Here is a 121439-nt window from a genome sequence, read left to right as displayed (position 1 = left end):
CAAAAAAATGGACTCTTTAATGTCTGATGAATTGTGGAAAGACTGGTACATTGTTGGTGAACCATTTTGAAGGGAAATTTAGAATTATGTGCAGAGATTGATGAATATATCCATACTATTTTGACTCAGAAATATCACTGCTAGAAATATACCTCAGGGAGCTTAATGACAAAAATAAATGCCCCATATATTGGGAAAATACTTATAATAGATTTTTTTGTAATATCAAAGCACTGGAAAGAAAGTGGATGCCTCTAGATTTAGGAATAGTTAAACAAGGTATGGATCATCAATATAATGGAATGCTTTAAGAAATGATGAATATCATGAATACAGAAAAGTATATGTAGACTTACACATTGAATGAGAATATTAAGCATTCATGGAATCATAGACAAAATGGCAGGGTGAGAGAAAACATTTTTGCCTAACTACCTTCATAGCATTTTGCACAGCAATGTAGAAAACATGCCAAACTGGGTAGTGATTGGAAAAATCAATATTAAAGTCACAGTGAGTCATTTTTCCAGGCCATGGCAGCTTAAGAAGACAGACATAGAGTTCTGTGAGCACTGAGGAAGGGGCTGGCCAGGAGAACAGTATGGTGTCAGTGGCAACCATGGCAGGACCTAGAGTGGGAAGGGAGCTGAGGTGGAACAATATAGAGGAAAGCATTGGGGAAAATAGAAAATCCAGGGTACCTTGAAACTTGTGCTTGGAGCAAGAATATATGCCATCAGGTAGTTCAGTATCCACTTACCCCATTCCAGGTCACAGTTTTAGGGCAGAGAGGAAGGAACAAGTCTTTAAAAAGCATGGGGCTCTAGCTAAGTACTGAGAACAAAACAAGTTCCAGAAATTTACCTGTATGACTGAGCCTAGGAGAAGAGTGACAGCTAACCTTGAACATATCTTCTAACACTGCAGTAGAGTCACTAGAGCAAGAGATGAAGATCAAAGGGGAGGCAGAATTTTAGGTACTCTGAGATTGCAGAACATTCTAGTGGGTTAATGACTGAGTTTAGTGGAGTCTACTGAAACCCAGCTATTCAGAAGCCAATAGAACCAAACTTGGATTAGGCATTTGCAGAGCTCAAACTAGTAGGTTACTGAAGAGAACTCTCCCTGGATAATTACCCTTTAGAAAAGCACTGAAAACTTACAGTTCTCCAGACTGAGTTGTGAAAGCAGTAGAAGGACATAAAAGGATAGAAGGTGAGGACAGACATCCCTACCCCAGAAGTTCACAGAATCCAAAATAAACGTGAAGTTTGAAGTCAAGACATAAGCTGGAAAAATGAGCAGAAAACAAGAACAGTAAAAGAACCTGATCATAAAGCATTCCTGTGGTGATAAGGAAGCTTAAGCCATAAATGCAGAAAATGAGTTGAAAATATTTACAAGCAAAGTCACACACACAAAAAAATGCAGAATGGACATAACCCCAACAAGGATTTCTAGGATAATTAAAGAAAGAAATTTATAAAACAGCAAAGCATGACTTTAATAAACTAAATAAGAGGAGTAGAAGAGAAATGGAAAAATGAGAACAGAAATGAGAGCTATGCAATAAAGTAATGAAAAGAGAATTAATTACTTAGTAAAAGAAGTTAAAAAAATCTTTCTGAACTAACATCTTCAATAAATCCTTAAATTCTAGAATTAGCCAAAGGAAGCTAATAATTCCACGAGATGTTAAGAAATGATCAAATAAAGCAAAAGACTGAAAAATAGAAGAAAATATGAAATATCAGTTTTTCAGTGGTGTCTAATTCTTCATGATCCCATGGACTAGCTGCCCATGGGGTGGTCTTGACAAAGATATTTGAGTGAGTTTTCATTTCCTTCTCCATAAGATGAATTTTTTTGATCAGCGATCCGTGAAGCAAATAGAGATTAAGTGACTTGATCAGGATCACACAACTAGGAGGTGTCTGAAGCTGGATTTGAACTGAGGTTCACCACCACACAGCTACTCTGTAAAGCTCTGGCATGGTATGGCTTTTATGTCCTTCAGTGATGTTAATGTACAGTCTCCAATGGTATTAATAATTTCTAGTCTCACATGGAGTTCATTCTCTACCAGCTATGTATGTTTAGAATGTAGTCTTTGTTGAGCATTGCTCCCTACAGTTCTGGCAATATTACTTCTTGGCAGTATTTGACTGGCCCCCAGCTAGTGTTGTTATTTGCTAGATTTACTACTTCTAACTTCTGGCTCTACCTAAGAAGAGATGATATATCTTTCACAGAAGGAGACCTATGGTCTCTGCCACCTCCCTTTCAGTTTAAAGCCCAGAAGTTTAAGCTACATCTATTTTTAAAAAGGTAGAACTCTCACACATGCTATGAGCTGGTAGGTGAAAAAACAATTAGTTTCTTCCTTCAGGAAGAGAATATTTCAACACTTAGAGATTTACTTGTGTAGCCTGGGTATAGTATTAACTCCTCCCACCCCTAGCTCTCTTAAGACTCTCTCTATTTCTGGGCTGAGGACGGCTTGTTCAACTTAACTGTATCCATCCTGAAAGGGAGGGATGACATCACTGAAGGAATAGCTAAGCTGCTACTGCTCAGCTCTCAAGGTATTAGCATAAATCTGATGTGAAGGATGGGAAGGGCATACGTTCCTGCACACACTTCTGCAGCTGTCCTTTAGATCCCTCCATAGGTTGGATCTCCACTATCTTCACATGTTTTTAATCATAGTATTCTTCTTTACACACTTGACATTCTAGTCAAACTAGACTGTCAGTTATTCACTATATTGTACACTTGGTTTCCTGATACCATGACTTTGAAAGCATGATTCCTCTCCCTTCTCAACTCCTCCTTGTGCTTCCTTCAAGGGCATATGGTACATGAGGCAAGATTCCTCTACTAATAATTAGAAGCATTCACTTTCTAGAAATTTTTTCTTCTACGTTTGTGTCTGTAAACACACACATACACATAGATAGATAGATAGATAGATAGATAGATAGATAGATAGATAGATAGATAGATAGATAGATAGATAGATAGGTAGGTAGGTAGATACATAGATAGGTAGATATATAGATAGATACATAGATACATAGATAGAAAATTGATTTGCTTTCTTATATACAATTTGTAAACTTCACCCAGTCAAATTAATGTTCCTTGGGAGCAGGGATTGTTTTCTTTTTTTTTTTTTTAAGTGAGGCAATTGAGGTTAAGTGACTTGCCCAGGGTCACACAGCTAGTAAGTGTTAAGTGTCTGAGGCCCGATTTGAACTCAGGTACTCCTGACTCCAGGGCCAGTGCTCTATCCACTGCACCACCTAGCTGCCCCAGGGATTGTTTTCTTGATGTCTTTGTATTACTACCATCTACCATAGAGCCTTAAATATAACACATAGTTAGTAAAATCTTTGTTAAATTGAATAAGATTTTATTTGGGGGCAAATTGCAATTAGATTATCAGATTAAGACCTATAATATATACTAGCACAGTGACCTTGGGCAAATCTTTTCATGTCTAAGTTCCTCCAGATAACTATTTTAGGTGATAAATTCTCAAGGAGTTGATGAGCTATACTGGTAGAATGAGTTGCATCTCTGAGAGCACTCTATACCTTTAAATTCAAAGATAAAGATAAAAAAGAATGCCCTTAAAATGCTTTTTTTTGCTAAGATTTTTTATTAGCTAGAATTAAAATTAGCTATTTAGAATTAGCTAGAATTGCTAGACTGTAAGTACCACAAAGGAGTTCAAGTTCAAGTATTTCAGTTTGTCCAGTGCCTAGAATTGTGCTCTTCAAACAGTTGACACTTAATAAATGCTTATTTAATTTCTACAACTAGATAGCAAGTTCCCACATAGTGATAAGGGATATTTCCTCCTTTGGGAACTCTTCCCTCATTACCTAAGATAAGACTGCATGTACTTTAGGTGTTTGGTAGACAAGTTTTAACAATTTTATAATGGTGAATTCAGTTTAATCCTTTCTGAAAAGATAATTGACTGCCACAAGGACAGAAAAACATAGGAACTGTATTTTCTGGTGTCAGGATAGACAAAGAGTTGATCCCAAGAATTTGGCCCAATCTAACACTGGTTGTTGATCTTGGAAATTTGCATTTCAGAATTGTCAAATTTTTGTTGTCAAAATGCTTATTATTAATCTGTCCTTAGGAATTTTTGGGTAGCACTTACTTATTATCTAGTGACTGAATAAAGTTTACTTTAAGGATTAGTATCCTCTTAGTGCCACATCATCAGGTATCCTGCCCGAGAATTAGATATAAAAGTATCTGAGAGCCCAGAGTATTTATCATAATATTCACACATTCAGCTGCTGCTAAAGCATCAGAGATAAGCCTTTGAGAAAAATGAAGATCATACTGCTGACCTTGGGGCTGTGCCTGGTCTGTGGCCTCCAGGCTCTTGATAACAACACTGAAGACCCATCAGGGGTAAGTGAGCAAAAATGGGAATAGGTTGATATTCTGGTTTAGCGAAGGTTTGAGGGTAATGGGCAAGGAAAACAGAGCCTCTTTGGGCAGAATGGAGCAAAAATAGTGATTGCAGCTGAAAGGAAAAGACTTGTATGTGTGTCTTCCCATTCAAAGCTGTACTTACCAATAGCTATGGCATCTACCAATGATTAAAGTCAACAGAAAACATGAAATCACACACAGGTGTGTGCCCATGCCCTATTTCTTTTAAATAGTTAGAATAAAAAAATAGTTCCAAACTCCTACATCACAGTGTAAACCCATAGAATAGTTTTTGCATCTGACAAATGAAGGATTGGACTGAATGTTCTGAAGAACTCTCTAACTCTAAGAGCTAAAATCCTAAGATACCATTCCTTCAAAAGAACTGCAGTTGAAAGCACCCTGCTTCTGATTGCAATAGTAAATGAGATGGAAAATCCTAGCAAGTCTTCTTTTCTGTGACCTGCCATTTAAACCAAGCTTGAGGTCTTTGGTTTTGCATATGTGCTAGGATTAAATGACACATGAATTCTATGATCGGTAGTTATTTCACATCCAGGTAGAGTAGATGGAAATAGAATCCCTCAGGATCATGAGTGATTAGAGTCAGAGAATGAATACAAGTCTATTTCATAAGTAATAAGAGAAAATTAATGTTAGGACCTCAGAAGAGATCTTCTGTGTTCATGTGCAATATCTCTCCCTAATCCCCAAATAATTGAGGAAATTCACAGTCATAGCTAAATCCAAGAAAAATAGGAAGAGAAGGGGGAAATAATATTATCACTAGAATAATGCTATGAAACACACAGTGTTCCCTAATTGAGAAATAGTCAAAGGATATGAATAGGAAGTTTTCAAATGAAGAAATTAGAGCTATCATAGGCATATAAAAATGTTCTCAATCACTATTGAGTGGAGAAATGCAAATGAAGACTACTCTGAGGTAATACCTCATACCTGTCAGATGGCTATATGACAAAAAAGGGAAATGAAAAATGTTGGAGAAGATTTGGGAAAATTGGGACACTAATGCATTGTTTGTGGAGTTGTGAACTAATCCAATGATTCTGGAGAGCAATTTGGAACTGTGCCCCAAAGGCTATAAAACTGTGCATACCCTATGACCCAGCAATACCACTATTGGGTCTATATCCCAAAGAGATCATAAAAAAAAGAAAAAAATATCCATGTGTAAGAAAAATTTTATAACTGCTTTCTTTGTGGTGGCAAAGAATTGGAAATTATGGGGAAATTGGGGAATGACTGAACAAGTTGTGGTATATTAATGTAGTGGAACACTATTGTGTTATTTAAAAAAATGATGAGCAGGCACATTTCAGAAAAACCTGGAAAGACTTACATGAAGTGATACTAAGTGAAGTGAGCAGAACCAAGAAAACATTGTACACAGTAACAGAAACATTGTGTGATTATTAACTGTTATATACTTAGCATTCCTTATCAATACAATTATCCAAGACAATGAATGCCAAAAGACTCATGATGGAAACATTCTCCACATCCAGAAACAGAACTATGGAATCTGAATGCAGATCAAAGCATACTATTTTCACTTTTGTTGCAGTTGTTTTTGTTTCTTCTTTCTTGTAGTTTTCCTCTTTTGTTCTGATTCTTTTCTCACAACATCACTAATGCGGAGATATGCTTAATGTAATTGTGATGTATAACCTGTATCAGATTGCTTGCTGGCTTTGGGAGGGGGTAGGGAGGGAGAAAATTTTGGAACTCAAAATTTTACAAAAATGAACGTTGAAAACTATCTTCATATGTAATTGGAAAAATTACTATTAAAAAAGAAACACAGAGTGCAAACATAATTAGATCCATAAGACAAATAAGCAAACCAGGGCACTGAAAGGTTAAATAACTTTCCAAAAGTCACATAGTGAGTTAATACCAGCATCAAGACCAGAACTCAAATTTCCTAACTCCTGTTGTCATGAGTGCATTGCTATACTATGAAGACAGTGTGTGAACCAGGTAGAATTGAGGCAAATATATACTTCACCTTTGAGGCCTCAGTTTCTTCACTTGTAAAATTAGTGATTTTGACTATGGTTCTTCCCAGAGAAAAAAGACTATGGACCTATATGACCAGGGATTTCTTTTTTCAACTCTTATCCAAACTTTTTCCCACAGCTTGATGGAGAGTGGTACACTGTTGCATTGGGCTCAAACAGAACATCTAAGATTGAAGAAGGAGGTACCTTCAGAAAGTTTGTCAAATACATCAATGAAAGAGATGGTTATCTACATGGAAAGTACTTGAAAAAGTAAGTGCTACCTCTGTAAGTTGGTGGATATGGAAGAGGGAACAAAAACCTGGGTAATATTTTGGGGATCCTTTAACCCATACAGGATGACCCAGGAATCAATCAGTGATGAAGTTGCCAAAATGTGGTTGGTTTTATGAACATTAAGGGCAACTGTTCAAGAAATAAGAAATAAGTAGGCTACAAACATACTTGAAGCTTGTGTGCAAGGATGAGGGGCAGTACTGGTTGCAAGTATATTTATTTGAAGTTTGCATCCTCTTTATCATCACCTGGGAGAACTATAATTTTCTTTCTTTTTAAACCTCCCTGAGTCACTATTCTCTGTTTTGAGGTAGAGATGTGATACCCTCTAATAAGAAGATAGAAAGCAAAGTGGAAGGGAGGGAAGAAAGATATTCACTTAACTCAGACATTTGCTATACCTTATTTAGCCATTCCCCAATTGATGGGCATCAACTTAGCTTACAATTCTTTCCTACTTCAAAAATATGATCAATATTTTTCTTAACAAAGGGCCTTTCTTTTACAAACTCTGAGGATTTACCTCATACACAGCAAATTGACAAAGATGCCAAAAATAGGAACAATCAGAATTATAATGGCTGGGCAAAGATAGAGCAAACACATTATTGTTGGAGCTACCAATTCGAAAATGGTTTAGGACATCACTTGAAATTATGCTAAGAAAATGACTAAAATGCTCATACCTTTTGACCCAAAGATCCTGAGGCAAAGTTGATGTCCATCAATTGGGGAATCACTAAATATATGCTTTGCGTTAGGATCTTTGCTCTATCTTTGCCCAGCCATTATAATACTGATTGTTCCTATTTTTGGCATCTTTGTCAATTTGCTGTGTGTGAGGTAAATCCTCAGAGTTTTTTAAATGTGCATTTCTCATACTATTAGTGATTAGGAACATTATTTCCTTGGTTGTTAACAGTTTGCATTTTTGTCTTACAATTTTTGTTTATTCAGAGTGAGACAAAAGTCACAAAGGGGTAAAATCTCACAAATGGTATAAATTATTTGAAAAAAAATTTCAAAGTTATTGAAACATCAAACCTCTTCATGACTTTTGCTCAAATCTGTATTTACACATGGGCAATCTAGGTGCTTCAGTGGGCCTGGAGTCAAAAAGCCCTGAGTTCAAATTGACCTCAGAAACTTACTAGCTGTGTGATCCTAGTCAAGTCATTTGACCTCTGTTTGCCTCAGTTTCCTCATCTGTACAACGGGAATAAGAATATCACCTATTGATCAAGTGTGTTGTGGCAATCAAATGAGTTAATATATTTAAAGTGTTCAGCACAGTACCTGGCACATAATAACTAATTTATAAATGTTAGTTATAAATATTATTATATCCTTCAACTATTTTTCTATTGGGAAAAGGCTTTGGGAATTAAATAGTTATATTAGTTACTTATATGTTTTGAGTATCTTAAACTTAGACTATTTGATCCAAAATTTTTGTTTTCTTCCCAGCTAACTGCTTTCTTTCTTATCCTAGTTATTTTATTTTGTTCAAGCAAAAGCTTTTCAATTCCATATAATAGAAAATGTCCTCCTACTAGATTCATGAAAGCTACTAGATATGATTTTCTTCTTTTTAATGACCATTAATAGTCAACCATATTTCCCTTTGGGTTACAAGATCAGTACAACATAGTCTTAAATCAAATTTCTAGCACACCACTTTCCTGTATTCCCAGAAATTCTTGTCAAATATAAACTTCTTTTCCAGGTAACTTATGTTTTCAGGAGTAGCAAATTTAGATTTTTCCTTGTCTATTTTTTTTCTTGATCTACTTTTCTGTGTTTTTTTTTTATGAATGAGTATTAAATACTTTAGATTTTTTTCAGTTATAATGATTAAATTGCAACAATTACTGTTTGTTCTTCTGCTGAGATGCTGTGAGTATAGATACAATAAAAATTTCATATTTATATATAGTTCTTTCAGTTCAAAGAAGTTATAGATTTCCTCCATAATGAGCTTATAAGGTAAGGCACAACCTTATTATCCCTATTTTGCAAATGAGAGACCTAACACTCAGAAAGGTGAAAAGACTTCCTTGCCCAGTGTCACACAGTTAGTAAGAGGAAGAGCCAGGATTTGGACACAGATCCAACTTCAGTTGACTTATGAAAAACCCATTGGTTATACCAATATGTTTTTATACAGAACTATGAAAGACAGAGCTCTTCTGCCTTAGTCAGTATTCTCCTTAATTGACTATCATCATATCCACCATAGCAGAGATTACAGATTTTGAAGATTTCAAATTTAATTAAAAATATTCAATAATTTTTAAAATGGTGAACTCACTTGAATCCTTTCCGAGAAGTCAGACATCATCTTAGATTCAGCACTGTTTATAATATTATTGTATGAAATGAAAAAAGTATACATGTTACAGATAAAATTAAAATTAATAAAATAAATGCAGCAGGTTCTTTCCTAGTAAAATTTCCTTTGCAAATATGAGGTGTTATTGTAATTCTAATCTTTATTTCCAGGGAAAACAACGAATGCACTTTTCTTGATGTGATTGCTTTCACAGGAGCAAATGGTCAACTGCAAGTGGAATGTAAGTGTAAATGAATATCTCAAAGCTTTTCAGTATTATTCTGAAATGAATTAATGGACCCAGTGATTAACAAAGAAATGTCTCATGTTCGGAGCCTATTTGAAAAATGCCTTTTCCTAGATGTTCCTCCACTACCCAGTCTTAATTCCATAATAACTTCACTGTGCAAAGCCTAAATCAGACACTGATATCCTCACTTCTTCTTTACAGTATCAGAGGTCTGATTAGCCCTTATGTGACTGAAATGGAAACTAAATCTTTGTGTAACCTTGCACAAGTCTTTTGCCCTCTCTTGGCCTTAGTTTTCCCATCTATAAAGGGAGGTGGTCAGACTAGATGGTTTCTAAATTTTTTTTCCATTTCTAATATTCTGTGACTTTAGAGGCAGATGGGAGGAATATTGACAAAAGAATAGGTCTGTCAACAGAATTGCAGGTTGGATGGAATGGCAGAGGTTATTATGGAATTGACATTTCTATAAAACCCTGGGAAATGCCTTTGCATGATGTTTAACTATTAGTAAGTCTCAAGTCTTTGCCTTCGTTGCTATAGTTTCAAAATTCTGATCTGAACTTTTGATGGCTTTACAGATGATGGACATAATGAGTTCTCCATTCAAAGCATAGGCTCTAACTATGTTATAATTATCGTGTACAATATCAAGAATGGGAAAGTAACAGTTGTATCAGAACTCTATGGTATGTATCCTATGATCCTGAACTAATCCTCATCTGTTCTCTTTTCCATGATAGGACTAATAAAGGAAAATAAGTTGTAGCATTCAGGGTAGCCCTAACTCTGTTTGACTACCATTTACAATGCCTCAGATGTGGGAGGTGGGGTGTGAAGCTTCCCAGTACAGCAAACTGTTAAATCTCCTTCAGTAACTTTTTTTGAAGGGGCAATGGGGGTTAAGTGACTTGCCAAGGGTCACACAACTAGAAAGTGTCAAGTGTCTGAGGCCAGATGTGAACTCAGGTCCTCCTGAATCCAGGGCCAGTGCTTTATCCACTGTGCCACCCAGCTGCCCCCTCCTTCAATAACTTTCAAAGGCAGCTCTGAGTCTTCACTAGAATTCAAGCTTTTAAGAGTCAGGTCCATTAATTTTTGTCTTCACATTCATACCTAAAATAGTGTTTGTCATAAAGAAAATGGTGAGTGAGTGAAAGAAAGAGAGAGAGAGAGAGGTCCCAATATAAATCTTTTTTTCTCTCTGCTCTGAAAATGGTAAATGTGAATTAATTATTCTCTCTTTACTTAAAATGGAAATGGGAGGCCTCTGGCTAACATTAAAGCATTAAATCTATTTCTCTTCCCCTCTGGGGGCTCCCTTATAGTCATTTGTGGCTGGATTCACTGAATGTCAAATGTAGGTTGGCAATGCAGTAGTTCATCATGTTTGTCCTAAAATCAGATTTTAAAGTCAGGTAAGCAGAAATGGTGAATCTCCTAGGAGATCTAAATAAGCTTTTGGAAGGATATACTCCTCCTTGGAAAAGGGAGATGAGCAGTTAAAATCTTGGGAATCCAAATGGCTTCAGCAATGAAATCCTGTCATAAGTTTCTCTTCATTGTTGTATCACATGGCCCTCACATCCCAGATTTGTTCCTCATGACTCTCAGTCTCTTTCAGTCTCTGAGATGACTGTTGTTCCCCCATGCTGGGTTGTTCTACATTCTCATTTCTATCCCCTGGATTCACTAGTTCCCTTCGAGGTGCGTTTTAAGTGTTATCCCTTAAAAGGCATTTTTTCCAGATAATAATCTTGCCCCTATAAAAATTTACCCAGTATTTAACTGTCATATTTCTTACATAATAGATGTTTGGACCTTGTAATCTGGAGGGGTCTCGCTTGTATTTACTTATCTGTGAAGATATTGTTTCTTTCCAGTAGATTTGAAAGATTCCTTGAGAGAAAGACCTAGCTCTCCTTGGTCATCACTATTGCCTTACATAGTACTTGGCACATAGTAGGTGCTTAATAAATGCTTATTGATTGACTTACTGCTAATCAAGAGGGAATCCGGTTTCCTCCTTTACTGGTTGCATCAAATCCTGGGGCATATCATAGTTCCAATCCCCAAATTTATTAGCCTTGTCACCCAGATCAAAGGCATAGGCACCTTCCCCATGACCCTCTAGTCCACCTAATTTAAAAATCCCATTTTGTTTATATTGTTGCAAATGATAATTGAGAGAGACTCAGCAGTCATTTTTACTTTCCCCCTAACTACAGGCCGGAAGCCAGACCTGTCAGAAGAAATAAAGAAGAAATTTTACAAAATTAGTAAAGCATATGGAATTAAGAAGCATCAAATTATAGACTTTTCCAACTCTGGTAAGCTTTGCTCATCTCTGTCTCTTATTCCCCATTTTCCCTGTGTAAGTGGGAAAAAGAGAATTCCATAGGATGGAACCACCCCCAGTTTGATTCTCCTCATCCTCACCCAGACCATCATATTTCCTCAGGGAAAGTGGCAAAAAGCTCTGAGGATTCATGTCTGAGAATCACTGATATGTTGTTTTGTCTCCACAGATCGATGTGAGGACCTTAGGTAAGGAAATCCATCCTGGCATGCAGGTCTGTTATCTTCAAACATGGGATTATTATCTGAAAGCCATATTTCTTTAGCAATCCAGAGCAGTGTGCTCAGGTGTTTAATTACACAAAGAGGGATGGATATAGATCAGCTTGTGGAGACTCTACTGGTTTTCAGGTGTTCTTAGAGTCCTCAGCAGTCTTTGACTTCTCCTTGGTCATCCTGATATTTTCTTGTAAAACAAATGCTTAATGTGGGAGAGTGAGGATGATTTTTACATTCCCTTTCTCTGGAGGGCTTTTTAAATTCTGTTCCTTCCCTCTTTCTCTATGTTCTAAAAGTTGATATAAATGAAATTTATATGAGGCAGAGGCATAGGGTTTGAAAGGGAAGGTATGCAAATGGATCAAACTGAGGAATTAGGATAAGGGTGTGGAGGGTTATCAGTGTTAAGAAGTGGGGCGAGGGTGCAGGTAAAGTTTTGGGATGGGGATTGTAATGATAATCTGGATTTGTAATACATCCAATCTAATATGTTAAAGGAACCCATCTAATTCAAGAAGGATTTTTGTGCTTTTCAACCTCCTAAAGATGGCTGTCCCTGTTTCCTAGCCTGAGGGTTATAGGAATAAGGTTTTTTATCCTGCTTTTTATCATTCTTATCAAATTCCATTCTCAGTGGGCTCCCCACTCACCTCAGACAATATTACTGAGTCTCCTAAAGTCTATACTTCCCTGGCTACCTTCTTATGGGTCAAAATTACCTCCAGGATGTGAATTTTTTATCTTTGTCCCAATTACTACCTTCTATTTCCAGTTTCTGAGTGACTTTGTGACATGATATAATTAGAGTCCTTTCACTGTCTCACAGGAATTCCTAGGATGAAACAGCCCTTGTTTCTGGGAACCACTCTTACTGCCTCCAAAATATTATTATGGATGATAAAAATTTCTACCTGCTTTCTGCTCTTTCCTCCAACCTCCTGGGGGATATTATCCCCATCCTTGCTTTGCCTCATCACAGAGAAGACTCTTGTATGCAAATGTCTAATAAATGATTAATCCAGTACATTGTGTTCCAAATATATTTGGGAATCTGGAGGAAATGGGCAGTAACAGGAGGAGTTACTGTTAGGTTTGTGGGAATAACTGCATCATCTCAACTGAAAGAATTTTATCTGTACAAGCTATTAATATCTTTTTTTAATAATAGTTATTAATGTTAATATAGTACCCATTTATCCAGTGAGTCTTTCCTTACAATTTAGTACCCCCATTATTCCTGACCCCAATTCTAACCTCTCTTCACTGTCACCAACTTGGTGCTAACAGGACTTCAGCTTGGATCCTCAGGGAGGTGATGATTCTCAAACGTGCTATAAAAATCTCCAATGGTATCCTTACCCTGAATAGGTGGTCAGTAGACACAATCATCACAAAGCAAAGGCATTTATTGAGGTGCTCCGAGTAAGAACGCCTATGGTACCAAGAAGTTCGATGAAGGAATGTGTATTCATTTTTCTTTCTGTTTCTATGAGACTAATGGCTGGTTAATATACTTGGAAGATTTTTTATGACCAGTCTTCTTTTTTCTTGGTATTTTTATTTGTTTTTGAGCCCATTCCATTCCCATCACCCATTCCTGATAATTTGTTTTAAACAGACCTCTTCATAGCTTGAAACCTCCTCTTTCTGTTATCATAGTGTTCATAGATGTCTTGAGACTGACCAGAGTAATCCTTCTTGAATTAGGCATTGTGAAAGCCAGCTAGTTCCCTGCTTTCTATCAATACTTTTAGGAGAGGGGAAGCTAGGTGGCACAGTGGATAGAACACCAACCCTGGATTCAGGAGGACCTGAATTCAAATCCAGCCTCAGATACTTGACACTTAGTAGCTGTGTGACACTGGGGAAAGTCACTGTAATAAAAAAATGGAATTTAGCAGACAGTCAAAGGCCCACCTGGAGATTAATCTAAACTGATTTAATTAAGTGAGAGTGGTTGACTGCTGATTAGCCTATTTCAAGTTAACTAGATTGTAATCACAGCTGACTACCCCTTAAGAAGATATTGTTCTCAGAAGCTAAACTGTGAACTCAACTTGAGAACACCTTCAAGTCCAGTGAACCAATGGATTTGGATGACACCAACCAATCAGCTTGAAGCAGCTCTGTTGAAGGACCACCTCTGTTCCAGACCTATAAAAAGTTTCCACAATCAGTTTGCTAAAGAGTTAGTGATTGAAGCAGGCTTGTGGCAGAGAACTTGAGGGAGAACCCTAGAGGATGGAATTCTAGGCTAGGTAGGCTTTTTCTTAACTTTCTGAACTCCATGTGAATACCTGTATGCTTTAATAAATGTTTAATGCCCAAAGACTGGTGCTGAAGCTTCTAATTTAAGGTGATCACACAATATAGATTTTAAACATCACATCACTTAACCCTCATTGCCCCCCCAAAACAAACAAACAAACAAAAATAGGAGCCTTTCCCTCAGGCATGAAAACATCTTCCCAAATGACCAGATCTTCACTGCACCATCTTTTCCCCTCCCACACAATTGCACCTCATTTTTCTCATAGAGCTAAATAGGAATAGTGTTTTGTACCTATTCTAGTTTGTGTGTATTGTGAGGGAAGGGAAGTCAGTCTGAGATACTGTAATGAAAGGACTAGGTAGAGGACACCGTGGCCAGAGCTTGAAATATGAGTCAGTCAAATTACTTATATTCACTGTCCTTGGCACACAGGAGTATGGAGATTGGATAGTTAAGACAAATGGGAGAAAGCACAAGGTTATTTGACTCTCTGATATTCTTACTAAAAAGGGTTATATTTGGGGTTTGAAGTATTGCTGTCTTCCCCTATTTTGATGCAGATTTAATTATTTTAGATTTGTGTTATTTTCTCTTTTGTTGAGTTCAGTGGAGTTATGGCAATATAAACCTTGAGCCAGGGTACCCAAACTTCTTTGAGGGTAGAGACTGGCTCCATTTTTGTTTTTGTATCCCCAGTACTTGACATATAGTAAGTACTTTATAAAAGCCATCTTTTATTCATTTATTAAAAACAAGTCTCCTCCTTATTATAAAGATCCTATTTTTTCCCACTAAGAGGGTTGGCATTGCCTAAGAAATCTCCTTTATCTTCATAGAAGCCTAAATTCTCAGATCACAAGGCCTAAGAAATCATCAAGTCACAAAATCTGTGAGTTGAAAGGGACTTCAGTGGGCCATAATGTCTAATTTATACATGAAAGGAATCCCCACTAAAATATACTTGAAAATTAGCCATCCAAGCTTTATTTGGTGATCTCCAAGGAAGGCAAATTCACTATTTTAGGGGACAGCTCATTATACTTTTGGATGTCTCTAACTGTTAGGAACATTCCCAGAAATTAAGCCTAAAATTTCCTCTTTGTGACATCGACTTCTTGTGTCTGGCTTCTTACCTTCATAACCAAACAGATTAAGTATAATCCCTTCTCCATATGATAGCCCTTCACATACTTGGATACAGGTACTGTTTCCTCAATGAATCTTCTCTTCTCCAGCCTAAACACCATAAGTTCCTCCAAATGATATTCATATGTCATTGACCCGAGTTCTTTCACAATCCTAGTTCTCCTCCTCTCTACATTGTTCAGGCTATCAAACTCCTACTTAAGCTATGGTACCTAAAACTCAAAACAGTACACCATATGAGGTCTAATGATGGCAGAGTTCACTGGTACGATCACCTCCCTATTTCTAGAAGTCATACTGCTCATAATGTAGCCTAAAATTGTATTTGCTTTTTTAGCTGCAACAATTAAGTGCTGACATATATTGAGATTGTAGTCCATCAAAAATCCACCTCTTTGCCAGAGCAACTGTTTTATATCTATGCGTCTTTCTCTCATACTTGTGAAGTTGGCTTTTATACCCCAAAGTAAGGCTGTGCCCTTATCCCTAGAATTTTAGATTTTTATTCATTCATTGTGTTAATTCAATCAAATGGATTACTGGAGAATTCCATAGGAAACCTCCTGCCATGTTGACATTAAACCCTTAAAAATTCCTTTTTAAATCCAGGCATCTCATTAAGAATTACTGTAATTCTGGGAGCAGCTAGGTGGTGCAGTGGATAGAGCATCGGCCCTGGGTTCAGGAGGACCTGAGTTCAAATGTCGCCTCAGACACTTTACACACTTATTAGCTGTGTGACCCTGGCAAGTCACTTAACCCCAATTGACTCACACACAAAAAGAATAACTGTAATTCTGCTATTTTTAAATACATAACTTTCCTTCTTCTCTACAAGAATAGTATGACATCCTTTATCAGAAGCTTTCCTAAAATCCATTTGTCCTATATATTCACAGTGTGCTTTTCATCTATGATTTTGGGAATCCTGTGAATAAAGAAAATGAGGAAAAGTTTAGCATGATTTGTTCTTTAGGAAGCTATGCAGGCTTTGTGCAATTTTTGCTTCCCTTTCTAGATAACCACCAAACATCTTTTTAATGATTTATGCTTGAATGTTCCCTGGAATCGAAGTCAAGGTCACTAGTCTATAATTTTACGCTCCATTCTTTCCCCCCTCCCTGCATTTTTTTAAAAAGAAAATCAGGACATATGCCCTTCTCCAATAATATGATACTATTGCCATTTTGCATAGTCCTTAAAATACCATTATCAGTGGCTCAGCACTTACATTTACCCATTCTTTCAGAACCTAAGGATGTAGTTAATTTAGGATGGATGAGTTGGGTGCATCATGAAAAGTTAGGTGCCTTCTTAATAAACTAATCCATTATTTAATTTCACTATTAGTTCCCTAGGGACAGTTGGTGCTGCAGTTTATAGAATGATTGGACCTGGAGTTAGGAAGACTTGAGTTCAAATCTAGCCTCAGATGCTTACTAGCTGTGTGTCTTCTGTCCAGTGTGAGATTTAAAATTGGATATTAGATCATAAATCTCCCCTACTTAACCTTTCCCTTAATTTATCTCCCAAACTAGTAAATGGAAGCAGCTTTTGGTTTTCTAGATAGACCTTTTTATTTATAGTTATGATAGTCACAAGGTGATGTTGATTAGAAGGATAGGAAAGTAGAAACACAATACAAATCGTCTTAAGTCTAAGCTTAGTCTATATTCCTTATAACAACTCACCAAACCGACAAGGCCACCTTTGGAGAGAGAATCTGTTCCGCGCCGTCAGGAGTCCCGCCAAGCAGGCAAAAAAGGCTCCTCCCGTTCTCTCCACCCCGGAAGTCAAAAAACCCGGCAGGCAGTCTGACATGCGCAGCAGGCGCACTCTACCTGGCAGGCAGTCTGACATGCGCAGCAGGCGGACTGTACCCGGCAGGCAGTCTGACATGCGCAGCAGGCGGACTGTTCATCTCCTCCCCAAAAGGGTGGTCCTTGAAAAACTGGCGTCTTTCAGTTATCCTAACCGACTGTTAAAAACTTTCATATTTTACCACATTTCCCCCCTTTGCTTCCTCAAGAAACGGAATGTTTCCTTGATGGAACAGTAAAAAGAACATAATAACTTTTGCTGACTAATAATATGCGAACAACAATACAGAAAAGGAAGAGAGGAAAGTTTTTGTCCAGAGGGGCGATTTTTTTTTTTTCTTTCCTCATGAACCGACGCTTTGACATTAGTCTTGCAAAGGGAGAGCCTCTGCAGAGAGTACATGTTACAGATAGTATATAACAGAAAGGAGATAGTAAAAGCTAATAAAGCAAAACAGTTCATATAAAGTCTCTGAGTTCTCTTGTCTTCTTGAAGTGGTAAGATGTCATCAGGAGGAAACTGGATTCTGGTCTGGAAAACTGGATTCTGGACTCTGGTCTGGATTCTGGATTCTGGACTCTGGACTCTGGTCTGGAAAGCTGGATTATCTTCTTTAACTGTTTGAATTGCTGTATTTTTAAAACCTTAGCATAGCATTGTCAATGATCAAATTAATAAATTCCATTACATTCCCTCCTTTATATGGTTAGACTTGTAATAGAGGGTTGAGGTAGTTATGCAATGTGTAACACTTTTTACCACCATGTGTCTGGATCAAAGCCAAATTTAGTATGTGTTCATGACACCTGAAAATGTTATGGAAAGGTTATCATACCATATCTCATGGTTCTGAGACAGCCAGTGATTGTGCTAGGCCACAGGCGAATTCAACTGAGTGAGATAAAAAGATAAATAAGTTCAGTTAAATTAGGTTAAATTAGGAGGGAGAGAGGATGAATACTGGACTGTGCCTAGTAATTGTGCTCTACATAGTCACCATCATAAGCAAACCATGGACTTACGTATACCTGTCTCTCCTTTTGTTGCACATATATTCTCTCCAGGGCCTGCAACAGAGTTCACAGCAAGTTAGTCTCTGAAATGATAAGTTTCCATATTTCTGAAATCTCATTAATTTCACCAAAGACAATATGATGGTAAAAATGTGTGCTATGCTGCATAACTGAGAATATATTAGTGATATATACAATAATTCCAAACCATACCCAGAGTATAATGACATATAAATAATAAACGAATGTAAATAGCTGATTATATTAGACATTGTTACATAATCTTCTTTTAGACATTATTACATAATCTTCTTTTAGCAAGTAGACCACATCATCTTATACATGAATTCTCTAGTATAACAGTAGCAGATACTTAAAGTGGTGATTTATTCATCAAAAAGAAATAAGACTTCAATTAGCAAGATTCAATATTCAATGTTTTCAGTGAGGTATCAAGCAATTTCTGGTACTTTTTAGTTAAACAGAACAACATACAAGAGAAAGGAGAAAAATAAATAAATAAAACAAAACTCATTAGAACTCATGGTTCTCTCAAAAAGAAAGAGTAAATAAAAAAAAAAGAAGAATTCTGGTAGCTTCTGAGGCCCGATAGCCTCACCCACAGCATATACTTAAAATGTCTTTGAATAATCACTTAGTTTACAAAATTTAGTTTTAAAGAAAAGCAAAAGAAACAAAAGTAAAAAAAAAACCAAAGCAAAACCAAAAATAAAAAATAAAAAGTAAAAGATTCGCTAAGCACCCTTTTGTGCTCTTAAAGAACTTAAAGGTGCGGTCAATTCCAGGTCTTTTCAGTGCCTTTCAAAAGTCAAAACAAAAACAAAAAAACCCAAAAATTAATAAAAAAATAGTTGAGGTAGGCCAGAAAACTAGGCCATGTACTTCAGTGCTTTTGCCTGTAGAAGGAAATGCTTGTTAAATTATAAGGTATTTAAGCTGCTAGAGTTTGGGGTATGCCACATTGTTTTAACTGGTTCCCCAATTCTCTGCATGCCAAAGTGGCAGGGGTTTCTGAATTGTCATTGATCTTTCTAATGCTGTCATAATGTTCTTTATGGTAGAAAATGTGGAGTTCTCTAGCATCAGTTTTGTCTGTGCCACTGATTTTCAATAAAGGCTGATTTAATTGATGAACCACAACATTCAGCTGATGCTGCTTAGCAAATGCTACAATTGTATCATTTCCTCCCCACTTTCCAAATTTCTTTAATTCATCAACATATTCTTCAAAAGGGGAGTCATTTACTCTAAAAGACTCAAACTCTTGTCTATGGTTAATCATATAAGAAGCAGCTTCTTGTCTGTGTCTGAGATGATTTCTACAGTGACCTTCTAGCTGGTCTGCTAAAGCCCTAAAAAGGCAATTTCCGTCTCCTGATACTTTACGAAGACTGAGTCCCAAAGCATTTAACTGATCAGTGGGATTCTTAAATGGGAACTGCCTGTTTCCTCTGAACTTTCTTTGCTCTTTAACAGTTGCTATCGTTAGGGTTTTTACCTCTTTAGCGTCTACCTCAGGTCTATCTGAAATCTCTTCACCTATGAATGGTGCAGGCTTTATATGAGAGCAATGAATCCATGAGTCTTTTTCACCAATTTTAATGGCAGTAGGAGTTGTCAATAATACCTGAAAAGGTCCTTCCCAGGCAGGTTGAGTTCCACTGGTTCTCTGAAAATTCTTTACATATATTTTATCTCCTGGGTTGTAGTTATACAATGAAAAGTCTAATGGTCCTGCCTGGACCACAGCTCCTGCCTCATGGAGTTCACGTAGCCTGGTCTGTAATTCCTGTATATAGGAGGCAACAGAAGTATCACCTCCCACCAGTGATGTATAAACTGGGGAAAAAGTTTTAGCTTGGATAGGAGGGTGACCAAAAAGCATTTCATAAGGAGATATATGAAGTTCTCCTCTTGGTCTACTTCGTAGATAGAATAATGCCAATGGTAGAACATCAGGCCATTTCAAATGGGTTTCAGTACATAATTTGCCAATCATACTCTTAAGCTCTTTATTCATACGTTCCACTTGGCCTGAACTTTGTGGATGGTAGGGCGTGTGGAATTTTGGAGTCACTCCCAAGAAAGAGTAGATTTGGGATAAAATCGAATCAGTGAAATGTGTGCCTTTGTCAGAATCGATGAGGGCTGGTGGGCCAAAACGAGGTACTATCTCTTTAAGAAGAATTTTGGCAACAAAGGCAGCTGTGGCTCGGGGGCTGGGAAAGGCCTCCACCCACCGAGTAAGCTGATCAACTATAACAAGGCAAAATTTATAATGTCCTGCTTTTGGCATAGTAATATAATCAATTTGTAAGTGCTCAAAAGGTGTATATGCTAGAGGACGCCCTCCATAAGCTTTGGCCTTAAAAGCATACTGATTATAAGACTGACATGTGGAGCAGCCCGAGCAGATTCGAGATGCTGTATTAGTCACACCTGGTGCTATCCAGGTTCTCTTAATAGAGTCTACAATGCCTTGTGTACCAAAATGGCCTTTTCTGTGAACAGAAAGGCATACCTGGTGGTAGAATTTCCGGGGAAGAAATGGCTTACCTTCCGGAGACACCCAGATGCCATTGATCTGTTTCGCCTTAAATTTCTTTTTCCACTTTTCTACTTCAGAATCGTCATAGGTTAGGTTGGAAGGAATATCCTCAGAAGGTGAAAGGTTAAATACATGTTCAGGAGCCTCTAATGCAGCAAGCTTGGCTGCAGAATCGGCTCGTGCATTTCCCTTTGAAACAGGGTCACTATTCCCTGTGTGGGCAGGGCAATGTACAACGGCTAGGGAAGAAGGCAGTTTTAGGGCATCTAAGAGGTCCTTGATAAGGTCCCCATTGGCAATAGCCTTGCCCGAGGATGTTAGAAAGCCTCGTTGACGCCAAATCATACCAATAAAGTGGCATATGCCAAAGCCATATTTCGAGTCAGTAAAAATGGTGGCACTCTTATCTTTAGCTATATTACAGGCCTGTGTAAGAGCCACAAGTTCAGCAGCCTGTGCACTAAAATGGCAAGGCAGAGAAGCTGCCCAGAGGGTGTCATAATCAGAAACTACAGCAGCTCCAGTAAAACGGGTTCCCTCTCTCATAAATGAGGAACCATCTGTATAGAGGACAAGATCAGGATTTTCTAAAGGTGTATCAAAAAGATCATCACGGGGTTTTTCAGCCATATCAACTAAAGAAGCACAGTCATGCAACGGTTCCCCCGAGAATGGTAAATTAGGGAGTAGTGTTGCTGGATTAAGAACTGTGCAGCGTTTTAAAGTGATATTCTCATTACCTAACAGGGTTATTTCATACTTAGCCAGCCTTTGATCTGAAAAGGCTTGTGTCCTGTGACGTAGTAAGAGAGCCTCCACTTCGTGAGGGCATTGCACAGTTAGAGGGTTACCTAGGACCAAATCAGAGGCTTTTTCTACCAAAAGCGCTGTGGCCGCCACTGCTCTAAGGCAAGGTGGCGCTCCAGCCGCTACAGGGTCCAGCTGAATTGAATAGTAGGCTATAGGACGTTGGTTAGGCCCCAGTGACTGAGTCAGGACTCCAGAAGCCACCCCCCTTTGTTCATGCACAAAGAGAGTGAAAGGCTTACTATAATCTGGTAGTCCTAGGGCAGGTGCTGATAACAAGGCCCGTTTTAATTCTTTTATGGCTGAGAGATGCTGGGGATCCAACTGTAAAATGTCTGGAACAGAACTTTTTGTAAGAGCTATGAGGGGTTTAGTAATTTCACCAAAAGAGGGTATCCATTGTCTACAGTACCCAGCTGCTCCCAGAATGGCTCTCAACTGCCTCTTAGTAGTGGGGGCAGAGAGTTGTTGAATGGCCTGGACTCGCTTAGAAGAGACAGAGCGAGTTCCAGCAGCCAAAATAAATCCTAAATATTCTACCTGGGGCAAACACCATTGTACCTTTGTCTTGGAAACCTTGTGTCCTCTCTTGTGCAGCTCCAGCAGTAAGTGACGGCTATCTTCCTGACAAATTTCAGCATTAGGAGAGGCCAAAAGTAAGTCATCAACATATTGTACTAGTGTGGAGGCTTTAAAGGTAATAGAGGCCAGATCCTGCTGTAAAATTTGGGAAAATAATGTGGGACTGTCTACAAATCCCTGTGGGAGTCTAGTCCAGGTCCACTGTCTATTTTTCCAGGTAAAAGCAAATAAATATTGGAAGTCCTCATGTACTGGTATGGAGAAAAAGGCAGAGCAAAGGTCTACCACTGTGAAACATGTAGATTCATAGGGAATTGATGAAATTATCATAGCCGGATTTGCGACTATAGAATGTCTAGGAATAACATAATTATTAATCGCTCTAAGATCTTGCACAAAGCGATAAACAGGTTTACCATCTGGCCCAGGCTTGGGTTTTTTAACTGGCAAAATGGGAGTATTGCATGGAGAGTGATGACATGGAATAATAATACCCTGGCTTTTCAAAGCCTCAATTATAGGGGTGATCCCTTCTATTGCTTCCCTAGACAATGGATACTGTGGAATGGAGGGGGGTGGTCCCCCCTTAACTTTAAAGGTAACAGGCATGGCAGACTTAAGGAGCCCCACCTCATTAGGGGATGAGGCCCATAAAGACTCAGGAATGTCAGAGGGGATTTTGGATACCTCCCCTGCTGTTCCTTGAGCTTCTGTAAGTAAAATTGGTAATAAATGAACAGTATCCTCTGGCAATTGTAGGGAGACAGCCCCATCTGGAGCACAAGATATGGTTGCTCTAAGCTTACAAAGGAGATCACGACCTAATAAATTTACAGGGGCATCAGGCATGAGTAAAAATGAATGTTCTACTGTTAAGGGCCCCATAGATACCATGCGAGGATTCAATTTTGCCACTCTCTGGCTCTTTCCTGAGACTCCTACTACATTCAAAAATCCTACAGGTCTACACCCAGCATCTGGTTTACTTACTAATACTGATTTAGAGGCTCCTGTGTCTAGCAGACAATCATAATAAGTCTCCCCCACTTTTAGGGTGACATGTGGTTCTTTACTCTGGGGAGGTGAATGGACTGGTACAAGGGCATTCAAAAAATCTGGATCTGGGAATATATGGCTTTCATTATCTATGTTCCATTCCTCCCCAAGACCCCGTCAATCCTGTGCCCTCCTCTGAGAGGGACCTTGGTCACCATTATTCTGGTACTGCCTTTCTGTATTCCTCCGAAAAGATCTATTCCTATTTTGATTTCGCCTGTAATTAGAATTTCTTCTCCAAGTCCTACATTCTCTCAATTCATGCCCCTCCTTATGACAGTAACAACACACCTTAATGTCCTTGTTCCGGTGTTCACATGGCTGACAGGAACAACACACCTTAGTGTCCTTGTTCCGGTGTTCACATGGCTGACAGGAACAACACACCTTAGTGCCCTTGTTCTGGTGTTCACATGGCTGACTAGGAATCACTGGTGCCAGAATGCTCTGTTTGGGGTGATCTGGACCTGTCTCACGTGAGTCAAAGACATAATTTGCAAGTTCCTTAAGTCTATCAGCTGTTAAGCTCCTCCAATCTGGACATTGGGTCAGGAAATATTTGCGTACTTCTGGCAGTGAATTACAAATAAACATGTTGAGAATAATATAAGAATCTTTTGAATCAATTGGATCTAATCTGGTGTATTGCCTGGCGGTCTCACAAAGCCTATCGTAAAATCTGCTTGGTCTTTCATTAGCCTCCTGAAATGTGCTCATAAATTTCGTCCAGTTTTCGGGTTTTCTAGAGCATAATTCCATTCCCTTCAGAAGTGTTTCCCTAGCATCCTTTAATCTTTGGAAATCCCTGTCATTATTATAATTCCACTCTGGATCCTTTAGAGGCCATTCCTCATCGGCCTTACCCTTCGCAACAAGGGCATTTCCTGCCGAGATAATATCTGTCATCTCAGTTGGGGACAGTAAAGTTTCCATAAGGCAAGTAACATCAGCCCAAGTGGGTTGATATATATTAAATATAGTCCTTAACTGTGAAACTACACCATTTGGATGTTTCTCAAAACTAGGGAAGATTGTTTTCCATGAGCTCAAGTCAGTTGCTGTAAAGGGGTGATATTTTCTAACCTGAACTGATACTCCCTTTTTATTAAATTCTATATCTTCCTGCAAGGGAAGTAGTTTCAGCTGATTTGATTCTAAAGACTGGCCAATATCCGTTTCTGTAACTGGGTTACCTCCAGTAGGGGGAGCTATCTTAGTGTCTCCCTCACCACGTGGTGAGGCTGGGTTACCTTCAGCAGAGGGAGCCATCTTAGTGTCTCCCTCGCCACGTGGTTTACCTTTAATCTCTTTCCACATTACAACTATGATAATACCCATAATGAGAGTTACAGTCATGTGAACTATCGTGAGTATGGTATTACAATTTATTTCAACTGCAGGCATAAAATTCCTACTAATATTAAACACATTTTCAGTGGAGACAGTTACACTCATACCATTATACCAAAAAGATTTTGCTGTGTGAGTGAGGAGGAGACCTATAACACAATGAAGGAATACCGAGTAAACTAGATGTCTAAGTTTGGACAGTATGGTACCCCAACATGCTCCAATGCAAAAAAACGAAAAAACCAAAGGGAAAATGACATATTCGATCATATTTTAAACTGGGCTGGCTTTTTCCTTTAAAACAAGGCTTTTAGAGGCTTAAAGTCTTTAAGGGAGATTAGACAAAGGGAAAGTCCGTGGGGGGGGGGTATTTGGAAAATCCACCGAATTAGCCGGCTTATGGCCAAACTAGGGAGGGTGGGAGGGTCCTTAAGGTCCCTTCGGGGTCGCCAAACTGTGAGATTTAAAATTGGATATTAGATCATAAATCTCCCCTACTTAACCTTTCCCTTAATTTATCTCCCAAACTAGTAAATGGAAGCAGCTTTTGGTTTTCTAGGTAGACCTTTTTATTTATAGTTATGATAGTCACAAGGTGATGTTGATTAGAAGGATAGGAAAGTAGAAACACAATACAAATCGTCTTAAGTCTAAGCTTAGTCTATATTCCTTATAACAACTCACCAAACCGACAAGGCCACCTTTGGAGAGAGAATCTGTTCCGCGCCGTCAGGAGTCCCGCCAAGCAGGCAAAAAAGGCTCCTCCCGTTCTCTCCACCCCGGAAGTCAAAAAACCCGGCAGGCAGTCTGACATGCGCAGCAGGCGCACTCTACCCGGCAGGCAGTCTGACATGCGCAGCAGGCAGACTGTTCATCTCCTCCCCAAAAGGGTGGTCCTTGAAAAACTGGCGTCTTTCAGTTATCCTAACCGACTGTTAAAAACTTTCATATTTTACCACACCAGTAACTTACCCTTTGTCTTCTTTAGTTTCCACACCTATTAAATGGGGATAACAATAACACATACCTTGCAAGAATGTTGGAACATAGTACTGTAACGATTGGAATAATGCCACCTGCTGGATACTTACTGTAGAAGAGTTCTGCCCATGAAGTGAAGGTCTTTGAGGGCAAGACCAGGAGTCTTTTCTTTGGCATCAGGAAGTGACGCGGACGAGTGGGAGGAAGAAGGAAGAGAGTAGCGCTCGGGCTGAGACTCTTTCCTCTGGACTCTGGTGGAGAAGGGAGCTAGAAATGTGCTCTCCCTTTAATAGATAGGAATCTAGGCCTTTCTCTTCTCTCTTTACCAAATTCTTATTCTCCTTAATAAATGCTTAAAAGTCTAACTCTTGCTAAAGCTTATAATTTATTGGCGACCACTCATTAGATATTTTAGACAGTTTAGCTAGAATTTTAGCCCTTAACAGATGGCTGACCACGAAGAGGAAAGCTGAACCTCACTTCTGATCTTTCGGTTGGGTAAGAAATTTCCCCTACCCATACCCTTTAAATCCGAAGTACTACTGAATTGCCAGGTGTTTTCCCTTTAAATTTTTTCGAATGGACCTTTTAAACTCCCTAATTACCCTATTTTTGATTTTAGTCTGTTTAACCAGACAAATGGGAGATAAGATCATGTTAATGCTTTGTTTTTCTGGATTTTCTATTTTTCTTTTTATTTTTGTTAAAAGAGCCAGCAACTTACTCACACAAGGAAATATCTCTCCCTCTCCCAACCATGCTTTTTCAGAGAAACCTGAAGAGATTCCTGCAGCTTTTCCCAGTTCCAACACTAATTGTTGCTCTAATTTTGCATGCCTGGAGGCAATGACCCACCCTCTAGAAGCTTTTAATCCCCTAGCACCTAGAGGCAAAGTGGGGGAAGAGGAATCCAGGCCTGAGTTCAAAATCAAGTCTGATTCAAATTGCTCTGGTCCCTCCCCTCCTCTCCAGACCCCACCCTCTACTCCTCCCATGGCCAAGCCCATTGCTTCCCCTGCCTGGGAAGTCCAGAGAACTGATGCGCATGCTCAAATTTCTCTAACTACATTTGCAGCTTCAGGCTCAGCCCTTCCCCAGCCTGGCTGTGCTTCTGAGACAACCTTAGAAAACCCTTTAAATTCCAGATATGCTCATTTTGTTCATAATTTTGCTAACCTGCTTTTGTCTTTAATTAGTCATCTTATAAAGCATTTGTATGGTGAAAAGACTGACAGACACTATAGAGGGGTTAAAGAAGAAAAACTTAAGCTGAATAAGAATGACAATCATCACCATAGTTCAAGACTCCGCTTCTTTTGCCATGGAAGGGTACATATTTTACAGAAATGTAGAAGTAAGCAGCAAGGTATTGATATGTGTAGTGGGGATTTTAGATATCGGAATCAAAAGTGTTCTGAATTCACTCAGAGTAATAGTATCAGTTCAGAGGTTACATAGGATTTCTGTGCTATTATATATACATTTTGAAATTAATGGTATGGGTTTATTTTCATAGAGATTTTCATGCTTTTGAGATTGTGTCTTATACTTAGTTTCTAAAACAAGGAGAATATTTGTAAAAGCTTTTTATAGTCATGCGATCAAGTTTATATTTTGTAATACTCTTATTAATATTAAGTTCATATTCATTTAGATTTCCCTAGTTTGAATTTCATTGTCTTTTATTATTCCACGTGTATTTTCTTCTATTCATTCATCTATCTAATTTTGAAACATGGTTTTGATTTCATAATACAATGTTAATTCTAGGAGTATTGTGCTCCCATATTCTGAGTTATTTGTTTTTGCTATTTTTTCTCAACTGATTATTTGATCAAACTCTTTAAAGCATTTCCCTGGCAAATTGTTTGCCATGGCAAGTGTAAATTGATTCTAGAAGTATTATTTTTGATAAGCATATTCCAAAAAAAAAAAAAAAGAGGGGAACATTTGTAAAAGTTGTCTTTGAGATTGTGTTGTGCTTTAACTTGTATTTAAATATGTTCAGATTTTTCAAAAAAAGTAATTGTATACTAAGTTAAAAAAATGGGTATTATTTGAAATTGTTGCATAATTATATATTGTGTTCTGAGTCAAGATGTATTCACATTTTTTGCAATCATTTATTATCCTCAATTTTTAAATCCATATGAGATTTTAAGTTATGGGAATTTATCATTTAAGACATTAATTGCCGTTATTCTGAGTTATCAGATGCCAGTTGGCCAAGATGCCATCCAATCACAAGAGGAATACATGCAAGAGCAGACACTGAACTGTCACATGAGGGGAGACATGCATGAAGTCAAGGTATGGCCGAGGGAACGGCTTTTGACAAATGTTGAGGTTGGATTCTCTTGGTTTAATATTTTATTCTCTTTTTCCCCCACAATATTGTACAGATGGCTGGAAGTATTCATCCCACCCATCTCACTTCTACACCTGGCTTCTATGCTCCCTCCATGGACATCTCAATCCCATGCATCTGATTAAGTCTGACTCAGTTTCCTCCAATATGTTCAGTGGCATGGACATGTATTCCATCCACCTATTTTAAGCCTGGCATACTGCATGGAGAGTACATATTGCTCAAGTGTGGGAATGCTCAAATCCCATCATTTCTCTGTTCTTTTATGGTAACCCCCATAATTATCTCAGGTGTCATGATAAATAACAGTATTGAATTTGGCCTTGACACCTGTTACCAATTATATTAGATTTTTAAAATTTCTCATAATGGCATGAGGATGATTAGGCAGATGATGCAAAAAGTGATGAAACAAAGATAAAAATTATTTTTAATAATTAATATTGCAGCAATTATCTTCTCAATTACCCTCCATAAGGGGGACTATAGTAATATTATAATTTTAAAGAATGTTTCAATTTTGTTTTATTATATGTTTCATGTGTAACAACTAAGATTCTGAATTCCCTTAGACATGTTTTTGAGAACTTTCATTGTTTGATTTGATTATTGATAAAGCTATTTTAAAGTTGTGTTAAGCTCAATTTTGTAGGAAATTTCCTGGCTGATTACCAGTATCCACACATCAACCCCTGAAAAGACTTCCATTCCATGACTACACCTAGAGGACATCTAAGAAAAGACTTTTAGAGACTTTAAATGAACAGTTTTGATTTGTTGTTTTTGTTGTTTTTTTCTCTTTCTGTTATAATATACACCATCTGTAACATGTATTCTCTGCAGAGGCCCTCCCTTTGCAAGACTAATGTCAAAGCGTCGGTTCATGAGGACAAAAAAAAAAATCGCCCCTCTGGACAAAACTTTCCTCTCTTCCTTTTCTATATTGTTGTTCACATATTATTAGTTAGCAATAGTTATTATATTCTTTTTACTGTTCCGTCAAGGAAACATTTTGTTTCTTGAGGAACAACAGGGGGGACTGTAACGATTGGAATAATGCCACCTGCTGGATACTTACTGTAGAAGAGTTCTGCCCATGAAGCGAAGGTCTTTGAGGGCAAGACCAGGAGTCTTTTCTTTGGCATCAGGAAGTGACGCGGACGAGTGGGAGGAAGAAGGAAGAGAGTAGCGCTCGGGCTGAGACTCTTTCCTCTGGACTCTGGTGGAGAAGGGAGCTAGAAATGTGCTCTCCCTTTAATAGATAGGAATCTAGGCCTTTCTCTTCTCTCTTTACCAAATTCTTATTCTCCTTAATAAATGCTTAAAAGTCTAACTCTTGCTAAAGCTTATAATTTATTGGAGACCACTCATTAGATATTTTAGACAGTTTAGCTAGAATTTTAGCCCTTAACAGTACACAAGATATACATGCTTATTACCTTCCCTGTTGGTCATTTCCATACTATAATTTCCATTTTAAAAGCCAGTTAATGGGGCAGCTAGGTGGTACAGTGGATAGAGCACCAGCCCTGGATTCAGGAGGACCTGAGTTCAAATGGGGCCTCAGACACTTAACACTTACTAGCTGTGTGACCCTGGGCATGTCACTTAACCCCAGTTGTCTCACCAAAACAAAACAAAACAAACAAAATAAAATACTTGGAGTCCTACTAAACTCCTTTTATCGCACCAATATTATGATGATACCTAAACCAAGAAGAACTAAAACAAAAAAGAAAACAGATGAATTTCCCTATTAAATATTGGTGCAAAATTTTAAAATAAAATATGAGTAAGGAAATTATAGAAATCTATCATAAAGATAGTACACTATGACCAGGTTCTATTTATACCAGTAATGTAGTGCTGGTTCAATATTGATAAAACTATTAGCATGATCGACCATATCAATAACAAAACCAATGGAAATCATATGATTATCTCAATATATGCAGAAAAAGATCTTCTGACAAAATATAGCACCCATTCCTATTAAAAACACTAAGAACATAGGAATAAAGGGAACTTTTCTTAACATGATAAGTTGTATCTAAAACCATGAACAAACATTTTCTGTAATGGGGATAAACTAGAAGCCTTCTGGATAAGATCAAGGAGTCAAGTAAGATTGACCATCATTACCACTGTTACTCAATATTGTACTCAAAATTTTAGGTATAGCAATAGGAGAAGAAAAAAATGAAGGAATTAATATCGTCAATGAGAAAATAAAGCTATCATTTTTTGCAGATGATACAATATACATAGAGAAACCTAAAGAATCAACTAAAAACACTACTCAAAATAAATAGCATCTTTAGCAAAGTTGTAGGATACGAAACAAACCCACATAAATCATCTGCATTTATAAATATCATCAAAAAGATCCACTTGCAAGAGATATAAGGAGAAATTTCATTTAAAATACTGCCGACAATAGAAAATATTTGTGACTCTAACTGCCAAGACAAACCCAAGAACTATATGCACACAATTACAAAACGCTGTAAGATGGGAATAATAATAGTACCTAACTCACAGGTTTATTATGAGGATCATGAGATAATATTTGTGCTTAGCACAGTGCCAAGCACTTAATAAATTAATAAATGTTTGTTCTCTTCTCAAATAGTGCTTGAACTATAAGAATTTAAAAATATTTACTAGATGTAATTTAGGTGGTTAGTTTCCTTTTTAAAAATTCTACACTTAGTAAAAAAACAAAATAAAATAAAATAAAATAAACAAAAAAACACCTCACAAAATAAAAAATTCAGTTGCCCAGACAGAAATTTTAAGTAGATTAAATGCAATATAAACTGATATTTATGTTTTGCTCAATTAAAAAAACAAATCATGTACAGTAACTTTGACCAAAGTGTTAAAAAGTCATGTTCGCCTCTGTTTTAGAAAAATACACACACACACAATTACAAAACACTTTTTACCAAAAAAGTCAAATCTAAAGAACTGAAAAAATATTGATTGATTATGGATAGGCCAACCTAAAATAGTAAAATGATAGTTCTATCTAAATTAATTTATATATTCAGTGTCATACACACCAAACCACCCCAAAAATATTTTACAAAGTCAGAAAAAATAACAAAATTCATCTAGAAAAACAAAAAGTCAATAATATCAAGAGAATTTATGAAAAAATACAAATAAATATGGCCTAGCTGGACCAGATGTTGGAGTATATTATAATGTGGAAATCATCAAAAATATCTGATATTGGCTACAAAATAGAATGTTAGATCAGTGGAAAAGATTAGGTAAATAAGACAGAGTAGTAAATGACCATAGTAACCTAGTGTTTGATTAACCCAAAGAACTGAGCTTCTGGGATAAAACTCACTATTTGACAAAAATGGGAGGAAAACTGAAAAATAGTATGACAAACTAGGAAAAAACCAAAATCTCTCACCATATAGCAAAGTAAGATCAAAATGGGTGTTTTTGTTGAAGGTCAGTGTTCTATTTGTACTATTTGTAGATTATGTTATCTTGAAAGATTTAAAATGCAGCCAGCCAGAAAAATTTCTAAGGACTGTAGCTAGACTTTAGGACACTGTGAAAGATTAATGAATTTTCATACTTGAAGCAATTGTCTCAGTAAGCAAAAATAACTCCCACTTTAAGGTTTCTATGGGAGATTAGGTTATAAGAAAAGAGGAAAAACATACAAAACACTTTTTTTCCCTGTCATTTCAACACTGGCCAAGTTGGAATTACAGAAATAAAGTCAGATAATTAATTAAAGTTTGTAGAACCACTAAAAATATCTTAGCAAATGCTGGAGGTTTAGAGATTAATTATTATGGAGTTTAAGGACTAATCATTTTTAGATTGTAGGGGAAAACTCCTAGGATTTGTGGTAATTTCAGGAACTCACTCCCTTCTGAAATATCTTAGTAAGTTTTGGGGTACCACTTTGTAGAATTTGTTTTAAGGAAAAATAAGGATTAGATTTTATAAAAGTCAGAGGTAGATGATACTTCCCCAAAAGACTGATAGCTCCATTGTTCTAGGAAAGTGAAGGAAGGCAACTAGTTTGAAAATAAGGGCAGAGTGAAGAAAGGGGAAAAAATAGGAAAGGTTTGTACTTTACAACCACTGCTTATTAACCCTTTCTTGACATTTTTTATCATGAAAAGAGAAAACAAAGATCTCTTGTCAGAGCCCCTCTCCCTCTTATTCTGTTAAGCCCTCTCATCTCATATTAGTGTCACAAATGCAGGTTTTCCAAAAAAATACTTGAAAAATGTAGCAAAACTTGAATTATATTTTGGTTGCGGAAATTTATTAGCTGTATAATCTTAGGCAAGTTATCTTACTCTGTCCCACTTTCCTGATCCCAAGGTTGTTGCAAAATCAAAATGATATTATTGTAAAGCGCTTAACACAGTGACCAGCATATGCTAAGCACACTATTATTTCTTTAATTGAATGTAATTGTTCCATGCATGATAACTTTAAAAGTAGTTTTTAAATGCCAAAGGTAATAAAATCAATAATTTTCATATAAGATAATTTAAAAATGCAATTGATGTCATCTGAAGTTTTGTTTCATGTTTGTAAGGAATTATTTGTGATTTGGGGAAAACCTCCATGAAACCAGAAAACAGGGCTGACCACACACACAACCCCAAGCTAATTGGCTGGCAACTTTGATTAACAAAACTAACAGGTGGCTCTTCAGCTGCCAGCCAGCCAGCTTCTGGATGCTAAAGTCATCTGGCTGCCCCCATTATAATTTGGCCAGGCCCATGTAGGCTTGAGGGTGTCTGGTTGAGGTCAGCACACATGGGTGGGTGCTGGGGTTTCTAATTTTAGCCAAAGATGGGGTGATAGAAATTCCAAATCACAATTAATTCCTTACATGTTTTAAATACATTATATTGTTTGTATTTCTAAATTCTCTTATATTGTGAAATTTGACAGACCATTGTAATAGAATTTCTGTTGGACAAAACAATTTTTAATCTGGATACTGTAACACTTGAATTGGGCTTTTAAAAGCATGTGACAAAAACAGATATTTGAAAACTGTTAAATATTTAATATATAATAGTGAATTTTCATTTAAAAATCTTGGCTATTATGAAAATATATAAGGTGGTTTAAAAATGTCGCTTCAGGGGCAGCTAGGTGGCACAGTGGATAAAGCACTGGCCCTGGATTCAGGAGGACCTGAGTTCAAATCTAGCCTCAGACATTTGACCCTTACTAGCTGTGTGACCTTGGGCAAGTAACTTAACCCTCATTGCCCCGCAAAAAAACAAAAACAATGAAAAAATAGGCCCTGGAGTCAGGAGGACCTGAGTTCAAATGCAGTCTCAGACACTTGACATGTAGTAGCTTTGTGACCCTGGGCAAGTCACTTGACTGTAAAAAAAAAAAAAAAAAAAAAAGAATGTGTTCAGGAGTGGAGCCAAGATGGTGGAGGAAAGACATTAAACACATAGAGCTCCTGATACAATCACCCCCAAAAATAGCAATAAAAGAAAACTTGGAGCAGAAAAACACACAAAAATACAGGCTGAGAGTTTTCTCCAGCTATAGATAGATTTCAGGGGGGCATGCTGAGCCATGAATAAAGCCTAACTATACAATCAGGCCAACGCACCAGACACCCATCCAAGGAATTTGCCCCAGTGCCTCTGAATCTGCTGCAGCACCGGCATCTTCTGGAACAGAGCACACAGTTGGGTTGAATGGCTGGCCCTGGGGGATAAGTGCAGGGGTACCAGTGGACTGGGGGGAAGGATTTGACTGTCCCACCCCAGAGGGGAACCAGGAAGAAATCCTGAGCTATGGGAGGCCCAGGTGGGGGAGGGGAACAGGGGAGCAGGCTCATCGAAGTTAAAAACCACACCACAGAAAGCTTGGCAGATTGGTTGTTTTTAGTAAGTGTGCTTGAGGTTATCTCCGGACCAGAGAACAGGCCAGGTGAGATCAAAACCTGTCCCCTCGCAAACCAAAACACCTGGGACCCTCTGAAGCTGGGAACAGGAGCAGAGCCGAGAAGCACCCCTATTTCCCCACCCCTCCACCCCCCAGTGGAGAGTTGAAAATCAAATAAAAGAGAGGCCAGGCAGGCTGAGAAGAAGCCCAATCATCCCTTGGGCCACGCTTTAGCTCAAACACTGTGTCCTGGAAGCAGCACCACACTTTAAGAAGGAGTTAAAAGCCAAGAAATAGTAAGCCAGGATGAGTAGGCAGAGAAAGCAGAAGACCATCGAAAACTTCTTTGGGGGTAAGGTAGACCACAATACAACTTCAGAAAAAGAAGATAATAACAGGGTCAAAGCTCCAACATCCGAAGCTTCCAAGAAAAATATGAACTGCTTTCAGGCCTTGGAAGCTCTCAAAAGGGACTTTGAAGAGAAAGTAGGAGAAATAGAAAGATGTAGAGAAAGGGAGGAAAGAATGGAAATAGAAATGAGAGTGATGCAGGAGAGTCGTGAGAAAAAAGTCAACAGTTTGAAAAGCCAAATGGAAAAGGAGATTAAAAACTGTCTGATGAAAATAACTGCCTAAGAATTAGGATTGAACAAATGGAAGCTAGTGACCTTATGAGAAACCAAGACACAGTAAAGCAAATCCAATTGAATGAAAAAATAGAGGGCAATGTGAAATAATCTCCTTGGAAAAATAGCTGACCCAGAAAATAAATCTAGGAGAGATAATTTGAAAATCATTGGACTACCTGAAAACCATGACCAAAACAAAATCTTAGACACCATCCTTCAAGAGATTGTGAGGGGGGCAGCTAGATGGCACAGTGGTTAAAGTATCGGCCCTGAACTCAGGAGTACCTCAGACACTTGACACTTACTAGCTGTATGACCCTGGGCAAGACACTTAACCCCCATTGCCTGCAAAAAAACAAACAAAAAAACAAAACAAAACAAAACAAAAAAAGAGATTGTGAGGGAAAATTGCCCTGATATTCTAGAAGCAGAAGCTACTATAGAAATTAAAAGAATCTACAGATCACCTCCTGAAAGAGACCCCAAAAGGAAAACCTCCAGGAACATTATAGCCAAATTCCAGAACTCCCAAGTCAAGGGGAAACAATTGCAAGCAGCTAAAAAAAAAAAAAAAAGGAATTAAAATACTGTGGCGCTCCAATAAGGATAAAGCAAGATCTAGCAGTTTCTACATTAAAGGACCGAAGGGCATGGAATATGATATTCCAGAGGGCAAAGGAACTGGGACTGCAGCCAAGAATCACCTACCCAGCAAAACTCACCATAATCTTCCAGAGGAAAAAATGGGATTTCAATGAGAAAGAGGTCTTTCAGGCATTTGTGATGAAAAGACATTAACTGAATAGAAATTTTGACTTTCCAATACAAGACCCTGGAGAAGCATAAAAGGTGAACAGGAAAAAGACTTCATGAGGGATATTAAAAGATCAAACTGTTTACATTCCTACATGGGAAGATAACACTTTAAACTCATAAGAACTATCTCAGTAAGGAATTCACAGAAGACACAGATCTGAACTGAATATGAAGGGATGATATCTATAAAGCATTTATGTTTTGTTCTTTCTGGGGCAGACAGGGTGGGGTGTCTTATGTCTGGGGCTGAATTTGAGCTTGGGGCCTCCTGGGTCCAGGGCTGGTGCTTTGTCCATTGTGCCACCTAACTAACCCATGATAACATCTTTAAAATAAGGTTGAGGTATAGGAGGAATAGACTGGGGGAGAGGAGGAGAGATGGTCTGGGGAGAGGTAGTTCACATGAAGGAAACAAGAAAAAAGCTTATGGAGGGGAGGAGAAGAGGGGGAAGGAGCTGGGGAGTGAGTGAACCTTAATATCATCAGAATTGGCTCAAAGAAGGACTAACATACATACTCAAGTAGGTATAGTAATATATTTTAACCCTGAGGGAGGGAAGAGAGATAAGGGGGGGAAGAAGTTTTGGGGGGTTTTTGACTGTTTTCTCTTACAACTAGCTAATATGGGAATGGTTTCTATGACTATTCATGTATAACTTATTTTGACTTGCTTGAGTTATTGTGAGTGGGGGGTGGGAATGGAGGGATGAAGAGAAGCTGGAACACAAAGTTTTAAAAAATTGATGTTAAAATTTGTTTTTACATATATTTTGTAAAATAAAATTCTATTCAAAGCAAAAAAAGAATTATAAATTGGAAAAAAGAATGGGCTAACAGAGTACAAGGAAACTTGATATTAGTTAATATTGGTGATAATTATTATATTGCTTTGATTTTTTTTGTTTCAAGATATTCTATGCTTGTTTCTTGTTTACCTTGGTGATACGTAAATCTCCTTTCTTAAAACTGATGTCCATCATGAATACTCTAAATAGTTTGTTCTGTAAGCCGACATTAATATAATTTATGAAAAACCTTATTGCATTGTTTGAACCCAGCCCTGCATGGTTAGGAAACTGGACTATCTCTATGTGCAATCAATCATTGTTTCTAAGGGCTCCTATCAGGTCTTTCTGACTACTGCCACAGCTGCCAAACTCATAGGTGTGTACTCCTGAACCATCTGAAGAAAACCCCTGCTCTGAAATTAATGGCAAAACCCTCCAGGGATTTCAAGATTTCTCTGGTACTGACCCAGAAGCAACTGACACCCATATGAGACAGCTGTTCCAAGATTCTGAATGAGGGCTGAATAAACCATCATAGTTTTTGTTTTCTTTGTTTATGTGCCCAGTCACCAAGGCATTTTCTCCCTCTACATTCTCATCCCCCTTTTCTGTTTGCAAGCAAACAAATGTCTAGCAATGATACCTAGGACACACTTCCCCAGTAGGTCCCCTCAAGGAACTGACTCCCTCGGCAACATCTCATCCTAACCAAACTGTCCTCTTGTGGTTGTTGGCCATAAGGGTAGAGGCTCTTTCAGACCCCCCTCCCTTTGGCCAAAAGGGGGAAATGACATAGTAAAATTTAGACTCCCTGTTTCCAGAGCTAAGAACAAGCCAGCAAGCTGTGTATTGAGCTTGGCAGAACAACAATCCTTTGCAATCACCCTCTCAATAATATCACCCTGGGCTAGTCACATAATTCACCAGGTGTTCCCTGGTCAAAGACAAACAACGAACAAAAACAGAACCTCCTGAAGTGAATCAAACTTGTCACATACTTGCTGCTCCCTCATTGTTAGGGCTACAATTCACCGAGCAGTCACTAGTATAAGTATTGAGATCTTCCCACACTGTTTTGGACCCCTCCACTAGGGGTGGGGCCCTGGCACATGTGTCTATAGCTCCACCTTGCTTCCAAGCCTTTTTCCTTACTTAGAAAATAAACTTTCTCTCTAATTCCTGACTCACCTGTCTGAACTATTCTGTGTGGCTCCAGCCATGCATATGTTAGAGACCAGTTCTGAAAAAGTCTGGTTGACATTATTTATTTAGCATTTTATTTTTTTCCCAATTACACATAAAAACAATTTTCAACATTTGCTTTTCAAATTTTGAGTTCCATATTCTCTCCCTTCCTCCCTAGAACCCTCATTGAGGAGGCAAACGATTTGATCTAGGTTATACACATGGAGCCATACACAACATTTTCATATTAGTCATATTGTAAAAGAAAACATAGACCAAAAAAAAAACCTTAAGAAAAATAAAGAAAGTTTTAAAAGTATGCTTCGCTCTGTGTTCAGACTCCATCAATTCTTTTTCTGGGGATATCTACATTTTTCAACAAAGTGATTGAAAGCATTTTTATATGAAATTTGGATCTTTTAAACCACCATCTGGGGAAATGCCATTTTTTTTCTCTTCCAAAACTCACCAGTTACCATTTTGAGGTAGAGATGAGATACTTGAGACCCCTCTTCTAAGAATACAGAAAGTAGAGTGAGAGAGAGGGAAGAAAGATACCCATTCTGACATTTACTGTAGTTTATTTAGCCATTCCCCAATTGATGGGCGTTAGCTTTGCTTATAATTCTTTCCTACTACAAAAATATAATATAATATTTTTCTTAGTAAAGGGGCTTTCACTCATTGACCTCCTTGAAATATGTGGTCAACCTTTGGATCTCTGGGTCAAAGGTTGTGGACATTTTAGTTATTCTGTTAACATAATTTTGATTGTTTTTCAAACCAATTGGACTAATTTACAGCTTCAACAAAAATGTATTTGCTCTATCTTTGCACACATTCTAACACTGATTATTCCTATTTGTTGTCATTTTTATCGATTTGCTCAGTAGAAGGTAAATTCTCAGAGTTGTTTTAATTTGCATTTCTCTTATTGTTAGTGATTTTGGAGCATGATTTATTTGCTTGTTAATGGTTGTATTTTTTTTCTGACAGTATTTTATATTTACACTCAGGCCATCTAGATGGCTCAATGGATACAGCACTTGACCTGGAGTCAGGAAGACCTGAATTCAGTCTAACTTGAGATACACATAGCTGTGTGGTACTAGTCAAGTCATTCCACCACTATTTGCCTCAGTTTCCTTATTTGTAAAATGGGAATCATGATAGCACCTACTTCAAAAAGTTGTTGTGGAGATCATATGAGATAACAGTGCTCAGCAGAGTACATGGCACAGTACCTGACATATAATAAACACATAATAATTATTAGCTATTAACATTGTAATTATATCCTTCAACTACTTATCTATTTGGAAAAGGTTTGGAGTACTACATATTTCTGTTAGCTATCTATTCATCTTGGAAAGCTTACACTTAGATATGTTTGTTCCAAAGGCTTTTTTTTTTCTTTTTCCTTTTCACAGCTGACTGCTTCTATCTTGTCCTAGTTATTTTCTTTTGGTAAAGCAAAAGCTTTTCAATTTCATATAATAGAAAATGTCCTCCTGAGTATATTTGTGAAAGATGCTTGATATATTTTTTCTTCTTATTTTTATGACCATTAATATTCAACCCAATGTCCCTTTGAGTTACAGAATAAATTTAAATAATTGTGTTAAACCTAATTTCTGCCAGACTGCTTTCCTGTTTTCCCAGAAATTCTTGTCAAATACAAAGTTTTTTCCAGGTAATTTATAGTTTTAGGTTTACCAAACTCTGATTCTCCATTGTCCTATCTTTTGTCCTGATTTGCTTATCTATATATTTTTAAATGAGTATCAAATTATTTACATGATTTCAGATTTATTGATTAGATAAGGACACATACTCTTTGTTCTGGTCCAGAGATGTCGTGAATATAAAATTTTTAAAAAATAGTTCATATTTGCATGCTTCTTCCAGGTTTAAGGTCATAGGGGTTTCTCTACAATGAGTCTTTGAGATAAGGCAGAACCTTATTATTCCTATTTTGCAGATGAGAACTCTAATACTCAGAAAGGTGAAAAGGTCACCTTTGCCAAAGGTCACCCAGTAAGGGGAAGAGGCAGGATTTGAGTACAGATCTTCTGAACCCAATTTCAGTTGACTTATGGAAAGTCCAATAAATATCCCAAAGTATTTGTTTCCAGATGTAAGGGGCTAAAATTCTAGCTATACTGTCTAAAATATCTAATGGGTGGTCACCAATAAATTATAAGCTTTAGCAGGAATTTAGACTTTTAAGCATTTATTAAGGAGAATAGAATTTGGTGAAGAGAGAAAGAAAGGTAAAAATCTAACTATTTCTAAGAGACCCCATCATCTGACCTGCCAGGGCAGGCTCAGGAACCAAAAGTACCCCACGCTTTCTTCTTCCTCCCAGAAACCTTCTGTGAAACTGGGAACATCCCATCCACACACACATACAGCTCCAAGCTAATTGGCTGGTAGCTTTGATAGACAGTACCCCTGAGCAAACATCACTTCCTGACGCCGAGGAAAAGCTGCATGGCTTGCCCTCAGACACCTTCTCCTTATGGCAGAGCTTTCCTACAGTAACTCTCCAGCAGGTGGCATCACTCCAATCATTACACAGAACTACTAAAGAGAGAGCTCTTCTGCCTAATCAAGGATTCTGGTTAATAGAATTTCATCATATCTACCACACCAGAGATTGCAGATTTTCAAAGAATTCAAATTTAATTAAAAATTCAACAATTTAAAAAAATTGTCAACTCAGTTTAATCCTTTCTGAGAAGTTAGGAATCACCTTATATTTAGCATTGTTTATAATATTATTGTAAGAAATTTTTTAATTATATACATTTTGTGGACAAAATTTAAATTAATAAAATAAATGCAAAAGGGTGTTTCGCAGTAAAATTTCCTTTTCAAATATGAGGTGTTCCCATAATCCCAATCTTATTTCCAGGAAAAATAGCAAATACATTCAATTTTCTTTGACTACTTTCATAGGAGATGGTCAATTGCATATACAATGTAAGTAAAAATGAGCATCTCAATGTCTTTCAGTATTATTCTGAAATGAATTAATGGACCCATTGATTAACAAAGATGTGACTAATAGAGACTATGAAAAATAGTACCTTATAGGGTAGTAGAGAGACATATTTGTAGATGTCTCTTTACTACTCTGTCATGACTGTACTGTGCAAAGCCAAATTAGACCCTCTGATCTTCTCAATTCCTCCTCACAGAGCTCTTAAGTTCTCATGGCCCTTAAAGTGTAATTGAATTGGAAACTTTCTCATTGTATAACCTCATACAAATCACCTTCCCTATCTGTAAAGTGAGGTAGTTGGGACTAGATGGCTTCCAAAGTTCCTTCCATTTCTTATATTCTGTGATTTGAGAGGCAGATAGAAGGAATGTTGCCAAAAGCATAGGTTTGTCAACAGAATAGCAGTTTGAATAGTGTGTCAAAGATTATGATAGAATTGAAGTTTCCAGAAACCTTTGGGAAAGGCCTTTGCATGATATTTATCTACCAATTAATCTCAAGTCTTTGTCCTTATTCTTGTAGTGTGAAAATTATGACCCGACCTTTTTATGGCTTTGTAGATGAAAGAGTTAAAGATGTTTCCCTTAAAAGTGTGGGCTCTGATCATGCAATATTTATCTCATATAATTTCAACAATGGGAACATGATCATTTGGGCAGAGCTTTATGGTATGTATACTATGATCTTGAACTAATACTCTTCTCCTTCCCTTTTTCATGATAAGAGATGAGTAATGAAATAAATAATAACTGTAATATTGCATCATTGGGAGTGCCCCAAGCTGTATTTGACTGCAAAGTATGATGCCTGAAATCAGCAAAAATATCTTCCCCGGACAGCAAACAGCAAACTGTCCATACTGAGCTTTCTTCAATAACTTCTGAAGGCAGTCCTAAAGCTTTGTAAGAGCCTATTTCATTTGTGTTTTCCTTCATATCCTTGCCTAGAATAATATTTGTCACAAACAAGTTGGTTAAAGAGACAGACAGAGAAAGGTCCCAGTGAAATATTTCTTTCCCTCTGCTCTGGAAATTGGTAAATAGGAATTAATTATTCTTTTTTGTTCACCTCAAGCCTCTAGCTGGAAAAAAAGAAAAAGGGAGGTGGGAAGCCTCTGGCCTAATATTGAACCATTAAGTCTATTTCTCTTCCTTCCTGGGTTCACCATGATGGTCATTTTGGACTGAAATCAAATGAACAACAAATATAAGCTGGCAATGGAATGTCTAACCATGTTTATTATAAGATCATATTTTAAAGACAGGTAAGCAGAAAGGGAAAATCTAAGTGGTAGAAAATAAGCATAGAAATAAGCTTTGGGAAAGATGGAAGGAATATGGAGAAGGAAGATGAGTAATCAGCAGTTCAAATCTTAGGAATCCAAATGGTTTCATCATTGAAATTCTATCCTATGTTTTTCTTTATTGTTCTATCATATGGCCCTGGCATCCCAGAATTGCTCCTAATAGCTCCCAGTCTCTCTGAGTCTCTGAGATGGCTGTTGATCCTGGTGGCCCATATATATCCTGGTGGTAGCTTCCACTTGTCTGGCACTTTTTTGACCCTGGCAACCTCTCCTATAAGATCTCCCTTAGATAACTCATCAGTCATAACATTCTTAGCAATGTTAAGACACTTAAACACAAAGTAGATACTTCCCTTAAGAGTACAATATGAGAGGGGAGTGTTCACACATAAGTGTAACACAAAGCAATATGTAAAAGTGCAAGAAGATAGGTTGGACAAAATATTATGACAATTGAGAGGATGGAAGGATCACTTATAGCTAAAGGGATAAGGTGTTACATCATGGAAATTGTTATACCTGAACTGGGTCTTGAAGGTAGGAATTAGAGGGACAGAGTAAGCCAGAAGGTCATTCCAGGAAAAGAATGTAATGTGAGCAAAATGGTCACAAGGAGTGGATCACACACTCATTAGCTAATAGAAAAATTACCAATATTTACATAATGTTTTAACTATAATACTTCCTTTGACCCCAATAACAGCCCCATGAAATAGTTGATCCAATTATTCCTCTTTACATGTGAAGAAACTGAGTCAGAGAGGTTAAGTGCATGGTCCAGCATCACATAGCACTTAAAATCAAGTCACATTTGAATTGTTGGTGGAGCTGTGAACTGATCCAACCATTCTGGAGAGCAATTTGGAATTATGCCCAAAGGGCCATAAAGTTGTGCATACCCTTTGACCCAGCAATACCACTATTAGGTCTTTTTCCCAAAGAGACCATAAGAAAGGGAAAAGGCTCCACATGTACACAAATATTTATAGCAGATCTCTTTGTGGTGGCAAAGAATTGGAAATCGAGGGAATGCCCATCAATAGGGGAATGGCTAAACCATTTGCAGTATATGAATGTAATGAAATACTATTGTGCTATAAGAAACAATGAGCAGGAGGAGTTCAGAGAAACCTCGAAGGACTTACATGAACTGATGCTGACTGAGGGGAGCCAGGATAACATTGTACATAGTAACAGGAACATTATCTGATGAAGAATGGTGATAGATTTGTCTCTTCTTAGCAGTACAACAATCCAAAACAGTTTCAAAGAACTCATGTTAGAGAATGTTCTCAACATCCAGAAAAAAGAACTGTGAATTATGAATGCAGATTGAACCATACTGCTTCTACTTTGGGACTGGTTTTTTTTCCTTCTTTTTTGAGGTTTTTCCCTTGTGCTCTGATTCTTCTTTCACTAGATGACTAATGTAGAAATATGTTTAATGGGATTGTACACATACAACCTATAGCAGACTGTTTTCTGTCTTGGGGTAGAGGGAGGGAAGAGGGTTGGGAGTAAAAAATTTGAAACTAAAAATCCTGTGAAAACAAATTGAAAACTATCCTTATATGTAACTGGAAAATCATAAAATACTTAAAAAATACTCAGTGCAGATGCCATATGTTCCATGAAGCCTTCCCAGTTTCCTTTAAATGGAAATAGTTTCATTTTCTTGAGCCTCAATAATACTTTGTATTCGTGTACTTGTGTTATAGTTACCTGTAGTTGTCTCCCTATTAAATTATAAATTTCATGGGACTTCAAAAAACATTAATGTTAAGGGACTGCTGATCTATACAAGTAGAAATAGTTTCATCTTTGGAAGTTCCCTGTATCCTCAAATTCAAACATAAAGACTAAAAAGAGAATGTTCTTAGGATTCCTTATCATGTACTCAACTATAAGTACAACAAAGGAGATCAAATTCAAACACTACAGTTTTGCCAGTGCCTAGTATCATGGTAAGCATTTAATAAATGGTTATTGAATTTTTATAACTAGACAGAAAGCTCCCAGATAGTAATTAGAGATATTTCTTGTTTGGTTACTCTTTCTATATTGCTTAAGAGGAGACTCCATGAATCTTGATATTTTGTAAACAAGTGTTAATTGCTTGACTGCCACAACTATAAAGAACATAGGAATTATATCTTCTGGTCTTAGGATAGATACACAGTTGATTCCAGGAAGTTGATCCAACTTAACACTGGCCATTTGTCTTGGAAATTTGCATTTAGAAATTGTCAAATCTTTGTTGTCAAAAAGTACTTTAGTAATCTGTCTTTGGGATCTTTGGCTAACAGTTACTTACAGGCCTGTAACTGAATAAATTATACTTTGATGGATTACTGTTCCTTTAGTGCCACATCATCAGTAATCTTACCCCAAAATGAAGTATAAAGGCAACTGACCAGAGAGCCAAGAGTATTCATCAGAATCCTTCTCACATATTCAGCTGCTGCTGAAGCATCAGAGAAAAATCCTCAGAAGATGAAGATGCTAATGCTGACTGTGGGGCTGGCCTTGATCTGTGGCCTCCAATCCCTGAATAACAATTTGGGAGATCTATCAAAAGTAAGTGATCAAGAATGGAATTAAGATGGTAGCTTGGGGGCTTTGTTTCTGCCTTTGTACTGGTTTAGATGCTGCATGAATTCTGCCATGAAGTGTTATTTCAGACCTGAGTAGAGAAGAGGGAAAGAGAATCCCCCAGGACAATGAATGATTACAGTTAGAGAATGGATGCAACTTTTTAGAAGGACTAAGTACCCTAGTAGAGTTCTTTCCACTTCCTGAGACAATTTCATACCCTACTCCCTAAATAATTGCAAAAATTACCAGTCATACCTAAGTCCAAGGTACATAGAAAGAACAGGGGGAAATGATATTATTTCTAGGATAATGCCATGAAACACACAGTACAAATATAATTAATTCTATTGGACAGATGAGCAAACAAGGATACTGAACGGTTAAATAATTTGCAAAAAATTTCAGAGAGATTTGTTATGGGAGTTGAATCCGGAAGTCAACTTTCCTAAGTTGTTGTCTCATGAACTTTCTGCTATACTCTGATGATAATGTATGAAACAGGTAGAATTGGTTAAGGATAGGCTTCAGTTTTGAGGCCTCAGTCTTCACTTATAATATGAGTGATTTAGACTATAGTCCTTCCCAGTTCTAAGATATTATGTATCTATGTGACCAGGGATGTCTTTTTTAAAATTCTCATCCAAACTCTGTCTCACAGGTTACTGGAGAGTGGTTCACTGTTGCTTTGGCCTCCAATGTGACATCTAAGATTGAAAAAGGAGGGAGTTTGGAGATTTTTATCAAAAATGTCAGTGAAAACAATGGCGATCTTACTGGAGTCTTCTTCAGAAGGTAAGTGCCACCTATTTTAACTAGTAGATATGGGAGAAGGGACAAAAGTCTGAGTTTAGGAATAGTTCTGGGATACCTTAACCCATATAGGCACCAGTTAGTGTTGCAATTCTGGATGTGGTTGGTTTTAAGAACATTAAGGGAAACCACCAAATAAAATATATTCAAAAGGGTGTTTTACAGTAAAATTTCCTGTGCAAATATGAGGTTATTGTCATCTTAATCTCTATTTCCAGGAAAAATGCCAAATGCATTCAATTTTCACGGACTTCTTTCAGAGGAGATGATGGTCAATTGTATGTACAATGTAAGTAGAAATGAGGTACTCAGTGTCTTTCAGTATTATTCTAAAATGAATTAATGGCCCTATTACCTAAGAAGAAGTGGTTAATGGTCAGAGACTATACAAAAAATGACTTTGGAGGGACAGGTGTTAAAGATGTCCCTTCACTACCCTGTCTTAATTTCATTACAATTGAACTGTACCAGGCCAAAATAGACCCTTTGATCTTCTCACTTCCTCTTTACTTATCTCTACAGATCTCCTTAGCCCTTTATGATTGAAATGGAAACTAAATCATTGTGTAATCTATACAAAGCCTTTTGTTCTCTCTTGGACTCAGTTTTCCCATCTGTAAAGGGAGATGGTTGGACTAGATGGCTTCCAAAATTCCTGCCATTTCTAACATGGTAGGACTCTAGAGGTATATAGGAGGGATGTTGACAAAAGTATAGGTTTGTCAACAAAATAGCATTTTATTTGAAATGTTAAATGTTATAATAGAATTGAGACATTTGCATGAAGTTCAACTACCAATAAGTCACAAGTCTTTGAGCTTCCTTCTGCAGTGTTAAAATTCTGATTTGTAATTTTAATGTTGTCATAGATGATGGACTTAATGAATTCTCACTCCAAAGTGTGGACACTAAACATTCCATGTATATCTTTCATAATTTCAACAATGAGAAGGTGATCACATGGGCACAACTCTTTGGTATGTATCCTATGATTCTCTCCTAATACTCCCATTTTCATCATATGAGATAGATAAAATGAGGAGGGGGGATATGTTGTATTGAGGGTATCCCCAAACTCTGTTTGACTGTAATGTACAATGCCTGAGGTCAGGGAAAAAGCTGTCCAGGATGGCAAACTTTCCATGCTGAGCTTCCTTCAATAACCTCTTTTTAAAATTATTTTATCCACTTAATAGTATTTTCCCAATTACATGTAAAGATAGTTTTCAACATTTATTTGTATAAGATTTTAAGTTTCCAATTTTTCTCCCTCTCTCCCCTCACACCACCCTAAGACAGAAAGCTATCTGACATAGGTTATTCATGAATAATCACATTACACATATTTCCACATGTCATGTTGTGAAAGAAGAATCATCACAAAAAGGGTAAGCAAGAAAAAAAATAAACAAAAAGTTAAAATAGTATCTTTTGATCTGCATTCATACTCCATAGTTATTTCTCTGGATGTGGTTAGCATTTTCCATCATGAGTCTTTTGGAATTGTCTTTGATAATTTTATTGAATAGAAGGGCTAAGTCATTCATAGTTGATCATCACACAATGTTGCTGTGACTGTGTACAATGTTCTCTTGGTTCTGCTCACTTCACTCAACATCAGGTCATATAAGTCTTTTCAGGTGTTTTTTTTTTTTTCTAAAATCTGTCTGCTCATCATTTCTTATGACACAATCATATTCCATTACATTTATATACCACAATTTGTTCAGCCATTCCCCAATCATTTGCCACCACAAGTAGAGCTAATATAAATATTATTGTACACGTGGGTCCTTTCCCTTTTTTAATGATCTCTTTGGAATACAGACCTAATAGTTGTATTTCTGAGTCAAAGAGTATGCACAGTTTTATAGTTCTTTTGACCTAGTTGAAACCTGCTCTCCAGAATGGTTAGGTCAAATCACAACTCCACAAGCAATGCATTAGTGTTCCAATTTTACCACATTCTCTCCAACATCCAACATTTTTGTTTTTTGTCATTTTAGTCCCTCTTGATATGTGTGAGGTGGTACCTAAAAAGTGTGTCAATTTATATTTCTCTAGTCAATAGTGATTTAGAGTATTTTTTCTTACAACTAGAGATAAGTTTGATTTCTTTATCTCAAAACTACTTTTTCATATCCTTTTAGCATTTATCAATTGGGGAATGACTTATATTCTTATAAATTTAAATCAGTTCTCTATATGTTTGAGAAAAGAGACCTTTATCAGAAATACATTTTATCAGCTATAAAAATGCTTCCCAGCTTTAGGCATTCCTTCTAATTTTGGTTGCATTAGATTTGTTTGTAGAAAAACTTTTTTTATTTAATGTAATCAAAATCATCCATTTTGCATTTCATAATGTTCTCTATATCTTGTTTGGTCACAAGTGCTTCCCTTCTTCATAAATCTGACAAGTAAACTATTCCTTTCTCTCCTGCTTTGCTTATGGTATTGCCCTTTATTTCTAAATCATGTACCCATTTTGATCTAATTCTGTCATATGGTGAAAGATGTTGCTCTCTACCTAGCTTCTACCATACTATTTTCAAGTTTCCCCAGCAGATTTTTGGCAAATAATGAATTTTTGTTCCAAGAGCTTGGATCTTTGGGTTAATCATATGCTAGATTACTGCAGTCATTTACTACACTGTAATTTGTACCTATTCTATTCCCCTGATCCACCTCTCTATTTCTTAGCCAGTATCAGGTTGTTTTGATAATTACTACTTTATAATAGAGTTCAAGATCTGGTATTGCTAGACCACCTCCTTTCACATTGATTTTCATTGATTCCCTTGATATCCTCGAGTTTTTGTTTTTCCAGATCAATTATATTATTATTTTTTGTAGATCTATAAAATATATATATTTTTTTAGTGAGGCAGTTGGGGTTAAGTGAGTTGCCCAGGGTCACACAGCTAGTAAGTGTTAAGTGTCTGAGGCCGGATTTGAACTCAGGTACTCTTGACTCCAGGGCCAGTGCTCTATCCACTGTGCCACCTAGCTGCTCTATAAAATACTTTGATAGTTTTATTGGTATGGCACTAAATAAAGTAGGATTATCCTTTTTATTATATCGACTTGGCCTACTCATGAGCAATGAATTTTTTTTTCCAATTGTTCAAATCTGATTTTATTTGTGTCAAAAGTGTTTTATACTTCTGCTCATATAGTTTCTAGGTTTGTCTTGGAAGGTAGACTACCAAGTATTTAAATTATTGACAGTTATTTTAAATAGAATTTCTCTGTCTCTTGCTGTTAGGTTTTGTTGGTAATGTATAGAAATGTTGTTGATTTATGTGAGTTTATTTTATATCCTGTAACTTTGCAAATGTTGTTAAATATTTTAAGTACTTTTAGTTGATTCTCTAGAATTCTCTAAGTATACCATCATGTTACCTGCCAAGAATGATAGTTTTGTTTCCTCATTATATATTCTATTTCCTTTAATTTCTTTTTCTTCTCTTATTGCTATAGCTAATATTTCTAGTATAATATCAAATAATAGAGATGATATTGGGCATCCTTGCTTTATCCCTGATTGTACTGGGAAAGCTTCCCTATTACTGTTGGTTTTAGATAAATATTCCTTATCATTTTAAGGTAAGCTCCGTTTTTTCCTGTGCTCTCTAGCCTTTTAGTAGGAATGGGGGCTTTCTAGTTTTTAACAGGAATGGGTGCTATAGTTTGTCAAAGGCTGTTTCTGCATCTATTGAGATGATTACATGATTTCTGTTGGTTTTGTTATTAATATGGTAAATTATACTGATAGTTTCCCTTATATTGAACCAGTTCTGCATTGCTGGTATAAACCCCTCCTGTTCATAGTGTATGATCCTTGTGATATATTGTTGTTAATCTCTTTGCTAGTATTTTATTTAAAAAATTTGCATCAATATTCATTAGTGAAATTGGTCTATAATTTTCTTTCTCCCTTTTGGCTTTTATTGGTTTGTGTATCAGCACCATATTTTTCTCATAAAAAGAATTTGATAGGACTCCTTCACTGAGTTTCCCAAATAGTTTATATAGTATTGGGGATAATTGTTCTTTAAATGATTAGTAGAATTCACTTGTGAACCCATCTGGGCCTGGGGATTTTTTCTTAGGAAGTTCATTGATGGCTTGTTAAATTTCTTTTTCTGACATTGGGTTATTTAAGTTTTTTTTTCTTCTGTTAATATGGGTTATTTATATTTTTGTAGATATTTATCCATTTTATTTAGATTGTCAAGTTTCTTGGCATAGAATTGGGTAAAATTGTTTTAATTTCTTTTTCATTGGTGGTGAGTTCACCCCATTCATTTTTGATGCTAGTTATTTGGTTTTCTTCTTTCCTTTTTTTGATTAAATTAACCAATGATCTTTTTTTCATAAAACAAGCTTCTGGTTTTATTTATTACTTCAATGGTTTTTTCCTCGCAATTTAATTAATTTCTCCTTTGATTTTCAGGACTTCAAATTTGGTGTTTAATTGGGGATTTTTACTTTGTACATTTTCTAGTATTTTTTTAGTTGCATGACCAATTCATTGATCTGCTTTTTCTCTATTGTACTGATGTAAGCAGTCAGGGATACAAATTGTCCTATAAGTACTTCTTTGTCTGCATCCCATAAATGTTGACATATTGCCACATTATTGTCATTTCCTTTAATGAAATCATTGATTGTTCTATTATTTGTTCTTTTACTCAGTTGTTTTTAGGATGAGATTATTTCATTTCAAATTGGTTTTCAGTCTCTCTTTCAACTGTCCATTATTGAATGTATTTTATTGCATTATGATCTGAAAAAGATTTCTGCTTTTCTGCATTTTTTTTTGAGATTTTTATGGCCTAACATGTGGTCAGTTTTTATGTAGGTCCCATGTACTCAAAAAAGAAGGTATAATCCTCTTTATTCTCATTCAGTTTTCTCCAGAGATCAATCATATCTAACTTTTCATGAATTTTATTCATTTCCTTAACTTTTTTTCTTATTTTGTGGGACAAAGAGGGTTAAGTGACTTTCCCAGGGTCACACAGCTAGTACATGTCAAGTATCTGAGGTTAGATTTGAACTCAGGTCCTCCTGAATCTAGGGCTGGTTCTTTATCCACTCTACCACCTAGCTACCTCTCTTAACTTCTTTCTTACTTATTTTTTATTAGATCTATCCAGTTCTGAGAGGGGAAGGTTAAGGTCCCCATTAGTATAGTTTTATTATCTATTTCCTCACATACCTTATTCAACTTCTCCTTCAAAAATTTAGATGCTATACAATTTGTCTATGGTACCTTTCTTTCTTTTTTTTTTTTTTTTTTTTTAGTGAGGCAGTTGGGGTTAAGTGACTTGCCCAGGGTCACACAGCTAGTAAGTGTTAAGTGTCTGAGGTGGGATTTGAACTCAGGTTCTCGTGACTCCAGGGCTAGTGCTCTATCCACTGCACCACCTAGCTGCCCCTATGGTACCTTTCAACAAGATCTAGTTTCCCTGTTTATGTTTTAATCAGATCTATTTTTGCTTTTGCTTTGTCTAAAACCATGATTGCTACCCCTGCTTTCATTGCTTCAGCTGAAGCATATTAGATTCTGTTCTCACACCTTAAATTTACCTTGTACATCTCTCTGCTTCTAATGTGTTTCTTGTAAACAACATATTATAGGATTTTGTTTTTTAATCCATTCTGTATCTGCTACTGTTTAATCAGTGAAGTCCTCCCATTCACATTTATAGTTATGATTACTAACTTTATTTATTTATTATGCCAACACTTAGCAACCACACTTTCTCTCCTCACAAGTGTCTTACTTCTGATCACCACCTTCCCCAATATCACCTTCCTTTTATTAGTCCCCCCTACCCCTTCTATTATCCCCATCCTTTTTTTAAAACTTCCTTTTTTGGTAAGCTATGTTTTTATATCCAACTGAGTGTGTATATTATTCCCTCTTTAAGCCAATTTTGATGAGAGTAAAGTTTGAGCTTTGTCCACTCCCCCCAACCCCTCCATTATGATAGCTCTTTCATAGTTCTTTTATGGTGGACACTTTACCCCATTCAATCTCCCCCCCTCCTTCTTTCATGCAGTTCCTTTCTCACCCCTTTATTGTGTTTTCCTTTATCTTGGGTTTTTTGGGGGGTATCATCCCATCAATGTCACCATATAACCATAACCTGAGTCTACATATACTTCTTCTAATTGCTTTTCTACATAATAACATTGTAAAGACTTACAAATATCTTGTTATATAGAATGTGCTGGGAGCAGCACATCAACATCACAAAAGAACATAAAAGCCTTACTATGTCAGAGGCATGAATTACTCTTTTTTTGCACATATAGACTGGCCTCATGTGATTCCTACATAAATGTCCTCATCACATACGCTAACAATAATAGCTAGTATTTATATAGCATTTTATGTGACAGGTAGATGGTGCCTCAGTTGCTGATCTGTTCTGTGGCTAAGAGCCTCCTGCTGGCTTGGCCAGACACCATCTGCACTGAGCTGCACTCCCCTTTTACCCAGGTGAGACAGACCTTTCCTACATCCCTCTAGGTTATGTTAAATGGGATGATTGTTTCAATCTGTCTTTTTGTAGGTTCTGTAGCTGAAGAATCCATTTAGAGGCTTAATTTAACATTGCTTCAAAGGGAAATTTAGGAGACCTATTTTCTAGTTCAGTTGTTTTTCTAATGAATTATTTTACATTTTCTTCCTTTTTTATTCTTTTAATTTTGTTTGACTGATTCTTGATGTCTCACATAGTCATTAGCTTCCTCTTTTCCCATTCTAATTTTTAAGAAATTATTTTCTTCAGTAAGCTTTTGTACCTCTTTTTCCACTTGGCCAATTTTATTTTTTATAGAATTGTTTTATTCTGTCAATTTTTGACCTTCCTTTTCCAAGCTATTAACCTTCTCTTCAGGACTCTTGTTTCTTTTCTCAATTTTTCTTCCACCTCTCTGATTTGATTTTTAAAATCCTTTTTGAGGTCATCCAAGAAGTCTTTTTGGTCTCAATAGCAATTCAAATTCCCCTCTGAGACTTTGCATGTAGGCACTTTGACAGTGTTGTCCCCTTCTAAGTCTGTGTTTTGGTTTTCCCTGTCATCATCAGATTACCTGCTGTCCTTGGGGATGGGGGAGGGAGAAAAATTTGAAACTAAAGCTCTTATAAATAAAGGCTTGTTGATTGATTTATTGAAAATCAACAGGGAATCTTTTTTCCTATTTATTACTGATCACATTCCAGGCAGCTAAGTGTAACAGAGGAAAAAGCACTGGCTTTTCAGTCATCAGGACCTGAGTTCAATTCTCACCTCAGACACTTCCTAGCTATGTGTGATCCTGGGCAAGTCACTTAACCTCAATTGCCTTAAACATCCAGGGCCATATCCAGTGGTGCTGAAAAATATCTTGCCACTGCACCCAGGTGACTCTGGACGAAAGAGTGAAGATGGTGACCTTGCACAGTCTTCCCTCACTTAAATCCAATTCAGTACAAGTGATGACATCATCCTCATGTCATGGTCCTCTTTGAGAACAAAGGACAAATAACAACTGTTCACATTAAATCCTAGGGCATATGATCTTTCCAATTCCCAATGTTATTAGCTCAGTTACCTAGATCAATGGTATACTCACCTTTCCCTTGATCCTCCAGCCCAAATCGTCCAGACACCATCCTTCTCTGTATTTTGTTGCAAATGATGAGTGAAAAAGACTCAGCAGCTATTCTCATTCTCACCCTAACCACAGGCCGGACTCCAGACCTGTCAGATGAAATAAAGAAGAAATTTGAGGAAATGTGTAAAAGATTTGGAATTAGGAAGGATCAAATTAGATATTTGTCTAATGATGGTAAGTTCTGTCTCTTATTCCACATTTTCCCTGTGAGACTAGGAGGAAAGAATCTGATAGAATGGAAATAATCTCAGCTCTTCTCCCCTTTTCCTTACCCAATCTTATTTCCCTTTCCTCAGGGAAAGTGACAAAAAGCTCTGAGGATTCATGTCTGAGTATCATTGGTATGTTGCTTTGTCTCCACAGATCGATGTGAGAAGCTTAGATGAGGAAATCCTTGCTGGCATGCAGGTCTGTTATCTTCAACCACGGGATTATTGTCTGAAAGCCATATTTCTTTAGGAATCCAGAGTAGTGTGCTCAGGTGTTTAATTACACAAAGAGAGATGGATATAGATCAGCTTGTGGAGATTCTCCTTGTTTTCAGGTGCTCTTAGAGTCCTCAGAAGTCCTTGAATTCTCCTTGGGCATCCTGATATTTTCTTGGAAAACAAATGCTTAATGTGGGAGAGTGAAGACAATTTACATTCCCTTTCTCTGGAGGGCTATTTTAATTCTCTTCCTTCCCTCTTTCTCTATGTTCTAAAAGTTGGTATAAAGGAAATTTATGAGAGGAAGAGCCATAGGGTTTGAAATGGAAGGTATGCAAATGGATCAACTAAGAAATTAGGATAAGGATGTGGAGGGTTATCAGCATTAGGAAGTGGGGTGAAGGTGCAGGTGAAGTTTGGGGTGGGGATTGGAATGATAATCTGGATTTGTAATACATTCAATCTAATATGTTAAAGGAACCCATCAAATTCAAGAAGGATTTTTGGGCTTTTCAAGCTCCTAAAGATGGCTGTCCCTGTTTCCTAGCCTGAGAGTTATAGGAATAAGGATGTTTATCCTGCTGCTTTTTATCCTTCTTATCAAATTCCATTCACAGTGGGCTCCCCACTCACCTCAGACAATATTACTGAATCTCCCGAGGGCTATGCTTCCCTGGCTACCTTCTCATGGGTCAAAATTACCTCTGGATGTGAATTTTTCACTTTTGTTCCAAGTTCTATTCTTCACTCCCGGTTCCTCAGGTACTTTATGGTATTATGCACTCAGGATCCTTTCATTATCTCACAGGAATTGCTTGTGTTTCAGGAATGGCTCCTATTTCCTCCAAAGACCTGCTAATATGGATGATGAAATTTTCTACTGGCTTTCTGTTCTCTCCAAACTCCTGGAGGATTTTATCTCCTTCCCTGCCCTGCATCCTCACATGCAGAACTATTGCTTGTAAATGTCCAATAAATAATTATTCCAGCATATTTTGTCACAAATATTTTGAGGAATCTGGGGGAAGTGGGAAGGGATTTTAGAGCAGCAGAAAGAGAAGGTCTTGTCAGTTTTGTGGAAATTCATCCATATACCTCAACTGACTTTTATCTGTAGATGCTATTGATACCTTTTGTTTTACATAATATTTATTAATGGTTTACAGCATCTATCTACCCAGTGAATCCTTCCTTACAACAAAGGATAGTACCTCTTATAGACTATTCCCCTTCTTTGTGTGACAGGTAAAACTAAATGTGTGTGGTTACCCTATCTGTCCCCTTGTGGGGAAAGCTAACTAGGACAACAGTTTAACAGTTCAGGTATTAAACATTTATTAAAATATGTTAGAGGTTAACAAAGAGAGAACAAATGTCTCTGAAAGAATAGGAAAACTCTAACTACCTCAACCACTCCTGGTTCAGTTGCCAATCCCATGAGGTTCCAACCACCAACTGACAAAACCAACTGCCTCACACACTGCTTTAAGCTGATTGGTTAAGAGTGGTTTCATAATGATGTGAGGTAACTTTGAACACTGAACCTCATAAAAGTCAACTCATGCTCTCACAGCAGGGGGCCTCTGGTAATAATAACATTCTCTCACTTGGCACTAGCAGAACTTCAGGTTTGATGAGACAAAAGTAGTGATGCACACATCTAGGGAACACATGTGGCCAAAGCAAATACCACATTTAATCCTGTAGAACTTTGATGTCCTTTCTCTTTTTGTTGTATTTTTATGCTATTCATCTAAGTTTAAAGCATCACTTGCTGGGCATGTCACTGAGCTGGGCTTCATGAGACTTCTCTTCCATGAACATGAGCTCCCAGCTGTCAGTAGTGATTCTGCCATGAAATACATAGGTCTCTCTTCCTTGTTGCCAGAGGTCATCCACCTTAAAGTTCCTTTATGCTCTGAGCTGTTCAACTTGACTGATTCCTTGACTGGTAAGCGTAGCTCTTCAGTAGCCACCAGGGACATGGCCAATCTTCAGCCAGCTAGTGCAATCTCATTTTCCAGTTCAATCAGAAAAACTTCCAAACAGGCCATAAATACAAATTCATACTTCATTAATTATTTAATATCTTGTTATCTCTATTGTCTAATCCTACTTTCTGTCTATTGAGTGCTAGGGGGAAAGCCAAACCAAGTAGACTACAAAACAAAAGTAATTAACCAAACCACATTTATCATCATTCTGCTCCTATATTCTCCTGCCCCTCCAGGGAAATGAAGGAAGTACACGTGCTCATATCTTCTTTGAAAACTGTATACTGGACAGAATCCCAAGAATTTCTTGGAGAGTTAAAAACGATTCTTTTCTTTTTATTTCTTTTATTTTTTTCCATTACATTCATATACCACAACTTGTTCAGCCATGCCCAATTGATGGGCATCCCCTCAATTTCCATTTCTTTTCTATCACCAAAAGAGCAGTTACAAATATTTTTGTACATGTGGGTCTTTTCCCCTTTTTTATCATCTCTTTGGGATACAGATCTAATAGTGGCATTACTGGGTCAAAGGGAATGCACAGTTGTATAGCTTTTTGAGCAGGGTTCCAAATTGCTTTCAAGAATGGCTGGATCAGTTCACAACTCCACCAACAATACATTAATGTTCCAATTTTTCCATATCTCCAACATTTAATTTTTGTCATATTAGCCAATCTGATAAGTGTGATGTGGTACCTCTATAATCAATAGTGATTTAGAGCATTTTTTCATATGGCAATAGATAGCTTTTATTTCTTTATCTGAAAACTGCCTGTTCATATCCTTTGACCATTTCTCAATTGGGGTAATGACTTGTATTCTTATAAATTTGATTTAGTTCTCTATATATTTTATAAATGAGGCCTTTATCAGAAACACTGGCTATAAAATTTGTTTCCCAGCTTTCTGCTTTCCTTTTAGTCTTGGCTGCATTGCTTCTGTTTGCATAAAATCTTTTAAATTTCATGTAATTAGGGGTAGCTAGGTGGTGCAGTGGACAAAGCACTGGCCCTGGATTTAGGAGGGCCTGAGTTCAAATCTGGCCTCAGACACTTGACACGTACTACCTGTGTGACTTTGGGAAAGTCATTGCCCTGCAAAAAAATTAATGCAATCAAAATGATCCATTTTGTATATTATAATATTCTCTATTTCTTGCTTTGTCATCAATTCTTCCCCTCTGCATAGATCTGAGAGCTAAAGTATTCCTTTCTCTCCTAATTTGCCTATGGTATCACCCTTTATGTCTAAATCATGTACCCATTTTGAGCTTATTTTGGTATACGGTGTAAGATGTCCGTCTATGCCTAGTTTCTGCCATACTGTCTTCCCATATTTCCCAGCAGTTTTTGTCAAATAGTGAGTTCTTATCCCAGAAGCTAGGGTCTTTGGATTTATCAAACACTAGATTACTATAGTCATTTACTACTGTGTCTCCTGTGCTTAACCTATTCCACTGATCCACCATTCTATGGAAAAAGATTTTTAAAAGAGCAAAATATGATTTTTTAAAATTAAAAGTAATAGAAGAGAAATGGGAAATAATGAGAAAAGAAATGAGAGGTATGCAAGAAAGTAATGAAATGGAAATTAATCAATTAGTTCAATAAAATGGGTTAAAAAAACCATACTTAACTAACTTCTTAAATAATTCCTTAAAATGAGAATTGAGCAAATGCAAGCTAAGGGCTCTAGGAGACATCGAGAAATAATAAAAAAATGAAAATACTTAAAAATAGAAGAAAGTATGAAATACCAGGTAGGAAAAACAACTCTCCTTGAATATAAATCAAGGAGAGAGAATATAAGAATCAAAGGAATACTTAAAATCCATGAACAGAAAGTGAAGCAATCAGAACCTGGAAAAATAATTTATATAAAGAGTAAAACTATGTGAATAGAAAGGATAATAACAACAACAAAAGGAAACTAAATGTTTCCAAATTATAATAATCAAATTTGGCTGCAAAGAAGAGATATAAAAATGGATCTCCTTGGGGGCAGATAGGTGGTACAGTGGATAAAGCACTGGCCTTGGATTCAGGAGGACCTGAGTTCAAACCCAGCCTCAGACACTTCACACTACTTGTGTGACCCTGGGCAAGTCACTTAACCCTCATTGTGCACAGCACAGCACAGCACAGAGTATGTTTAAGGAAACCAGTGGGAAACTCTTAACTGCAGCACAGATAAGCAGCTGCTGTCCCTCATTCCTGGATCAGAGGGCTAGTGGAATGACAAGCCAGTTGTGAGGCCCCCCCACGTCCAACAAATAAGGCAAACTGTTAGTTGGAAAATCACCCACAAGTCAGGGATGACTAAGACTGCCCACCCCAGCTCAAAGAGCAAGCCTAGAGTGGTGAGGAATCTACAAGGTCTCAGAGCCATTTTCACTCTCAACCTAACTACAAGCAAAACTCCAGACTTGCCAGATGAGATAAAGAAGAAATTTGAGGAAATGTATGAAAGATTTGGAATTAGGAAGGATCAAATTAGAGATTTGTCCAATGATGGTAAACTCTGTTCATCTCTGTCTCTTATTCCCCTGTGAAACTGGGAGGAAAGAATCACATTGAATGGAAACACCCCCAGCATGACTCCCCTTTTCCTTACCCAATCTTATTCCCTTTTCCTCTGGGGTAGTGACAAAAATCTCTGAGAAGGATTCATGTCTGAGAATCACTGGTATATTCCTTTATCTCTCCAGATCAATGTGAGGAACTTAGATAAGGAAGTTCATCCTGGCAGGCAGATCTATTAACTTTGGCCATGGGATTATTGCCTGAAAGCCATATTTCTTTAGCAATCCAGAGCAGTGTGCTGAAGGGTTTAATTTACACAAAGTTGATATAGATCAACTTGGGGAGACTCCACTGTTTTTTCAGGTGCTCTTAGAGTCCTTAGCAGTGCTTGACTTCTCCTTGGTCATCCTGACCAAGAGTAATTTGCATTCTCTTTCTCCTAATGGCTATTTAAATTCTGTTCCTTCCCTTTTTCTACATCTTCTAAAAGTTGTTGTATATAAGTTTACTATTAGGTTGTGGACTGGTCAAAGGGATGAGGTTTGGAGGAAAAGTATGGAAAGAGATCAAACTGAGGAATTGGTATAAAAATGTGAATGGCTATCATGGTTAGGAATTGGGCTGTGGGTGTAGCTGAGGTTTTGGAGTGAGAATCTGGATTTGTAATTCCACTAATTCAAGAAGAAAGTGTTCTTCTCAATGTCCTAAAGATGTCTGTCCTTGTTTTCTCTCCTACTGGTTATAGGAATAAGAATTTTTATCCTGCTGCTTTTTATCCTTCTCATCAAATTATTTTCTCAGGGGGCTCCCCAATTACTTCAGGCAATATTACTGATTCTCCTGAAGTCCATGCTTCCCAAGTATCTTCTCATGGGTCATAATTGCTTCCACGATATGAATTTTCACCTTTGTTCCAAGCTCTTCCCTCACCTCTCCCAGTTCCTAAATCACTTAGTGATGTTACATAATCAGGATCCTTTCACTTGTCTCACAGGAATTCCTAGGATGAAACATCCTTGTATCTTGGAACTGTCCCTACTTCCTCCAAAAACTTATTAATTACTATGGATAATGACAATTTTTGCAATCATTCTGTTCAGGTTCCAACCCACTGAGGAATTCTTCCCCCTCACCTCCCCCCTGGCCCTTCCACCGCTCTGCCTCATCACAGGCAGGACTCTTGGATAGAATCTTTTCTTTAATTCTCTAATAAACAGTTAATCCAGTACATTGTGCTGCAAATATGTTCAGGAATCTGGGGAAGGTAGGACAGGATTTCAAAGCAGCAGGAAAATGAGGTCTTGTCAGGTTCTTACAAGATCTATTAAATCCCCATTATCAGAATATAGTTATCTTTATATTATCCCTGCAATCAGAATGATGTAAAGATAATCCCTTTATGATAGTCCTTATAACAGATGAAAATTCCTCTGAGTTGGTCCATTGAGCCTGGAGGTCACTGAATAAATCCTGCTACAAAATCAGTATCAGAAATTCCATGTCCCTGGGTTTTCTTTATGGTTTTAGTAGCATATGGGAGTACACAAAGGGTTCTGAATTACTGGAGTCATTTGCCTTTATACTCCATCCTGAGGTAGTTTTCCTGATGAGGTAAGATTTCAAAGCTACCACCAAAAATACTGGTGAAAAAAATCTGTTATTCTAGTTATATATCAATTTCTAGTTTACCAGGGCAAATGTTGTAAAATGTTGGCTTTGAACCAATTTCTAGAAGACATTTTTCTGGTTTCCCCAGTAATTCCTATTAAATAGTGATATCTACTATAGGTCATTTATATTTTCTAGTATAATGAACACTATGCTACTGAGGTAAAATGTTTTTGATTGTTCTTTTTCTAGTCTATTCCATTGATCTTGATCTTTTTTTTAAAACAGTATCCAATATTCTTAGTGACTACTGCTTTACAACATAATTTGGGATCTGGAGGTGCTGTAGCCACTTGGTTGCTTTCTTCAATTTTTTTCCTTTAATATTTTAGATTATTTTGTCCCTCCAAATGAATTTTGTATTTTATCTAGATCTATAAAATGTCCCTTTGGCAATTTGATTGTTAGAACTGTAGCTCCCTAAACTGAGAGACTATTCTCATTTTTATGATATTGACATGGCCTGCCCATGAAAACTGAATATCCCTTCACTTATTTGAGTTTTCTTAATTTTTTTAAGACATTTTATTTTTCACCTTTTATTATGAATACTATTATATTGGTATGGCCTAGCCATGAATACTAAATATTCTTCCAGCTATTTGCATTTTTAAAATTGCTTCAAGGGCAGCTAAGTTGCACAGTTTATAGAGTACCAGTTTTGGAATCAGGAAGAGCCATCTTCCTGAGTTGAAATCTGGCCTCAGACACTTACTAGCTTTGTGACCCTGGACAAGTCACTTAAATCTGTTTGCCTCAGTTTCCTCATCTGCCAAATAAGCTAGAGAAGGAAATGACAAACCACTTCAGTATCTCTATCGTGAAAACCCCAAATGGTGTCACCAAGTCCAACATGACTGAAAAATAACTGAACTGTAACAAAAACAATTTCTTAGTTGTAATTAATGTAATTTTGTTGCTACAGTTCTTGGGGATGTTTTGATCAATTGACTGCTAGATGTTTTATAACTTTTGGAGTAATTTCTAAAGATACTTACCTTCTTAGTTTTCTCCTAGATGTTGTTATTGCTGCATAGGGATGCCATTGATTCACATCAATCAGAACACATATTTACTTCAGACAAAATATTTAATAAAATATTTTATGGATACTGTCAATTAAAAGAAATTGAAAACTTTTTCCACAAATAAAATAGCACAGCTAGGATTCAAAAAGAAAGCAGGAGTTGGGGGAAATTGGGTATCAAATATTATTGAAAAGGTTCTGATCTGCAAGGCACTAAAAGAAACATACAAAATCAACATCATTTCCCAATAGATTAAAGAATGTGAGAAAAAAATCTTCAAAAGAAAATTGCAAACTGTCAACAAGCACATGAAGGAATGCCCCAAATCCCAAATCTCACCAGCAAGTGTTACTGTGGAGGGTAATGTGTGGCTGAGAGGTGCTTTCCTTCCTCTCTACTGGAAGGAGGAAAATGGTTTCTCCCAGAACCAGATCATGCCTTTTTCTTTCCCCTGTAACTCCTCTCAGTCACATCTCTTCTCAAACATTCTTCTGCCTTCAGTAAAGGATAAAGGTCTAATCAGACACTGACTACAAAACAAAGAGCTTATGTGCCATTTGCATTGCCCCTCAATGGCACATATCCACCTGCATCCCTTTCCCTATTTTAGAGAACTTACTCATGTGGCTATTAATAGCAATCACTACAATAAAATTCTCTCAAACACATATAACTAATCAAGCCCCTACTTAGATAAACCTCATATTAGTCTAGAGATAGAGATATCCAACTGATTTAAATTCTATGTATTTAAGTTAGCCACTGAAATCCCGCATTCCTCCTTTTCCAGCATGGAAGAAATACATATGAGGCAGATTTTCACCTCTTCTGAAGCTTCTTATTATTGATACCAACACTTCCTGTTCTCCAATGGTCACAATCTAGGTGTCATCCTTGACTCTTTCACAGTCTCTGTACCCTACCCATGTTCCAAAGCTAATCTGCTTCTGAGGCCTGTCTATGTTACCATTGTAACATTTCTCATATAAATCCCCTTTTCTGCTCTGATACTGTCACCACCTTGGTAAAGTTAATCAGTTTATTGCAATAGCCTATGGGTTGGTTTGCCTGCCACAAGCGTCTCCTCATTTCAGTCCATTCCCTATTCAGATGATAAATTAAAGAGCCCTTCTGACTATGTCACTCCCTAATCAATAAATAGTAGTAGCTTTCTGTTATTCCCAAGATGAAACATAAAATTCAACTTTTTGTGTTCAAGTCCCTTCATATCCAGCCCCTTGCCCCACAACTTTCTGGGGTTTTTTTACATCTTATTTTCTGCTATGTACTCCATAATCCAGTGATACTCACTTTCTTTCTTTTCCTCACAAAACATATTGCATCTCCTGACATTGCATTTTCATTGGTTGTTCCACATGATTGTAATGTACTCCTTCCTTATGAGTTCTGATTACCTTTCATTTCTAGCTAAAATCTAACCTTTATAGGAAACTTTTTCTGATCCCCCTTAATGCTAACACCTTCTTTCTTTTGATTATATCCTTTCTTCTTTTTTTCCTTTTTAATGGTATTTTATTTTTTCCAATTACATATAAAGATAATTTTCAACATTCATTTTTGTAAAATTTTGAGTTCCATAATTTTCTGCCCCTCTCCTTCCCTCCTGCCTCCTGAAGCCAGCAAGCAATCTGATAAAGGTTAAACATTACATTCATGTTAAACATATTTACACATTAGTCATGTTATGAGAGAGGAATTGGAACAAAAGGGAAAAAACACAAGAAAGAAGAAACAAAAAGCAACAACAAAAGTGAAAATTATATTCTTTGATCTGCATTCAGACCCTATAGTTCTTTTTCTGGATGTGGGGAGCATTTTCTCTCATAAGTCTTGGATCACTGTATTGCTAAGAAGAGGTAAATATTGTAGTTGACCATCACACTATGTTGTTACTACTGTGTACGATGTTCTCCTGGTTCTGCTAACTTTACTCAGCAACAGTTCTTGTAAGTCCTTCAAGGTTTTCCTGAAATCTGCCTTTTACCACAAGATGCTTATGGCAACTCAACATTCCGCTGAGATTGCTCCCTTGACTTCACTCTCTTTTTTTGTCAGATTCAATTCATTACTTCACTGCTGGAGTTGCTGTCACAAATGACCAAAACTGCATTCTCAATAGTCTTTCCATTTTCTAAGCAGGTAAAAACACCTGCTTCTCTTTCAGACACACTGAAGCAGCTAGGTGGCACAGTGGATAAAACACCAGCTCTGGATTCAGGAAGACCTGAGTTCAAATATGGCCTCAGATACTTTACACTTACTAGCTGTGGGACCCTGGGCAAGTCACTTAACCCTCATTGCCCCGAAAAAAAAATTATGGTAGAAGCCTCTAGCTTCCAACTCAAAGTATAAACTTTTTCCTGAGCAAATGTTATTGCCACATTATATCAGAGGGAATTTCTATTTGTCAGGGATCATTGCCATATCATATTTTGGTTAATAATAATAATGATAACACATTCACATCAAAATAAATATTGTTTTACTTCATACTCAGTACATTGCCAAAGACTGCAAAAAAATTGAGAGTAGTTAATGTCTGATGTATTGTGGAAAGACAAGTACATTATTTGGTAGAGCTATGAACCATTCTGAAAAGCAATTTGGACTTATGTGTAGAGAGTGACTAATATATCCATATCCTCTTGACCCAGAGATACTACTGCTAGATAAATATGCCAGGAAAGTTATTGACAAAAATAAATGTCCCAATTAGTGGAAAATATTTATAGACATTTTGGGGGCTTTTTGGTAGTAGTAAAGAATTGGAAAGAAAATAGGTGCCTATAGATTTAGGAATAACTAAACAAGATATGTCATCAATACAATGGGAAGTCTCAGAAGTGATGAATACAATGAATACAAAGAAGTATGGATAAACATACAAATTAATGGAAAGTGAAGCATTTGGGGAGGCAGAAGCAAAATGGAAGAGTGAGAGGAAACATTTTTGCCTAGGTATCTTTATACAACTCCTCCACAACAGCCTAGAAAATATGATAAACAATTTCCATTGGGGGAAAAAGAGAGAAAATGTCACATTAAGTCAATTTTTCTGCCCCAGGCAGCCTTAGAAGAGAAACAGAAAATTCTGCGGATTGGGGTGAGCACAGATCAGGAATACAGCATGGTCTCAATGGCAGAACCTGGACTGGTAAGGGAGCTGAGATAGAATACCAGGTGAGGAAGTATTGAGGCAGATAGAGAACCTAGGACACCCCTAAATTAGTGCTATCTGGCAGCTCGGTCACACATTACCCAGTTCCAGGTCACAGTTTTAAGTCAGAGAGGAATGAACAAGTCTTAAATAAGCATGGGGCTCTAGTTGAGTACTGAAAGCAAAACAAGTTCCAGAAACTTGGCTGCGGGACTTTAAACCCAGGAACAGAATGACACTTCAGTTATAATCTTTAGCTCAGTATGTAATCCTGTTCTAAAAATAACCAGAGCAAGAGATGAAGACCAAAGGGGGAGGGGTAAGTTCATCCTCTCTGAACCTCTAGAACCTCCCAGTAGTTAATAGTGACTGAGTTTAGTGGAGTCTACTGAAAGCCAAGTACACACATGAGCTAATAGAACCAAATCTGGGCCAGGAATTTGCAAAGATCAGATCAGGAGGGCAGTGAAGAAACCTCTCTCTAGTTCATAACCCTTTGGAAGAAATGGATACTTTAAGATCTCCAGACTGAGCTGTGAAGGCAAAAGGACAGAGAAGAACAGAAGCTGGGGAAAGATAACCCCAGAAGTGCCCAGATCCCATCATTAACATAAGATTCATAGTTAAGAAATAAGCTAGAAGCGGGGCAGCTAGGTGGAGCAGTGGATAAAGCACCGGCCCTGGATTCAGGAGGACCTGAGTTCAAATCTGGCCTCAGACACTTGACACTTACTAGCTGTGTGAACCTGGGCAAGTCACTTAACCCTCATTGCCCTGCAAAAAAAAAAAGAAAAGAAAGAAGCTAGAAGGATGAACAAACAACAACAACAACAGTAAGAAAGAACTTGAACATAAAGAGCTCCTTTGGTGACAAGGAATTTTAAGGCAGAAATGAAGAAGACGATGATTTGAAAACATCTATGAGCAAAGGCTCAAAGAAAAAAAAGTGCGGACTGGACACAAGCTTAGTGAGAATTCCTAGATGAGTTAGAGATTTTTAAAAGAACAAAAGATTACTTTAAAAATTAAATTCAGTAGAGAAGTGGGAAAAATGAGAAAATAAATGAGAGTTATGCAAGAAAGTAAAAAAGAATACATTAGTTTAGTAGAAGATGTAAAAAAGCCTTACTGAAGTTAACTCCTTAAAAATTAGAATTGACCAAATGGAAGCCACTGGCTCCATGAGACATCAAGAAATAATAAAACAAAGTCAAAAGATTGAAAATAGAAGAAAATGTGAAATATCTGGAAAAAAACCCCACAAAAGCCCTGTAATATAGATCAAGGAGAGAGAATTTAAAAGTCATTGGGATTCTTAAAAGCCAGGAACAAAATTTAAAGCAATCAGAGGCCAGAAAATAATTTACATAATTAGCAAAACTGCATAAATGGAAATAATGATTACAACAACAAAAGGAAACTAAATGTTTCAAAATTATAATGATTGAATATTGCTACAAAGAGGAGATATGTGAAGGGAGCTCCTAACTTTTTTGCAAAACTAGGAATGGAAAATCATACTTGTTAGTCCTTAATATTGGGGATGGCTCTCATGCTCGGGGTTGTGTAAGAAGAGTGAGGACAGAGGTACATTGCAATTTTGTTTTGAAAAATTGTAAATTGTAATAATACATTTTCCCATAAACTTGGCATTTGCTTTCCCCAATAATATATACAATCAGTAGAAAGAGTTGGATGATTTCAGGGCATACATTTAGAAGAGCAGATATATTGGGAATATAAGGCAGTTATGTGGCATAATAGATAGTGCTACAATAAAGAGTCAGGAAGAACTCAATTCAAATCTGGTCTCAGACATTTACTAGATATGTGACCTTGGGCAAGTCACTTAACCTGTCAGCTTCAGTTTCTTCATATGTAAAATGAGGATAATAATAGTGTTTACTCTCAGGATTCTTATATGGATCAAATGAGAAAAGTGTACAATATTTTGCAAACTTAAAATCACTATGTTGTTGTTTTTTTTTCATTTTTTTAGTTGTGGGTCAGCTAGATGGCACAGTAGATAGAACACCAATCCTGGATTCAGGAGGACCTGAGTTCAAATCTGACTCAGACACTTGACACTTACTAGCTGTGTGACCTGTAACGATTGGAATAACGCCACCTGCTGGATACTGACTGTAGAAGAGTTCTGCCCATGAAGGGAAGGTCTTTGAGGGCAAGACCAGGAGTCAGGAAGTGACGCGGGCTAGTGGGAGGAGGAAGGAAGAGACTGGTGCTCAGTCTCGGGCTCTTTCCTGGGGACGCTGGCGGAGAAGGGAGCTAAAAATGTGCTCTCCCTTTAATAGATAGAAATCTAGGCCTTTCTCTCTCTCTTTACCAAATTCTTGTTTTCCTTAATAAATGCTTAAAAGCCTAACTCTTGCTAAAGCTTATAATTTATTGGCGACCACTCATTAGATATTTTAGACAGACTAGCTAGAATTTTAGCCCTTAACAGATGGCAACCACGAAGGGAAAGCTGAACCTCACTTCTGATCTTTTGGTTGGGTAAGAAATTTCCCCTACCCTAACCTTTTAAATCTTAAGTACTGCTGAATTGCCTGGTGTTTTCCCTTTAAATTTTTTCGAATGGACCTTTTAAACTCCCTAATTACCCTATTTTTGATTTTAGTCTGTTTAACCAGACAAATGGGAGATAAGATCATGTTAATGCTTTGTTTTTCTGGATTTTCTATTTTTCTTTTTATTTTTGTTAAAAGAGCCAGCAACTTACTCACACAAGGAAATATCTCTCCCTCTCCCAACCATGCTTTTTCAGAGAAACCTGAAGAGATTCCTGCTGCTTTTCCCAGTTCCAACACTAATTGTTGCTCTAATTTTGCATGCCTGGAGGCAATGACCCACCCTCTAGAAGCTTTTAATCCCCTAGCACCTAGAGGCAAAGTGGGGGAAGAGGAATCCAGGCCTGAGTTCAAAATCAAGTCTGATTCAAATTGCGCTGGTCCCTCCCCTCCTCTCCAGACCCTACCCTCTACTCCTCCCATGGCCAAGCCCATTGCTTCCCCTGCCTGGGAAGTCCAGAGAACTGATGCGCATGCTCAAATTTCTCTAACTACATTTGCAGCTTCAGGCTCAGCCCTTCCCCAGCCTGGCTGTGCTTCTGAGACAACCTTAGAAAACCCTTTAAATTCCAGATATGCTCGTTTTGTTCATAATTTTGCTAACCTGCTTTTGTCTTTCATTAGTAATCTTATAAAGCATTTGTATGGTGAAAAGACTGACAGACAATATAGAGGGATTAAAGAAGAAAAACTTAAGCTGAATAAGAATGACAATCATCAACATAGTTCAAGACTCTGCTTCTTTTGCCATGGAAGGGTATATATTGTACAGAAATGTAGAAGTAAGAAGCAAGGTATTGATATGAGTATTGGGGATTTTAGATATCGGAATCAAAAGTGTTCTGAATTCACTCAGAGTAATAGTATCAGTTCAGAAGTTACATAGGATTTCTATGCTATCACATATACATTTTGAAATTAATGGTATGGGTTTATTTTCATAGAGATTTTCATGATTTTGAGATTGTGTCTTATACTTAGTTTTTAAAACAAGGAGAATATTTGTGATCAAGTTTCTATTTTATAATACTCATTAATATTAAGTTCCTGCTCATTTAGATTTCCTTAGTTTGAATTTCATTGTCTTTTATTGTTCCATGTGTATTTTCTTCTATTCATTTGTCTATCTAATTTTGAAACACTGCGAGATGGTTTTGATTTTATTATACAATGTTAATTCTAGGAGTATTGTGCTCCCATATTCTGAGTTGTTTGTTTTTGCTATTTTTTTTTCTCTCAACTGATTATTTGATCAAACTCTTTAAAGTATTTCCCTGGCAAATTGGTTGCCATGGCAAGTGTAAATTGATTCTAGAAGTATTATTTTTGATAAGCATATCCCTCCCCCCCAAAAAAAGAGGGGAACATTTGTAAAAGTTTTCTTTTTTCAAAAAAAAAGTTTTCTTTGAGATTCTGTTGTGCTTTAACTTATATTTAAATATGTTCTGATTTTTCACAAAAGTGATTGTATACTAAGTAAAAAAAAGGGGTATTATTTGAAATTGTTGCATAATTATATATTGTGTTCTGAGTCAAGATGTATTCACATTTTTTGCAATCATTTATTATCCTCAATTTTTAAATCCATATGAGACTTGGATTATGGGAACTTATCATTTAAGACACTAATTGCCTTTATTCTGAGTTATCAGATGCCAGTTGGCCAAGATGCCATCCAATCACAAGAGGAATACATGTAAGAGCAGACACTGAACTGTCACATGAGGGGAGACATGCATGAAGTCAAGGTATGGCCGAGGGAACGGCTTTTGACAAATGTTGAGGTTGGATTCTCTTGGTTTAATATTTTATTTTATTTTTCCCCACAATATTGTACAGATGGCTGGAAGTATTCATCCCACCCATCTCACTTCTACACCTGGCTTCTATGCTCCCTCCTATATGCCTGATGCCATGGACATCTCAATCCCATGCATCTGATTAAGTCTGACTCAGTTTCTTCCAATATGTTCGGTGGCATGGACATATATTCCATCCACCTATTTTAAGCCTGGCATACTGTATGGGCAGTACATATTGCTCAAGTGTGGGAATGCTCATATCCCATCATTTCTCTGTTCTTTTATGGTAACCCCCATAATTATCTCAGGTGTCATGATAAATAACAGTGTTGAATTTGGCCTTGACACCTGTTACCAATTATATTAGATTTTCTAATTTCTCATAATGGCATGAGGATAATTAGGCAGATGATGCAAAAAGTGATGAAACAAAGATAAAAATTATTTTTAAAAATTAATATCGCAGCAATTGTCTTCTCAATTACCCTCCATAAGGGGGGACTATAGTAATATTATAATTTTAAAGAATGTTTCAATTTTTGTTTTATTATATGTTTCATGTGTAACAATTAAGATTCTGCATTCCCTTAGACATGTTTTTGAGAACTTTCATTGTTTGATTTGATTATTGACAAAGCTATTTTAAAGTTGTGTTAAGCTCAATTTTGTAGGAAGTTTTCCTGGCTGATTACCAGCATCCACACATCAACCCCTGAAAAGACTTCCATTCCACGACTACACCTAGAGGACATCTGAGAAAAGACTTTCAGAGACTTTAAATGAACAGTTTTGATTTGTTGTTTTTGTTGTTTTTTTTCTCTTTCTGTTATAATATACACCATCTGTAACATGTATTCTCTGCAGAGGCCCTCCCTTTGCAAGACTAATGTCAAAGCGTCGGTTCATGAGGACAAAAAAAAATCGCCCCTCTGGACAAAACTTTCCTCTCTTCCTTTTCTATATTGTTGTTCACATATTATTAGTTAGCAATAGTTATTATATTCTTTTTACTGTTCCGTCAAGGAAACATTTTGTTTCTTGAGGAACAACAGGGGGGACTGTAATGATTGGAATAACGCCACCTGCTGGATACTTACTGTAGAAGAGTTCTGCCCATGAAGGGAAGGTCTTTGAGGGCAAGACCAGGAGTCAGGAAGTGACGCGGGCTAGTGGGAGGAGGAAGGAAGAGACTGGCACTCAGTCTCGGGCTCTTTCCTGGGGACGCTGGCGGAGAAGGGAGCTAAAAATGTGCTCTCCCTTTAATAGATAGAAATCTAGGCCTTTCTCTCTCTCTTTACCAAATTCTTGTTTTCCTTAATAAATGCTTAAAAGCCTAACTCTTGCTAAAGCTTATAATTTATTGGCGACCACTCATTAGATATTTTAGACAGACTAGCTAGAATTTTAGCCCTTAACAGACCCTGGGCAAGTCACTTAACCCCAATTGCCTCACCAAAAAAAACCCTGTTTTTTAGTTGTGTCTGACTCTTTGTAATCCTATGGATCAGCTGTCCATGGTATTTTCTTGGCTAACATATTAAAGTAGTTTGCCATTTCCTTCTCCAGTGGTTCATCTTTTTTTTTTTCTATTAGTGATCCATGAGACAAATAGAAGTTAAATGATTTGTACAGAATCACACAGATTAAAAGGTGTCCGAGGGTTGATTTGAACTTAGGTTTTCCTATCTCTAGGACCAGCAATCTATCTACTGTACCACCTAGTTGCCTCATAAAGTTATACTAGCTATTATTCTTAGCATATGTGACCAAGGCACTTATAGAGGGATCACATAAGGCCAGTCTATATGTGCAAAAGTGCAATTTATCCTTCTAGCATGGTAAGACTTTTACGTCCTTTGGTGATATCAATGTGCTGCTCCCACTGGGCTTACTCATTTCCACTTTTACCTGGAGTTCATTCTCCAGCAGCTATGTATGCTTAGAATGTGGTCTTTGTTGAGCATTGCTCCCTACAATTTTGGCAATATAGCTCCTGTGTAGTATTTGGCTGAACCCCAGCTGGTGAAATCATTTGCCAGATTTGGGACCTTGTTGGTACTTCTGGCTTTAACTGGAGTTCTCAGAAGAGGTAGTGTCTCTTCCCTAGAAAAGGATCCATGGTTTCTGCCACCTCCCTTTCAGATTAAAGCTGAGGAGTTTGGGGAGCAGCTAGGTGGCACAGTGGATAAAGCACCAGTCCTGGATTCAGGAGGACCTGAATTCTTTTTTTTTTTTTTGGTGAGGCAATTGGGGTTAAGTGACTTTCCCAGGGTCACACAGCTAGTAAGTGTTAAATGTTTGAGGTCGGATTTGAACTCAGGTCCTCCTGAATCCAGGGCCAGTGCTCTATCCACTGCACCACCTAGCTTCCCCAGGAGGACCTGAATTCAAATCCAACCTCAGACACTTGACACTTGACACTTACTGAGAAAAAAAAAGCTGAGGAGTTTAAATTCTTTCATTTTTTTTCTTTGGAATTTTTGATAATAAACATTTTTATTTAAAGTTTTAAATTCCAAATTCTATCCCTCCCTCCCCTCTTCCCTCCCTGAGGTGGTAAGCAATCAGATATAGATTATACATGTGCAATTATGGAAAACATTACCATATTAGTCATTTTGTATAAGAAAACTCAAATAAAAGAAAAAAAAGAAAGAAAGTGAAAAGTAGCATCCTTCACTCTGTGCTCTACATTTATTTTAGAAAGGCAGGACTCATATATACTGTGAGCTAATTGGTGAAAAAAAGTACTTTCTTCCTTCAGGAGGAAAATATTTCAATACTTGGAGATTTACTTGTATAGCCTGGGTGTAACATTAATCCTTCCTCCCCCCTCCCCCCTGACTCTCTTTAGCTTTTTTTCTATTCCTGGGTTAAGGCTGGTTTGTTCACTCCATTTGTACCCACTCTGGCAGGGAGGAGTGATGTCACGAGGGATGTTTCTAAGTTGCTACTACTCAACTCTCAAGGTATTAGCATAACTCTGATGTGGATGGTCGGGAGGGATACCCTACAGAGGCAGCTAAGTTGTGCAGTGGATAAAGCACTGACCCTGGAGTCAAGAGGACCTAAGTTCAAATCTTACCTCAGACACTTACTAGCTGTGTGACCCTAGGCAAGTTACTTAACCCCAATTGCCTTAAAGATCTGGAGCTATCTCCAGTTGTCCTGATGTATATCTTGTCAATGAACCCAGATGGCTCTGGAGGACAGACAGAGTGAGGTTGGTGACCTTGCACAGCCCTCCCTCACTTAAATCTAATTCAGTGCAAGTGATGACATCAACCTTATGTTATGGTCCTCATCGAGAATGAAGAAGAAACAACTCCTACAATTTTCCATTATAGCTTCTGAGCCCCTACTCATGTATTCCCCACTTAAACATATCAGCTACTTATGGCACTATTAATTATTAACAATAACAACTTGTTAATCAAGAAGCCAAAAAACAATAGTAATAATATACTGTTTACTCAATAGAAGGTAAAAGTGAGGAAAATCTAAAAATATAGGTCTACCCATAAACTTGGGTGACAGTCACCAGAACTCTCAACGTCCATGAAGGAGGGTGAGCATACACTTACAGAAACTTAGAAGTTAAGCACATGAATAATAAAAGTCAATTGCCCAGGGCACTTCATGGTGCCTTAATGACATAATCTTTTTTTAGGAAATAATATGGACCATGCTCTATTTGTTCCTCTTCATTGTTTTTCTTCTTTTCTGTTGAATGAAACTGCTATTTTCTTCTACTACTGTTATTTCTTTTCTACTCTATAGCTACTGACATAATGTTAAAGTCTTTTAGTAAAGCAGCTATTTGTACTTTTTCACTAAAACAGTAGTCCTAAGCCAGGGTCTGCAACCTTCTAGGTCTGATCTCTTGGATGGGTGCTGAAAGTCTAAACCACTTCTGTAACAAGATTTCCAATAAGTTAGAGAACTACAAAGTTCCTCAGCTCTCTTGATGCTCTGAGGCCATTTCCCCTCTCAAGCCAGGGAGGGAGATAGGGGGCAATGCATTTAATCCCCTAAGGGTTTCCTCTTCCCCCAAATTGTTGATAGTACTAAGAAAATTTTAGATCACCACAAGACCAACAGAATTCTGCTTGCCTTCAATGCATAGTATAGCATCCACATGGCTTTGCTTGTATCAAAAGATTCTCAAGCTCTAGATAGAAATAAAGAGCAACAAAACCGGCTGACTGTTTACACAGCAAGAGGGTTCTACATGTTTCAATGAGCTCCAAGAATCTAGGAAGTCTTCTGGGCTTTAGTCTCTGGGCTCTTAGGTCAGGAAAGAGTCCCCTGATACTCTAGTCCCATGATGTCAATGGCTGATGGATTTTGGGAAAGTATCTCTATGATGATTCTGAAGCAGGGTTACAGGACAAAACACATGCTCTCCTTTGCAGCTACCCTTTAGATCTCATAACAGGCTAGCTCTAGGTTATCTTCCCATTCTGTATCATTGTAAACCTTTTCACATACTCTCCATTCTACTCAATTGGACTGCCAGCTATTCACAATATGGGGAATTCATTTTTTCTGAAACCATGAATTTGAAAAAGTGATTCCTCTCTCAATTCCTCCTTGTGTTTCCATCATAGTCCAACTCATCCACATGAGGTGTGTACTATATGAGGTATGATCCCTCTATTAGTGATTAGAGGCACTCTCTCACTCTCTAGAAATTACTGCATATAAGTTTGTATATATACAATTTATTTTCTTTCTTATATACAAGGTGTAAACTTCACTGAATCAAAAGAAAGTTTCTTGGGAGGAGATTGTTTTCTTGGTATCTGCATTCCTACAACCTACTATGGTGCCCTGACCATAACAGATAGTTAATAATTGTCTGTTAAATTGGGTAAGATTTTATATAGGGGAAATTGAAATTGGGTTATCAGATTAAGGCTTCTGATAGCTTCCAAGTATCCCCAGATAACTCTTTTTTTCTAATTCTTTTTTTTTCTTTTTAATTTTTTTAGTGAGGCAATTAGGGTTAAATGATTTGCCCAGGGTCACACAGCTAGTAAGTGTCAAGTGTCTGAGGTTGGATTTGAACTCAGGTCCTCCTGAATCCAGGGCAAGTGCTCTATCCACTGCACCACCTAGCTGTCCCCAGACAACTCTTTAAGATGATAAATTGTTGAGGAGTTGTTGAGTTATACTGGTAGAAGGAGATTCATCTCTTGGAACTCCCTATGCCCTTGAATTCAAAGACAAAGACCTAAAGAAGAATGTATTTAAGATGTTTAATTGTGTACTAGGCTGTAAGCACCATAAATTCAAACATTTCAGTTTGTCCAGTGCCAAGTATTGTGCTCTATACACAGTGGGCACTTGATAAATGTTTATTGCATTTTTACAACTGGAGGGAAAGCTTCTAGATAGTGATGAGAGATATTTCTTTGTTTGGGAACTCTTCCCATATTGCCTAAAACAAGACTCGATGTACCTTAATGTTTTGAAAATAAGTGTTAATTGCTTGACTGCCCCAAGAATAAAGAACATAGGAACTGTATTATCTGATCTTAGGATAGAAACAGTTTCTATCCTAGGAAGCTGGCCCAACCTAATGCTGGCAATTGATCTTGGAAATTTGCGCTTCAGAATTGTCAAATTTTTGTTGTTAAAAAGTACTTTACTAATATGTACTTGGGATTTTGGCTAGCTAATGACTTTGAGTAAAGTATACTTTGAGACATTAGTGTTCCCTTAGGTCCCATCAGGAACCTGCCCCGTGATGAAGTATAAAGGCAGCTGACCAGAGAGTCAAGAGTATTCATCAGAATCCTTCTCACACATTCAGCTGCTGCTGAAGAATCAGAAAAAAACCCTCAGAAGATGAAAATCCTACTCATGAAAATCCTAGCCTTGATCTGTGCCCTTCATGCCATTGATAAACACTTGTGAGACCCATCAAAGGCAAGTGAACAAGAATTGAATTAAGATGGTAGCTTGAGGGCTTTAGTTCTGCTTATGTGCTAGGATTAGATGCCACATGACTTTTGCCATGGGGAGTCATCTCAGACTTAGTAGAGAGGAGGGAAAGAGAATCCCCCAGAAGAATGAGTGATTGGTCAGAGAAAGGATATGTCTTTTACAAGTACTGAAGTCCTCAGTAGAGATCTTCCCTCTTCTTGAGGCAATCTCTCTTCCTACTCCCCAAATAATTGCAGAAATTAACAATCATATCTAAATCCAAGATACACAATAAGAGGAGAGGGAAAATATTATCGCTAGAATAGTGCCATGAAACACACAGTAAAAATGTAATTAGTCCCATTGGACAGATGAGCAACCCAGAACATAGAAAGATTAAATAACTTGCAAAAAGGCACAGGGAGATTTAGTATTAGAGCTAAGATAAGAACTCAAATTTCCTAACTCCTAGTCCCATGATCTTCTGTTATACTACAAAGACAATGTGTGAAATGGGTAGGATTAGGTAAGGATACACTTCAACTTTGAGGCCTTAGTTTCCTCACTTGTAAAATGAATGATTTGTATTATCATTCCTTCTAGCTCTAAAAAACTATGGAAGGGCAGCTAAGTGGTGCAGTGGATAGATGTTATGAAGCCCCGAAGCCCTGAAGTTGGGAAGACCTGAGTTCAAATCTCACCTCAGACCGTGGGCAAATCACTTAACCCCAATCACCTTAAACATCCAGGTCCATTTCCATTCATCCTGATATCTATCTTGCCACTGGACCCAAATGGTTCTGGAGGAAAGAGTGAGCTTGGTGACCTTTGCACATCCCTCCCTCACTTAAATACAATTCAGTGTAAGTCATGACATCACCCTGATGTTATGGTCATCTTTGGGAATGAAGGACAAACAACAACAATAACAAAATAATATGGACCTATGTGACCAGGGACATCTTTTTTCAATTCTCTTGCAAACTCTTTCCCATAGTTTATTGGAGAGTGGTTCATTATTGCATTGGCCTCAAATGTGACATCTAAGATTGAGGAAGGAGGTAGCTTGAAGATTTTTATAAAAAATATGAATAAACATGATGGCTAAGTGCCATCTTCTTCAAAAGGTAAGTGATACCTTTGTTAGTTGTTGGATATGAAAGAGGGGACAAAAATCTGGATAATAATGTGGGATCCCTTAACCCATCCAGGCTAACCCAAGAATCAGTTAGTAATGAAGTTGCCAGGATGTGGCCAGTTTTATGAACATCAAAGGCAACCATTTTAGGGAAAAGGATTTAAATGGCTTTATGTATACTTGAAGCTTATGTGTAAGGGTAGGGGGCAGTACTGATTACAAGTATTTTTATATGAAATTTGGATCTTTTTAATCACCACCTGGCAGAACTTTTATTTTCTTTCTATTTCAAACCTCCCTGAGTCACCAGTCTTCATTTTGAGGTAGAAATGAGACACTTGAGGCCCCTCTGCTAAGAAGACAGAAGAATGAGAGAAAAGGGGGAAAAAAGATTCTTCACTCTCAGTTTTGCTCCAGCTCATTTAGCCTTTTCCCAGTTAATAAGCATCAATTTTGCTTAGAATTTTTTTACTATAAAAATCCTATCAAAATTTACTTAATAAAGGACCTTCATTTTACACACTGACCTACTAGTTATCCTTGGGATCTCTGGGTGAAAGGGTATGGACATTTTAGTCACTTAACATAATTTCAAATGGTTTTCCAAGACAATTGGATCAACTTGCACCTGCAAAACTTACACATTTACTCTATCTTTGCACTATCATTCTAACACTGACTGTAACTATCATTTTTTTCTTTTGGTGAGGCAATTGGGGTTAAGTGACTTGCCCAGGGTCACACAGCTAGTAAGTGTTAAGTGTCTGAGGCAGGATTTTAAGTCAGGTCCTCCTGACTCTATAACTATCTTTTTATCATCTTTATTAACTTGCTGGGTATGAGGTAAATTGTTAAGAATTGTTTTAATTTGCATTTCTCTTATCATTAGTGACTTGGAATTTGTTTTTCCTTTGGTTTTTAATAGTCATTTTTTCTCTTACAATTTTTGTATATATTTACACTTGGGCCATCTAGGTGCCTCCGTGGATAGAGTGCTGGAACAGGAGTCAGGAATAGCTGAGTTCAAATCTGGTTTGAGACATTTACTAACTATGTGATCCTGGTCAAGTCATTTCACCTCTGTTTACTTCGGTTTCCTTATCTGTAAAAACAAGAATAAAATAGCATTTATTTCACAAGGTTGTTGCAGCAACCAAATGTGATAATATTTATAAAGTGCTCAGCACATTATCTGGCAGATAATAAACATACTATCAGAAATATTATTATTATTTTTATTACTATTTCCTTCAACTACCTATCTATTCAGAAAAGGTTTTGTATCTTGACATTTCTATTATTTACCTGTATATCTTGAGTCTCTTACACTTAGATTCGTTTGATCCAAAGTTATTTTTTCTTCCAAACTGAGTGCTTCCTTTCTTATGCTAGTTATTTTCTTTTGTTCAATCAAAAGCTTTTCAATTTCATATAATAGAAAATGTCTGCCTAGGTATATTTGTGAAAGGTGCTTAATATGGTTTTCTTCTAATTTTTATGACCATAAATATTCAAGAATTTATCCCTATGAGTTATAGTATAAACTTACAATATAACATATGGTCTGAAACCTCATTTCTCCCTGACCACTTTCCTGTTTTCCCAGAAATTCTTGTCAAATACAAAGTTCTTTTTAAGGCAATTCATATTTTAATTATGAAACTCTCATTCTTCCTTGTCCTGTCTTTTTTCCTGATCTCTTGTTCTATCTCATTTTTAATGAGATTCAAATAGTTTAAATTATTTCAGATATATTTTGATTAGATAAGGGTAATTACCATTTGCTTTTCTCCTGAAATCTTTTGAGTACAAAATGCCATAGAAACTTCATATTCATATAGTTCTTTCAGGTTAAAGAGGTTATAGGTTTTCTCCACAATGAGTATTTGAGATAAGGCAGAACTTTTTAATGCCTATTTTGAAGATGAGAACTCTAACATTCAGAAAGGTAAAATGACTTGCTTGCCCAAGGTCACATTGTTAATAAGGGAGAAGAACCAAGATTTGAACACAGATTTTCTGACTCCAACTTCAGTTGACTTATGCAAAGTACAGAGATTATACCAAAATATTTTTATGCAAAACTACTAAAGAGAACTAATTCTGACTTATCAAGTATTCTGATTAATTGAATATCATCATATATAATACACCAGAGATTGCAGATTTTCAAATAAGTCAATTTTTTAAAAATTCAGCAATTTTTAAAATGGTGGACCCAGTTTAACCCTTTCTGAGAAGTTAGAAGTTACCTTAGATTCAGCATTATTTATCATAATATTATAAGAATTTTTTAAAAATATGGACAAAACTATAATTAATAAAATATGGGTAAAAGGGTGGTTTGTCATAAAATTCCTCTTGCAAATATGAGGTGTAATTGTAATCCAAATATTTATTTTGGGGGAAAATGGCAAATGCATTGAATTCTCTATGTCTACTTTCAAAGGAGATGATGGTCAATTTCATGCTCAATGTAAGTGAAAATGAGGTTCTCAATATCTTTCAGTATTATTCTGAAATGAATTAATGAGCCCACCTCTCACAAAGAAGTAGCTAGTGGTCAGAGACTATACAGAACAATGCCTCTGAGGGTAGTAGATGGTTATCTTGACTTCAAGGTACAAAGCCTAGATTAGAGCCTCTGATCTCACTTTCTCCTCACAGAGCTTTAGAGGTCTGATTAGCTCTTTTGTGATTGACATGGAAACTAAGTCATTTTGTAATATGACATGTCTTTTGCTCTCTCTTGCCCTCAGATTACCCATCTGCAAATTGTGGTAGTTGGATTAGATGGCCTCCAGAGTTCATTGCATTCCAAACATTCTGTGACTCTAGAGGAAGGTGTAGGAATGTTGACAAGAAATATAGGTTTGTCAACACAATAATGGTTTGATTGGAATGTCAAAGGTTATAATGGAATTGAGGTCTTTGCACAACATTCAACTACCAATAAGTCTTTGCCTTTGTTCCTCTAGTGTCAAAATTCTGACCTGATCTTTTGATGGCTTTGCAGATGATGGAATTAATGATTTCTCTCTTCAAAGTATGGACTCTAAAAATGCTATGTTTGTCTTGTATAATATCAATAATAAGGAGGTGATCGTTTGGGCAGAACTCTTTGGTATGTATCCTATGATCCTGTCCTAATACCCTTCCCCTTTCCTTTTTCATAATGAGAAGAATAATAAAGGGGAAAAAACTAGCATGGTGGCATTGGGGGTGCCCCAAACTGTATTTGTCTGCAATGTACAATGACTGAGAAAGCTTCCAAAGACAGCAAACTGTTCATGCTTAGCTTCCTTCAGTAACTTCTGAAGACAGTTCTGAGTCCTAAGAATTCAAGCCATGGGAGAGCCAGGTTCATTTGTTTTTGTCTTCATATCCCCACACACAATAGTATTTGGTACAAAGAAAGGAGAGAGAGAAAGAGAGAGAGAGAGAGAGAGAGAGAGAGAGAGAGAGAGAGAGAGAGAGAGAGAGAGAGAGAGAGAGAGAGAGAGATGCTAGTATAAATTTTTCTTTTTCTCTTCTCTGGAAAATAGTAAAGAGGAATTGTTTCCCTTTTTTCACTCAAAGCCTCTAGCCACTTTTTAAAAAAGGGTGCAGGTGGGATGCTCCTGGCCTAATATTGAAACACTAAATTTATTTCTCTTCCCGCTTCATGATTGTCAGTTTTGTCTAGATTCATTGAATGACAAATGTAGGTTGGCAATGGAATGGTTAATCATGTTTATTATAAAGTCAGATTCTAAAGACAGGTAAAGAGAAAGTACAAATCTCCTAAGGGATAGAAATTGGCTTTGGGGAGGATATAAACTTCCTTGGGAGGGATGGAAAGAAAGAGGAGAAGGGTAAAGAGTAATCACCAGTACAAATCTCAGGAGTCCAAGTTGTTTCAGTAACAGAATCCTGTCCTATGTTTCTCTTCATTGTTTTATCACATAGCCCTAGTATCCCAGATTTGCTCCTCATGGATCCTAGTCTTTCTAAGTCTCTGAGATAAATGCTGGTCCCCCTTGATGAGAGACTGCTATAAACCTCATCTCCATGCCCTAGGTTCCCTAGCTTTCTTCAAGGCCTATCATAAGTGTTATATCCTTCAAAAGGTCTTTGTCTATATGATACGCCTCCTTCCATAAAAATTTACTTTGTATTCATCTTTTGCAATTTTAGTGTAATATATGTTTGAAGTTTGTAACACAAGAGAATCACATTTGCATTACCTTTTTGTGAAGATGCTGTTTCATTCCTAGAGTGTAAACTACTTCAGAGAAAGTATTAGCTTTCCTTTGTCTTTTCATCACTTTTGCCTCACATAGAACTTGGCACATAGTAAGTGCTTAATAAATATTTGTTGATTGACTTACTGATAACCAGCTGGAAATCCTCTTTCCTCGTTTATTATTAGCCTCATCAAATCCTGGGATCTATGATAATTCCAATTTCCAAATTTACAAGTTTAGTCCCTGAGATCAAGGGTATAAGCACCTTCCCCATGACCCTCCAGGAACTCACCTCATCTAGACACACCTTCTCTTTATTTTGTTGCAAATTATGAGTGAAAGAGAATCAGCAGCCATTCTCACTCTCATCCTAATTACAGGCTGGACTCCAGACCTGCCAGATGAAATAAAGAAGAAATTTGAGGAAATGTGTGAAAGATTTGGAATTAGGAAGGATCAAATTAGAGATTTGTCCAATGATGGTAAGCTCTACTCACCTCTGTCTCTTATTCTTCATTTTCCCTGTGAGACTGGAAGGAGAGAATTCCATAGAATGGAAACACCCCCAGCTTGATTCCCCTTTTCCTTACCCAAACTTATTCCCTTTTTCTCTGGGATAGTGACATAAGATAATCTGAGAAAGATTCATGGCTGAGAATCATTGGTATTTTGCTTTGTCTCCACAGATCGATGAGAAGAGCTTAGATAAGGAAGTTCATCCTGGCAAGGAGGGCTGGTTATCTTTGACCATGGGATTATTGTCTGAAAGCCATATTTCTTTAGCAATCCAGAGCAGTATGCTCAGGTGTTTAATTACACAAAGAAGGATACATATAGATCAACTTAGGTAGACTCTATTGGTTATTGCCTGAGAGTCATATATCTTTAGAAAACCAGAAAAGTGTGCTCTGGTGCTCAATTGCATAAAATGAGATAGATATGGATCACCTTGAGGAGACCTTACTGTTTTTCAGGTTCTGTTAGAGTTATAAGCAGTGCTTGACCACTCTTTGGTTAGCCTGATATTTTTTGTTAAAGCAAGTACATAAAATAAGGGAGTGATGGTGATTCACTTTTCCTTTATCCTATAGGACATTTTAATTCTGGACATTCCCTCTTTTTCTATATTCCAAAAGTTTAAATTAATATAAGAATGTGGGATGGTCAGAAGGATGGGACTTAGAAGGAAGCTATGGAAAGGGATGAAACTAAGGAGTTGGGATAAGTATATGGAGGGCTATTAGAATTAGGAAATGTAATGAAAATATAGGTGAGTTTCTGCGACAGAGATTGGAGTCACAATCTGGATTTATACTCTGTTGACTTTATTTTGTTCAAAGAATCCATATATTTCAAAAAGAATGTTCATGCTTTTTAATATTTTAAAGATATCTGCCCCTATTTCCTAGCCTGAGAGTAAGAGGAATAAGGATTTTTATCATGATGGGGTTTTTTGGGGGGTTTTTTTGTTTTTTTTTGCAGGCAATAGGGGGTTAAGTGACCTGCCCAGGGTCACACAGCTAGTAAGTGTCAAGTGTCTGAGGCCGGATTTGAACTCAGGTACTCCTGAATCCAGGGCCAGTGCTTTAACCTATCATGATGTTTTTCATCCTTCTCATCAAATTCCATTCTCAAAGGGTTCCCCACTCACCACCGACAAAAATACAAAATCTACTAAAGCTAATGCTTCTTTAGATACCTTCTCGTGGTTTGAAATTACCACCAGAAGTTGAACTTTTCACCTTTGTTACAAGATTTACCACTCACTACCAGCTCCTAGGTCACTTGTTGATATTAAATAATCAGGATTCTTTCACTGTCTCACAGGAATTCTGAGGGTGAAACATTCCTGTATTTCTGGAAAATGATCCAACTTCCTCCAAAGAGTTGTTAATATGTATTATGAAAATTCCTGAGGGTTTTTTGTTCTCTCCTCCAACTTCCTGGGGGATTCTACCCCCTTCCCTACCCTGACTTCTCACAGGCAGGAATCTTGGGTGAGACCTTTCCTGCAAATATCTAATAAATGATTAATCTAGTATATTGTCTCCCAAATATGTTCAAGAATCAGGGAGGAGGGAGGGGAGGTTTGTGGAATTTCACCCAGGTATCTCTACAGATGGATTTTTATCTGTAGATGCTCTCAATATCTTTTGTTTTTACTTAATAGTTATTAATGATTATATAGCACCCATCTACCCAGCGTTTTTCCTTACACCAAAGTTAGTGCCCCCCTATTCTGTCACGCAACTTAGCACTAACAGGACTTCAGGGTGGTCCTGAGGGAGGTGATTATCTTTAAAGATAGTAAAAGATATTCTGTGGAACCATTTACCAAAAACTAGCTCTCAAGTTTTCAAAGGTGTCCTTACCCTTAATAGTTACACAGTAGATACAATTAACACAAGTCAAAGGCGTGTATTAAGTTGCCACGGTAAGAAGCTATAAAGCATTTTGCCCCAGAAAGTTGTATTTAACCCTCCCACAAATGTACATAGTATCACTGGGAAGAGCAGGCACATACTTATGAGACAACAAGTGTTCTCATAAGTCTCTAGGGCCAAGACAACTTCTACCTTTAGTATGTCAGGGCCCCAGTGTCCTTACCCTTCTTGTCATATGCTTATACTACTCACCTCAGGTCTCTCAGCTGGACTCACTGGGACTGCTCCTCCTTAAAAGTCAGCTCCTAGCTGTCAATGGTCATTCTGCCTTAAATCCACAGTTGCCTCTCTTCCCTGCTGCTTTGAGCTCTTCAACTTGACTGATTCCTGGACTAGCAGAATTGATTTTTCAATAGCTACCAGGGATTTGACAAATCTTAGGAAGCTAATCAATCTCACTTTCCAATTCAATCAGAAAAACTTTCACACAGGCCATAAATATAACTTTATATTTCGTTAATGCTTTCATATCTGGTTATCTCTGTTATCTGTTCTTACTTTCGGTCAGTTGAATTCTGGAGTGCAAGCCAAACCTACTAGACTACAAAAGAAAAAGTTAAGCAAATCACATCTAACATCATCCTGCTTCTACATTCTTCTGCTCCTCTAGGGAAATGAGGGAAGTCCAATTCTTAATATTTTCTCTGATGCCATGGTTTGTCACTACAATTACAGAGTTTGACTTGTAGTGTTCTTTTTTATTTACATTATTGTAATCATTGTCTATATTCTTCTCCTAGTTCTTGATTTCATTCTACATTGTTCATATGTTTTCCTATTTTCCTCTAAATTCCTCATATTTTTTACTTTGTATAGTGTGATGATATTCCATTACATTTCTTAACTACAATTTCTTTAACCATTCCCCAATTGAATTTATTTCCAGTTGTTATTTCATTTATTTCTACTTATTGTCACAAAAATGTTGCTTCATAAATGTAAATAAAAATCTTGGACCTATTCCCTTTTTTTACCCTGATAAATTATTCATTTAAAACTCTCCTTTCCCAAAATCTCAGCCTTAGTAACATTTTTGGATGCCTTTCCTCACCAAAAGTATTTAATTATTTTTTCCTCCTCTTTATTTCTACCCAATCTAAGGCTATATTCTAAATTCCATTAGTTACTTACTGCGCTATATACTTACTTGCTTCCTTATTCTGGCTATTTTCTTCATGAAAAATCAGTGCTTCTAGGGAAAAATATTTTCAGTTCCCTCTTCTGTCCCATTGCTACATTTGTATGTATCACCACTTCTATCTTTGTTACTTTCTAACTTTTTTCTCTAGGTCTCTGTGTCTGAACTTCTGTCTCTGTTTCTCTTTTCTTTTCCCCCTTGCCCTTCTCCTCCTCTTCTTTTTTTTTCCTTCTCCTTCTCCTCCTTCTTTCTTTTGGAGCTGATTCCATCCCCACTAAGCATTCCTGATAGTTTGTTTCAGGTATTCCTCTCCATAGTTTGAAACTTCCTTTTGATATTGTCATAGTCTTCATAGACATCCTGAAGCTGACCAGCCTCAGCCTTGAATTGGGAGCTATGAAAACCTGAAAGCCTAGCTAGTTCTCTGCCTTCTATTAAAAAAAAAAAAACTCCCAGGAGAAAACTGAGCACAGGTTTATAGACCCTTTCTCTCAGGCATATAAACTTCTTCCCATTTAGCCAGATGTGCATTGTACCATCTTCTACCCCTATGGAATTGCACCCCCTTTCTGTCATATGGCTGAATAGGAATAGTGCTTTCTACCTGTTTAAGTTTCTGTGTGTTGTGGGGGAAAATAATTCAGTCTGAGACTGTCATGAAAGGAGTAGGTATAGGATCACACAGCTAGAACCTGAAACATGAATCAGTCAGGTTATTTGTGCTGATTGTCCTTGGTACACAGAAGAAGAGTACAGTCAGGATAATTAGAATAAATGGGAGAAAACATAAGGAAGTTTGACACTCTAATGGTATTATCAAAGGGTTTATACTTTGGGTGGAAGTATTGCTGCATACCAACTTCTTATGACAGATTTAATTATTTTGAATTTGGGTATTTTTCTCTTTTTTTGAGTTTGTGGGGGTTATGGTAGTATGAACCTTGAGCCAAGGTTCCCAAAGCTCTTTGAGGGCAGAGACTATGTCCACTTTAAAAAAAAAAATTCCCAGTGCTCATTATATAATAACTACTTAATTAGTGATCTTTTATTCATTCATTAAAATAAGTCACTTCATTATGTAGTCTTCCTTTTTCCACCAAGAGTTATTTTTGAAGAGACAGTCAGGGATGATATTGCCTAAGAAATCTCCTTTATCTGCATAGAAGTCTAAATTCTCAGATCACATGGCCTAGAAACATAGAAATCATTGAGTCACAAAACCTGAGAATTGGGAGGGACATTGGTGGGCTATAATGTCTAATATATACATGAAATAAATCCCCACTATAATGTACTTGAAAATTAGCCATTCGAGCTTTACTTGATGACTTCCAAGAATGGGAAATCCACCATTTCTTAAGGAAGTTCATTATACTTTTGGATCTCTGTTAGGAAACAATTCCTGACATCAGGCCTAAGTTTTCCTCTTTGCAACATTTACTTGTTGTTCCTAATTCTTACCACTGTGACCAAACAGTATAAGCATAATCCCTTCTCCATATGAGCCCTTCAAATATTTGAATATATCTCATTTCCTCCCTGAATCTTCTCTTCTCCGTGCTAAACATCATCAATTCCTCCAAATGATACTCACATGTCACTGACCCAAGTCCTTTCACAATCCTAGCTATTCTCCTCTATACATTGTCAAGCTTATCAATCTCCTACTTAAACTATAGTACCTAAAACTGAAAAGAGTGCACCATATGGGAGCTAATGATGGCAGAGTTCAGTGGGACTATCACCTCCCTATTCCTGGAAGCCCTGCCCCTCTTAATGTAGCCCCAAATTTCATTTGCTTTTGTAGCTGCTACAACTAGGTTCTGACTCATTGAGCTTGTAGTCCATTAAAATATCCAGATGTTTTTCAGAACAACTGTTTTATAACTGTGCCTCTTTATCTTTTGTTTGTGAAATTGACTTTTACACCCAAGTATAAGACTGCATTTATACCTAGAATTCTGGATTCTGATTCTGTCATTCATGTGTTAATTATCCCTCCTAGCTTTGCATTATTTGTTGTTGTTTGTCCTTTATTCTTAAAGAGGACCAGGACATCAGGGTGATGTCATGACTTGCAGTGAATTGGATTTATGTGAGAGAGGGTTGTACAAGGTCACCAACCTCACTATTTCCTCCAGAGCCATCTGAGTCCATTGGCAAGATGTATTTCAGGACAACTGGAGATGGCCCTGGATGTTTAAAACAACTGGGGTTAAATGACTTGCCCAGTGTCACACAAGTAGTAGGCCTGTGTCATCTAAAAATATGATGAGCATACCATCTATACCTCTCTCATGGTCATTGATAAAAATGTCAAACACAGATCCCTGGGCTATTCCACTAGAGAATTCATGTCATATTTACATTAAACACTTAAAATTTTCTTTTATTCCAGCAATCTATTTCTGAATTGATATGATTATGTTATTGTCCAATATATAAAATTTCTTCTTTGCTACAAAAATAGTATGACATTCTTTATCCAAAAAATGTCCTAAAATCCACTTGAACTATATCCACAGGATTCCCTTTATTTACTAGTTTGGGAACCCTGTGAAAAAAAGGAAATAAGGTTAGTCTGGCACGACCTGTGCTTTAGAAAGCCATGCTGACTTTTGACAATTACTACTTCCTTTTCTAGCTATTCACCAAGCACCTTTTCATAATATGTTCTTGAATTTTCCCAGGAATCAAAGTCAAGATCACTGGTTTATACCTGCACACTGTATTCTTTTCCAAATTTAGAGAATCAGGACCCTTCTCCAACCAGGTGATACCTTTGCCTTATATTAATAAGTATGATGTTCCTCTCTCCTAAGAGCCCATTTGTGCAAAGAAGTAAGGAGTTCCCTTCTTAAATCTCTTCTTTGGAGCTGTGGGAATTTATTTTGATTTGGGGACACTGCCTTTGGGCTGAGATTAAAAAACCTTAGGCCCTCAGGGTTTTTTCTGTGTGAGGGGCTGGTGCCCCTCCCGCTCTGCTTCAGCTGAGCCAAAAAAAGCCCAGTGGGCTTTTCAGGATGCCAGGTCAGATGGCTGGGGGGGGGGGGGGGGAAGTCCCAGCTCCCTACGCCCTGAGGGGAGCTGCCCGGGAGATCCCAGTCTTGTCCTGCCAGGCCCTAGCATAGGCCATGTGGAGGTCCCAGGCATGCAGTGGGGGCACGGGCCCCTAGAGCCCTGCTGGGCACAGCCCTAGTGCAGCCAGTAGATTAGCTGGGTATGTGCGGGGGCACAGAGAGCCCAAGGTTTGAGGGGAGAGAAGGAACACATATGAAGGGGGAACTAGTGAGACAGTGAAGAGGGGATGCCGGAGCACTAGGAAGATGCAAGGAGGCTAGAAGATTAAGAGGATGGCCAGAAGGGGGGCTGCTATAAGGATGATAAGGAGACTGAGGCCGTGTAAAGAGAGGGGCTGACTGAGATGGAAAAAAGACTAAGAGCAAGGAAGAAGAACGCCAGAAGGCTAGAGATGCTGAGAGGTCAGTGAGAAAGGGATGCTAGAGATGCCAGGGGTTGGCAACAGAGGTGAGGACACTAAGGGACTTTTCAGGGGGGGATCTATAAAGTGAAAGGGACTTGGAGTTAGAAGAAAGGAGCAGAGCAGTGAAAGCAGAGTTGGAGTGAAGGAGTGAAAGTTAGAGAAAGCTAGAGCATACCCTAAGACAAGAGGCAGCAACGGCCCTTATTATATTAAAAGCAGACAGGTTGTATAATTTGCATTTCTTAACCCTTATCTCTTACATTTATTTTTATAAATAAATTCTACTTTGATTATTTAATTAAGAGGCTTCTTAATCTTTTGCTTATCAATTTGGGAGCAGTGTGGAGAAAATTTTAAATAGCCCATACTAAATTAATAGCAGTCAGATAGCAAGCCAGTCAAAAGTTCCCAGATTAGTCTTCCACTTAGTTTAGGCCTTGCAGTCAGTTTAGTTCCACCAAATTAGGAAAGCAAGTTAGTTAAAATATTTTTACATTTGAATGGCAACCTTGAAGGGATTTATGGCCCAATTATAATTTTTCTAAACTTATATTTTTTCATGTAAGTACAATTCTATAATTTTTCAGATTAAGATTAGCTAGTTAATAATTTTTTTTACACAGCCAAATTTGGTCATTATAAGGATTAAACATTTAGTTTCCTTTTGTTTTTGTTATCATTCATTCTATTTATGTAGTTTACTCATTACATAAATTATTTTTCTAAATTCTAATTGTTTCACTTTCTGTTTATGGTTTTTAGGAATTCCAATGATTCTTAAATTATTTTTCCTTGATCTACATTTTAGAGTAGTTGGTTTTCCTATCAGATATTTCATATTTTTTTCTATTTTTCAGTCTTTTTTACTGAGTCTAATTATTTCTTGATGTCTCATGGTGTCATCAGCTCCCATTTGGCCAAATCTAATTTTTAAGGAGTCATTTAAGGATAAATAGGGGCCACTAAGTCATACATAAGGATTCCTGTAGGCTACAAATTTATTTAGAAAATTATGCATTAATATTAACTATGTTTTATTGTATTTTTATTTGTTTTATTAAATATTTTCCAATCACATTTTAATCTGATTTGGGCCGCATTCAAGAGTGTTATGGGCAGCTTGAAGGATCCAGGCCATGTGTTTGAAACCTTTGCTTTAGAGCAGGGCTTCTTAACCAGGTATCCATAAACTTAAAAAAAACATATTTTGTGGGCAGCTAGGTGATGCAGTGGATAGAGCACCAGCCCTGGATTCAGGAGGACCTGAGTTCAAATCCAGACTCAGACACTTGACACTTACTAGCTGTTTGACCCTGGGCAAGTCACTTAACCCCAATTGCCTCACACAAAAAAAATATTTTAATTATTGTATTTTATGTTAGTTGGTTTTCTTTGGAATCTTACATATTTTATGTTATTCATTTAAAAACCTTATTCTGAGAAGTAGCTGATAGGTTTCAACAGACTGCCAAAGCAGTTCATGACACACAAAAGGTTAAGAACTCCTACTCTATTAGTACTAGATAGATCTAGATAAACCAAAGCAACAGTGTCTACCTTCTTGTTTTCTTCTTTCCCTTTTTTTTAAATCAAATTAACCAATGGTTCATCTATTTTATTGTCTGTTTTTTTCATAAAACCAGCTTCTAGTTTACCTTCTTGTTAATACCCAATATATTCCTGTGAGTGAGATTTTCCCCATCCCTTAGTTATGAAATTTAAAGTGATTTAATGATAATAATCAGCATACTAACTAAAAATTGTGATTTATTATATCTAAATATCTTATTTTAATTGTATAAGTAGATTGTCTCTCTTCTTACTACTTAGTAATATCAGATGATAGTTTCCAATGTCAAGCATTAAGTAATATCACAAGATATAATAGTCAGTCAGCAATATTATATTTTAGAAACCACAAGTGTTATTCTTGACTCAAGGGGGTCATGCAGTTCACCAGTGGTATACTTGACCGAAGAGGGTCACGCAGCTTACTAGTGGCATGCTTGACTAATAAAAGGGGGTCATGCAGCATGACTATGACCCACCCTGTTGTCATCATAAGACTTTGATAAGAGTATTGGAAAATGCTGACATGGTCACATAGGCAGTTTCTGCATTTCCTAAGACTATGCTCTATTTTAGAAATTACTAATTAAGATTAATACTATGTTATATAAGTGCAACTTTATTAAGATTAATACTATGCTATGTAAGTGCAACTTTTGGAAGGGTATATAAATCCATGGATTTTGTAACTAGAAGTCTTTTGGCAGGCTCACCCCTGTCAGAGGCTGGCTTTATTGTGAGATGAGGCCTTCTCTCAGTAAACCTATTTTCTATGGATTGGAGACTTTGTTGTTTTTGTTCCTCTGTAGGACTTAAAAATGTTCTCAACATTCCTAGGGAACTTTATACACATAGATAAATCATATACTGGTACTCCTTGCTCATTCAGCATAGGACTAGGCCCTGCATTGGTTGTAGAGATGTATGTTGAAAGTATCCTTCATACAATGACTATAATACAATTATCACTTGATGTTCAAAATCTAGTATAGTAGACACTTGATGTAGGACTTTAGACTGCTGGCCATTGTGAGATTTAAAATTGGATATTAGATCATAAATCTCCCTTCTTTAACCTTTCCCTTAATTTATCTCCCAGACTAGTAAATGGAAGAAGCTTCTGGTTTTCTAGTTAGAGCTTTTATTGTATGGTAGTCACAAGGTGACGTTGATTAGAAGGATAGGAAAGTAGAAACACAATACAAATCGTCTTAAGTCTAAGCTTAGTCTATATTCCATATAAAACTCACCAAAAGCCGAAGGCCACCTTTGGGGAGAGAGAGACCATGTCAAGCGAGTGCTGCTGCTAACTGCGAGCTGGACCCAGTCGAACTCTCATCAGCATCAGCCTGTGCAGCGCAGTCAGGAGACCAGCAGAGCAGAAAAAAACTCCCACTTCTGTTCTCTCCTTGCCTTTTAAGCTCGCACCCCAGAAGTGGAGTGCTAGCAGGCAGTCTGACGTGCGAAGCAGGTGGACTGGCGTGCGTAGCTCATGCCATTGGTCTCCTCCCCGAAAGGGTGGTCCTTAAAAAAAAAAAAACTGGCGTCTTTCAGTTATCCTAACCGACTGTTAAAAAGCTTTCATATTTTTTTACCACACCATATAAAGGTGATAAGTCTTTGTGTATCTGCTCTCCCCCTAAATAAGTTTTAAGACTTACTGCCAAACCACTAAAAATGAAAATGTATGCCAACACGTAACTCATATATCTAGAAGAACATTCATTAAAAGATCTAACTGACTGGCATAGGTTGATTCTAATCTTCCTAAGTTCATATAAAAATTTCTGCATCTGCAAAACTATTCTTTAAAATCATTAATAACATAGATCTGGAAAAATACAAATTAAAGAGACATCTGTTGATGTAAGAAAAACAGCTGATTAAGAATCCTGTCTTCTAGTGGACAAGGCATTTAGCAATCACAATCACCTCAGTCCTCATAACAATGTTGTGAAGTAGGCAATAAATGAGAAAACTGAATCCCAAGAAAACAAATGACCTATTTTTGGTCATAAAGCTGCAAGGATTAAAGCAGAGTTGAAATCAGGTGTCTCCTGAGTGTAGGCTTTCTCCACTATACCACACTGCCTTATTAATTTTTCATCCTGAGTGAGCTCCCAAACTCATGACATGATCGCTCCAAAAAACATCCAAATAATGCCATAGGAAAATGCCCAGAGCAGCAAAACTCACAGAAGAATGTGTTGAAATCATCTTCTAACCAAGAACAGCTTGAAAGGTCAGAAGGAGGGAGCTGCTGTGCTAATACAGGAGTCGAGCCCAACCCCACACAGATCTATTCCCAAGAAGGCCTCACCAGAGAAGCAGACCCCCAGAGCCTCTGAATCAGCTGAAGTGCCAGTGTCATGTGGAACTAAGCTCACAGTCTGGTGAGTGGGCTGAGCCCTGGGAAGGGGGGAGACTACAGGGGTCTATGCTGGTGCTAAGGCAGAACTTAGATTTTACACCCCTGCTGAGAACCAGGAGGTAGGCTTGAGTAGCAGTGGCCCAGGTTGGGGAGGGGCACAGGCTCATCAGAGCTAACAACCACAACACACAAAGATGGTTGATTGGCAAGTTGTTCTGGGGTCATCTAAGGACCAGGGAACAGGTTGGGCGAGGGAAGAACCTGATTCTCCTTAAATTATACCACCTGGGACTTCTTAAGCTTGGGATACTGCAGCCTGGAAAGAGTTCCCCACTTTAAGGAGGAAAAGTCAAGTAAAAGAAAGGCAAGATGAGCCAACAGAGAAAGGTGAGGACCATAGAAAGTTTCTTCAGTAACAAGGAAGACCAAGGGGCATCCTCAGAGGAAGATGTCAATATCAGGGCCCCTATATCTAAAGCTTCCAAGAAAAATATAAATTGGTTTCAGGCCATAGAGGTGCTCAGAAAGGACTTTGAAGATAAAATTAGAGAGGTAGAGGAAAAAATGGAAGGAGAAATGAGGGTGATGCAGGAAAGACATGAGAAAAAAGTCAACAGTTTGAAAAGTCAAATGGAAAAGGAGGTACAAAAGCTCTCTGATAAAAATAATTGCCTAAGAATTAGGATTGAACAAATGGAAGCCAGTGACTTTATGAGAAACCAAGACACAATAAAGTAAATCCAAATGAATAAAAAAATAGAGGGCAATGTGAAATATCTTCTGGGAAAAACTGCTGACCTGGAAAATAGGTCCAGGAGAGATAACTTGAAAATTATTGGTCTACCTGAAAACCATGATCAAGGAAAGAGCTTAGACACCATCTTCCAAGATATTCTCAGGGAAAATTGCCCTGAAATTCTAGAAGAAGAAACTAAAATAGAAATTGAAAGAATCCACCGATCACCTCCAGAAAGAGATCCTAAAAGGAAAACTCCTAGGATTATTATAGCCAAATTCCAGAGCTCTCAGGTCAAGGAGAAAATATTGCAAGCTGCCAAAAAGAAAGAATTCAAGTACTGTGGAGCCCCAATCAGGGTAGCAGCTTCTACCTTAAAGGACCGGAGGGCATGGAATATGATATTCCAAAGGTCAAAGGAAATGAGATTATAACCAAGAATCACCTACCCAGCAAAACTCAGCATTATCTTTCAGCAGAAAAAAATGGGACTTTAATGAAAAAGACTTTCAGATATTTGTGATGAAAAGACCTGAACTGAATGGTAAATTTGACTTTCAAATACAAGACCCTAGAGTACCATAAAAAAAAAAAATGGAGCTGGGGGACATACCTGGGGTCATACAGTGGGCGACTGTCTTGTGTCTGAGGCCAGGTTTTGGCTGGGATCCCCCTGGGTCCAGGAGTGATGATTTGTCCACTGTGTCACTTAGCTAGGTGATGACATCTTTAGGGTTAAATTGAGGGGTGAAGGGAATTCACTGGGGGAGGGGGAAGGGCAGAAGTGAAATCCTACATGAAAGAAACAGGAAAAGGCTTATGGAGTGGGGGAAGAGATGGGAGAGGAGCAGGGCAGTAAATGAATTTTACACTCTTCAGAAAAGGCTCAAAGACCTTAAACTCATCAGAGCTGCCTCAAGGAAGGACTAACAGACACACTCAACTGGGTGGAGTAATCTGTTTAATCTGGGCAGTAAATGAGCCTAACACTCATCAGAATTGGCTCAAAGACCTCAATCTCATTAGAATTGGCTCAAGGAGGGAATAATGTACACACTCAATTGGGTGGAGTAATCTCTCTAACCCTGCAGGAAAATAGGAGGGGAAGGGGATAAAGAGAGAGGGGCAAAAGAAGGAAGGGCAGAATGGGGGAGGGGACAGACAGAAGCAAATCCCTTTTGAAAAGTGATAGGATGAAAGAAGATGGATAATAGAATAAATATCATGGGGAAGGGAATAGGATGGAAGGGAAACAGTTAACAATAGTAATCATGAAAAAGAGAAAAGGGGGAAAATTTGTACAAGAAATATTTATAGCAACTCTTGGTGGAGTCTAAGAATTGAGAATCAAGGGAATGTTCGTTAATTGAGGAATGATGGAAAAGGCTGTGTTATATGATTGTAGTGGAATGGTCTTGTTCTACAGGAAATGACAAACATCCCTGAAAAACCTGGAAAGACTAATAAACATCAATATATAGTGAAATGAGCAGACCTGGGAGGGCATTGTGTGTAGTGACAGCAGTATTGTTCAATGAGCAATTGTGAATGACTTAACTACTCTCAGCAGTGCAATGATCCAAGACAATCCCATGGAACTAATGAGGAAACTTATTATGCACCCCTATAGAAAGAACTGATAAAAAGAACACTTGTGGATTGTACATATATAACCTGATTGTGATCTTGTGGAGGGAGGAGGAAAGGGAGGGAGGGAGAAAAATTTGGAACTCTAAATCTTATGAAAATGAATGTTGAAAACTACCCTTACATGTAACTGGAAAATAAAATAAATGTTTGTTGCTGAAAAAAAAATCATTCTAATTCTGCTGGCATGCTCTTTTTTGTTGTTGTTTTTTGCTGTTTGCTTTTTGGGGGGTAGGGCAATGAGGGTTAAGTGATTTGCCCAGGGTCACACAGCTAGTTAAGTGTCAAGTGTCTGAGGCTGGATTTGAACTCAGGTCCTCCTGAATCCAAGGCCTGTGCTTTATCCACTGTGCCACCTAGCTGCCCCTGGCATGCTTTTTAAAAAAAAAAAAAATTCCTCATTAAGTACAAAAGCCAATGCTGCAGGATTTCAATATTATATTCTATGACAATTAGTGAAGGTAGTCTCTTTAAACTGCCTTTTTGCTAAATTCACAATGCTGAAATTGTTTTATTAAAGACCGGAAATCCTGGAGTTTATTTTGTAGCCCTGGTTGTTGAGACTTAGGACCATAAAGACTTTGAAGAACCTTTCCTGGAAGATAAGAGACTCCTTGTGCTAGACTTTAAAGGCTTTGAGGAGAGCCCATTTGCAGAGAAGGGAGGAGGGGGAAAGGGAGGAGTTGCAATGGCCTTAAGGAAGAAATCTGTGCCCAACATTTTTGGCTTCAAACAAGGGAGACAGAGAGGACAGTGAGATACAAGCAAATGAGTGCACAAGCCAGAAAGAGAAAGCAGAAACTACTAGTGGCTGATAGTTGTGAACCGATCCTGATACCAGGCCAGACCAATAGTTCTGACAGTTGCTGAGAATGAAATACAGTTAACAATTTCTTCTTCCCTCCTGTTTTTCTAAAAAATTTTGTTGTTTAGTTGTGTCTGACTCTTCATGACTCCATTTAGAGTTTTCTTGGCAAAGATACTGGATCAATTTGCCATTTTTTCTCCAGCTTAGTTTAAAGATAAGTAAACTGAAGCAGAGTTACTTGACTTGTCCAGACCCACATAGCTAGTAAGTGACTGAGGCTAGATTTGAACTCTCAGGAAGATGAGTCTTCCTGACTCTAGGCCCAGTGCTTTATCTACTTAACCACTTAGCTGCTCTTCCAAAGCATAGCAATGGGAAATTTTCCATCAAGAAGTTAAATATTCCAGTCCCTTTCTTCAGCATCTCCCACTCTTGTAGGGAGTAGGAGTGAGGGTAGGAGAAAGAAGTAACTATAGCTGCAAGCCCCATGGGAGCCTTCTGTATCTTATTTGTGTTTTTGTGTTACTTGATATATTACATGATCATCAACAATGATTTTGGATTGAAAGAAGGGAAGCTAATCCCTGGGAAAAAGAAATTTCCCTGATTTTTCTCTAGACTTCCTTTGAAGCCAGAGAAGAAGACTCAATCAGGAGATAAGCCAGTAGCAGACAGACGGAGATTTGTTGTAGCTGTGCCCTGAGTGGATATGAAAAATATTGCTAATACTTTGCACTATACCATCATACCTACACAAAACTATACAGGAGATCTGGTTTGGGATTCGGGATTTTTTTTTCTCTGTGGGTATTCTATTTCTCAAGATCAATTGACTCTCTTTCATAAGACTATAAATACAATGTGCCTGACACCATTGCTGGTGATTAATGCATTAAGCTCTATGTTTAATAATATATTTCTAGGCGTGTGGTACTGATTTAGTGGATATTGTTTGCCTATTCATATGCTAAATGTTGCTATATGTCTGCAGTCATGATAGCTGCCATTAGGTAATTCTTTGTATGCCATTTTCCTCTCATTAATTTGCATCATGTTAATTGCATGCAACTTTTCCTTCATTCAAAAAAAATCCAACAAGCAATTATTAAGCAGTTACTATGATCCAGGCACATTGCTAAGCACTGGGAAGACAAAGTCAAAAGTGCAGGAATCCTTAAGTTAAACTTGGAGTTTCCTTCTGTTCCATATTTTCCTCTCTTTTCCCTTAATTTCTTACAGATGATGAAACTGATATCCAGAGAGGTTAAGTGATTTGCTCGAGATCTAACAGCAAGTGACAGAACTAGAATTCAAAAGCAGATACTCTGATTCCAAATGAGCTTTTCTTCTTAAACTGTGGGTCATGACCCCATATGGGGGTCATCTTATATTTCATGTATCTATTTTATGTACCTTAGGTGAAAAGGGGCCACAAGTGGAAAAAGTTTAAGAAGCCCTGATCTATACCATATTGCCTTTCAAATGTTAAAATAAATTATAAGACATTTTAAGAATTTACTACCAAGCTTATTCCCACTTTAATTACAATAGATAATAGAATTAAATGATATGTATTGAATATAATTCAATTTTATTTTGAATGTGTTATAAATAAAATATTTCTTGTTGTCTTGAACACAGTAAATGTTTAATAAATGTTGAATTTGTAGGTAATTAAAATGGATAGCGTCATTTAAAGTACCATGATGTGTGTGGAGGGCTGTGCGATGGTAGGAGCAAAGAAGAAAGAGGAAGAGAGATGTAGATTAAATGGACACTTTCTCGAGATTTCTATCCATGGGGAAAAGTAATCTCCTATGTTGTTACCTTGTCACTACTACATTTATGCCAGTTTTCCAGTTGATTTTTTTAAAAATAAAATAATCCCTTTTAAAGAATGTTTTTCCTTATCTGAGAAATTATTTTGTTCATTTCTTTGAAGGATTCACTTCTTTTTCAGTGAGGACAATGGTTGAAAACAAAAACTTTAAAAAAAATTGAAATGAGACTCTTTAGGCTGGTTAATCATATAGTACGTTATATAATGAGTCTGATTCACGTATTTAAGTATTCCCCTACTAGAGTGTAAGCTCTTCAAGGGAAGGGCTTGAGTTGCTTTCTGACTACTCCAAAATGATTGGTACAAGTCACACCAGGGGACTTAGTAAAGGCTTGATTAGAAGTGCTACACTTCTGTCTGAGGAGCACAGAATCAAAAAGGTGCAACAGCAGCAAAGGGAAGAAAACAATGAGATCAATATTTAGTCAGGAGCATGGGTTGGGGGAGGTAATGACGGTGTTCAGTATTTAGAAATGTACTTGAGAGAAGAGGACTAATCTGGGGGACAGGTGAATAATCTGGGGAAGTATTCAAAAGTTTTGGTGATTCATCATTGGGTTTTTTTGGTCTTTTTTTTTTTTTACACAGAAATTAGTTTTTCTGGTTCTCACTCAAACCCTGAATAAACAAATAGAAAGAAATTAAGAATATTAGGATTGCAGCTGAAAAGGGTCTATTCTGGGCTCTTTCCATGTTTATTACCCTGCTTTCCCTTTATCCAGTAGTGGGTATTTGGGTTGATTTTTCTTATTGGAAGAAGGAGCTTATGCTAAATATATAATATGGATGGTCATGCCTTTGGGCCAAGCATGTCAGAGAAAAAACTTGTTCAGTCATGTCTGACTCTTCATGACCCCATCTGAAATTTTCTTTGCAGAAACACTGAAGTGGCTTGCCATTTCCTTCTCCAGCTCATTTTACAGATGAGGAAACTAAGGCAAACAAGGTTAAGTGACTTTCCCAGGGTCACACAACCAATAATTCTGAGGTCAGATTTGAATTCTTGGAGATGAGTTTTTCTGATCCTAGATAGGTGCTTTATCTATTTAGCCACTTCGCTGCCCTTCCAAAGCACAGCAATTTGAACTTTTCCATCAAGAAGTTAAACATTCTCTAATCTCCTGTGCCACCTAGTGGCAAGATAGGTCACTACTTTCCATTTTTATATAAAAGAATAGAGGAGTTGGGTTTTTTTTTTTTTTCAGTTTTTCTAGTTCCTTGGCTTTCTAGAGCAGAAAATGATTGAATGAGGTGGCAAGAGTCAGAACCTTCTTAGCTCTTCTAAGATTCTCAATATTATCTTATAAGAACCAAGATATTTTTTAAAACCAGGCACAACAACTTCCTTAGGCCTTGGAGATATCCCCCAACCGATGCAGACTGACAACTGTTTGTGTTCATTGCTGCTTGTACACTGTAAGGTTAAGTTACTCACTTAGGGTCACATGATTATATGTTTCATATGATATATGTGTATGTGTCCAAGGAACCATGTCTTTTGGTCTTAGAGGAAAGGCTGGCTCTTTTTCTATTATGACACAAAACCTTTCAAGAAGGATACAAGAGATGCATTTTTTTTAGTGTCTTTGAGAAGTCAAAGGAAATCATGGCTCCTTTTATTATCCTCTAGTTCTTTCTCTAGAGGCAGCTATGTGACACACTGGATAGAGTACTGGCCTGAAGTTAGTAAGACTCATCTTCCTTAGTTCAAATCTAGTCTCAGATACTTACTAGCTGTGTGACCCTGAACATGGCATTTAACCCTATTTGCCTCCATTTTCTCAACTATAAAATGAGTTGGATAAGGAAATGCAAATTACTTCAGTATCTTTGCAAGAAAACTACAAATGGGATCAAGAAGATTCATACAACTCTGAACAAGTCCTTTCTAAGGAAAACCCCAAATGTGGTCATGAAGAGTGGGACACATCTAAAATCACAAAACAAAAGTATTGGTTAACAGGATGGGAACTATGTGCTATCTCATTTTACTGAACTAGTTCTTTTGAGATAGCATACTTCTTTAGATAATTGGGGGCTATCATCAATGTATCAAAACTCTATTTAGTAATTCACAGTTCCCTAGACCAATAAAGTCATTAGTCTGTACTAAAAATGAAACAAAGGAAGAGAGGAGTACTCCCCCCCAAAAAAGATAACAAAACTTATTCAGGAATCTTCTCCCTTCTTTCCCCTTTTCCCACTTTCCCTCTTCTCCTGCTTCCCCCCAGCCCCAGCCCCAGAAATAATAAGCTTAAGGTTTCAAATCTATCAGTGGAGGAAAGAAGGTTGGAGAAGAAAAAGGTCAATAGATCCCCAAGGGGAAAAACAGATCTTGGAGAATGTCAATGCCTGCCACATGGCTTTTCTACCAGGTATCTTGGCAGGGTAAAGCCTTACTGTTAAAGATCAACTAGTCTGGCTGTGGGCACCAAAAGTAGCAGCATACCCATAAAATGTCCCATAACCTTTCCCTTTGGAGACAAAAAAGACCCCTTCTCTTGTGGGCAGTAAAGATCCTTCAGGTTTTCTAGTTCCCAGGGATTCTAGAGCAGTGATTAGATAAAGGGAATAGTGACATTATATGAGAGGAATGTTTTTTTTTTATTTCTGCTTAGGTAAAAAGTTTCTTACTTAACTAAGAACTAGGACCAGTGCCACCCCCCCCCCAATGGCATTTCACTGTGGCTGAATTTAGCATTATCATTGTTTTTGAAAACAGAGAGATCATCCCAGCTGTTTAGTGAAATGCCATAAAAAAGCAGTGAAACATAATAATTTGGATAGATTTTAGTTGTTTCTAAGTAGCTAGTGTACAGTAAAGATGAGGAAAATAACCTTGGGGCTTAATTCTGTGGGAGAACAATAAACCATTGTTTTTTTCCTCAGATTTCATATATGAATAATGACCTTGACTAGAGAGAAAAGAGGTAAAGAAGAGGAGGGGAGGGACTGCTAGGTGGCACAGTGGATAGAGCACCTGCCCTGGAGTCAGGAGTACCTGAGTTCAAATCCGGCCTCAGACACTTAACACTTACTAGCTGTGTGACCCTGGGCAAGTCACTTAACCCCCATTGCCCCACAAAAAAAAAAAAAGAAGAGTAGGGGAGAGAAATTTCACAAGGTTACTAATATTAAAGGGGAGAAGGTGGGAGGGGAAGGCCTCAATTTACCAAAGTAGTTACTGTGGAATATTAAAATATAGCTTTTGTATCTGCCTGTCTCCTACAAGCAGATCAGGGAAATAATGTTTAATTTCTCCTACAAATTAATAAACAGATCAGAGAAATTATAATATCTTATAATAACTCCTACTAACTAGCAAGAGAACATGATATATCTGCCTGTCTCCTACAAACAGATCAGAGAAATAATGTTTAAATTCTCCTACAAATCAGAGACAGACAGAAAAAACATACCTGTCCTCCTACAAAAAGACAGACCGAAAAAACATAATATCAATGGAATATTTTATTGTCCCAAGAAGAAAGATAACAAAACATGATTTGGAGACTTCCCTCCTAAGAGAGAATCTCAGGGGGCTCCCCATTTCTGAGGGCATATATGGTTTTAGTCCACTGATGACAGGGTTGTCAGTTTCAATAGTATGATACAGAAATCAACCCAGAAGCAAAAAGGAGTTTAACAGTTGCAGTTATAACAAGTATGGAGGAAATACAGAAGCATCATGATAAGACTACAGAATTCCAAAAAAGGGTTTGGCAAGAATGAGGATGACCAGATATTACCATAAGATAGGGACTTACTAGCCTGAGGGAAAAGAAGTCACTAGGTAGAGTCTTTTATCTCCTAGCTATCTGGGTTCAGCCTGGAGTTCAGTAGAAGGACATTTTGGTCCTATTAATCCTATTAATCCAAGGTTTCATAAAATTCTCCTTGGACAATAAAGTACCTCCATCAAATCCATTATATATGCACATGTATATGTGTATGTATATATTCATGTATTTGGGTATGGGTATGGGTACATGTGCATGTGCATATGCATGTATGTGTATATGCATATGTATATATGTTCTAGCAAGCACTAGCAAAGTATTTGCACTTGTGGAAGAAGTTGACATTTGCAATTACAAAACTCCTAAAAACCAAATATGTGATTTTTGGAAGGCCTGGCACATTTTTTAAAAATTGATTAACTGATCTATTATAACAACATGAGAGTAGTTTATATCCAGCCCCAAGCATGATTAGTGAAACTTGTTATTTGAGGTAAAATCTTATGTAAATGTAATCTGTTATATTATAAGCTTTGATTTCAGGTATTATTGTCTGCATTGTTATAAGGCCAATAGTCCACCATGCCATCCATGTCCTGCCTAAGGGGAGTTCAGTCTGAAAGCTGCTAAGGTGAATACTTGTCTCAGTAATTTGGGCAGAGATGTGGTGAAGTGAATAGAGTCCTGGGCATGGGCTCAGGAAGACTTATCTTCCTGAGTTCAAATATGTCCTCAAATACTTTTCTAGTTGTGTGATTTGGGGCAAGTCACTTAACCACGTTTGCCTCAGTTTCCTTAACTGTAAAATGAGCTGGAGAAGGAAATACAATTGAGTATTTCTGCCAAGAAAATACTAAATGTGATCACGAAGAATCAAACACAGAGGTCTATAATTACAGTGACCAAGCATCATGCAACTCATTTTAGTAGTTAAAGTCTTGTTGGCTCTGCCCCAAATCTCTGGGCTTAGCCCCACTATAACTTTCCTTTAGAAAGTACTGGGAGGACTCCAAAAACCTGTCATATTCCCTGTTGGAGGCACTTGCAACCTGGATCGGGGCGGGGGGGGGGGGTAGGGGGACAGGAGTGGAGTGTAGCTCAATCAAAGAATTGAAGGCTCATCATGAATCTTTTTAAAGTGGGGCACTGTTCCCAGGCTTCAGAGGGTTTGTGCAGCTGATACCTCTAGGAATTTGTAAGTTTTTACTTTTTTCAAGGTGGTATGATTTAAGGAGAGGAATATTTAATACCCTCCTGGTCTGTGCTCTGGTCTGCAAGCAACCACAGGCCTGCTTTTCTGCCCTGGAACTTTGAACAAGAGTCCAACTCCACTGTGGCCACAAGTTCTAATGTGCTTGTGTTCCTCACAGCCAGCTAAGACTGTGACCTGGATGGGAGTATGGACAAAACAACAGAGACCTGACTCAGTGCTGGCAGAGACCCCTATGATCTCCTTCTTGCTAACTGTTTGACTCCATTACCATCTGTGGGCTCCAGAAGCAATTGCTGTAGCTGCTGATTCAGAGGCTCTAGAGACCTGCTTCTGGTTTGCTGGGGCAGGGGCTGGGTCTGTGTTGGCACAGCCTGTGCTGGACTGTGCTCCACTCTCACCCCAGTACAACAGACATTTCCTGCCAACCTTCTCAGTTGTCTGTGGCTGGAAAATGATTTCACCCCGTTTTTTGTGTGTTCTGCTGCTCCAGCAATAGTCTTATGGCATTATTTAAAGGTATTTGAAAGGGTCATGGGGAGAGCTCAGGCAAGTCACTGTCTTTCCTACACCATCTTGGCTCCATCCCTCATCATGAGTCTTGTAAAATAGAAAGAGATTTATTAGGAGAGAGGAACATATGGCCAGGGGACAGGTCACTATGGAAAACTGTCCCTCCTGAGTAAGAGAAGACCTGATCTTTTGTATGTTTACACAGCAAAGGGGAGGGAAGGGCAAGATACCTGGGAGGGGATATTTGAATAATGGGGTATCAGGAGGATATGCAGCATCCATCCATATACTGCATATTATCTTGAAGACCTTGGCATTGCTTATCTGTATACCAGCGCCATGCTCTACTTCAAGGTCTGAGGTGGGAGACAGAGCTGCCGTTCCCCTGGTAAAGTTCAAGGATTCCTTGGAGTCCCTCATCTCACAATATTCCTGTAAATAGAAACATCTCCTGTGATCATCCTAGAAAACAGAGGTCCCACCTTAAGGTGGATCCAATAATCCATTAAGGAAGGGTTTAATGGTAAGTATCAATGGTAAATCTACCTATATTTCCCCTTGAGAAATAGGGCTGGCTTCTACATCTGGCTAGGATACAGCCAGAGTGAAAGGGCCAAAAGAGAGAAAGCTCCAGGCTTGCCTGAATTGGAGCAAGACAGAACTTAGCCTGTGGTCTATCTTGGACACTCCTTTCTTCTCTCTGTACTCACTCAGTAATTTCATTAGCCCTAATGGGTTCAATTACTAATTTTAGATAGATAACTTCCAGATTTATATTTTCAGGCCTAGTCTCTCTCCTGAGCTCAATCCCTACATCAGCAACTGCCTATTAAACATTTTGAACTGGATATCCCATAAGCATTTTGAATGCAGAATGTCCAAAACAGACCTCATTATCTCTCACCCCAAGCCCCCTCCTCTGTAGTGCCCTATTTCTGATTTCATTCTAGTCACCCATGTTCACAACTTTAGAGCCTTTCCCAAGCCCTCAATCTACTTCACCCACATATCCACTTAGGTCTGACCTTTATATCTTTAGCCTCTATTGACATGCCCTCATTCAGGCACTCATCACCTCCAACCTGAACTCTTGCAATTGTTTTCTAATTGATTTCCTTTTCTGAAGCCTTTCCCTCTGCATTCCATCTGATTTACATATAACAAAGTAATATTCTTAAAAGGAATGTTTAATCATGTCAGTCCCTTGCTCCATAAACCCTAACAACTCCTTCTTGATTCTGGGATCAAATAGAAAGTATTTCTTTGATAATTAAATTGAATGGTCTTTCACATACTGTCTCCTACCTATATTTCTAGGTTTATTAATATATTGTTCCCCTTTGAGCTGCCTATCGTCCAATCAAACTGGCCTTCATGATGTTATTTACATACTGCATTCCATCTCATCTTTGCCCAGGCCAACCCATGTGCCACCAACAGTCATTGAGAATTATCATCTTGACCATGTAGGTCCATTAAAGTATATATTATGGGAAGTCATAGTTTCTTTACCTGAAGTCAACTTTTTGTTAAGGACTTGTCCTATAATCCTTGTTCTCTAAATAATTATCAGGTAACCATTATCTAAAAATTTAGTCCTGGTGACTTTTCTTTTCCTTGTGATTAGGATTCAACTTGGGCTATTAATCAGAGTAGGAAGCTCACATGGAAGGAAACTCCCTCTACTAATACAGGCTAGAACCTGCAGGACAATTTAGAGTTATCTAGAGCCAAGGTGTCAAACATAATACTCTAGGGAACCACATAAAAATGTAGTTGGAAAATATTTAATAAAATAAAATAAATAAAATAGAACATAATGTTAATATGTGCTTTTTAAGTCCATATGCAGCCAGAAGGGATTCTTATGCATGGTTTAAGGGTTCCTATTTCTAATTAAGTTTGACATCACTGGCCCAGAGCATTGAGAAGTTAAGTGATTCTTCTAGAAGCTCTGTATGCACTACATCATAGTAGTAGTAGTAGTAGTACCAGTAGTAAGTAGTAAGAACACCACAACTCATATTTATATTGTTTAACTTTATAGTTTAAACTTAAAGTTTATAAAACACTTTCCTTATAGCAACTCACAGTGTGCTATATGGAGAACTCCCCTTCCTCTATACCCACCACCATGTACAGCATAACTGCCACTCCTATCATCTACAACAAAAAGTAAGTTGTCCCTTTCTGAAAGAACACTTTCACTGAAGTCCTACTCTGGTGACTCATCATGACAGTGAGATGGCTCTGGGTCCTCAAAATCTTTGCTTGATGGTCATCAGCTTCAGCAGATCCTACTAAAAAGGAATAGCTTTGATTAAGGGTCAAGTGTTGAATTGAACACTTGTTCTACAAGGCCCAGTCTATCTAAGTTCAGAGAAATTCATCACCAGATTGGCCACAGGATGATGAATTTTTCTAGCAACATTGAAATTACTTAATTGATTTAAAGTGATAGTCTTTTAATAAGTTATAGAGAAATTGGTGGAAGGAGCATCCACTCCAATGAGATCACAGGTTTTTGTACTGAAGTTGTGCTGTGGATTGATTATGTCCAGAATCCTGAATAAGGCACCATTGTGGGATATCAAAATATTGAAGACATAGTCCCTATCCTTGAGAGAAGATATTTTACATACATACATACATACACACACACACACCCTTATACACACACACATGCACATATATACTTGCACAAATATACACAGAGCTCGTGACCTCTGTTATATGGCAATATGTCACCAAGAATTAACAATAATAAAAGTACATAATATGTGTATAGCACTTTAAGTTTTGCAAAGTGTTTTATATGTATCTTATTTGATCCTCACAACTCTGTAAAGTAGATGCTATTAATATACCTATTTTATAGATGAGGAAATTGAGGCTAAGTCAAAAATTAAACAACTTGCCCAGAGTCACATAGTTAGTAAGTGTCTGAGGCCAGATTAAAATTCAGGTTTTCTCAACTTTAGTGAGTTATATAATTTACCACCTTACTAACAAACAGTGCAAATAGAGTTCATAAGTCTGAGGACATGTAAGGCAGGTGGATTAAAGAAAGACTTCCTGTTCTATTTTTCCTCTACTTCAGAACATGGCCTTAGGGTTGATTGGGATGGGGACTCATTGCCACTAGATCAAAGGTTTAATTTTCTTCTTGGACTAAGACACGTCAAAAAAAATAGCAATTTGGAAGGCATCCCATTACAATATTATCTATTACTCTTAGAAGAACAGAACAGTATGTCATTAGAATTTAACTACTGTTCTTAGAAAATTCATAGAATAATTTATTTCATAGAGCTAGAAAAAATGATAACAATTCATCAGTAAGAATTTTTTTGGTTAATTTAGTATTTTAATTTTAATTTTTCTCACTTACATGTAAAAACAATTTTAACATCCATTTAAAAAGATTTTGTGTTCCAAATTCTCTTTCTTCCCCCCTCTTCACCCCCCTTTAAGAAGGCAAGCAACTCAATATATTATACATGTGTAGTCATGCAAAACATTTCCATATTAGGTTGTGAAAGAAAACAGACAAACATGCAAGAAAAATAAAGTCAAAAAAAATCACACTTCAATCTGTATTTACATACCATCAATTCTTTCATCCTAAATCCCTTAGAGTTGTCCTGGATTATTGCATTGTTGAGAATAGCTAAGTCATTCACAGCTGATCATTTTACAATATTGCTGTTACTTTGTACACAGTACATTTCACTTTGTATCAGCTCATGTAAGTCTTTCCAGGTTTTTGATCAGTAAGAATTTCAAGGGAATCATAGGGGAAAAAAGTGAAGGATGGTGCTCCAGCAATACCAGGTCTCAACTTGTAGTACAAAGTTTTAATCACAAAAACAATCTTGTAATGGAAAAGAAATAGAATGATAGATCAGTGGACTAGACTAGATACACAATGCATAGTAGCAAATTATCATAGTAATATAGTATTTGATTAAGCCAAAGACCCCAGCCTCTGAGATAAGAACTCACTATTTGACAAAAACTGCTGGCAAAATTGGAAAACAATATGGCAGAAACTAGGTATAAACCAATACCTCATACTGTATACCAAGATAAGGTCAAAATGGGTACATGAGTTAGAAACAAAGGATAATATCATAAGCATATTAGAAGCATGGAATATTTTACCTGGAAGATCTATGGATAAAGAAAGGATTTATGACCAATCGAGAGAGAGAGAACATTACAAGATATAGAATGGATAATTGTGATTAGATCAAATTAAAAAGATTTGCACCAAAAAGCCTAATGCAGCCAAGATTAGAAGGGAAGCAGAAAACTAGGGGGAAAATTTTATAGCAAGTTTCTCTGATAAACGACTCATTTCCAAATATACAGAGAAATCAGTCAAATTTATAACAATACTACTCATTCCCAATTAATAAATGGTCAAGAGGTAAGAACAGGCTGTTTTCAGAAGAAGAAATCAAAGCTTATCTGTTGTCATATGTAAAAAAAATATTCTAAACCACTATTAATTAGAGAAATGCAATTTAAAAGAACTCTGAGGTACCACCTCACACCTATCAGATTGGCTAATATGACAGAAAAGGAAAATAACAAATATTGGAGGAGATGTGTGAAAATGGGATATGAATGTATTGTTGGTGGAGTTGGGAACCAGTCCAACCATTCTGGAGAACAATTTATAATTATAAAACTGTGAATAACCTTTAACCCAGCAATGCCATTACTAGGTCTATATCCCAAAACGATTTTTTTAAAAAGAAAAAGAATCTATATGTACAAAAATATTTATAGCAGCTCTTTTTGTGGTGGTAAAGTATTAGAAATCAAAGGGATATACATGAATTGGAGAATGGGTAAACAAGTTATGGTATATGATTGTGATGACTATTGTGCTATAAGAAATGACTAGCAGGATGCTTTCAGAAAAGCCTAGGAAGACTTACATGACCTGATGCAAAGTGAAGTGAGTAAAAGCAGTAAAACATTGTACACAGTAACAGTCATATTGTATGATGATCATATGTGAAGGACTTGGTTATTCTCAGCAATATTATAATCCAGGACAATTCTGAAGGACCTATCATGAAAACTGCTATCTCCCTCTAGAGAAAGAACTGATTGAATCTGACTGAAGATTAAAGTACACTTTTTTGCCTTCTTAATTTTTTTATAATCTGTTTTGCATGAATGCACATATATAATCTATAACAAATCGCTTGCCCTCTTAAGGAAGGTAAAGGAAATAAAAAGAGGAAGGGAATTTGAAACTCAACATTTTAAAAAACAAATATTAAAAAGTATGTTTACATGCAATTGAAAAAAATATGAAATTGTCAAAAATTTCCAAGAATAAAATAAAATGAATTGGACAAAATATTCAGAGAATTTCAAATTGTCCAATTACTAGTGAACAAAGATGGGAAGTGGGGCCACATTATTAGAAAATTCCAATCTCAAAATAGAATATATAATTTTTAAAAAGATCTGAGTGACAGCTGGAAACACTCCTAGGAACTATCTCCCATCTGTCTTGAAAGCTAAATCAGAAGGATAAAAGTTGTAATAATGGCACTTCTGCCGTTGACTATGGACTTGGCTCAGGCTCCAACCACTGCAACAAGGAATGACTTTGAATTAAGTAAGGTAGCAGAGGGTACAAACTGGGTTAAGTGGTGAGTTTGGAGGAGAGAAAAAAATTAGGGACATAACCCAGCAGGGCAAGGCTGAGGCCAGAAGAGAAAGTACCATGATGAACTTTGGTTAGCATTTCAAAAATCATGAAGTGTGTGTATGGAGAGAGAGACAGAGACAGAGACAGAGACAGAGAGAGACAGATAGACAGAGAGAATGTTTCTAAACACTGAAAATAAGTTATGTCATTTATATCATGAGATGTATTCTTAGTCTTGCAGACTTAATGGAAGTTATGGTGGCATAAACCAACACAGAAAATCCATTTCTGGTGTCCTTGGGGATGAGTAGATATGAAAAAAGAAGAGAGAACAGCATGGATCATTGCTCAGGCCCTGGCTTGGATTATTTGTGGTGAATTTTTAATTCCTGGTCTACCCTGAATAGTTCTTTTATTAGCGTCTACTCAGGAATGGAAAGTAATTTTCCAAAATCCAAGACAGCATGGTTGAAAGGAAAGAACACCTCCAGTTTGGTGAATCTTCCTACTTTGGGCTATAGTCTCAGCTACAGCTAAAGAATTATGAGACCATGAACAATCCATTTTCCTTCTGTGGGCCTCTGTTTCCCCTCCCATTAATGGAAATTGTTAGATTTTTAAGTTTCTCCCCAATTCTAGCATTCTATATATCTAAAACATAAAAAGGAAGGTACATCTCATAAACACTTTCATGAATTGCCTGACCCTACTTCCTTCCCTTTGCAGGAATAATCAAGAGATGATTATACTCTTAAGGGGAGGCTCAATAAATCTTAATATACTATGCATTGATGAAGTCAGTGAGCAACCACATTAAATTCTGTTATCCAATATGGGTAGGGAACGGCTTGTTCTGATTACTGCAATAGTCTGGCTAATTAGAGAGGTACCACATATATCCTGGGACATCCAGATCTTAATATGCTTCAGAGGCTTACCAACTTCCACTAAATATGCATAAACTTGAGAACATAGCATATACATGTATGCCTTTCCCACAGTGCCAGCTAAGCTACTTTGCATATGTAATGGAGATTTCAGTTTAGTTGGAAGCCAGACAAAAATAACTTTTCCTGTCTTTGGGAGTCATAGAAAGTCAGAGCTGAAAAGAATATTAAAGATCATATAGGCCAATCCTCACATTTTGTAGCCGAAAAACACCAGACCCAGAGAGGAGAATTGACTTGTGCAATTATGGCAGAGCTGGGTGGAACTTTGATTAATGAAAAAATAAACATTTACTAAGCACTATGTACAATGTACTATGTAAAGTGTTGGGAACACAATTAGAGTAATAGAACAGTCTTTGCTTTCAAGGAGCTTACCTACTAATGGGGCAGGCAACACATATAGAAGGTTTCAGCTGCACATCAAATTGAAAGGGGCCCTGGATCAATAGGGTAAAGCAGTAAAGTAGATAGTGGTGGCTCTTCTTTCATGTCTTCTCCATTGATAAAAATCACATTAATTTTTTATATTGAACCATTTGACAATATGGAGGATTTGGGTGGCAAGAACTTTCCTTTCTGGGTCTCTGGTAGTTGTGCCTGCAACATCCTTGTAAAACCAGTTGCCCAGCCACACGTCCATGAGGGTTGTCTCCCCTATTGATTTCTCAGGGCCTGGGTTGGAAGAATTATTATTCATGAGCCTCTTGGATTCATGGTCCTGAGTTACGATCTTGAACCCAAGCCTCTGGTACCCAGACTAGTGTTATTTCTACTATACCATGCTAGGGGTTTTAAGAATAAAGGGTCCTTGGAAATCATAGGATTACAAATTTAGAGCTAGAAAAGATCTTATAATGCAACTATTACTCAGATCTTAAAATACAGAGGAGCAACTAGGTGGAGTAGTGGTTAGAGTACCAGGCCTGAAGTAAAAAATACTCATCTTCCTGAGTTCAATTCTGGCCTTAGACACTTACTAACTGTGTGACCTTGGGCAAATCACTTAACCTGTTTGCCTCAGTTCCTTATCTGTAAAATGAGGTGGAAGAGGAAATGGCAAACCACTTGAGTGTCCTTGTAGGAAAACCCCAAATGCGGTCATGAAGAGTCAGATATGACTAAAACAACTGAACAACAGCAAAGACCTATATACAACTGGATCCTAATTAGTAGAAATAATTAATTGATTGATATGGTCATATTATTCAAATTTACACTGCTTATTTCTATTGGGCTAGAACCACTCACCATATTTTTTGTAAGTACAACTTCAAATAGTGTGAATTCAAATGTGTATGACCACTTCAGGGGATTCATTATTTGTACTAATAGGGACCTTGCTGTTCCAACCCCTTTACTTATAGCATGGTGTAGAGGATAAAATGATGGACATGGAGTCAAATCAACTTAGGTTAATCCTAACTCAGATACCCCCTACCTGTGTGGTCCTAGGCAAGGCATTTGGAGTCTCATCTTTAAACCTCAGTTTTCTTTTCTGTAAAATGGAGAAAGGGCAGCTAGCTTGAGCAGTGGATAGAGTAGCACCAGCCCTGGATTCAGGAGGACCTTGGTTCAAATCCAACCTCAGATACTTACTAGCTGTGTGACCCTGGGCAAGTCACTTAATCTTTTTCCCTCAGTTACTCATCTACAAAATGAACTGGAGAAGGAAATGGAAAACCCTAGGTAGGCAGATAATTTAACTTCTCACTGCCTCCTTGAAATTGTTTAAGTCTATAACTTTAAGAGCTATTAATCTGAATTGGTAGAGGGATTTCCTCATTAAGAGCTCTCTATACCAACAAAATCACAGGTCCTATAAAAATTATTATTACAAATGAAGAGACTGGGGCTGAGAGAAGTAAAATTACCCAAGGTCACAGAGGAAATAAACAACAACAATAACAACAAAAGGGACCTCTGACACCAGATCCAGAGCTTTTATTTTACAATATACTGCATTACCTCTCCTGTGAGTGATAATTTCTTTTTCGTACCCCATGCTCTTGATCACAACTGTAATCAATATAACTAGAAATTCTTGTACTCTAGGCAACTGTCCTAGGGGGTAAATGGCATGAAATGAATCCTCCATAAAAGTATGGGGACAGGACACTGCCATAAGGGAAGAACACTGAGAGATCCTAGAACAAGGACCATAAAATCAAACTGAGCAGGAATTCCTCCCTCTTCCTATTTAAATTAATTATTCTTATTAACTAGGTGGTAAACACTGTTGTTCTTATGCTAACAAAGCACTTCAAGTATGTTCTCAAAATCACTGCCCTGAGGAAAAGGCCAGTTGCTTTATCCTATGTTACCTCTACTGTGAGAATATTTTAGCTAACTTGGGCCCTAATCTAACTGGGGGGCCTAATCTGTGGATGTTTGACTGGCTGGCTATCTGACTGCTATTAATTTAATATGGGCCATTTATAAAATTCCCCCACATTTGCTCCTCCCAAATTGATAAGCAAAAAAGGATTAAAATTCTTCTTTTAATTAAAGCAAATATGGGGTTTATTTAGGTGAATAAACTTAGAATTAAATGTAGAAACAATGATAACAAAATTACAATACAACCTGTGAATTTCTGCCAGCAAACTCGTTTGCCTCACCTGCAACTTTCTTAATGTTTTCCTGCTTCTCCATACCAACTAACCTTCTTCTAGTGTTCCCCCTTTCCGTCTAACTTCCCTTTCTGCACTGTAGTGACCTCTGAAAAGCCCCTTACTCTGTACCGCTCCTTCCTCTGTCTGTCCTCCCTCGAACCCCTGTGTCTCTCTTCTCTCACTGACCTCCTTCTTTTCTTTTAGTCTTCCTGCGCTCCTCCCTCCCTGTCTACCCTGGTATATAAAAAGCTCTCTCCTCACCTGAAACTCAGGCTGACCACCTACTCGTGCCAAGTTAATTTGCTGGCCACACTAGCGCTGAGGCCGGGGTGCTCGAGTGGGCTATGAGCACCACACCCGGGGCTCAAGGGGTCTGTGCCCCCTGCTGTGCGCCCAGGAGAGGCAGCGCAAGCCCAGGATCTCCGACCGCCTTGCTGGAGTTTCCTAAGGCCCACAGGGCTCCTCAGCTCTGCTGAAATGGAGGGGGAGAGACACCAATCCCTTTTACACAGAGAAGAACCCTGAGGGCCTAAAGTTTTTTAATCTCAGCTCAAAGGCTGGGTCCCTAAATCACAATAAATTTCCACACTACCCACTTATCCAGGCTTCCTCTCATTGGAGTAGGGAACAAGTGCCCAGCTCCAGTCTCATGGAGCTTATCTACTGGCAGAATTTAAAGTCAGCATTACCATTCAGTGTAGGTGGGAAAAGAGGGCTCCCATTTGCAATGCTGGCAAGAGCCCTTCCCAAGCTATCCAATGAGGAGACCTTGGGAATTCTGCTAGGCAGCCAAACCCTGCCTCTATTAGTGAGGGCAAAGAGTGTATGCAGCCTTTTGTCATATATACCATTCTGCATGCGCCCCTCAGGGCATAAAGCCTATAGAAACTCTGGTCCTAGAGACCTGTCCCAGAGTTTTGCCTTCCCTCTTCAAGCTCATGCTATGTTAGGGCAATAACACACAAGGCCTTTTCTGTTCTTTTTTGTTCCCTCTAGCCTGTACTTCCCCACCCCTTCCACTTTTTTGTCTACCTTTTCCTTCCTTTCCTTTCACTGAAACATTTCTCCACAGCTTTCCGGAGAGTTGTATCCCTTTCTTATGATCTTAAATGAAAAGCCTTAGGTAAAAGATGGAAGAAACTCTAGAGCTTTTATCCAGAACATCCAAGTAGATCATGAAAAACCTCCATCAGTTAAGTCTGGATGAGTGATAGCATTCTTGGGGATGTGATGGGGCTGGAATATTGAAACAGTAGGCTTCGCTGGGGGCTGCTATTGATGGAACACAGACTATTGTTTGAAAAGAGAGTAGTCACTAGAATCAATGTTATCTCCCTACCCACAGTCCCCACTGGTCAGCAGGGCACCCACTTTGTATGTTTCATTTTTATTAGAAATCAGTTTCAGGACAAAGCCCTTTACTTGTATCTGAACTCCAGCACTCCCTCCCCCACTTCCTCCCTTCCCTCTTTCCTTCCTTCTTTTTTCAGCATTATTCTCTACTCACTCCATATTTTCAGTCAGTTACCAAATCATATCCTTTGTGCTTTCCCAACTTCCTTTGTATCCTTTTCCTTCCCTCCACTCACACAAATCTCTCCTTACTCCAATCCATTCCCACACAACTGTCAGTCAGTTTCCTGAAGTACAAATCAGATTATGTCATTTCCTACTTAATAAACTGAAGTAGTTCAAAATTTCTTCAAGGATGAAGTATAAACTCTTCTGCTTATTATTTAAAGCCCTTGCCAACCTTGTCCCACACAACCTTTGCAAACTATTATTGCTCATATATATCACTACCCTTCACATTCATTATGAGGTAGTCAAACTGGTTTTCTTACTATTCCTCATAACACCCTTGCCATCTTGCTGTCTCTTACATTTGGACAAATTCCCTCCTCAACTCCATTAATATTCATATTAATATTAATCTTCAATATTCATACAAAAGGACAACTTATATGTAAAGCATTTCTGACCCACTCCCTACCTCCCAGATATAAGCATCTCCCTCCATCTTGTTTTCTCCTCCAGTTAAATATCAAGTCCCTTGAGTGCCTTCCTATTCACTGTTGTCCTTATATCTCAGGCACCTAGTGCAATGCCTAATAGGTGCCTAATAAATGCTTTTTGCTTGCTTGCTTGATGCTCTCCAAATGGAGACTGAAAACAATCAGGAGGCCTGATGAAAGTCCAAAAAAATTTTATTGCTCTGACCCAAGCTACTAAGTATACTTATATTTGTCCTCTTGGTCTATATGACAGAAGATAATCCAATGGAAAGGACATGTGCACATCTCTGCTCTCTTCATTCTAAGATGAATTCTAGGATAGCATACTAAATATTTAAGAGACGCTCCTTTCCTTTTCTTTATTCTCCTGTCAATATACAGAGAGACAACTGGCTAAATTAAGACTGCTATCTGGGTAAATGATGAGATGGGAAGCCATTATTGCTTATTTTATTTTCCACCTCAAACCTTGTACAAAATGTTAGGCCCTTCTTTATTTTGTAAGGATTGAGTTATTAGGGCTCTTATTCTGCTTTGCTTTGGATTGTTTTACATTATTTCTCTCTCCTAAAACAAACAAACAAAAAAAATAGTACAGAACAGTCTGAATAATCATCTATTAGGGATATTCTAAAGAAAATGCAAATCTGTATTCAATGTGAAATTGGGTAAGATGCAGGTGACTTTCTAATATCCCTTACAATTCCGTTCTAAAATCAGCATCTCTCCTTTATCATCTCTTCTCTAGACCAAACATTTTTTTCTTCAATATTTCTTATAGATTATGTTTTTCACTCCCGTCATAGTTGGTACAGAGTCACCTTTTTCTGGAAGAGCTTCAGTTATCAAAACCTCTCTAAAAATGAGGAAACAGAACTAAAAAGTGTGACAATTAAACATTTGAGGAACATAGTTTCTGGGTAATTTAATCATTTTATTAATAAAGTTGACAGGTTATTAATAAAAAGATGGTCATTTGACTACCTCTCTCAGACCAAAGACAGTAATGGCAGTGGACTCACAGCTCATATAGCCTTCCAAACAGTAGATAGTACTGTTTATATGAATTTATGGATCACCTGGATTTGATGGAGGTGCCTTATTATCCAAAAGTATTTTTTATGAAACCTTGGGTTAGTAGGAGCAAAATGTCCTTTAACTGAACTCCAAACTGAATCCAGATAGCTTTCAGATAAAAGTCCCTACCTGGTGACTTCTTTCCTCAGTATAGTAAGTCCCTATCTTATAGGAAAATCTGTGCATCCTCATCCTTGCCAAACCCTTTTTTGGAATCCTATAATTTTATCATGATGCTTCTATATTTCATCCATACTTGTTATAACTGAAATTGTCAAACTGCTTTTGCTTTTGGGTTGAATTTGTATCATACTATTGAAACTGATAACACTGTAGCCAGTAGACAACAACAGCAAAATAAACCCACACCAACAAACACCTTATATACCCTCAGAAAGAGGGAATCTCTGAGCTCCCCTTCTTAGGAGGGGAGCTCCACATGATCATATTCTTTCTTTTTGGGACAAAATAAATTGGTATTATGTTTTTTCCTGTCTGTCCCTAATCTGGTTTATCCTGTAGGAGACATCATGTTCTCTGATCTGTTTTTGTTCTGTGGGAGACTTGTCTCTGTTTATTATTATTATTTTTGTAGGAGATATTATAAAATTAATTTCTTTGATCTGGTTATTACATTTTTTTAGGAGACAGGAAGATAGAAACTATATTTAACTTTCAACAGTACATAGAACAACAATCAAATCTAATGTGATTGGAAGTGGGCTATATTAAAATGAAGGTCTGAGTATCTGTTAGGGTAAGTATCTACACCAGTTCATCAATAGTAGCTTTAGGTTATGAATTCAAAGAATGCATACCCCTTTCAATGGGAGTGACCCCTGGACAGAAAAGTTATCACTACTCAGACCACTCCCTGCCTTCAGCTATCTAGACAAAATGATCTGTCTCCTCCCAAGTTTGAGTAGAACACAATGGGTTTCCCCACCTTAAATTCCTTGCAAGGCTGTAATAGGCCTGACCAAGACTATGGGGAGTCAATTTAATCTCATCAAGAAGAAAAAAGATAGACTTTGGAATGGGAGGATGGGGCAGGTCAGGACTTTGAAAGAAGGAGGATAAATTCAATCTCCCCAAGATATTAGTTATTAATAATCATTTCTCACGAGTATCTCTAAGTGTGAGATAAATGGACCAAAATAAAGTAAAATGAGTATTTTCTGTGAACTGGGTATCATCATTCCATTAACACAGCCTAAAAGTGTACCAACTTATTGTAGACTCATTGTAAATTTAGCTCAAATCAATTAATATTATGGTTAATTAAGAGGAACTTGAAGTTACTTAAACTGGTTTGTTTGTTTTTCACATAGTGTTCCACCAAGAGTGATCAACCTTGTGCTTATCTTGTACTTGCATAACTGATTCCTCAAACCTTAATTTAAAACTTTACATAAGTATCTATTGAATTATTTCTGCTTTAGTTTGAGCCCAGTCACATTGAATCATTTTGAAAATTAGTTTTTATCAGTTATGACCTAGAAAAAAAGATCTGGAATTTTTATAGATACATGGTTCTCACAGGGAGTGCTATCTTTTTCTCTGGGTGTTCTGTGAAATTTTACCTTCAAAATACAATTCGTTGCAATCATTTATCTATTTTGAATTGCCATTCCCTAGTCCCTCCCTGACCCCATCTTAAGATTTCTCTATTCCTCAGCCCCTGCCCCCAGCTGTATTTTGTTGTTTGCTCTTCCTAGCCTGATATTGGAAAGGTCACAATAACAACCCAATCCTCAGACACAAAGGCAAGACTGCATGCTCTGCTTTGATCCTTGGGGAAGCAAAGAAGAAGATGGAGTGGGGAAGGGGAGGAGCAGTAGAAGAATCTTGAGGGTCAAAAAATGAATCCAGAGGCTCAACTGTTTGGGAACCTTCCTTTGTTGTCAGCTTACACACTCCAGAGGCCTTGATTCTACAAGGAGAAGAATACTTTGTTACTAGGGAGGGGAAAAAAAGATTGAGACCCATTATTATAGAGGGTTATAATCAATGTAGGGGATGGGCTAAGGAAGCACTATGTATTCTCTCTCTAAGTAAGAAAGAACAAAGGGTAGCAGTGGAAGGTATCAAAGAGATACATAGAATCAAACTGGGTTTTCATCATTCCTTCCCCAAACTATTTTAGTTCCATGAGAGGACACTAGTATCCAGTGTTCCAGATATATTTTCTTGGGTCACAGTGCTGAAGAAGGGGCATGCCAGACTTTGCCCTTGCCCTAGCATCTATTCTCTCTGTCCCCCCTTGAATTAACCTCTTTCTTCTCTTAAGCTCTCCCCAAAGTTGCTAGGGCTCTGACTCCCAAATATACCCATGGTTCACTTACACCCACACTCTCTTTTCTCTCTCCCTGTATCTGTAGGGTTTCACTCCATTCCTGAACTCTTCTAAAAACTCTCTCAAAGGTATTCTACAGTCAGAGGCAAGTCCCCACAGCCACAGAGTGCTAGATCACAAGTATCAAAGAAGCACATTTATGGTTTTAAATAGGTAATGGGAATTATTGACAGTTAAGAGCGACAACACACTTTCTTCTTTAGCTTCAGGGATGGGAGATTCCTCACTTGTCAAAATCTTCAGCTACAAAATTCTGGTAGAGTTAGCCCCTTCATCTCTGGGACTTTTCCCCTTAGGTGTACGCTTATCCTGATTAGTAAATATATCTCATAGCCAATGATATCTAGCTGGTCCCAACCATATGTCATATTCCAGCCTAGCCTTTTTTTTTTTTTTTTGCCACCCACACTGCTACCTACCTCCACTTCCATCTCTATCTCTAATTTCCATTTTTTACAACTCTATTCAAATAACTACTACTGGACCATTGATACTAGAAAGTGCATGTCAGTTATAAACTGAAGCAAATGCTCTCTTGAAGGAATTTAGATCTCTCTTTCCCCAAAGAGATAGACAAGAGAATGCAAAGGCCAGTTCTTCAGAGAATGCAAAGGCCAGTTCTCAAGATTTAAATGCCCCTTTTCCTAAAATGGAAGGAAACCAGAGAAAGGTAATGCCTTTGAAATTAGAGAAAGGTTTTATTAAGCAGGGGAGGAAAGAAATTTTAACATGCTTCATGGGTACCATACAGCCTATGCTGAATAAGATACCAGATAATACATTGTGTGGGTCTATATCTATTTCAGACAAAGGCAGGTAATGAATTTTGAAAGAAGAGATGGGCTTAGAAAGGGCTAGGTCCCATTCCAAAGGGGAGGGAGAATGAGAAATTCCAGGGGTCATGAAGGTGGCCTTTGATACACAAATATGAAGGCAGCCTTGGTGATAAGAAGTTCACAGTTCAAGGCTTAGTAAGGAGATGTCTTGATAAGGAGATCTCTCAAAAATCAGGATAATTCTGAGAGCACCAAACCAAACTTAGGGAAGTCAGTGAAGACAAGGTTGTCTCAAAAAATACCATAAACAGGATATGTTCATAGTCTCATAACCTGCAGTCAGGTACATCTTTGAACATAGGAATGTCTCTTGTAGGTCCATAAACCACCACTACCAAATGGCTCAGGATCTGCTTCAAAGCTGATATGAACTTAATTGACTTCAGAGTTACTCATTTTCTGCATGTCCAGCTTGCTTTACTCCTGGTCACTGGAAAGGATTGTCAAGCAATTATACTTCTTAGTCAATACAGCCATTCGTCATAGCTCTTCTTGGTTACCTGAATAATTAGGGAGCTCAAGAAAGTCAAGGTAGTTAGTGTACTCATTTACAAATGTATTCATATGCAATCAATACTGCTGTGGCTCCACTTAAAATCTCTGTGACTTCTGAAGCCAAAACATATCCTGTTACCACAGTGTCCTGGCTGACACTCCTATATATGTTGGCCAAGGAAAGCATGTGTGTATGTATATATGGATACACATATGGATATGTACGTATGTACGTATGTATGTATGTATGTATGTATGTATATGTATATAAATATTTTCTCCTATTGGAATATTAGCTCCTTAAAGGTTGGGATAGTTTCACTTTAATATCTGTATCCTCATCACACAGAAGGGTGCTGGGCATATATCAAGTATTTAATAAGAACTTGTTCATTCAGTCAGTTAATAAGAGTGTAAGGTGTTCAGGAAAAACTAGTAACTCTGGTGTAGAAGCTTCTAAGACTTTTTCAGAGCTGCTTTACACCTTTGGTGTCCACTTGATTTCACTCAACTCTCACCCTGTGGCTCCAAGAAGCTGTAGCATGTAGTGGCTATACACTGGTAAACCATTTTGGCAGACAGGCTAAACAAGGTTGAGAGTCACCAAGGGATCACAAACCCTTCAGTGAGTTAGGGGAGTGTCTACCCTGAGCACGTGAAAATTTCAGCAAATAAGAACAATTTGCTCCATTGGTTATGAAAGAGGCTAAATGCTGTAGAGCTTGGTTAGACATTGAAAACACCAAGATCACCCTCTGCATCCCAGGCCATTGGCAGTTGTCTTGACTTTTGTCTTGCCACTGAATTTTGATGACTCTGGAAGAAAGAGTGAGGCTTACTTCATCAACTCTGCCTCATTAAATATAATTTATACACAAAACAAAAGACATCTCACCCATACCATCTTATCATTTTTACCTACCTCAAAGTCCTGTGGCAACAGGCAAGTGATGGAGCAGCAGGTGCAATATACTGGGAGCTGTAGTCACAATTTTGCACACAGGTGGCCTAGGCCATAGGGTCATCTTCTTACTGGACTAAAGTAGTAGTGGCATATGGAAGCCCCCTGCGTAACTTTTTAAAGGACTGCGCTGCTCACCCCCTGGTGTGAGGAAGGGGCTAGAAAAGGTGCCCTACAAATTGTCTGCTTCAGGAGTTGCCTTGGCCACATGTGTTCCCTGGATGTCTGCATCACTACTTTTGTCTCATAAGTATGTGCCCACTCTTTCCAGTGTGCTGTGAGCATTTGTGGGAGGGTTCAAATCAGGTTTCTGAGGCAGAATGGTTTATAGTTGCTATTACTGTGGTAACTTAGTATATGCCTTTGCTTTGAGTTAATTGTGTCTACTGGCCAGGACACTATTGAAGATTTGAGAGTTAGTTGTAGGAGAATGGTTCCTCAGAACACCTCTTAGCACTTTGGGGTATAATGACATCCCTGAGAATCCAAGTTGAAATCCCATTAGTACCAAGCTAGGGGTTAGTCTTGAGGGGTCACTATTCTTTGTTATAAGGAAATAATTATTGGGTAGATGGGTACTATATAAGCACTAATAACTATTATGTAAAAATAAAAGATATCAGTAGCACCTACATTGAGGTATCATTGGTGAATTTCCCCAATATTTCAAGACTTCCTTCTCTTGCTGCTCTAAAATCCCTCCCCACCTTTCCCAAATTCTTAAATGTACTTGGGACACAATGTATTGGATTAATCATTTATTAGACATTTGCAGGAAAGGTTTTGCCTAAGAATCCTGCCTATGATGAGGCAGAGCAGGGAGGGGATAGAATTTCCCAGAAAGTTGGAGGAGAGAACAGAAAACCAGCAGAAATTTCTATAATCCATGTTAACTTTTCTTTGGAGGAGTGAAGAATGGTTCCCAGAAACAAAAGGATCTTTCATCCTAGGGATTCCTGTGAGACAATGAAAGTATACTGATCATTTATTTATTTATTTATCTATTTATTAATTTATTAATTTATTTGCTCATTCATTCATTTATTTATTTAATTGCTTATTTGTTTGTTTGTTTGTTTGTTTATTTTGGTGAGGATATTGGGGTTAAGTGACTTGCCCAGAGTCACAGAGCTAGTAAGTGTTATGTGTCTGAGGCCGGATTTGAACTCAGGTCCTCCTGAATCCAGGGCTGGTACTCTATCCACTGAGCCACCTAGCTGCCCCAAGTATACTGATTATTAAATGTCACAAAGTGACTTAGGAACTAAAAGTGTATGTGGGGGTCGGGGGAGGGAGGGGGCAGAGCTTGGAACAAAGGTGAAAAATTTACCTCCTAGAGGTACTTTTGACATATGACAAGGTAGCTAGGAAAAGCATAGATTTTAGTAAATTTAGTAATACTATTTGCAGTGAGGGGGAGCCCAGTGAGAATGGAATTTTATGAGAAGGATGAAAAGCAGCAGGATAAAAATTTCTTATTCCTATAACCCTCAGTCTAGGAAAAAGGGACAGACATCTCTAGAAAATTGAGAAGCACACAAATTCTTCTTGAATTAGATGTATTCATAGAATGTATTGAATTCAACAGATTGCAAATCAAGATTGTCATTCCCATCCCCATCCCAGAATCTCACCTATATCCTCATTCCATTTCCTAACCCTGATACCCCTCAAAATCCTTATTCCAGTTCCTTGGTTTGATCCCTTTCCATACCTTCCCTTCTAGTCCCATCCTTCTAACCATTCCATATCCTCATATTAATCTCATGTACATCAACTTTGGTAAAGCAGAGAAAGAGGGAATGGACAGAATTAAAATAGCCTATACTAGAAAAGGAATGTGAATCATCCTCACTCCTCTTCTTCAAGTATTTGCTTTACCAGAAAATGTCAGGATGACCAAGGAGATGTCAAGCACTGCCGAAGACTGTGACAACACCTGAAAACTGATAGGGTCTTCCCAAGCTAATCTATATTGATCCTACTGTATATAATTGAACACTTGAGAACCCTGCTCTGGATTTCTAAAGAAACATGATTCTTAGGTAATAATCCCAGGGTTAAAAATAACAGACCTTCAGGCCAGGATGAACTTCTTTATCTAAGAGCTGCACATCGATCTGTGGAGATAAAGCAAGATACCCATGATTCTCAGACATAAATCCTTCTCAAAGTTTTTTGTTACAATGCCAGAGGAGAGAGAAATAATATTGTCTGGGTGAAGTTCTCATTCTATGGAATTCTCCCCTCCCAGTCACAAAGGTAAATTGGGAAATAATAGAAAGAGATGAGCAGAGCTTACCATCTTTGGACAGGTCTCTAATTTGATCCTTCCTAATCCCCTTTCTTTCACACAATTCCTCAAATTTCTTCTTTGTTTCTTCTGGCAAGTCTAGCGTCCTGCCTGTAGTTAGGGTGAGAGAAAGATTTTTGCTGAGTTTCTTTCACTCATCATTTGCAATAATATGTGGAGAAGGGGGTGTCTAGATACATTTGGGGGTGAAGGATCATGGGAAAGTTGCCTATACCCTTGATCTCCAGTGACTAAACTTCCATAATTTGGGAGATTGGAACTATCATATACCCTAGGATGTCATATGTCTAGTAGTAAAGGGGGAAAGAATTCCTACTGATTATCAATAAGTCAATCAACATGCATTTTTGAAGCCCTTACTGTGTGCCAAAGTAATATAGAAGTCACAATTGATACAAGGATAAAGGAGAGCTAGGTCTTTCTCTCAGGGAATTTACAATTTACTGAAAAGAAACAACATTCACAAAGCATTACAAAGTCCAAACATCTATTACACAAGAAACATAAATACAAAGTAAATTTTTACAGGGGAAGAATTATCTTATAGTGGAAGCCCTTTTGAGAGTTATAGCATTTAAGATGAGCCCTGAGGAGAGCTAGGGAATCCAGGGTGTGGGGTTGAGGAAGTGGAAAAACCCAGAATGGGGGACCAACAGTCATCTCAGAGACTGAGAGAGACTGGGAGACATGGGAAGCAAATCTGGGATACTAGGGGCATATGATAAAACAATGAAGAGAAATAGAGGTCAAGATTTCATTGCTGAAACCATTTGGACTTGTGATTACTCATCTCCCTTCTCCACATTCCCTTCATCTCACTTTAGGAGGAATATATCCTTCCCAAATCTTATTTCTACTGTGAAATTTAAAATTGGATATTAGATCATAAATCTCCCCTACTTAACTTTTCCCTTAATTTATCTCCCAGACTAGTAAATGGAAGAAGCTTCTGGTTTTCTAGATAGAGCCTTTATTGTATATAAGGTGTTGTTGATTAGAAGGATAGGAAAGTAGAAATACAGTAGAAATCGTCTTAAATCTAGGCTTAGTCTATATTTCTTATAAAAACTCACCAAACCAAAAAAGGCCACCTTTGGAGTGAGGGAGACCGTCTGTGCCGCGCCGCCAGGAGTCCCGCCAAGCAGGCAAAAAGGCCTACCCTCGTTCTCTCCACCCCGGAAGTCAAAAAAACCCGGCAGGCAGTCTGACATGCGCAGCAGGCGGACTGTTCATCTCCTCCCCAAAAGGGTGGTCCTTGAAAAACTGGCGTCTTTCAGTTATCCTAACCGACTGTTAAAAACTTTCATATTTTACCACACTACCACTTCAGAGATTTACTGTTTCTGCTTACCTATTTATAAAATCTGATTTTAGGATAAACATTATTAATCATTCCATTACCAACCTATATTTGTCATTCGGTGAGTTCAGACCAAAATGACAATGATGGAGCACCCAGGAAGGAAAAGAAATAGATTTTCCCATTTTCTTTTACTTAATAGAGGC

General features: G+C 37.6%; 3 protein-coding genes across 3 annotated transcripts; all 3 read left to right on the top strand.

Annotated features, from left to right (window-relative positions):
* Positions 1-4356: 4356 nt before the first annotated feature.
* On the top strand, positions 4357-43930 carry LOC122739048 (minor allergen Can f 2-like). Its single transcript, XM_043980904.1, has 7 exons — positions 4357-4440; positions 6628-6761; positions 9288-9358; positions 9949-10056; positions 11896-11914; positions 40767-40912; positions 43914-43930. Exons 1-7 carry the CDS (start codon positions 4357-4359, stop codon positions 43928-43930), a joined length of 579 nt encoding a protein of 192 aa, XP_043836839.1.
* A 113-nt stretch (positions 43931-44043) lies between these two features.
* LOC122739047 (trichosurin-like) lies at positions 44044-54025 on the top strand. Its single transcript, XM_043980903.1, has 7 exons — positions 44044-44127; positions 44804-44937; positions 45174-45244; positions 45825-45932; positions 52705-52806; positions 53678-53822; positions 53911-54025. The coding sequence occupies exons 1-7, from the start codon at positions 44044-44046 to the stop codon at positions 54023-54025; spliced, it is 759 nt and encodes a 252-aa protein (XP_043836838.1).
* A 9400-nt stretch (positions 54026-63425) lies between these two features.
* LOC122739046 (major urinary protein 5-like) lies at positions 63426-79834 on the top strand. Its single transcript, XM_043980902.1, has 5 exons — positions 63426-63452; positions 74774-74879; positions 77931-78038; positions 79521-79622; positions 79827-79834. Exons 1-5 carry the CDS (start codon positions 63426-63428, stop codon positions 79832-79834), a joined length of 351 nt encoding a protein of 116 aa, XP_043836837.1.
* The last annotated feature ends 41605 nt before the right edge of the window (positions 79835-121439 follow it).

The sequence above is a fragment of the Dromiciops gliroides genome, chromosome 2, assembly GCF_019393635.1.
Source record: "Dromiciops gliroides isolate mDroGli1 chromosome 2, mDroGli1.pri, whole genome shotgun sequence".
NCBI classification, from domain to species: domain Eukaryota; kingdom Metazoa; phylum Chordata; class Mammalia; order Microbiotheria; family Microbiotheriidae; genus Dromiciops; species Dromiciops gliroides.
The sequence above is the reverse complement of the archived record's forward strand: the minus strand, read 5'-3'. Positions and strand labels throughout refer to the sequence as shown.

Coding starts and splice junctions, on each gene's coding strand:
- LOC122739048 (XM_043980904.1), top strand. CDS start 4,357: ATGAAGATCATACTGCTGACCTTGGGGCTGTGCCTGGTCTGTGGCCTC. Junction 6,762..9,287: donor CATGGAAAGTACTTGAAAAA/GTAAGTGCTACC, acceptor CTTTATTTCCAG/GGAAAACAACGAATGCACTT. Junction 9,359..9,948: donor TGGTCAACTGCAAGTGGAAT/GTAAGTGTAAAT, acceptor ATGGCTTTACAG/ATGATGGACATAATGAGTTC.
- LOC122739047 (XM_043980903.1), top strand. CDS start 44,044: ATGAAGATGCTAATGCTGACTGTGGGGCTGGCCTTGATCTGTGGCCTC. Junction 45,933..52,704: donor CACATGGGCACAACTCTTTG/GTATGTATCCTA, acceptor CCCTAACCACAG/GCCGGACTCCAGACCTGTCA. Junction 52,807..53,677: donor TAGATATTTGTCTAATGATG/GTAAGTTCTGTC, acceptor TTCCATTCACAG/TGGGCTCCCCACTCACCTCA.
- LOC122739046 (XM_043980902.1), top strand. CDS start 63,426: ATGGTCTCAATGGCAGAACCTGGACTG. Junction 63,453..74,773: donor CAATGGCAGAACCTGGACTG/GTAAGGGAGCTG, acceptor TCTTTCCCATAG/TTTATTGGAGAGTGGTTCAT. Junction 74,880..77,930: donor AAATATGAATAAACATGATG/GCTAAGTGCCAT, acceptor ATGGCTTTGCAG/ATGATGGAATTAATGATTTC.